At 40.7% G+C, this 144,179-nt stretch overlaps 1 protein-coding gene and 1 pseudogene across 1 annotated transcript; both read left to right on the forward strand.

Moving 5' to 3' along the window:
- The first annotated feature begins 22,424 nt into the window (after window positions 1-22,424).
- On the forward strand, window positions 22,425-95,110 carry PTCHD1 (patched domain containing 1). Its single transcript, XM_055267916.2, has 4 exons — window positions 22,425-22,691; window positions 23,120-23,471; window positions 70,235-70,895; window positions 83,130-95,110. The coding sequence occupies exons 2-4, from the start codon at window positions 23,121-23,123 to the stop codon at window positions 84,782-84,784; spliced, it is 2,667 nt and encodes an 888-aa protein (XP_055123891.1). The 5' UTR covers window positions 22,425-22,691; window position 23,120; the 3' UTR covers window positions 84,785-95,110.
- Window positions 39,167-39,659, forward strand: LOC129476329 (protein Hikeshi-like; annotated as a pseudogene).
- Window positions 95,111-144,179: the final 49,069 nt, after the last annotated feature.

A 144,179-nucleotide genomic window follows, 5' to 3' on the forward strand; every position in this document is an offset into this window, starting at 1 on the left:
AGGCCATGAGGTGGCAGAGAGTGACCACTTGACTGGATTCAGCACCAAGAACCCAGCTTGGAAGGGGACAGTCACTCAGAGTCCTCTGGGAAGCTGCCATTGGAATTTGTCCCCAGCTACAGACCGCTCTTGATTAAGTCTAGTACTGAAAAAAGAAGTGTCCTCCCTTGGGCTCATTCAACAAATATTACCAAGCCAGTTAGGCACTGAGGATTCAATGGTGAACAAAACAGACCTATCCCACCTTTGTGGAGCTTACAGCATAGTGTAGAAGACAGATATTCAGTAAGGAAATACCCACACAAAAGTAAATGCCTACAAAGATGAAGGGTAAAGGGAAATCTAAACAATATTAGGAATAAGAAGTTCTCAGTGCAAAGGAAATACATAAGGAGCAGGCCAGAAGAAATAGCATGTGTGAAGGCAGGGAATGTGAGATTTCAAAGGAACAAGAAAATTGGCTAAAAACCTTAACCAATGTGGCTAAGGTCAGGAGAGAGAGAAAAGGCAGGGGGAGGACTTAGAACATTGTCTGACACACAGCCAGTGTACAATACATATTAGCTATTGAGGGACTCTTTAGAAAAGCCTTCCCTTCCTCAAATGAAACTCCAACTCGGGGTAAATCTTCACAACTCCAATATTATTCTAGAAATGCTACTGCCTACTTGATGGTCATTAACTAAATTAAAATTGTCCACTGATTTAACAGTGGATCTCAAACCTAGCTTCTCATTAGAAATACATGGGGAGCTTTTCAAAAATACTGTTTCTTGTAAAGATAAATAGCCTCAACCATCCAGACTGAATGCAGGAGCAGATATGAGAATCCAGCTGTCTTCTATTAAGACAAACACTAAAGAAATTTGGAGAAATATGAAATGATACCACTCTTTTCACGATTTATTTTTTATTTTGGAAAACACATTTTATAATAAATATTTATGTTAATATGTTAAAAAATACTGCTTCTTTGACATCCCCTCTCCACCCAACCGACTAAATCAGAAACCTTAGGAGATGGATCCTGAGTATTTAAAGTTCCCCAGCTGCTCTTACATGCGGCCAGCTTTGAGAACCAGAACAACATTTCAACATGAACTAGTTTATTAGTGAACAGCTAGCCAGCCTGTCACTAAGCCAGGCCCCAACTGGGATACAAGAAAGGTAAATTAAAATTTAAGTCTGGGCTGGGCACGGTGGCTCACACCTGTAATCGCAACACTTTGGGAGGCCAAGGTGGGAGGATCACTTGAGGTCAGGGGTTCAAGACCAGCCTGACCAACATGGTGGAACCCCGTCTCTACTAAAAATACAAAAAATTAGCCAGGTATGGTGACACATGCCTGTTAATTCCAGCTACTCATGAGGCTGAGGCAGGAGAATCACTTGAATCCAGGAGGCAGAGGTTGCAGTGGGTCGAGACTGCACCACTGCACTCCAGCCTGGGCAACAGAGCAAGACTCCGTCTCAAAAAAAAAATAATAATAATAATAATAAATAATAATAAAATAAAAAATAAAATGTAAGTCCGGATGAGTTTACTGAGAGCCTGCTCTAGGGTAGACACTTTTCATTCACTGGGTTATTTGGTCTCCAAAAATTCTATAATGCAATTTCATCCCATTTCATAGACAGTAAAAACAATTGGTATCCGGAGAAGCAGGTTTCCTAGATCATACAAGAAATAAATGGGGGAAGCAGGATTCAAGAGCTAGTCGTTTTGCATTCCAAACCCTACCCTCTATCTGCTACCTCATAGAGCTTTCTAAGAAAGTGGTGCATGGTTGCAGCCCTTGGAAAATTAAAAAAAAAAAAAAAAGAAAAAGGAAATTAGAGACTGAAAAAGTGGTGGGATTGAGAAGGCTCCAAGGGAGAAGTGTCAGACGACATACGACAGACTTCACATAACCTGACATTTTCCCCACAGGCAGAGCTGCTAGGTATGGCAGACCTCTGAGTACCCATTCCTCACCCAGAAACTTCTCTCCACGTTGCTGGGGAGTCATCCTTGATACCTTGCTTTCTTTTATGTCCCATATCTAATTCATCAGTAAGTGCTATTCTATGCCTCTAAACCATCTCCAGAATCTGACCACTTCTCAATATATGCACAGCTACAACCCTCGTCTTACAGACTAAATGTTTGTCCCGCCCCCAAATTCACATGTTGAAGCCCTTTCCCCCAATGTGATGGTATTAGGAGGTGGGGCCTCTGGGAGGTGACTAGGTTTTGATGAGGTTTTGAAGGTGGGAACCTCATGATGGGATGAGTGTCCTTATAAGGAGAGGAAGAGACCTCAGAGCCCTCTCTCTCTCTCCATCAGGTGAGGAGTCAATGAGAAGGTGGCCATCTGCAAACCAGGAACTGAATCTGCCAGCACCTTGATTGTAGACCTCTCAGCCTCTAGAACTGTGAGAAATGAACGTCTATCATTACGCCACCAAAAATATGGTATTTTGTTATAGCAGTCCAAGTTGACTAGGACACCCAGTCCAAGTCACCACAAGTCCCCACTGGGATGACTATCTTCGCCTCCCTTGTACTCTTGCTCCCAGACAGTCTCTCCTCACACAACAGCAAGAGTTATCACGGGAAAAAGAAATCAGAGCACGCCGATCAAGCAGGCTGCTTCTCTTCAAACCTTCTAACAACTTCCCGTTTCAACCAGACCCAAATCCCTACTCCTCCATGGCCCTCTGAGCTCTGGGTCTGCCTACTTCTCCAGTTCCATCACCTGCCATGTTCCCTCTCATGCACACTGACCTTCCCCCATCCCTCACCATCTGCCGCTATGTCAGGGCATTCCTACGCTCCATTATCTCTAACTGGAGTGCTTTCACCCAGATCTTTGCATGGCAGCCTGCTTTTCATTTTGCTCTCAATTCCAACTTCACCTCCCCAGAGAGGCCTTGCCTGGCCATCATAGCTAAAAGAGACCCCCTTCCTCTCCTTGCTAGTCATGTGCCAGACATTCAATAATTACTTGCTTCCTGGTAGGCATGCTTTTTTAAAAGTGTAACTAACTGCATCCATGGCCAGAAGGATTGTGATTCTTTAGTTGGAAATTCTATTCATCACACCCTGACATGCTCTTCAGCCTTGAACCCATGGCTAGTTCTCTTTTCAGTTTGCAAAATGAGAATAATGATTAACATGAGTCTTGAGGCGACCTTCTGACTGAGGGCTTGATGTGGGTTAGTAATTAGACTCCCAGTGCCATATCCAGAAAGAGGGAGAACCCAGAGCCAAATCCTTTTCTTGTACCTTTTCCTTTGCATTTGATGTTGGCTTTTCATTTAGCACATTCAGGGAGGAGGCAAATAAATATTACATTGGCTGACACTGTGTGAATGCTCATCAGATCCAGTCAGGGCAGAAAGGCTGGGAGCAAACCATTACGAGAAACCCTCATAGGCTTGGACCAGACTCTAAGTCCATTAATCTCCTGCAAGATAACCAAGTCCACTGTCAATAAAAAATTAACGACACCATTTCCTGCACTTGGCACTATCTAAGAGTCCAAACAGACCCAGGAAATGGAGTGTAGCTTCTACTCCAGATCCTTCATGAAAAAAAGGGATATTGCCCAGGACAAATGACAGAGCTGCCTCCATGGTTAGTGTCTAGTCTCCTGCCTGCCCTCCCTAATTGCAACACTGATCTGCTGTTATATAGTCCCCTCTTTTCTCCTCTCTGTAGCCAGAAGCTCTAAACTTGTAGACCCTCATGACACCTGTGGGTAGAATTCAGGAGTCTCTAACTTGGATGGGAAACTTTTACTTTTTTTCCCTCTAATCTCTAACTGAAATTTGTCATTTCCTTTAAATCAACATAGGTAAAAAACTGCAACACTACTAGCAGTGCCTGTGACTTTGTCGCCAATAAAATTCACAGTTATTTTCATATCACATTTCAGTTGTTGCAGATATCTCAAAATCCTGTTAACACTCACACTACTTCAAAAGTACTGAAGTTATTAGACCTGTTGTTAGATCTTGTTATTTAACATGTTAATAAAGAAGCACCTGTATTACTGTTTCACAAACCGGTTTTTAAAATATATTTTGGTAGCTGTATTTTGATATAATTGATTTCCTTTGTTATCCAGTATATTTTATTTTATGCTTTTAAAAACACTTCCTGAGAGGGAATTCATAGGCTTCACCAGCCTTCCAAAGCTGTGCATGGCACCAGAAAGATTAAGAATACCTGCCCTAGTTCCCACCTTTGGTCACATGGTAAAGTAGCCAAGTCTTCTCACTGATGTACAAGAGAAGTTTCCATCTTAGGCAACTTGCAATACAGACAAGGTCTGACGTCTAACCTGTCTCCATGCGACGCCCCACTCTGCCCTGCCTCACTGTCCCTAGCAGTGTTTCTTAGCTTTTGTAGGCCATGCTGCCCTTTAATAAACATTTATGCCCACCATTAATGCTCTCTGAAATGCAAAATCAATGCTGTGATTAAAAACCACTCGATAGAAAGAATGAATAAGACCTACTGTTTGATAACACAACACGGTGACTATACTCAATAATAACTGTACATTTTAAAATAAAGAGTGTAATTGGATTGTTGGCAACTCAATGGATAAATGCTTGAGGGGATGGATACCCCATTTTTCATGATGTGCTAATTTCACATAGCATGCCTGTATCAAAACATCTCACGTACTCCATAAATATATATACCTACTATGTACCCACAAATTTTTCTTTTAATTTTTAAAAACCCACTAAGTAGGGCAAAGTATTTCTTTACGTTAAATCCCCACATGTCAACTTCACCAGAAATTTTGATTCCCCAATCTCACTAGCAACTGTGGCTGAGAATCACTTCTGAATGAATCACTTCTTTTTTTTTTTCGAGATGGAGTTTCACTCTTGTTACCAGGCTGGAATGCAATGGTGTGATCTCAGCTCACCGCAACCTCTGCCTCCTGGGTTCAAGTGATTCTCCTGCTTCTGCCTCCCGAGTAGCTGGGATTACAGGCATGTGTCACCACGCCCGGCTAATTTTCTATTTTTAGTAGAGACGGGGTTTCTCCACGTTGGTCGGGCTGGTCTTGAACTCCCGACCTCAGGTGATCCACCCGTCTCAGCCTCCCAAAGTGCTGGGATTACAGCCATGAGTCACCGCGCCCGGCCTGAATGAATCACTTCTAAATGAATTCTACTGAGAGGACAGTAGAAACCACCCGTGTTCTTGGTTACCTCCTAGGTATTTACCTGACTAACTGTCCCATTCCTACCAGTATCCCAGGCTAGGAAGGGTTGACTTCTCCTATTCATAGCCTGGGATGTAAGGATGAGGGTCTCATTGGCATTGGGTGGGCAACTTCCCTTTCTCTTTTACTTCTGAGATAACGAGCATGGGGTTTCTGGAAAACAAGTTTACCAAGACACTAAAGGAAAAGGCAGAAACCATGTAGAGAATACAGAAGTCTGAAATCAAGCTTGTCTTCAGAGAACAGATTTCTTATCCCAGGGTGACTCCAGTCTGGCTTAACACTGGCCTGGCACTCATCATTGGGCACTCAAGCCCCTGTTATTTTCTTCCTCTCTAACTGGGATGTGAGACTTGGCAACTCTAAATCCTACCCAGAGGGAGTTCATGGTTGGCACAGCTGCTAGGCCTGGCAGGAATCTCAGGCCCTTCCAATGTCAGCTTCCTGAATTCTCTCCAGGTGTGGGCAGGGTGAGAAGAAAAGAGGCCAATGGCAAAATCCAAGAAAAAGCTAACATATGAGAGGCAGGGAGAGGATATGGATCCATGGAAGGGACAGAGAAAGAATGATAGTGAAGAGCTACCCCAAAGAATCATGAAATGAGCACCGTGTGTGGGCCCAGCTGAGTGGCCTTCTCTTTGGCTCCCCCTTGAGGGCATCTCCTGGTACTGCACCCAGTCCCGGACTCCCAGCCTAGGCCACAAGTAACCCTGGCACCCCTACAAGACAAACATACACAAAAACACATACACGCACGCACATTCCTGCCTGGTCCTCCAAACACTCATTTCCAACCTCCTTCTCCCTTCTCTGAGAAGCTGAAAAAGCCAATCTTTTCCCAATGTCTCTTGAGTATAGGAGTGGCCATGTGCTACAAGTCTGACCATTCAGATATAAAGGGAGGCCGGGCGCGGTGGCTCAAGCCGGTAATCCCAGCACTTTGGGAGGCCGAGGCGGGCGGATCACGAGGTCAGGAGATCGAGACCATCCTGGCTAACACGGTGAAACCCCGTCTCTACTAAAAATACAAGAAATTAGCCGGGCGTGTTGGCGGGCACCTGTAGTCTCAGCTACTCGGGAGGCTGAGGCAGGAGAATGGCGTGAACCCCGGAGGCAGAGCTTGCAGTGAGCCGAGATCACGCCACTGCACTCCAGCCTAGGCGACAGAGCGAGACTCCGTCTCCAAAAAAACAAAAACAAAAACAAAAAACAAACAAAATAAAACAGATATAAAAGGAAATTGACTAGAGTGGTAGTGGAGAAAATATTATGTTTCCTTATTAAAGGAATAGACACAACTTTCCCCTTCCCTCATGTCTTAAATACAGACCTGATGCGTCTAGAACTGTAACAGTTATATTTTGAACAGAGGCAATGACTGTGGTGGGAAGGCCACAGGGATGGCAGGGATGGCAGCCCTGACATTTTTGAGCCATTGAACCAATACCACCAGAATTTGGGCTGTGCAGGAAAAAGCAATCCTTTTTTGTTAAAGCAATTCTTAGTTAGGTTTTATTACTTGCAGACAAAAGCATTCCTAACTTATATACCAGAATAGTCCTTTCATGCCAATATCTCATCAACTCAAAGTAGCCAACTACCCGCTTCCCATACCCATCTTCTATGAGATACCTCTCCACAGCAACCCCTTAACACACACACATACTGATGACTCAGGTGACACCATTTAGATAGTAATACCAGCTATCAGATTCAATGCCAAGCCCTTCTCTTCTGGCTAATTATATCTCACTCCGACCATACTAGACCCCAAGCTTGTCTCACAACCACAACTCCCTACAGAGAGTATCTACAATGCACAGGCACCACGCAGCAAGGTCTGTGAAGTTTCTGACATCAACTTTCACATTGTATCTCAAGTCCCACTCCTCCATGAAGTCCCTCTTCATCATCCCGACATGAGGTGACCTCCCCCATCTTCGAATGCCACTTATTCCTGCACCCCTCTGTTAGAGATGAACACTTATGGCACTGGCATACATTGGTCTTAGTTATCTTCCACCTGCAGGAAGCCTCTATGTTCCCTCTCAGTCTGAGTTAGATACCTCTAATACCAACTCTCATAATGCCCTGTGCTTCCCTCTAGTAAAGTCTTTACCGAACTTTTGCCACCTTCTGTCAACTTCTCTACATCCTCCAGTAAACTATAACCTTCTTGAGATAAGGATGGATGATGGCTTACTTAGCACGTATATCAGTCCTTAAGTTGGGCCTGGAACATATTAGTTGCTTTAAAAATATATTTCTTAAATGAATGAAGAATATTACCTCCCCACCAAGATATCAAGCTCCTTGAGAATAGGAATCTGGACTTGCGCCTCCTTGCATCCCCCAAGTGATGCACACAGTGGGCTTATAATAAATATTTAGTCAGTGATTTGTATAAAGAGGAAACCATGTTTTACTTCAATAACTTTCACTCGACACCTAAGGAACATGATTTTGTTTGTATATACCATATAAAAACATCTAATCATTAAATATGTATTTATAAACATATACAACACGTAGTCAAGAGTGTCAAATGGAAGCTTGGCCTGACAATTTTCTCCCACCAAATTGCTCGATGGTTTGACTTGACCCTCCAATTGGTCCTGCATCACAAAGACATAGCCTGTATTATTTTCTTATTAGATCTTTGCAACAAAAATCAGTAGTATTAAAAGGAGTCACTTCTGAAGAAGCTATTAAATGAAGGAGAGCAAGATGGGGGTGGTCATTATCACAGGTAAGAGCAAGGTGCCTTCCGAGGATAGCTTAATACTGATACATATATCCTGTGACATTACTCACAAAAAGTCTACAGTCTACCAGGACACTGCTGGTGATTTTCTCAAGAAAGAGGGAGCCTTGCAAAGTGCAATCCATCATTTACAGCAAAGGCTGATCACTCAGCATGATGATGCTAACCTAGGTGTTTAGGATACTTAAAAGGATGACTTCAGTCTCCTTTTTTCAAGGTGGGAAACAATAGACAATTGACTCTCCCAAATCCAAATACAAAGTCTCCTTAGGGTAAGGATGGGATGGAGATGGCCATAGTGCTGGTGGGGCAAAAGGATGTGGCAGTTAAGCTGGGAAACTAGGGCACATGTTTTCAAATAAAGGAGAAGGGAAGATTCTGAGAGGGCATCTGTTAGGTTAAGAAAATGAAAATTCTTGCGAAGTGGGGAAAATACCTCCTATAGCAGAGAGCAGTTTTATACAAAGTAAAAGAAAATACCTGTGTGTCTTCTGACACAAAACTTCAAGTTGGACTGGAAAATATATGAACACCCAAAGTATGAATATTATTATATTATAATCTTCAAGACTAGAAGAGACCTAAAGCACCCTCAAAAAACTGTGACAGTTTTGCCAAAGTTTGAGTTTCTCTCGGACCCCAAATATTAAAGCAACTTTTAGTCCCATTCCTCTGAAATGTGGAGAAGAGGCATCAGAGGGTATTAAGTAAAAAAATAGAATTATATGTTCCTGGCATACACTTGACAGCAGATTTATACAAAACTGATTAGTCTTTCTACTTTGCCCTTATCTCCACCCCAAAACATCCAATCAAAAGTGACTTTTGCCAAAGATCATGGAGACTGCTGGGCCTCTGTGAAGGTGTTATTGATCTCTAACCAGATGTTATGGGTTGAATTACAGTAAAAATTTATATTTATAAATTTATGTCCCCCCAAAAAATTTCTATACTGAACTCCTTACCCCCAGTACCTCAGAATATGACCTTATTTGGAAATATGACCTTATTTGGTTCATCGCAGATGTAATTAGTTAAGATGAGGTCATTCTGGAGTAGGGTGGGCCCCTAATCCAATATGACTGGTGTCCTCAAAAAAAAGGGTAAATTTGGACATAGACAGGCACACAGGGAGAACCTCGTGTAAACATCAAGGCAGAGATCAGGATAATGAATCTACAGGCCAGGGAAAGCCAAAGCTCGCCAACAAACTACAAGAAGATAGGCAAGTAGCATGGAACAGATTCTTCCTCTCAGTCCTCAGAAAGAACCAACCCTACCCTCACCTTGATCTCGGACTTCCAGCCTCCAGTACTGTGAGATGATCAATTTCCTTTTTTTTTTTTTTTTTTTTTTAAGCCACCTAGTTTTTGGTATTTTGTTATGGTAGTCCTAGGAAACTAACACAACAGATTAACAACCAAGATCTCCAATGTCTGTATTGCCACGGGCTCTCTTCCACAGATTATTTTACCACCGCTGAAGAATTACCACTGCCATGATTTCCAGAGTTATCTTCTTTAAGTTACCTTCTCATAACATCATGTTGGAAACCTCAAGTATGTATAATCAAATTTATTTTAACAAAAGCTGCTTTTTGCTTATACCCCCTTCTTATGTATGTACTTCTGTTCCATAGTTGGGAAAATCTGTGTTTACTAATTTCTAAGATGAGATTGATACGAAGCCATCTGTTAAATGGAAAATATTCCTGTATATATGAGATAGTCAACAAATATGGTTCCAATTAATGATTTTTTAATTAGTATTTAAATATTTACTTGGACTGTGCCCATATGATGTCAAAATAACTGATTTGCATGTGAATATTTCATTCAAATAGCTGTTTGTCTACATAACACTAAATAATGTGGCTGATTGTTGTTCTATTAAAAGACTGACTGGATTGACCAGTGGTTTTTGGCAATATAAAGCATAGCCTAGATTCCTTTATGAATACCAGGAGACCAAGCCAGAGAAATAAAAAGGTTTTTCTTTTCTTGAAACTCCCAAGGACTTTTAATAATGAAATATTACAGTGGAGGGGATGTTTCACTTAGGAAGTATCACTTAATAATATTAGTTAATAGACCTTCCTGCGGGATTTTGTCACTACCTTATTTCATCTTTGTTGTTCCACAGGGAAGTTCATTTCCATGGCTTAGGTGATACTAACTGCTTTATAGAGACGAAGGTGTTATCTCTCCAGATGAGGCAAACTAAACGGTATGCCTACCAGACTGAAAATAAATAGGGAGGCAAAGAAGTAGGGAAGGGGTCATGAACACATTTGTTCTCATTTTCCTCTTTTTCCCACTCCCTACTTTTTCTCATCATGCACTGCCCACAGTGATGGGGATTGGATGGATAGATGTAGGGTGAAACCAAAAGAAGTAAATTGGGAAGAGTAGTCTGAACTGCAGAAAGAGGATGACATGAATTGGACAAGCTTCCAAGGGGGTCCAAACCAGACCCATGATTGTAACTCAGACATTGGCCTTCTGCCTACATCAAAGCCGTAACAGTGAGCATGTTATTTATGTCTTTGTGGTCTCACAACTCTCTCTGAGTCTTCCACTTCCTTTTTGCCTCCACCTCCTTTCTTTCCCCTTCTGACTATAAGATGAGTGGTCCCTACAATCCATCTTTACTCCTTAATTAGAGATTCTAGAGATGTGACGTGCCACAGCAAGATGTGGACATGTGAATCTGAAATTCAGGATCCCTAAACAAACAGCTTCTCATATCTATCTAAGTAATACATTGGTCTAATCCAATACATTTTCTAGACAATCTCACTGATTCTTATTAGGATAGTATGGGGATTTTCAAGTAACATTTTAAGATATTTTTAAAATGTTTTTTACAAGAAGGAGAATTTAAAGATATATCAAGAATGAGATTGCAAAGGTTTGTGAAATTAACATCTAGTAATAAGTAGAGAAAAATTTAGAATATATAATGATATAAAAGCAAAAACATAGCTAGTGGGAATGTATGATGGTTCAGGCACTTTTGGAAACAGTTTGGTAATTTCTTAAGATGTTAAGCATGGAGTTATGAAATGATCCAGCAATTCCACTCCTAGGTATATATCCAAAAGAAATGTGAACTTATGTCCACATAAAATCTTATACACAAATGTTCATACCAGCATCATTTATAATAGGACTAAAAATACGTCATTAAAATGGTCTCATATTTATAGTGCCCTGGCACAGGTGTCAATGAAAGAATGAGTGTCTAATACTGTAAAATGTTGGTCCTATTTTCTTCAATGTGATTGCTAACTGTGTAAATTAAAGCAAGCAAGCGTGTGTGTGTGTGTGTGTGTGTGTGTGTGTGTTTCCTAACAGCAGGATAAGCTGCAATCAGGTAATAATAGGGGCCTTGGGTATAGAGTGCATGGTGTTTGGTCACCTTCAGGGATGGATTCTAGCAGGTCATCAGAAGGAAAATCCCCAATCCCCAGCTCTGCATTATAAAGATAGAAACAATTGAGATGAACGAAAGACAGGAGGTTTTCCAGAGACTCTCACCCACGAAAGCCAATCATTTCCTCCCCCTCCTCCTTCTTCTTCCAGATTTACCTCCTTTCCTTCTTCAAATGAAGTTGTCTCACGCAAGCAACTGGCCCTAAAATCTAACTCAATTCTTTGAGAAGCAAGGATATTTATTAATCCACATGAATCTCTACACTGTGGATTTGACCTAATGGATTGTAGCCTCTACCTTGTGGATTCCTCCAGACCACTTTCCAGGCTGCTGGTCCCTATTGTCCAGCTCTCGTTCCCAAAATATCATAATCACCCTCTATTTGTCATAGTCTAGAGCTTAACACAGTCCACCTTTTTCCCTTCCTCACTCTGATAAGAAATTCTGTTCTTCAGTGGAATTTGGTAAAAATAAAAAATAAACTAATACTTCTGGGCTTGGATATGGTTTGGCATGGCTATTTGGAATGAAATTATGTCATCAGAAATCACAATGCAGTATCTTAGATCCATTCTTCAATAATCCAAGTCCTGCCAATTCTATCTCCGTAAAAACATATCAACTCTTCCCTTTCTCTCCATCCCACTGGCCTCTACCTTGCTTCAGGCCCTAATCCTTTCTTGTCATAGTTATTATCATGACCTCCTAATTGGTCTCTTAGCCTCTAGTCTTGTTTTCTCTTATCCACCTCCTATGTGGCCACCAGATTTGTAAAACATAAACAGACATAAACCCGGCCATAAACACTCTTTAAAGCCCTGAAATGGCTCCCTGTAATCTTCAGAATAAGTACCCAGCTCTTTACTTGAACTTATAAGTTCCTTTTTAACCTAGTTCCTGTATACTTTTCCAAACTATTGCCTATCCATGCTGAGCTATTCATATTTCTCAAAACAAGCTAAGCCCTTTATCCCATCCTTATAATTTTGAATGTTATTCCCGCTGCCTGGAATATTCTTTCTCTCCATAGGTGGCTTGGCTAACTCTTTTACTCAACAGCTTTACTGAAATATAGTTTACATACCAGCACGTTTATTAGGCTTAACTAACTGCTAACCTTTGAGACTCCATTTGGATGTCATCTCCTGTGTTTGGTTGGGTTCCACCAAAGACAGATCCTGAAATAAATATGTGGAAGCAAGTGGTTTATTTCAGAGAAGATTCCCAGAAAGCAGAGTAATGGAATGGAGAAGGGAGACAGAGAAGAGAGAAAAGTTTATAAAGGGTGTGTTAATGAGCATGAGTGTGTTATTGCTGTGGACAATGAGGGCTCCACTCCATTGGAAGTCTTGGAGAGCCTGTGAGAAACACATCTCTGAGTGGTCCCACTGCAAGGCAAAGAAGCCTGGGTATTTATCCTATCCCTCATTAATTTAAGGTCATTTCTAGAGGTGTTAGCTCTCTAGCATTTCTAGTGTGTCTCATGGCCAGGAAACAGCTCAGACAGAGAGAGGCAAGAAGACTTCAGTGTAAATGGAAACTACCTAGAGTGAACTTCTGGGGGTGGGGAGAGGGGTTAAGGATGGAGCACCAGATGGCATCTGTGCACATCTTCTTTAAAACTTTTCCAACCCCGCCGCACCACCCTGCCTGGCTCTGCTTTTCAGGCTAGGTTAGAGGAACCTTCTCACTGATCGCATAGCACGACAAAGTCCTTGCCACACTACACAACTTTCTTGTTTCACTTGTTGGCCTCACTCCACTGCACTGTGGACACCTTGAAGGCAAGGTCTTTATGTCTCTTCATGCTCCGCATTTAGCAAAGTGCCCTGGACCTAGAAGGCCCAATAATGTTTGTGTTTGTTTCAAAGCATTTTACATTTGTCATCAACTTTTACATCTGAAACCCTGCTTAGGAGGGAGATAACATAATCATCATCCTTATTATTCTCATTTTAAGGATAGAAATCTTAACTGCAGTGATGTAACAGAGCTAGATGAAGGATCTTATCTGTTGATGACTAGGCCAGTACCCAAACTACTTTAGTTCCTGTTGCTTAGCACGCTGCAGGAGGTAATGGCATTCACCTGAGGCTAAACCTTTCAACCCATGGCAGAACAGAGCTTTCCATGTCCAGAATAATCCCCTTTACAATATTCAGAAGATGCCTGAAGGTGGAAGCAGGGCAGCCCTAGAAATGCCAAGTTCTGTGCTTTGTCTAAAAAAGGAAGCTTTGATTTTTTTTGTCTTCCCTCACTTAGCCTCTCCTTGGAGCTGCCTCCTGATTTAACTTTTCTACAGTTCTAATATTTGTGAATATGTAAATCAGATTTTACTATTAATTAATTCACCAACATAATGCCATTTATGAGAAGGAAGTGATCAGCCATGGGGACCAGAATGCCTTGTAGCTCTGTCATTTTTAAAAGTCAAAGCAAGAAGTACACAGTTCTAATAACAGAAGGGATGAAGTGCTTTGTTCTTAGGTTATGCTCTGGAGTACAAGTTTTAAAAGGATTAAATATATAAACATCAAAGAAAGACTGCCCCGAAGCTAAGAGTTGTATCAGGAAACCCCCTGCTTCCCTATGTCCCCTATGTTCAAACGTAAGACAATGGATCTGGTGATTAGAATGGTCTCTGTTCACTTTACACAGTAAATGAAGAGAATTAAAGAAGCTTTCCCTTAGCAATATCACGACTACTGGTGAACCACGAAAAAATGGAAAAATTTTAACATGCATAAGGTCAGAGTCTATTCAGTTACTTTTTCTGTTATGTATTTTGGAACTACTTGACAGTTTTCCATTTTAACATTTTGAGGGATTTTTCTTGGTGGAATTCAGACAAGGACTGCAGAAGTTTTGCCATCTGCAAAAAGAGTGGGTTGGATTAGATTAGCAAACACTTTGGGTTCCATACAATATTTTTGTTGGTCCACAGAACTCCTCTAAAGAATACCAACATTAGAAATGAATCCAAACACTGAAAACCCGATTAATGGATAGGCCACAATATTGCCATTTTACAGTACTATTAAATGAATAGCAAATACAGAAATAACATTAAATTGTTTATAATATTCATGGCATATTATGTTTTCTGATTAGAACGTTTTTAAATCTAGTCAAGGCATTTTAGAAATGGAATCAAGTAATTTTTTGCTGAACAGCAGAATGAGTGAATGGAAAAACATGGATTTTGATATCAGATAGTCCTGCACTCTATTTATACTTCCATTATGGTGTAACCCTGCACGAGACATTTAGTCTCCTTAATCCTCAATTTCCTCTCTTTAAAATGGGTTTGACAATGCTTAATAGCCCACAGAGTGATTTTGCAAATTATATAGGCTAGATATTTGAAAGTGCCTAGGGCTAACCTTGGCACATGAAATGCATAAAAATATTCTTTTCCCATTTTCTATCATTCCTGTAAATTTTCAGCACAATTACTCCTTAAATGCAAGAGATTATATTTTAGAGTCATTTCTAACATTTCTCTTTAAATGTCTCCCTCCTCATACAAACATCACAAGGGTATAAAAGTAATGGACACAATTTGAAATACGATCATATTGCATTAGTGACCCACCGATTTAAATTTATTTTCATCTTAATTGCCTGGTTTAGAAAAAGATGATCAACTCCTGTATTATATTAGTGAATAGAACTTCTTTAGCTCTAAAATTTTTCTAAAACCAACTTACAAGTGATGGAAGTTGGAAAGGGTAGGGGTAGCTAGGTTGTACCAGATCTGTCCCTGGTGCTGAAAGTGAGCAATGTACCTAAACTCCCCTCCTATAGATGCAGTAGAGGGGAAACTAGCGCGACTTAATGAAAATCCTGAATTGTGCCTTGTTTGCTATTAAGAAAGTGACATTACTCAGGCATCTCCAGAATACAGTGATCATCCTCTTTGACCAAGTTAAAACTTTAGGACCACCCCAAGGGAAGAAAGAGAAAGGAGACACCAGCCCAGCCCAGTGATCAAAAGGCTGATGCATGCTGAAACACAATTATGTGCCCATCCACTTGAGTTACAGATTAGTCTGTAAATGTATATACACTTTGCTGCTTTCAATGTCCCAAGTGCCTCTAAGTGTTCCTTGTAAAATGTGTCTGAACCAGTATTCCATTCAGCACAGTTTAGCAAAAAGATACTCATTTATAGTTAGCAACATTCCTTTGCATATTAAAATATGCCCATCCAATTTAAAGGGTTCCTCTTAAATAAGCACTTCCCATCCATCTTATTTACAGCTCAAATTTCTCATGTGGACTAACAAATATTTTGACTATGTGAAATCAGAATTGTGAACTACTTTTTTAAAAATAACTGATCATTGGTTCTAACAAAATGATTTTAAAAATCATTTGTCTGAATGTGGCAGCATCCTTATCTTCCTTGAGTGATTTGTGTATTTTACTCTAATAAGCCACTAACATGCATTTACTCAAGCCTGCTCTGTGCTCAATCCTAGCACCAAAGGTCTGAAGGTGAAATCAAAAGGTAAGGTTCTTGGCCTGTAGGAAATTAAAATCTTGTTAAGAGAAAAGGAAAAATACATAATATATATAGATCTATATGAAACATCCGACAACAAAGAAGCTCAAAACAGCAAGCAAGATGCTAACTCTAGGGCTAAAGGTATTCTAAGACCAGGGACCAGCCAGATATCATTTATGATTTCTATGAATCCCACACACTGATGGGACAGGACTTCTCTGAAATTTACCTTATACAGGTTCATATTTTAATCCTCTGTATTTTCATTCAACTATTAGACTACAAATTTTTTTTTTTTTTTTTTTTTTTTTTTTTTTTTTTTGAGACGGAGTCTGGCTCTGTCGCCCAGGCTGGAGTGCAGTGGCGCGCTCTCGGCTCACTGCAAGCTCCGCCTCCCGGGTTCACGCCATTCTCCTGCCTCAGCCTCTCCGAGTAGCTGGGACTACAGGCGCCCGCCACCACGCCCGGCTAATTTTTTTGTATTTTTAGTAGAGACGGGGTTTCACCGTGGTCTCGATCTCCTGACCTCGTGATTCGCCCGCCTCGGCCTCCCAAAGTGCTGGGATTACAAGCGTGAGCCACTGCGCCCGGCCTAGACTACAAATTTCTTGAGAGCAGGGAATTCTTTGCTCAATTTCTCCTAGTTGCCAAGCACAGTAGGAACTTGCTCACTGAAATAATTCAAATAAAATTGCTCAGAGTTAATAGAGTTAAATTAATCAATGTTGGTTGTGGCAATCAGAGAAGGTTTATTGGATGTGTGAGCTGGGATTTTGAGAGAACCTTGAAGGAAGGGAGGATTTTGAAAGGTAGAGAGAAGGTATGGCCATGCTTTCTGTTAGGAGAAAAAAGCAAAGCAAAGGTTAAGAGCTGGTCACCTCAACTCACCAGTGGCATTGTGAGCACAGACATCCAGAGAGTGTGTGCCAAAGTGTTTTCCCCTAAATCAGAACATGAAATACGTCTCTTTTGGCCCTGAGTCCTGTGTTTATTCAGGAAGATAATTTTGCATGATTTTTTTCCTTACATCATCACGGATTATTCTTCTAAAAGACTCATGATGCTTTTGAGAGCCTGCTGAGTTGGCAGAACATCCTGAAAGACCCAGACATAACAATTAGCCCACTTTTCAGCAGGGATCATGTACACACAGCAATGTGTTTCTTTATCTTAAGCAAACAATTAAGGCTTGCCACACATGTTTTCTCTTTTCAATTTCAAGTTTAAACTATCTTTAGAAATCTCTTTGGGTACCATTTCAAGGAGTACAGTGTTGCCGTGTGTAAAACAGCTTCTTGGTCAAAACATGGCTGAGACCCAGTAGATGCTTCATGGAGACATCCCCACTCAAGGGAGCTCTGATGTTTGCCAGAGGAGCTTCCCCGCTTTGAAAGGACAATTCTTGTTATACTTTTACCTTCTCTGCATGCGATTCCATTCTCCAAGAAATCTTACGTAGATCTTTTAGGATAGCAGAAACACCCACCACTTGGCAACATGTCAGAACTATTGAGATTGGGATGGTATAAAATAATAAACACACTACACTCAGTGCCACCTTCAATTGCAGCCTCCCAAATATCCTTTGTATTATATCACTTGCTATGCATAGTGATTTCATGGTTGACATAGAACTGTTTAGATTTAAGATACATGCATGAAAATATTTTGTTGTTTCTCAGGCAGAAAATGGTGATGTGATGAAAAGCTAATGCTTGAAACATTTGCTAGACAAGAGCAGGTCTTTTTTTTCTGTAACCTTATCAAACCAAATAATCTTTTCTTTGGAATCCCTCCTCCCCATTATGATCAATCTCTCTGGCATATCTGAGCAAGACTGAGCCAAGAAACTGATTCCAAATGTAGCACAGGATAGAAATCCCTGTAAAGTAGGACTAAGTCGGTATTTCATCAAAGAATTTAATCCCTGGGAATGAATGCCCTTGTCCCTTCCAATTTAAAAATTATTAGAAAGGCATTTGTTAGGAGCTGTCTACTTAACATGTAGTGGCAGATATTTGATCCTAAGAAAATAGAGATACAGCCAGAGATTTATGTACAGGATGTTCATCTCAGTGTTACTTATAGTAGTAAAGTTTCTAAAAACTAAATGACCAACAACATGGCATAAGTTAAATTAAGGTTCAGCCATATGATGGAATTCTATGCAGCCATAAAATCTTTTATAGCAATAATAATTGAAATGAGAAACTGTTCATGGGAAATATTTAATGGGAAAAAAATGGTTATCAAACAGAATTTTTACTATGATCCTCAATTTTAGAAAAGAAAGTAAATAAACATTGTATATACATTGCCAGTGTCCTCTTGCCAAAGACCACCAGGACCACACCAAGTAGTTGGCCAAACTGGGTTTCCTTCTTGTTGCAGTGAGGAACACACACCATGGAGAACTAAGAGGTGTCTCAAGAAGGGGGTGTTAGAAAGGACTTATAGGATTTGGGCTTGTGTTAAGTAATTTGGGGGAAGGTTGTGGGTTGTGTATATGGGGGGCTTACACCAGATTGGGTGCCATGAGGAAGCAGGGGTAGTTTTATGCCTGAGTGTCTTAATCTTTTTTCTAGAGGGAGAAAAGACTAGAATGAGGCTAAAGCTGTAATTTTTTTTTTTTTGAGACAGAGTTTTGCCATTGTTGCCCAGGCTGGAGTGCGGTGGCGCAATCTCGGCTCACTGCAACCTCTGCCTTCTGGTTTCAAGCGATTCTCCTGCCTCAGCCTCGCGAATAGCTGGGATTACAGGCACTGGCCACTGCGCCTGGCTAATTTTTGTATTTTTAGTAGAAACGGGGTTTCACCATGTTGGCCAGGCTGGTCTCGAACTCCTGACCTCATGTCCCACCTGCCTCAGCCTCTCAAAGTGCTGGGATTACAGGCGTGAGCCACCGTGCCCAGCTGTAATTTATTTTTAAAAGACCACAGCTGTCCTCATATTAGCCAGGATGACATGCTTCGTCATTTTTTGTGGTTTGGACAGGGTTTATGTTTTGTCTGTTTTCAGATATGATTATGGAGTGGTCCTAATTTTATCTTAAACCATCACAGTTACAGAATGCTCTTATCTGACATTAGTGTTTCAGGAAATGGTTTATGTTTGGTAGGAGAACACCAAACTTGGTTGTGAGTGCCAGGCTAGCTTCTGAACACCAGGGACTGATTTTCTTTTCACACTTGTGTATAGAATAGGATTATAACAAATGTCATTTATTATATGTCTGTGATATTTCAGGCACTGTTATAAGTGCGTTAATCTATTTAATCCTCATAGGAATTCTACGGCGTTGGTACTATTGTTATTCCCATTTTCCAGAAGAGAAAAATTGTGCCATAAAGAAGTAAAGTTACCCATTGTATTTTAGCTAATAAATAGTGGAGCAAGGATTCAACTCAGTGGCTACAGAACCAAAAGCCTCAACTTCTATATTATATTGCCTATGTGTACAATAAATGATCAACCAAGGTTGAAAGGTAATGTGAGTACACCGATACAGGTGTTTTTGTTTCCTTCTTTTTCTTGTATTAATTTTAAATCAGAAAAGGTAATAATTTATTAACGTACTGGTGAAAGCTCTGATCACAAAGTCATTGGCCCAAATGCAAACCCAAGTCATTGGTGGAGGCAACGGTCCCCAGAACCTCTACAAAAAGAGAAGAAAAATCGGGGGGAGGCAACACCCTTCCTGCACTCTTATGTGTGGGCTCTTTTTTTCTCTCTCTCTCTTTCCCCCCCTCTCTCCCCCCTCTCTCTCCCCCCTCTCTCTTCCCTCTCTCTCTCCTCTCTCTCTCCCCTCTCTCTCTCCCCTCTCTCTCTCCTCTCTCTCCCCTCTCTCTTCCCCCTCTCTCTCCTCTCTCTTTCCTCTCTACTCACTCTCACTCTCTCTGCTGCTCCAAATCAATTTAGACAACACTAACGGGATTGCCCGCAGTAAAAGGTGGCCCAAGGTCCACACTCAGTTGGTTCTGTCTCCAAATTGAAACATACAGGGTAGAAGCTCCTCCAGATATCCATAAGGACAGTCAGGAATAGAGTTGGGAGGACTAGAAACAAATGCCTTGGTCCCAAAGGAAAGGCCTTTTCTGTGTGGGAGGACAACCCTCGCTCGCCCTGGCCAGCTGAGCAATGCAGTTTCTCCCGCTCTAAGATTCAGCCCAGGCACTGAGGGAGGGCACTCTGTTCCTCAGCCCTTGTGAGGGCTGACGTTAAAAGGCCGGAAATTCTAGGGACGAGGGCGAACCGAGGTTGGGAGGGAGCCATTCGGAGGGTCAAAGACTTCAGAATGAAAAGAGCTTCGCCAAAATGTTAAAGGCGCCCAAGCAGACCTGTCGGCTGGTTTTCCTTCTCTTACTTTTATCGCTGCGCTGGCATCGGGGCACATGAAACAGCTCTGTTCATTCCCTGTGCAGCGACCGATTTTAGGCCTCCTGAGAAGTGCCCACCCACTAGCTGCCGCTGGCTCAGTCGCAAAGAGCTGGGTTCGCAGTATTTCCCACCGCCACCCCTCCTCCCCGCCCTTCCATCTTTCCGTCTGCCCGGGCTGAGAGCCACGCAGGGCATCCACCCTGTCATTTAGCACCTCGGCTACGCAATGGTGGGTGGTTTCCCAAAGCGCGTGCCCTCGCAGCCACTCGCGCTCGCCTCGCCGCTTGCAGGGGCACAAGTCAATGAGGCTTTTCCCTCCGCGATCATGGTGAATCAGCAAAGCGCTGCAGAGCAGCGGCACCTCCACGAGCAGAAATTAAGATGCTGGGGGAATGGCACGAGTGGAGTGTGGCAGGGGAAATTTCTAGCCCCTTCCAGTGTGTCCCTCCCAGGGACGGCGATACTGGGGGAGGGGAGTCAGCTGGAAGCTGCTGGACTTAGGCGTCCCGGGGAGCCTCTGGAAACAGCAGTGTAGGGAATAACGAGGATGAGCACAGAAAGTGGATGAGAAATGGATGGAAGGATTTAGGGAGCACAAGCAGAGCAGGGCAGCTGCGCCCCAGGGGTGGGCAGCGCAGCAGGAGCAGGTGTTGCTGAGGAAAGGTAGGAAGGAGGGTCCGGTATGGAGGAAGGGAGAAGATCATCAAATAAAGAGGATTTCCCAAACCGCGACTTGCTGTTTCCAAGGTGCAAGTTCCCAAGTTCAGTTTGAGAAGTCAAGGGCCGCTAGGTGTAGGGGAGTCAGGAATGGGAACGTTAGGGAAATGCCTCCACGAGGCGCATTTCCTACCCATTCTCCTCTTTCTTCCCCCACCACTCCCCTTCCTCCTCCTGTCCCTATTCTGTCTTCCTTCAGCTTTGATTAATATGCATGTCTATGCTCCGTAGTGCGGGCCACCGCCTCCTGTTCGACCCCTGGCACTGGGAGGCTGAGCTGTAGCGACCAAAGGCTTGGGATGGGGAGGCTGAGCGCTCAGAGCGCGGAGCCTGAGGACCCCTTGCCGCGCCCTGTATCCCACCCCCCTGGCTGGAGAGAGCGCCTCAGTGACCCAGACTCCGAGATCCCGCTCGGTCTGCGTTGCAGTGGACAGACCCAGGAGCTTGGAGCGCGAAATGAAACGCGCTAAATTGTACCTGTGCGTGGCCGTTCCCGCCGCCGCCGCAGGTCTATCCCGGGGCCGAAGCCGGCGCCCGCCTTCTCGGGGAATTCTCCGGAGGGGGAGTGCGAGGGGAACCACGGTGACTGCCTGCTAGCTCACGGCTGGCGCGCACACGCACACGCCCAACTTTGCCAAGCCGTCGGCGCCCCCTGGGCTCCCCCGCGCCCCCTGCGGCTCAACACGCTCGGAGACCTGTATCTCTCTTGGTCTGAGATAAGGTTCCCTCCACTCTCACACCTTCGCATATAGGGGAGAGAGGGCGGAGGGAGGCAGAGAAGGGGGTTAACGCTACTGACTCCCTGACCAGCCTTTCTCAAACACTCTACGCCCGCAGGGGCGCCCGCGCCAGCCACGCCGCACCAGGTCCCCCAGACCTGCTGGTGACGACAGAGAGAGGAGGAGGAAGAGAAGGCAGGGCGAAGAACCGGGAGCCGGGGAGCCCCGGAGCTCGGGAGCCCGGGAGCCCAGGCGACGGACAGTTCCATCGGCTGACCGTCATTATCAGCACTTTTATTACTAAAGGACTGGGTGGGAGATTGGGGGGTGTGCAACAGAGCTGGCCAGCCCCAATCCACTCTGGAGCGACCCTAAATAAGAGCCAGAGAGAAAGATTCTCCACGGATACCTTTTGAGTGGACGTGCTCCAGACACACACCCGGACCCCGTGGTCCCGCCGAAGCTGCAGTGTTGGGGGTATTGTAAACGGTTCTTATTTGGGAGGAGGCGTGATTTCCACGTTCGAGCGTCTTCGCTCCCCACCCCCTCTCGGCACCAGCCAGTGCGCGCCACCACCTGAGCCTGGCGAGAGCCGGGACGCACGCAGTCTTCAGCCTGCTCCTTTCAGCCTCTGGAGAGACTCGGCTCTGAGCGGGTCCGCCCGACACCCGCCCCCTCCCCCCTCCGGAGAACTCTTTACTTTTTGTTTGGAAAATCGGGGCCATTTCTTTATTTATCTCTGGGTCTTCCCGGAGGAGGGCAGAGAAGGGGAGAGCGAGCTCGGCGGGCCGGGCCGGGGGAGGGGAGCGAAGGGAGGGGAGGGGACTGGGTGTAGCCTGGAATTATCCGTCCTCGTGTTCCTGGGCTGGCGCGCAGTCTCCTGGCTATAGCGCCGTCTCCGCTCCCCGCGCCACCCCGTCGTTGGCCTTGGGGGTCGGGTGAGTGGGGTCATGACGAGCCGTGGGGGCTACCTCAGGCCCCGCCCGCGCTGAGAGGGGACGCGGCCGCGCGGCGCGGAGCCCCCCGGGCGGGGAGGCGGCGGGCGGTGGGGAGGGCGCACGCGGTAGGGCGGAGTGGGGGCGGCGCAGAGGCCGCCAAGCTGGGGGGCTCTCCGGGAGGGCGCGGCCGCGGCCAGGAGGGCGTGTCTCCGGCCCGAGGGGACCCTCCCGAGGCGCGGCGCGGGACTCCCCGATGGTGGTGCCGCGGCTCCGGGAGAGCTCAGGGTCTCGCCGCCGCCGCCGCCGTCGCCGCCGCCGCGGGCGCCGCTGCCGCCGCCGCCGCCGCCGCCGCCGCCGCCGCCGCCGCCGCCGCCCGAACCCGCGCCGAGCGTGCGCCTCGCCCTCCTCCCGCGCCCGCTCTGCTCTAGGATGCTGCGGCAGGTTCTGCACAGGGGCTTGAGGACGTGTTTCTCCCGGCTCGGCCACTTCATTGCCAGTCACCCTGTCTTCTTCGCCTCGGCGCCGGTGCTCATCTCCATCCTGCTCGGTGCCAGCTTCAGCCGCTACCAGGTCGAGGAGAGCGTGGAGCACCTGCTGGCGCCCCAGCACAGCCTAGCCAAGATCGAGCGCAACCTCGTTAACAGCCTCTTCCCGGTCAACCGCTCCAAGCACCGTCTCTACTCGGACCTGCAGACCCCCGGGCGCTACGGCCGGGTCATCGTCACCTCCTTCCAGAAAGCCAACATGCTGGACCAGCATCACACCGACCTGATCTTAAAGGTGAGAGGGGACGGGTGCGGGCTGACTCCGCCAGCACCGCGGCAGCGGTCGGGCTGGCTCTGCGCTGGGGTCCCGGCTGAGAGCGCCACCTCTCCTAGCCCAGGCAGCTAGCTGCCGCAGGGACTCTCCTGCACCGCGCGCCCCAGGGCGGCCGACTGGAGCCTCCCAGCCTCCTGGACAGGGAGCGTCGGGGTCCGGGTCCAGCCCTGCCCGCGTCGCCACCACCGCCACCCCGCAGCTGCTGCAACAGTTGGGGCGGCGGCGGCCACAGTGCTGTGGTCGGTGCGCTTGTTTTGGTCGCAGTGGGCTTGGGGGTGGGGAGGCTTTGGGGTAACTGGGCCAGGAAGGAGCAGAACGAGAGAAGACATTCTGGAAAGTCCTACTACTTGAGAACAAAATACTATGCTTGGAGGGGATTCCGAGATCCCCTCCCTGTGCTCAGTTTTGTTTCTCCCTTTTTCTGGCCCCCCGGAGTGTTTGGGGAACGGTTGTTGGTGGGGGAGGTTGGGAAAGGACAAAAGAATGTGAGGCGGGATGGTGAGGAAAATGCCTCCCACCACCCAGAAAGAAGTGTGGTCTCTGGCGAGGACAGGGGGCTGCCCTGCTGCTCTTTTCTCCGGAGCGAGGTAGCCATCTCTATCTTCTAGGGTATGAAATTATGTTTGTAATTCGCAGTTACTTCGTCTTTCACAGCAGCTCCTCAAGAAATGCCAAAACTTTGGGAAAAGAGGGAACCGATCAATCCACTTTTATTTGGGTGCATCTGAGCATGGGGGTGAGGGGCAAAGCCAGAAGGGTGAGAACAGAAGCCAGGCTGTGTGGCCCCGAGAAGAGCACAGGAAACCGAGCAGCTGGTTAGAGGGTGATACTCGCAGAAACCGGTTGTGCCATCAGCTTGAGGTGGGAATTTGATGTGGAAAGTGAGGTTAAGGTGGTAACTTTCAGGAAGTTCCTAAGAAAAGCAGAGGAGTGAGGACTAGAGATGGAAAAGTGGAGACCTCAGGAGAGAAATGCAAGATAGGTGAGAATGTTCCATCTGAAGCCCTGATGGGGACTGTGGAGCTTGTTTACTTAAGGTTCTCCTTTGGGGAGGGCAGACAAGAACCAGTCCCAGCTGGGACTCTGGTGCAGAGGGATGGAAGGTGATGGTTTTGTGTGAGTCTCTAGTCCAGGTCTGGTACTAGAGGCTGGTTAGATTTCTAGTCTATTTATCCCAAGGGGAGTCTGCCGGGAAACCTGGGGAACTCTTTGCTCTTCTTTTCCTCTACAGGTAATAGTTTATCCCTGGAGACAAGCTAATTTCCATCCATTATTTTCCTATGTCCGTTTGTTGACATGTTATCAATCAGCAATTAGTAATGAGGGGAATCTGACTAGGGGCTCAATGGAATTAGGATCTTCCCACGCTGACTGGCTCATGATATTTTTAATGGCACACAAATCACACATTTACTCATCACAGAATCTTAATAACATTAATCCCGAGATGTTTGTTTTTCTCATGATTAGACTTCCAGGATCAAAGTGGTTTTTTGTTTTTTTTTTCTCAATACTTTAGTGACTATATTTTGGGACACAGATAAATACTGCTCCAAAAGCTTTCCCAAGAAAACACGTAGTAGATTCATCATGGGCATAAGGAAACTGTAATTTAACCAGTTCTGACAGTTGGAAATGCCCCATCTTTTGATTGATGATCTACTAAATGATATTTCTCTTTTTGTGTTTTTTTCAAGGTGATGTTTCCATTGCCTTTTCCCCCCCTCACAAACCATCACACCATTGTGACAGGCAGTCACCAGTTACAGTCACTCTCAAGGTTAATGAGACATCAACAAGCACATCAGATCTCTTTGCAAATGGATTACTTCTTCCCTATTTGATTTTGATCAGTTCAGGACAGAAAAGAGTGTTATAGGAGAAGGTTGAGACTGGAGAGACAGAGGCTTCGCTTTGCCTCCATGTCTAAAGGGCAACTTTAAAGGGCAATGGTCAAATCAGTAGATTGTTTTAAGAAGTGGGATGGTTTTTCATCTTCTAGGTGTCTGAGTAAAATCAAAACCAAGCCTAACAGTGGTCCAAACTTATTTCTAGCTGATGTCTCTCTGGTCAAATGAGTTCATACAGCTTATAAAAATCCAGACTTACGAAACCAAGGAATTAACTGTCTTCAATTTTAAATTATATGTTTAATTTTGTCTTTCTGCATCCAACCCCTACTTTTGGTAGGTATGGAGCCAGGGGACAGGAAGAGATGGACCTTCATTAGTCATGGTAATGTAAAGTGTGGGAGTGAGCACTTATTTTTTTAAACATTTTTTTCCATTTAGAGACATGATGACTTGTCCTTTACAAAAGCTGTCAGGAGTGAAAGAATCACTGTTATTGTTGTTACTAGTGTTATTCTGATACTTCGTTACTGGCATCAAGGATAGCATTGACAGTTAACACTACACAACACCGAACAGTCCCTGCCGGTTTTATGGCGTCACATTTGAAATGAAGTGAAGTGGACAGAGCATAAGCAGGTCTGAGGCTTTTTCAGACCCCGGTACAAAACTGAGGAGGTGACTTGTAGGGCTGTGTAGGGTGTTGCTTCAAGCAAGAAGAGTAGACCCATTCTCTCCTCTTAATGTTTTGGGATTGTACCTGTGCAGTGAAGTAGATCCTTCTTGGGATATTGGCCCCACTATTTGCTGACAAAAAAAAATAGACTGGGAGGGAGTGATGACAGAAAACGAAAAGCCAGGTTGACGTTTTTAAATGTAATTGAGAGTATTACAGAAAAATATCGGTATTTGAAAATCCAGCTGATCTGGTTGGGAGGAGCTTTCTCGAATTTGCGCAAGTGATATGATTACCATACTCTGATCACTGTAGCGTAGAAGTTGACCCCACACTGTGAGGCATGACTCCCCCTAGCATTGGTTTCCCCTGAAGGCTACAGGGCAAAGATGCAATATTAGGCAAAAGTGGGTAGGACCTGCTGGTGTTGACAAGGGCTCATGCTGTAGTTTCTGAACCTCTTTAAATAAATGCTGCTCTTCAAATGTCTTCCTTTGCCTAGAAAATTAAATTTAGCTGATTATATCTTGTAACAGAAAATCCATGATGTTCATCTCAAAGCAAATTTCAAAGTAGGGCCTCACAAGCTTTTATAGATACGTTTCTTTGCGATCACCTAAAATGAAGTGTAAGTAGGTCCCTTTGAGAATTGATCCAGGCTGGTAACAAAGCAATTCTTTATTTATTCCAGAATCATCTATGTAAAGTGAAGAATCAGTACAGCCCAGTACTTATGATAATGACATCATATTTATAGGACTTTATAGGTTATAAATATACAGTATGTTTAAATACAGTAAATTAGGAAAAATGCTATATCCCATTTTACATATGAGAAAACTACTTCTTAGAAGTTAACTGACTTGTCCATGGGAAAAAAAATAAGACTAGAACCTGGACTGGACTGGACCCAGGGTTTTGGACTCCAAGCCGTGTTCTTTTCATTATAATTTACTTTCATATGATACACTACTGGAATGATTTAAAATGTACATTTTTGTTATCCAAATGAAGTACAGTTGACCAAAGTTTTATATCCCATCCCATCCAGTTGTTCTAATAGTGGTAATTGGATCATAAGAATATTTTTCTTAACTGATTATGTCTAGTGTCAATTAAAATCCACATACAGAAACTCCAAATGCCCAAAGTAAAGCATAAGATATTTACAATTAACAATATACAAGGATAGAAAGATTTTATTGGAAAAAAAAAATCTCTGGATGATTGAATGTAGCTGCTTCCTGATTGAGTGCTGCTCATTGGCAGGGTCCAGGTTGATTGAACTTTAGTTCCTTACACAGTCCCTGGCACATAATAGGTACTCAATAAATACTTGTTGAATAGACCCTCCCTAGTTTACTCAGACATTTATGTGATAAGTTAAGGAAAATTCCATAAAAGCAAATTTGAAATGTGTTTGCATAGTGAGATTTTTACTTTTACAACTTTACAGACAGTTTCTAGGATTCTTTGTTTGCAAGATATCATTCTTCCCTCCTTGATAACCCTCGTAGTGATATCAAAACATATTTCAGTTTGAAAATTGGGTAGGGGAATTGCCTTTGTACAAAGTCCTCTTCTTCAGGGGAAACTCAGAATGTTTTATTCCAAACCACGGGAAGGACGCATCTTCACATAGCAAACATTCTTCCATTTACTAGGAGATCTCATTTCGTTCAAATATCAAGTTTCTGTTTTACTTAAACCTTTTATGTTTAAATACATTAAATAGAATTCAGTTGCAAACAAGGTTAATAAAATGTAACTTGAAGTTATTTACTTCAGGCTTTCCAAGAAAGGCAGCATAACTGCTAGCTCGGAGTCACAAAGACTGGGTAGCTAGATCAAGATCACAGTTTTTCCAAATGCTGTCTCAACACTTTCAGTCATTATAGGAATCACCATCATTTCTTCCTCTACAATCTAAGGATCAGCAGATTTCAGCCTATTTTTTAACGTAGACTGAGTTTTTACAGTTTTAAAAGATTATAAACACAACAAAACAAAAACCAAGAAGGCTATATAGCAGAAATCGTGGCTCACGAAGCCTGAGAGATTTGCTATGTATACGTTAAAAGTTCCTATGTTGTATTCTAAAATTTCATGACTAGAGCACTTTCAAGAAGTTAATAATGTTAATCTGTAAGGCAGTAGTTCTCAACCGGGGCAGACTGTGCACCCGCCCAGGGGACATCTGGCAATGGCTGGAGACATTTTTGGTTCTCACAACTTGGGGAAGAGGCATGTGCTACTGGCATCTAGTGGGTAGAGGCCAGGTTTGCGGCTAAACATCCTGTGATGCACAGCATAACCCCCACAACAAAAAAATTACTTAACCCCAAATGTTAATAGTGCCAAGGTGGAGAAACTCTCTGCTTTGCATGTTTCTTTTGTTTTTTAAAGATTCTTTTTTTGCTACATTGATGATGTAAAATGAAAAAATGCCAAAGAGAAGTTCACAGAGCTCTGGGGACAAATATTATGACCTCTAAAGTGATGCTCTCTTGGGCAGTTGAGCAGAGACCAGATTTTCCGGCGTAATCTTCCCCAAAATGCAGTTATCTTGCTCTCTTCGATAGCTCTGCCCCTTCAGGTCTAAATCCCACCTGCTGTAGAGGAGCCTAAGAAACTGAATGCAGTATAACTGCTTGGTGACGAAGTGGCTAAGCTGACAACTGGCCTTTGAGACTTGTCCATTACTAGAGTGCCCATTATTGGCATGCCTTAAGCATCAGTCAGTAGCAGTTGCCCACTTAGGTGGGGCTTCTTCTGACAGTGTGTAAGACCCCACTGTGAGCAGTGGCCTGAGGAGGCAGGAGGCAGTGCTTTGTTGCCTATTCCAGCCTCTCTGCTTTTCCAAGTATAAAATGACAATAGAAGAGCTTGCATCTAAGAAACACGGAATCAAAGAACCTTGGGTTTAGACGGCACCTTAAAGGTCATCTCCACAGAGGCTAATGCTAGAATCTTCTCTTAGCATCTCAGGGTGCTTTGTTTGGTGACAGGTGCTATGAAGCCTTGGGCAGTCCGGTCCCTTCTGGTGAGTTTTATGCAAGTGGCAGATACTCTTAGAAAAGATTGAGCCTGGGCCTGAAAAGGCAGCATTTGTGCATTTGCTGGGTCAGTCAATTGACGTTTACTCTTTATTTTTGTACTAGGGGAAAATTAAGGAGAGACTGAGATCGGTTTTCATTCTCCTTTCATTTCGTAGGTAGTGTATCCAAATAATCTAAGCACAGTCTCATCCTAGGGTTGTCTGACTTTTAAGCACATTTCATTTGTGTGATTAGTATGTCAGATGCCCACTTGTCTCATTTAGATTTGGGGAGCAGCCTTTTAATTCTCCATTTAGATACACATTTGAGACAGACTTTGATTAAACTGAAATTTAGATATAAAGCCTTAGTGGGAGAGGAAGCCCACCTTTGTAATAACTCATGTCATCTTGATAGATGCCATATTAGAGTTAGGGAAGGATGATTATATTTTAAATGACCACAAAAACTGAGCCTCTCAGGATTCACCAGACCTATAAACCTCACAGGACAGTCAAGCATTGAACTGATGACTCCTTACAAATATGAGAAGGAGAAGTAAGCTAACAGAAGTTATTTGTTTTCTACCTGAGTGTTTCCAGTCCCTTGGCACAAGAGCCAGGGAAATGTGAGATGCTGGTGAGCTGATCAACTTTGACTTTGTGGGATGTGCCATCTGGTACCTGATTTCGGGGCTCAGTGTGAGCCCCAAGTGATACTTGAGATAGGCTTAAAGCAGACCTTTGAAGTCACCTGCTTGATAGCACATCACAGCAAGCAGGCCTGTCTGCAGCACTGCCTGTGTCTCCGCCACATACCCGGAAGGCCACAGAACTACCGAGGAATCCTGCCAGACTGATTTAATGACCAGCAGGGGAGGTGAGTAATCGCTAACCTTTAAAAGACAAGAAAAGAAAAAAAAGGAAATCAACACCAGTTGTTATTTCTTACGGGAAGCCCTGAATAATATGTTGTGCTTGCAACTTCAGAATTCATATTTTGAACAAAAGGAGGCAGTGAGGAAATAGAAAAAGCTATTTTTATCTTCTTGCTCTCTAAGAAATCCTCTTGAGAATATTGTTTCTGCTATTTTGAAAGATCCCCATTGTTAGGTCTTCCACTTTAGGTTTAATTCATAGGCTTCAAGTACAGTTAAGATGATTTATTTAAGTGCAGTCGGTTATCTTGGGAGGTGATATCAGAAAAGGCTGATAGGGGAGTGGGGAAGTAAAACAGTGAGTAGCAGGAAGCCAGTCAAGAGAGTATTATTAAGCAAGTGTCTACTGTGGGCAACTGGGGCTCAGTGTCACTAGGGAACTCTGGGAGACACTGTAGAATGTGTTGGAGAAATCTCAGTTGTGGATAAAGAAGCTGAATATTTTTTCCCCAACTCCAGCCATCATCGGCTGATTCAACTGCATTTAGGAACATTAAATTTCTGGCATTTTCATATGCTGTGTTTCTCCCTATATATATATATATATATTTTTTTTTTTTTTTTAAAAAGAATTGGGTACAGAGCTACAGGTGTTTATAGCAAGCAACCTTAGCGTGGAGAGATGAGTGTGAGCTGAGACTATGCGGGAGGGACCCTGAGAGCATCTGCCCTAAGGGTCTTATATTCATCTAGAGTTATGCATCTGGAGATTTAGGGCCCCGTTTCTAGGGAATGGATATTCATCCCTTTACTCAACAAGATGGCTATGACCCTGTCTCCATGAAGCTTACAGTTAAGAATCATCCAGCATAGCTATTTAGTTATTCTCAAGTTTGACAAGTGCCAGTGGATGCTGGTAAAGACGACTCCAAACAGGGCCTAGAAACCAACAGGACGCGAGGTCTTAGATGCCAAACCTCCATATTTGAGAGGCACATATTCATTCTCACCTTTATGAATACAGAGGTCTGCAGGCCCCCATCTTCACACATCTACTTTTGTTGTTCTCCCTAAAAGTGCCCTCCCTCCTCTTTTTAAGGACCAGTTCACATGCCTCCTACTTTATGAGGCTTTCTCAGATTCATGGCTTCTTCTCTCCCTTAAATCTATTGGGCTTTCATTCTTATCCACATTCTTTAATGCAGAGCTGTAGACTCTTATGTAATTTGCTGTATTGTCACGTGATCATTTCTCTTAAGAGAGATAATGAACTCTTCAGGGGCAGGAACAATGTCTGACACTGCCAAATCTCTCCTAGAACCTAGCATAATGTGGAGTTTGCAGCAGGTGCTTAATAAATTGTTACTGGTTTGTAGCTTGTAAGATGGAAAATGTGCTCTGCCTCCCTATTGATTTATTTTGGTCAAATATAATTTTGCCTGGTAGCATGACCATGTGATTTCTTTTGCTCTATATTCATTTTTCATCCTTGACAAATCTTGGTTTCAAACTTGTTGATAAGCAATAAGCATCCATTCTGTTTCCAGATCTGCTGCCATTTATATAAGGAGAAATTCTTAGAAAACCAAATATCTGACGACCTTCTCTGGTCCAAGTACAGTTTGGGAGGGCATAAACTTGACCTCAGTCCCCATTCAGTGGTCCATTTCCATGTCGGAGGGTGGAGCCCTGTGCAGTTCCCAGTGAGCACCCTGGAAACCAGGTCCCCACACTACACATTCTCTTATTTACTTAAAGAAAAGTCTCAAAACATTGGCCACACCCATATTCAAATGTAAATAGGAAACACACTTAAAAGAAAAAATCAAGGACAAATGGTTTTCCTGACCATAGCACCAGTGTTCAGGAGATCACCATTCTGATGTTGCTCAGTCCCCCTCTTCTTAAAAGTTAGCCCAGAGTAACAGACAGTATTGTTCTAAAAGGCAAACTTAAAAAAAAATGATACTTCTACAAAATCAGCATATTTCTGTGAGTTTCATGGAAACACTAAAACTGCTAATTTTTCAGCGTGGAAGATACAGATTCCTTTACCCATTCCTCCATGAGGCTCTCCTGCTGTCACTAATACCATGGCTTTGTCAATTCTTTCTAATTGTCTCAAGAAAAAAAAATGCATCTCTACTATAGAGCTGTCATTATAAATGCTCAAGAACATTTTGCGATATTTATACCTTAATTGTATGAGGTTTGAGTTGTTGGATTTTGTTTTTGTTCTTGTGGTATAGGCAAGTAGTCATACTGAGTAAAGATTGTTTGATTGATCTCAGACTTTCTAAAATGCACACACATCGCCTAGGCATCTTGCTAAAATACAGACTGATTAAGAGGGTCTGGGGTGGGACCTGCAAGTCTGCCTTTCTAACAAGATCTGACGTGATGCTGATGCTACAGATCAGCAGAACACACTTTGAGTAGCAAGGCTCAAATTTAACTGTTGAAAACAGAAAACTGGATTTAGAATCAGGAAAGCCAAGTTCAAGTTCCAGTTCTCCTAAGTATGTATCTTTGGGCAAGTCACCTAACCTCCCTGAGAAACAGGTTCCTTATTTGCACTGAGTGTAATAGCATCTCCTTCACCCACTTAAGGTAAAGATAGAATGAGATAAAGTATGTGAAGGCACTGTGTAACCATAGCCTTCTGTAAAATGTGTTATCATTACTACTATTTACTTTGAAAATGACTGCTATTTCCTCACATGTGCCAGCTCTTTCAAAGCCATTATTGCCTGTTGAGTAAATACACATGTAGCCACGTTTTTCTTTGATCCAACAGGCAATAATGGGTGCTCAATCTACATTCAATACTCATATTGCCAATTTGTTGGTCTTTAATGACTCCATCTGAGTCATTACAGACAATTGGATTCAACCTACTGCTGAGCATGCAGCTCCTCTTCCTGCAGAAAGTTCTTAGGCAGGCAGAGCTGCAGATGGGGATGGGTGCATTGCATTCCAGCACACCAACGTGGTTCCTCTGGGCTCAGAACCTCCTCTTCATGCCTGATGGGGCTTTGCACACAAAAAAAAGCCTTCACTTCCTGCCCAGGGAAGTGCCTTTTGAATTAAAACTTCTGAGAAGCTGCGGGCTCTGGTTTCAGGGCTCTCCTCACCACATCTCACAGCACAGCATGCCAAAGAGGGATTCTCCAGTGATTTAGGTGAGAACGTTGATCATTCTCCTCTCTTACTGAATTTACATGACTACAGTGTTTCCCTGGGAAATCTCGTCCACATAAGTAGATCTGCAAGCACTTCATAGGGAAGAGTGTCATAAGAATTGCCAGAGATCAGGAGCACCAGGCAACGTGATAATTGTAAAGTCCTCTGAAACTGGAATGTTGCAAAATTTTGCAGACTGTGAATTTTGATCATTTAGTTCAGTGTGCTTCCCCACCTACCCCTTTAGAAAATTTCTTTTTATAGGATCCCAAAAGAAATCCACAATTATTCAGGCTCCACATCAAATCCACCAAAGAAGATTCCTCTGCCTATCTGGTTCTCTATCCCTAATCTCTTCAAACAAAATTAACCTCTGCGTAAGTGAGGGTTAGCAGTACTTCTCAAACTTTGTACTTCTAAATTCCCTGGGAATTTCAGCATGCAAATTCTGATTCAGTAGGTCTGAGGCAGTAGCACTGACATTCTGCACTTCCAACAAGCACCCAGGGATGTTGATGCTACAGGACTGCAGACAGCATTTTGAGTAGAGCAGTAGATTAGTGGATCTAAGGAACCTTGCTGAACCTTTATATATCCTGACTACTCAGTTCTAATTAATTGCCTCTATAAGCTAAAGTAGTGGCTCTCCAACTTGAGCAGATAGGCATTGGAGAACTTGTTCAAAACAGATTGTGGTCTCCACCCCAGAGAGCTTCTGAGTCAGTAGGTCTGGGGTGGAGCCTGAGAATTTGCATTTCTAACAGATTCGCAAGGTGATGCTGTTCTTGCTGGTCCAGGGACCACACTTTCAGAACCACTGCTATAAAGTATCCTAGAAATTAGCTACCAGGATTACTTCCAAAAATGCAGTCTCTCTCTGTGGAATCTGGCCAATAAGATACAAGCAGGATGAAAAAGTTGTTTGCTCAGCACTTAATTCTGAATGATGCTATAATAGCTCTTCTACAAAGGGTATTAAATAAATCTGAATATCTGAAGTTTGCACTGTAAGGCAAGCATGTTCAACAGAGGGCCATACTCTACTGCCTGTCTCCTGGCGTTGGAATTCAGGAGAAAGGGGCTGAATAGAGGAAAGGACACCCTGAGATGGAGGAAGAGAGATACACCTTCCCCACAATACACACACACCATGGATGTTGTTGCTACCATCTCCACATATGGGATTGCCAAAGCTTTCGTTCTTCCAAAGACTTCCCATACAGGGTCATCTGCCATTTGCCTTCCTTTAAAACAAACCAGATGGTACCGCAGGCACAAATAGGAGCTACATGCTGCATTTCTGAGATAGGGTCCCAGTACTGTGGTCCTGTTAAAGAAAAAGTTACTCAAAACCCTTGTTAAAGAATGGTAAGGCAGAGTTTATTCAGCAGGAGCCACTAAGATAGTATAGGGACTACTGCAGTGGGGTTTTGCAGTTGGGGAGAGATCCGACCCACTCTGAACATGACAAGGAAGAGTGGGAATTTATAGCCAAAGAGCAGGATGGGGTCAGTGGATAGAACATTATTAAGAGGAAACATCAGGGGGAAGGGGCAGATTCTGGCTAAACCAATCTGACAGGATTCTTGCTGAAAGCTGGCCAGGATGATCAGATATCATCTGAGAGATGGTCAGAGATGAAGAATTTGGTCAGATATCTAGAATGATCAGATACAAAGGGTGGGGGATTATGGTTAAATGGATTTAGAAGAAGTCTTCCTAAAACTGGATGATGTAAAGACAGAAAAGGAAACCTGAATGCCAAGGGTTAGTTGGGAAGAAGGTTCAGAGGAGCCTGACTAGAGTTTGGTAAAGGAAGAGTCGTCAGTTGTCAGAGGTGAGGTGTCCACAGGGAGGACCCTGGCAGCTAATGTTCAGTGTCAATTACTGTTTGATGTCAAGTGCTGTCAGAGAGAGGTGACAGTTGCAACCAAAATTCGGTGGGTACCAGTTTGGGCAGAGTGGAAAAAGCATCGCTTTAGAACCCAAAGTTTTGTGTTTGAGGCTGTGAACTATTAATGTGTCCTTGATCAATTCACTTAACCTCTCTGGGAGGTCTCAATTTCTTCATCTATAAAATGGGATCAGCAATATTATCATTGTGAAATCCACCCAGTGTTCTCCATTAACAAATGCTTACTCTCCAGGAGAATGGACTTGCCAGAGCACGATTCTGAAACGTTATCCTAGGTTCTTTCCCATTTCAGCTCCCTTCAGCCTTTCTGCCTTACGTAAGAGTTGGTGGGGAGAGAGTCAACAGGGGTCAGGGATTCAAAGAAATCAATTTGAAGCACTACAGCCAGGGAAGGGAATAGAAGACAGGAAAAAACTATACCACCAGAGAAATACTTGTGAAGGTCACAGGTCTACTAAAAGACTGAGATTTCATTGGAAGATTATATAGCAATTTCCCCTTACCACACTTTACTACCACATCAGCAGAGCTGCAGTTTAATAATAGTGGATTACAGCTGAAAGAGCAAAAAGACACAGACCCTCTCTGAGGAGAAGTATGTGGGAAAATCCAACGTAAACAAGAGAGACAAAAACAAGGACAGTAGAGGAAATTAAAGCTTCTGGTACCTATAGCTACAACAAACATTAAATACATTCTGACCCCTAGGTTAACATCAATCTTCCCTGTAAAGTCCTATTATCTTAGTTCGTGTTAACTGATATAACATGTCTAACCTTGAAGAAAAAATTACAAGGCAAGCCAAAATAAAATATATATACTCTGAAGAGACAAAGGAAACATCAAAACCAGACTCAGATATGGGAATTTAAATTCAATACCAGACAGGGAATTTAAAGTAACTATGAAGGCCAGGCGAGGTGGTTCATGCCTATAATCCTGGCACTTTGGGAAGCCAAGGTGGAAGGATAGCTTGAGACCAGGAGTTCATAACCAGCCTGGGCAACATAGCAAGACCCCGTCTCTACAAAAAAATTTTAAAAATATTAACAGGGCATGGTGGTACATGCCTGTAGTCCTAGATTCTTGGGAAGCTGAGACAGGAGGGTCATTTGAGCCCAGGAGTTTGAGGCTGCAGTGAGCTTTGATTACACCACTACACTCCAGCCTGGGTAACAGAGTGAGATCCTGTCTCAAAAAAATAAAGTAACAATGATTAATATGTTAAGGGCTTTAGTGGAAAAAGTAGACATCAAGACCACATGGGTAATGTAAGCAGAGAAGTGGAAACTCTCAGAATGAATCAAAAGGAAATGCTAGAGATAAACACTGGAACAGAAATGAAGAAAGGCTTTGATGAACTCATCAGTAGACTTAACTGCCAAGGAAAGAATCAGTGAGCTTCAATATAGGGCAATAGAAACGTCACAAACTGAAACACAAAGAGTTAAAAGAGGAAAAAAAATCGCAAATGGAACATCTAAAAATTGTGAGACAGGGTTATCAAAATATATGACATACACATAATTGGAATACCAGAAGGAGAAGAATGAAGCAGAAGACGTTTGAAGTAACAATGGTCAAAACTTTCCAAAATTAAAGACACCAAATCACAGATCCAGGTAGCTCAAAGAACACCAAGACAGATAAGTACTCATAAAACCACACTTAGGTGTATCATAATCAAACTACAGAAAACCAAAGACAAAGAGGAAATCTTAAAAGAAGCCAGGGTTGGGGGGACACCTTATATATAGAGGAACAAGGAAAAGAATTACATTACAGTTATCAGAGAAAAAATTGCAAGAAGAGAATGAAGATAAATAAAGGGTTAAAAGAAAAAAAATCAACCTAAAATTCAATAGCCAGCAAAATTATGCTTCAAAGTGAAGGAGATATAAAGACTTTCTCAAACAGAAACTGAGTGAATTCATCGCCAGCAGTCTTGTCCCGCAAAAAGTGTTATAAGAAGTTGTTCAACAAAAAGGAAAATTATATAGGTCAGAAACTCAGATCTATATAAAGAAGAGTATTAGAGAAGGAATAAATGAAGCTGAACTAGCTGAACTAAAATATTTTTATTTTTCTTACTCTTAATTGATCTGAAACATAACTTCATTTAAATCAATAATAGCAACAATATATTGGATGATTATAACATGGATAAGTGAAATGAATGGCAGCCATGTCACAAGGCATGTGAGGGAGGAATTGGGAATACCCTGTTAAAACTGCACCACATATAAAGCAGTATTGTTTAAAGGTGAATTTAAATTAGGTATAAATGTATATTGTAAGTGCTAGGGCAACCACTAAAAATTTTTTTAAAGAAGTAAAATTGATATACTAACAGAGGAGATAAAATGCTCAATTAAAAGCAGAGAAGGCAGAAAAAGAGGAGGTAAAAAAACAAGAACAAATGCAAAAAAAAAAAAAAAACTGAGAACAGTTACCACCATGGCAGATATTAATCTAATTATATCAATAATCACTTTAAGTGTGAATGGTATAAATATACGAAGTAAAAGATGATGACTGTCAAAGTGGATTATGGAAAAAAAAAGACCTAACTCTATTGTCTATAAGAAACCCACTTTAAATAGAGTCATACAGTTAAAAGTAAAGGGATGCTAATTCTCCTAACCAAGAGAAAGCTAGAGTAGCTATGTTCATTTCAGACGAAGCTAACATCAGAACAAGAACAATTATCAGGAATAAAGAGGGGTATTACCTAATTATAAAGGGATCAATTCTCCAAGAAGATACAACAATCCTAAATGTGTATATACTTAACAACAGAGCATCAAAATACATGAGGCACGAACTGATAGAACTGAAAGGAGAAACAGACAAATCCACTATTATAGTTGGAGACTTCAACATTCCTCTGTCAGTAATGGATTAAAAAAAAAACAGGCAGAAAATAAGTAAGGATATAGATAATCAGGACAGAGTAAGGGACAGCATGTCTACTACTCTGGGAAGATACATGATCCAACTCTAATAAGGGTACCTCTTACAGAAGTGTAGGGGTTAAATAGGAGAAGCAAGACACTGGAGACAGGGAGATGCCATCTGTGCACCCAAGGAGCTGTTGTAAGTCTGCAGGCAGAAGGCTTGGAATACAGTAGCTGCAGAAAGAGAAGAAAGGACATAGATCAGACCACCATTTTCCAAAATGTGTTCTAGGAAAGCTCCCTTTAGTGCTATTAAAAAAAAAAAAAAAAAGCTCTGTGGCCAAATAACTTTGGCAAACAATAGATGTGGTACTCCTATATCAGATCCTCATATTGCATGCACATTATCATAGTAAAAGCTCTAAAAAGTTCCTCTGTAACGAAACCTATTTAACTCTGTCCAGTTTGGCATTTCTCAAATCTATTTGAGATGAATATTTTTTACTTTTTTGGTGGCCCCTATCAACATCTCAAGAATCCAATGTGCTTCAGAACATACACTGAAAATACCAGCCCAAAGATGGGGAGATAGAATTCATAAGACTTCAAGATCATTGGATCTGGGAGTCATCAAAGGGAAAAGGGTGACAGTGGCTTAGAAGTTTCCCAGCTGGGTGAGTAGAAAGAGGATGATGCTGTGTTAACCATTACAGGAAACAGACGGAAGAACAAATTTGGAGAAAAGGATTCAGCTATTAGATATATGCCAGTTGCAATACTCCCATACCATTTATTTGCAAATCTTCAGGAGGCAGATGGAAATTAAGATCCGGAGTTTGAAGAAGAGGTAAAGTGTTGATGTGAACTGGAGATTGGTCAGTGTAAAGGTGACAAGTCAAACCATGGAGGTGGAATTCATTGCCCGCGAAGAATATATTCTGTTATGACAAGATCAGAAGTGCCAATGACAGTCTTGAGTAACATCAAATTTACAAATAGGCAAAGGTAGAGAAGTCAGAAGAACACTGAGAAAGCTAGGTCGAAAGACAGGAGGAGAAGAAAGAGTTGAGTCATGTAATTCATTATGGGAGAAAAAAAGGGTTTCAGTCAAACTACAAATATTTACTGAGTACCATTATTTGCCGGGCATATAGTAGAGGATGCAGCAGTGAAGAAACCATGCTCAGGCTTTACCAGAGCCTGCTGGATTCCCATGAAAATATGGATTCCATTTTCATGGGAATCCAGTAGGCTCTGTCTACTTTTCCTATCCTGATTCAAATGGGATGCCAGTATGACAACTCCTATGATTTGTCATGAATGGGAAACCAAGTGCCATCTTCAAAATTTCAGGTCTTAAATCTGGAGGAGGAAGCCAACATCCCTTTGGAGCCATGAATATTGTCCAAACTCCATCTGTTGCTCAGATGGGAATTTCGGTGGAACCACTGGACAGTATGGCTCAGCAGACTCCTGTAGGTAATGCTGTATCCTCAGTTGACTCATTCACTCTGTTCACACAAAACATGTTGGACAACTTATACAATTTTGCTTCATCGTTCGCTGTCTCTCAGGCCCAGATGACACCAAGCCTATATGAAATGTTCATTCTGCAAAGTGTGTTTCTGAAATGGTATGAAAACTTTCAAAGATGACTACCACAGAACCATCTCTTTTGGAAAACATAATTTGAATAAAATAATTTCTAATGGATTCTGAAATTTGTCATGTTTTGAAGATAACTGACTCCATTTAAAAGTATGAAGTCAAAGAATCATGAAACCTAGGTTTAAAAACTTCTTAGTGACTGAAGATTAATTAAAATCTTTATTAAAAGTTAAAAACATTGAAAATTGAAAAAAAATGCTTAACCATCTCAAGATATTTTTAAGTACTCCCTTTACTTTTTATTATTGACTTAACTGTGTGCCTCTGCTCAGAGTTAAAGGAAATGAAGATTTAAAAAGTAGCCACTGAATTTTTCTTAGAACTCATTGTTGAGTTTTGGTTCAGCGCTAGGACAGAATCTAGACTGTAGTGGTTTGAGAAGTGAGTGGGAGGTGAGGAAATAAAGTTAGCAAGCACAAATCACCCTTTTGAGGTATAGCTGGAGACATCAAATATAAAGGGTTTATTAAAGAAGGGGAGATGTGGCAGAAGGTGGAAAAGACATGGTGTTAATTAGGCTTTTTTTAAAATATGGAAGAGACATGAACATATTTTAAAGCCCATGGGAAAGAATTAGTAGAGTTTGAGGACATGGGCGAAGAAGGAATAAACTGTACTAGAAAGAAGGAAAGGAAAGATAAAACCCAGTGAAAGCAATTGACCTTAAAGAGAGAGCGAGCCATGCCCTTGATTTTCACAGGAGGGCAAGAAGGGGAGTAGGTTTAGGTATTTATATGGTGGCAGCAAGTTGGTAATTCCCATCTGGCTGGGGTTTGCTCTGGAAGATAGAAAACAAGGTCAGCAGCTGAAAATGAGTCTTGTCGAGTGCTAAAGAAAGAACATTCTAATATCTGTGAGCTTGGCGACCAATTGACAAGGGAATGAGAAGAGGCTAGGTCCTAATGTGGAAGCAATCTCTTTTACAGAATTTGAGTATGAAAGCAAAGGGACAGTCTCTCCTTCCCTTTTATCTCAAGATGAGCAAAAGTATAGAGAAGAAATTGAAGTGGAAGTTTGTTGAGAGAGTTCACATAGGGTATATTTAAATTTCAGAAGAAGAATATGGATTATAAAGTAAGAAAGAATTATTAACTCCAAGAATTATTTGGCATCCTCTCATCAGAGGAGACTGGAATGACCTAGAATGGTTTAAATAGAGGTTGGGGTGGTGTGACCTCCGAGGATCACACAGCCTTTAAATTTCATCACATGTCTCAGTGGTTCTCCACCCTGGCTACGTATTAGAATCACCATAGTAACTCAAATATACTGTACCCAAGCCTTAAACCCATGGATTCTCATTTCATTGGTCTAAAAACAGTGGCCTACTCCAAATATAGTCCACAGATTGGCAGCATCAGTAGCACTGACAATCGCGTGGGACCCTATTAGAACTGCAGACTCTCAGGCTTCACTCAGACCTACTAAATCAGAATCTGCATTTTAACAGGATCCTTAGTTGATTTGTACACATCTTAAAGTCTGAGAAGCGCTAGACTAAAGCATGGTCTAAAGTGGGGCCCAAACTTAGGTACTTATTTGAAGCTCCCCTAGGAAATTCTAATGCATGGTTAGAGTTAGGAACTGCTACTAGATAGAAAAAGAGATCATTTTACAATTGTATTAAGCACAAATGATAAAATCTCATTGTATTCTATATACACACAAAAAAGAATGCATGTAAAAACTGGTGAAATCCAAATAAGGCCTGTCACACTGACCAAAGTCAGTTTTGTGGTTTTGGTAATTTACTATGGTAATGAAAGATATTAGGGGAAGCTGAGTAAGGGATACATGGGAGCTCTAAACTAATTTGCAACTTCTCATGAGTCTTAAATAAAAAGCTTTTTTGAAAAAATTTCAGCTAGGCCGGGCACAGTGGCTCATGCCTGTAATCCCAGCGCTTTGGGTGGCCGAGGCAGGTGGATCACCTGAGGTTGGGAGTTCAAGACCAGCCTGACGAACATGGAGAAACCTCGTCTGTACTAAAGAAAATGCAAAGTTAGCCAGGTGTGGTGGTACATGCCTGTAATCCCAGCTACGCGGGAGGCTGAGACAGGAGAATCGCTTGAACTCAGGAGGCGGAGGTTGCTGTGAGCGGAAATCGCGCCACTGCACTCCAGCCTGGGCAACAACAGCAAAACTCTGTCTCACAAAAAAAAAAAAAAAAAAAAAAAACGTAAGCTAAGAGATCCTACCTAAGATGAAGGGCAGCTGCTTTCCATCATCATCTAACATGTACACGGGCTCCATCATTTATTCGTAGGGGAGCCATTAAAGGATTTAAAGCAGAGGAAAGACAGACTTGGATTTGTGTTGTAGAAAAATAAGTCTGGTGGCATATGAAGGGTAGATTGAAAGCAAAAAAAGCTAAGTTAGGAAGCTGTTTCTGCCATCCACATAGATTATAAGGGCTAGAAACCAAATCAGGAGCAATGGAAATTGAGTATGGGAGGACGGATTTGAGAGATTTGGGAGGCAAAATTAACAAGATTTTATGAATGATGCAAGGGTTCTCAATCTTGGCTGTGTGTTATAGTCTTCTGGGAAGCTTTTTAAAATACAGATACCTAAACCCTCACACCAAGAGATTCTGATTTAATGGTATGAGGGTGGGCCCAGGTATCTGAGTTTGTAAAGTTCCTCAGGTGGTTCAAATGGTCAGGGCTTAGAGGGGCTAGATCAGAGACTCAAGCCAAGGAAGCAGGACGTGCAGAGCAAGCCTCATAGGTTTTTAATCCAGTATTCCAGGAACCAGCATGGATGAGGAGGAGGTAGCAAAGGTACAGCCTGGAAAAATTAGAGAGGTAGCCCTTCCTTTTCCATTTGTTTTATGTTGAGAAAAATCACAAAACTTTTGAGTTAACATGTGTAAAGCCATAATCCTTGCAACCTATCTATCTTCCCATGGCCTGTCTAGACAAACAGATTTAAAAAAAAAAAAAAAGTTGTTTGTGCCATCTAAACATAACCTCAGCTTGTTTTACACACACACACACAGAAACACACAACTTTCTTGTCAATCCCAAAATTTGAAGTACACAATTATATATATATAAAAATATGAAGAAATCCTCAGGAAGCTGGGCTAGAATGGCTTGGGAAACAAGGTGAAATTCTTTTTTTTTTTTTTTGAGATGGAGTCTCGCTCTGTCTCCCAGGCTGGAGTGCAGTGGCACGATCTCAGCTCGCTGCAACCTCCACCTCCCAGGTTCAAGCTGTTCTCCTGCCTTAGCCTCCCGAGTAGCTGGGACTACAGGCGCCTGCCACCACGCCCAGCTAATTTTTGTATTTTTAGTAGAGACGGAGTTTCACCATCTTGGCCAGGATGGTCTCGATCTCTTGACCTCGTGATCAGCCCGCCTCAGCCTCCCAAAGTGCTGGGATTACAGGCGTGAGCCACCACACCCGGCCAAAATTCTTTTTTTTTTTAACTGCTGCTAGCCATTCTGCATATTTCGGAAAGCCCCTCCCAAGTTGTTTCCTAAAGTCCACCCAGACATTGTTCCCATCTTTCCCCAGGGAAATATTTCATTTTGTGTAGGTTTGCTTTTATTAATGTAAGGCTTTTTGGGGGGAGGGGGTGGGGAGGAGCCAGCCAATTGCTGCAACAGGTATGCAGTGTGGGTGCTCCTGCTCCCCGCCCACTGGGGCAGCAGGGCAGCAGGCACAGCAAAGCTTCCTCAGCACTCACTGATAATAGACACCAAGATTCCACGGAAAGTATCCTGTGAGTACACACCCTACCCTCAGATTCACACGTTGAAAGCAGCCAATGACTGACAGACTGTCTTTTACAGGGTGATCTGCCAAAGCCCACAGTCTCTGCCTGATAAAAACAATCAGAGGTTTCCCTACTGAGAGTTGCTTGCCGCCTATTGGGGTCTGTCTGTATAAAATTGTGTGCAAAGCACCATAAAAATGTTTCCACCTCAAAATGGTCTGCTCTTTAGCATTTCACTTTTCCCTTTTAGGACGTTTTTGCTCCTTTTCAACTGAAAAAAGTTACAAAGCCCTCTCATAGCCATTATAATAATACATAAGCACCTCACAATATAAGCACATCACAGATTTTAACAATTATTTTAAGTGGTTAGTGTGAGATAGAAAACTTTAAGGTGGCATTTCAGGGCTACTGCTATGTTCCAGGTTCTTCTATTTCATTATGTCTTAGCTTTCTATGAGCTATGTTATTTACAAGGTAAAAGAGTAACACATAAGCTCATCCATTTCTTAAGTGAACCCAAACATAGTTTGAGATCTGTAGGCTGGTTTAAATTGATTCTGGTAAAGCTACTTCAGCCTGGAAGAGGAGAGAAGAAATGATAGACTGAGAATTTTTAAATATTTTATTCGCATTCCAATGTGCTAGTCATTTTACAAATGCATATATTAATATCTGCCTGTGTATTCCCTTGAGAGCTGGGCTGCAAAAGTGTTGCTATACTTTCTGGTTTTGTTTTGTTTTTAAACTGCCACAGTGTCTTTACTTTTACAAACATAAAAGTATATATACTTATTTTAACAATCCTACTTTCCAACATGTACTGTTTCTTCTTGTTTGTTTGCTTTTTTATTTGCTTGTTTTGCTTTTTTTCTCTAGTCTTTCAGAATTAGCTAGTACTTTCGCTTAATCACTTCTCAATATTTAACAAGGTTTCAGGACATGCAAGGGGAAGCTGTTTAATGCATGCTGGTGATGCCAAGGAGATTGTACAAGAGTATGTTGGCTTGTCCAGAATGTTTCTATCTTGAGTATTGTGTGCCTACTCTCCACATGCGCTGTGCTGGGAGCAGGGATATAACAAATAACAAGATTCAGTTCCTTTCTTCAAACAGCTGAAAGAAGATGCCATTATAATATTTCAAGTGATAAAACAGATGTGTATACACCCTGGGGACCAGGGAGGATCTAAAATGCATGTTTAGAGCAGGCTTCCTGGAGGAGGTTATGCCTAAGCCAAGCCCATCACTTCTCACAAGTCCAAACTCCTACAAGGGAGGGCAGGGGCCTACAACTCGGCTGCTCTCTCTGCAGCCCTTTCAGAAACAGCCCCAGTTTCTTATTAGTGCTGATTCGCACCAGCTTTTTCCCCAGAATAGAGGACAGGGCTCTAAAGAGTGCCCTGTAAATCCCTTCCTGCCTCACATCAAATAAGTCATTGCAGAATATCACATCCAGTAAACCTTGCAATTGTACCTCCAACAAAAAGAGAAGTGCTGCTTCTCAAAAAGAATACCACCCTCACATCATGAGAGAGGCAGTTGCTCTATGACAACGCCACTAGACAGCCAGGACAAATATGGGATTTCCAGGCATTAAATTAAAAGCATCATGCACTTCACAAATAGCAACGTTTGGGTGAAGGTGCCAGCTACATTTTCTGATTGAGATGGGGAAATGTTTCTCAATGCACAGAGGAGTGCTGAAGAGTGCTGAACACCTGTGATAGGCTTTTCTGCCAGGCATTTCATCTATGTTGTCTCATTCGGGAGCCAACAACACTACAAGACAGTAATCCCATTTTGATGATGGGGAAGCGGATGCTCCAGAAGGGTGTCTCGCTCAAGGTCATCAGGAAGTGACTAACTTAGTTTGATATGAACACAAGTCTGTATGACTTAAGTATCAGACTCTTTCTAGCATACCAGGCTGCCTCTGGGGCTCTTCATTCTTGCAGTGTTTACAGTTGAGCTTACTGGTCTTGAAGTTATTCTCCCACAGAACAGTAAGGAAAAGACAAAACAGCCTAATATCCAAGGGGCAAAAGGCTTGATCAGGTACTTTAGAAAAGAAGATAAGCCACAGGGCTAATGAGCATGTGGAAAGGTGCCTAGTTTCAGACATCATGGAAATGCGAATTAAAATCAAAATGAGATACCAGTACACACCCATCAGAATGGTAAAAAATTAAAAAGACCGGCAATACCAAGTGTTGCTGAGGATATGGGGTAACTGGAACTCTCACACATTGCTGGTGAGACTGTAAAATGTTATGATCACTTTGGAAACTTAAACTAAATATGTGCCTACTCTGTGATCCCAAAATTCCACCCATGAGTCTATATACCCAGTGATGTGCTGGGGCTGGCTCCTACTGACTCCTGAAAGCTGACTGGCCTCATCTTTTCCAAACTCCCACTCCCTTGGTAGAAGAAAAATGGCCATGGTGGGGTATTTACCAACACAAACCAGAGCTTTATTATTATTATTATTGTTATACTTTAAGTTCTAGGGTACATGTGCACAACATGCAGGCTAGTTTCATAGGTATACACGTGCCATGCTGACTTCGCTGCACCCATCAACCCCGCATTAACATTAGGTATTTCTCCCAATGCTATCCGTCCCCTAGCCCCCCACCCCACGACAGTCCCCGGTGTGTGATGTTCCCCTTCCTGTGTCCAAGTGTTCTCATTGTTTAATTTCCACCTATGAGTGAGAACATGCGGTGTTTGGTTTTCTGTTCTTGTGATAGTTTGCTGAGAATGATGGTTTCCAGCTTCATCTATGTCCCTGCGAAGGACATGAACTCATCCCTTTTTATGGCTCCATAGTATTCCATGGTGTATATGTGCCACATTTTCTTAATCGAGTCTATCATTGATGGACATTTGCATTGGTTCCAACTCTTTGCCGTTGTGAACAGTGCCGCAATAAACATATGTGTGCATGTGTCTTTATAGCAGCATGATTTATAGTCCTTTGGGTATATACCCAGTAATGGGATCAGTGGGTCAAATGGTATTTCTACCTCTAGATCCTTGAGGAATCACCACACTGTCTTCCACAATGGTTGAACTAGTTTATGCTCCCACCAACAGTGTAAAAGCATTCCCATTTCTCCACATCCTCTCCAGCACCTGTTGTTTCCTGACTTTTTAATGATCACCATTCTAACTGGTGTGAGATGGTATCTCATTGTGGTTTTGATTTCCATTTGTCTGATGACCAGTGATGATGAGCATTTTTTCATGTGTCGGTTGGCTGCATAAATGTCTTCTTTTGAGAGGTGTCTGTTCATATCCTTTGCCCACTTTTTGATGAGGTGGTTTTTTCTTGTAAATTTGTTTAAGTTCCTTGTAGATTCTGGATATTAGCCCTTTGTCAGATGAGTAGGTTGCAAAAATTTTCTCCCATTCTGTAGGTTGCCTGTTCACTCTGATGGTAGTTTCTTTTGCTGTGCAGAAGCTCTTTAGTTTAATTAGATCCCACTTGTCAATTTTGGCTTTTGTTGCCATTGCTTTTGGTGTTTTAGACATGAAGTCTTTGCCCACGCCTATGTCCTGAATGGTATTGCCTAGGCTTTCTTCTAGGGTTTTTATGGTTTTAGGTCTAACATGTAAGTCTTTAATCCATCTTGAATTAATTTTTGTATAAGGTGTAAAGAAGGGATCCAGTTTCAGCTTTCTACATATGGCTAGCCAGTTTTCCCAGCACCATTTATTAAATAGGGAATCCTTTCCCCATTGCTTGTTTTTGTCAGGTTTGTCAAAGATCAGATAGTTGTAGATATGCTGCATTATTTCTGAGGGCTCTGTTCTGTTCCATTGATCTATGTCTCTGTTGTGGTACCAGTACCATGCTGTTTTGGTTACTGTAGCCTTGTAGTATAGTTTGAGGTCAGGTAGCGTCATGCCTCCAGCTTTGTTCTTTTGGCTTAGGATTGACTTGGTGATGTGGGCTCTTTTTTGGTTCCATAGGAACTTTAAAGTAGTTTTTTCCAATTCTGTGAAGAAAGTCATTGGTAGCTTGATGGGGATGTCATAGAATCTATAAATTACCTTGGGCAGTATGGCCATTTTCAAGATATTGATTCTTCCAACCCATGAGCATGGAATGTTCTTCCATTTGTTTGTATCCTCTTTTGTTTCATTGAGCAGTGGTTTGTAGTTCTCCTTGAAGAGGTCCTTCACATCCCTTGTAAGTTGGATTCCTAGGTATTTTATTCTCTTTGAAGCAATTGTGAATGGGAGTTCACTCATGATTTGGCTCTCTGTTTGTCTGTGATTGGTGTATAACAATGCTTGTGATGTTTGTACATTGATTTTGTATCCTGAGACTTTGCTGAAGTTGCTAATCAGCTTAAGGAGATTTTGGGCTGAGACAATGGGGTTTTCTAGATATACAATCATGTCATCTGCAAACAGGGACAATTTGACTTCCTCTTTTCCTAATTGAATACCCTTTATTTCCTTCTCCTGCCTGATTGCCCTGGCCAGAACTTCCAGCACTATGTTGAATAGGAGTGGTGAGAGAGGGCATCCCTGTCTTGTGCCAGTTTTCAAAGGGAATGCTTCCAGTTTTTGCCCATTCAGTATGATATTGGCTGTGGGTTTGTCATAGATAGCTATTATTATTTCGAATTACGTCCCATCAATACCTAATTTATTGAGAGTTTTTAGCATGAAGGGTTGTTGAATTTTGTCAAAGGCCTTTTCTGCATCTATTGAGATAATCATGTGGTTTTTGCCTTTGGTTCTGTTTATATGCTGGATTACATTTATTGATTTGCGTATGTTGAACCAGCCTTGCATCCCAGGGATGAAGCCCCCTTGATCATGGTGTATAACCTTTTTGATGTGCTGCTGGATTCAGTTTACCAGTATTTTATTGAGGATTTTTGCATCAATGTTCATCAATGATATTGGTCTGAAATTCTCTTTTTTGGTTATGTCTCTGCCAGGCTTTGGTATCAGGATGATGCTGGCCTCATAAAATGTGTTAGGGAGGGTTCCCTCTTTTTCTATCGATTGGAATAGTTTCAGAAGGAATGGTACCAGTTCCTCCCTGTACCTCAGGTAGAATTCGGCTGTGAATCCATCAGGTCCTGGACTCTTTTTGGTTGGTAAGCTATTGATTATTGCCACAATTTCAGAACCTGTCATTGGTCTATTCAGAGATTCAACTTCTCCCTGGTTTAGTCTTGGGAGGGTGTATTTGTCGAGGAATTTATCCATTTCTTCTAGATTTTCTAGTTTATTTGCGTAGAGGTATTCGTAGTATTCTCTGATGGTAGACTGTATTTCTGTGGGATGAGTGGTGATAACCCCTTTTTCCTTTTTTATTGCATCTACTTGATTCTTCTCTCTTTTCTTCTTTATTAGTCTTGCTAGCAGTCTATAAATTTTGTTGATCTTTTCAAAAAACCAGCTCCTGGATTCATTAATTTTTTGAAGGGTTTTTTGTGTCTCTATTTCCTTCAGTTCTGCTCGGATTTTAGTTATTTCTAGCCTTCTGCTAGCTTTTGAATGTATTTGCTCTTGCTTTTCTAGTTCTTTTAATTGTGATGTTAGGGTGTCAATTTTGGATCTTTCCTGCTTTCTCTTGTGGGCATTTAGTGCTATAAATTTCCCTCTACACACTGCTTTGAATGTGTCCCAGAGATTCTGGTATATTGTGTCTTTGTTCTCATTGGTTTCAAAGAACATCTTTATTTTTGCCTTCATTTCATTATGTACCCAGTAGTCATTCAGGAGCAGGTTGTTCAGTTTCCATGTAGTTGAGCGGTTTTGACTGAGTTTCTTAATCCTGAGTTCTAGTTTGATTGCACTGTGGTCTGAGAGACAGTTTGTTATAATTTCTGTTCTTTTACATTTGCTGAGGAGAGCTTTACTTCCAACTATGTGGTCAGTTTTGGAATAGGTGTGGTGTGGTGCTGAAAAAAATGTATATTCTGTTGATATGGGGTGGAGAGTTCTGTAGATGTCTATTAGGTCCACTTTGTGCAGAGCTGAGTTCAATTCCTGGATATCCTTGTTAACTTTCTGTCTTGTTGATCTGTCTAATGTTGACAGTGGGGTGTTAAAATCTCCCATTATTATTGTGTGGGAGTTTAAGTCCCTTTGTAGGTCACTCAGGACTTGCTTTATGAAGCTGGGTGCTCCTGTGTTGGGTGCATATATATTTAGGATAGTTAGCTCTTCTTGTTGAATTGATCCCTTTACCATTATGTAATGGCCTTCTTTGTCTCTTTTGATCTTTGTTGGTTTAAAGTCTATTTTATCAGAGACTAGGATTGCAACCCCTGCCTTTTTTTGTTTTCCAGTTGCTTGATAGATCTTTCTCCATCCCTTTATTTTGAGTCTATGTGTGTCTCTGCATGTGAGATGGGTTTCCTGAATACAACACACTGATGGGTCTTGACTCCTTATCCAGTTTGCCAGTCTGTGTCTTTTAATTGGAACATTTAGCCCATTGACATTTAAAGTTAATATTGTTATGTTTGAATTTGATCCTGTCATTATGATGTTAGTTGGTTATTTTGCTCGTTAGTTGATGCAGTTTCTTCCTAGCCTCGATGGTCTTTACAGTTCGGTATGTTTTTGCAGTGGCTCGTACCGGTTGTTGCTTTCTATGTTTAGTGCTTCCTTCAGGAGCTCTATTAGGGCAGGCCTGGTGGTGACAAAGTCACTCAGCATTTGCTTCTCTGTAAAGTATTTTATTTCTCCTTCACTTATGAAGCTTAGTTTGGCTGGATATGAAATTCTGGGTTGAAAATTCTTAAGAATGTTGAATATCGGCCCCCACTCTCTTCTGGCGTGTAGAGTTTCTGCCGAGAGATCCGCGGTTAGTCTGATGGGCTTCCCTTTGTGGGTAACCCGACCTTTCTCTCTGGCCGCCCTTAACATTTTTTCCTTCATTTCAACTTTGGTGAAACTGACAATTATGTGTCGTGGAGTTGCTCTTCTCGAGGAGTATCTTTGTGGCGTACTCTGTATTTCCTGAATCTGAATGTTGGTCTGCCTTGCTAGATTGGGGAAGTTTTCCTGGATAATATCTTGCAGAGTGTTTTCCAACTTGGTTCCATTCTCCCCGTCATTTTCAGGTACACCAATCAGACGTAGATTTGGTCTTTTCACATAGTCCCAAATTTCTTGGAGGCTTTGTTCGTTTCTTTTTATTCTTTTTTCTCTAAACTTCCCTTCTCTCTTCATTTCATTCATTTCATCTTCCATCACTGATACCCTTTTTTCCAGTTGATCACATCAGCTCCTGAGGCTTCTGCAATCTTTGCGTAGTTCTCGAAACTTGGCTTCAGCTCCATCAGCTCCTTTAAGCCCTTCTCTCCATTGGTTATTCTAGTTATCCATTCATCTAATTTTTTTTTCAAAGTTTTTAACTTCTTTGCTATTGTTTTGAATTTCCTCCCATAGCTCGGAGTAGTTTGATCGTCTGAAGCCTTCTTCTCTCAACTCGTCAAAGTCATTCTCTGTCCAGCTTTGTTCCGTTGCTGGTGAGGAACTGCGTTCCTTTGGAGGAGGAGAGGTGCTCTGTTTTTTAGAGTTTCCAGTTTTTTTGGTCTGTTTTTTCCCCATCTTTGTGGTTTTGTCTACTTTTTGTCTTCGATGATGGTGATGTACAGATGGGTTTTTGGTGTGGATGTCCTTTCTGTTTGTTCATTTTCCTTCTACCAGACAAGACCCTCAGCTGCAGGTCTGTTGGAGTTTACTAGAGGTCCACTCCAGACCCTGTTTGGCTGGGTGTCAGCACCGGTGGCTGCAGAACAGCGGATTTTCATGAGACCACAAATTCAGCTGTCTGATAGTTCCTCTGAAAGTTTTGTCTCAGAGGAGTACCCGGTTGAATGAGGTGTCAGTCTGTCCCTACTGGGGGCGTGCCTCCCAGTTAGGCTGCTCAGGGGTGAGGGACCCACTTTAGGAGGCAGTCTGTCCGTTCTCAGATCTCCAGCTGCGTGCTGGGAGAACCACTACTCTCTTCAAAGCTGTCAGTCAGACAGGGACATTTAAGGCTGTGGAGGTTCTCGCTGAGTTTTTGGTTGTCTGTGCCCTGCCCCCAGAGGTGGAGCCTACAGAGGCAGGCAGGCCTCCTTGAGCTGTGGTGGGCTCCACCCAGTTCGAGCTTCCTGGCTGCTTTGTTTACCTAAGCAAGCCTGGGCAATGGCGGGCGCCCCTCCCCCAGCCTGGTTGCCGCTTTGCAGCGTGATCTCAGACTGCTGTGCTAGCAATCAGCGAGACTCCGTGGGCTTAGGACCCTCCGAGCCAGGTGCGGGACACAATCTCCTAGTGTGCCGTTTTCCAGGCCCGTTGGAAAAGCGCAGTATTAGGATGGGACTGACCCGATATTCCAGGTGCCGTCTGTTTCCCCTTTCTTTGACTAGGAAAGGGAACTCCCTGACCCCTTGCGCTTCCCGAGTGAGGCAATGCCTCGCCCTGCTTCGGCTCGCGCACAGTGCGCTTCACCGACTGTCCTGAACCCACTGTTAGGCACTCCCTAGTGAGATGAAACCGGTACCTCAAGCAGAAATGCAGAAATCACCCGTCTTCTGTGTCGCTGGGGCTGGGAGCTGGAGACCGGAGCTGTTCCTATTCGGCCATCTTGGCTCCACCAGGATAGTTAGCTCTTCTTGTTGAATTGATCCCTTTACCATTATGTAATGGCCTTCTTTCTCTCCTTTGATCTTTGTTGGTTTAAACTCTGTTTTATCAGAGACTAGGATTGCAACCCCTGCCTTTTTTTGTTTTCCATTTGCTTGGTAGATCTTCCTCCATCCCTTTATTTTGAGCCTATGTGTGTCTCTGCATGTGAGATGGGTCTCCTGAATACAGCACACGGATGGGCCTTGACTCTTTATCTGATTTGCCAGTCTGTGTCTTTTAATTGGGGCATTTAGCCCATTTACATTTAAGGGTAATATAGTTATGTGTGAATTTGATCCTGACATTATGATGTTAGCTGGTTATTTTCACAATTACTTGATGCAGTTTCTTCCTAGCATCGATGGTCTTTACAATTTGGCATGTTTTTGCAGTGGCTGGTACCAGTTGTTCCTTTCCATGTTTAGTGCTTCCTTCAGGAGCTCTTGTAAGGCAGGCCTGGGGGTAACAAAATCTCTCAGCCTTTGCTTCTCTGTAAAGGATTTTATTTCTGTTTCACTTATGAAGCTTAGTTTGGCTGGATATGAAATTCTGTGTTGAAAATTCTCTTCTTTCAGAATGTTGAATATCGGCCCCCACTCTCTTCTGGCTTGTAGAGTTTCTGCTGAGAGATCTGCTGATAGTCTGATGGGCTTCCCTTTGTGGGTAACCCGACCTTTCTCTCTGGCTGCCCTTAATATTTTTTCCTTCATTTCAACCTTGGAGAATCTGACAATTATGTGTCCTGGGGTTTCTCTTCTGGAGGAGTATCTTTGTGGCGTTCTCTGTATTTCCTGAATTTGAATGTTGGCCTGCCTTGCTAGGTTAGGGAATTTCTCCTGAATAATATCCTGAAGAGTGTTTTCCAACTTGGTTCCATTCTCCCCATCACTTTCAGGTACACCAATCAGATGTAGATTTGGTGTTTTCACATAGTCCCATATCTCTTGAAGGCTTTGTTCATTTCGTTTTACTCTTTTTTCTCTAAACTTCTCTTATCGCTTTATTTCACTAATTTGATCTTCAATCACTGATACCCTTTCTTCCATTTGATCAAATTGGCTATTGAAGCTTCTACATGCGTCACGTAGTTCTCGTGCCATGGTTTTCAGCTCCATGAGGTCATTTAAGGTCTTCTCTACACTGTTTATTCTAGTTAACCATTCATCTAATCTTTTTTCAAGGTTTTAGCTTCCTTGCGATGGGTTCGAACATCCTCCTTTAGCTCGGACAAGTTTGTTATTACCGACCTTCTGAAGCCTACTTCTGTCAGCTCGTCAAAGTTGTTCTCCGTCCAGCTTTGTTCCATTGCAGGCGAGGAGCTGTGATCCTCTGGAGGAGAATAGGGGCTCTGGTTTTTAGAATTTTCAGCTTTTCTGCTCTGGTTTCTCCCCATCTTTGTGGTTTTATCTACCTTTGGTCTTTGATGTTGGTGACCTACGGATGGGGTTTTGGTGTGGATATCCTTTTTGTTGATTTTGATGTTATTCCTTTCTGTTTGTTAGTTTTCCTTCTAAGAGTCAGGTCCCTCAGCTGCAGGTCTGTTGGAGTTTGCTGGAGGTCCACTCCAGACCCTGTTTGCCTGGGTATCACCAGCGGAGGCTGCAGAACAGCAAATATTGTAGAAGAGCAAATGTTGCTGCCTGATCCTTCCTCTGGAAGCTTCATCCCAGAGGAGGACCTGCCTGTATGAGGTGTCAGTCGGCCCCCACTGGGTAGTGTCTCCCAGTTAGGCTACACAGGGGTCAGGGACCCACTTGAGGAGGCAGTCAGTCCATTCTCAGAACTCAAACACCGTGCTGGGAGAACCACTGCTCTCTTCAGAGCTGTCAGTCAGGTACGTTTAAGTCTGCAGAACCTGTCTGCTGTCTTTTGTTGAGCTATGCCCTGCCCCCAGAGGTGGAATCTACAGAGGCAACAGGCCTTGCTGAGCTGTGGTGGGCTCCGCCCAGTTCTAGCTTCCAGGGCCGCTTTGTTTACCTACTCAAGCCTCAGCAGTGGCAGACGCCCATCCCCTTGCCAGGCTGCTGCCTCGCAGGTCTATCTCAGACTGCTGTGCTAGCAATAAGCAAGGCTCCATGGGCATGGGACCTGCCGAGCTAGGCATGGGATATAATCTCCTGGTGTGCAATTTGCTACGACCGTTGGAAAAGCGCAGTATTTGGGCGGGAGTGTCCCGATTTTCCAGGTACGGTCTTTCATGGCTTCCCTTGGGTAGGAAAGGGAAATCCCCTGACCACTTGAGCTTCCTGGGTGAGGTGATGCCCCGCCCTGCTGTGGCTTGCCCTCTGTGGGCTGCACCCACTGTCCAACCAGTCCCAGTGAGATGAACCAGATACCTCAGTTGGAAACGCAGAAATCATCCGTCTTCTGCGTCGATCACGCTGTGTGCAGCAGACCAGAGCTGTTCCTATTCGGCCATCTTGGAATGGAAGTCAAGCTATTTTTATTATAGAACTGACTGTTCAACATTTACCAACATACCACTATGTACACCTGAGAGAAGTGAGTGCATATGTCCACCAAAGGCTATGTAAAAGAAAGCTTATAGCAGTTTTAATTAAAGAAAAACCAAACTGGAAACATCCCAAAGGTCCACCAACAGGAGAATGGAAAAGTAAATTGTGGTATTTTCACACAGTGGAATAGTACGCAGCAAAAACAAATAAAAATAACAGAGTATTGATAAGCACAACAACATGGATAAATCTCACAGGCCAGTTAAGTACAAGATGGCAGAAACAGAAGAGCGCATTCTACATGATTCCATTTTTAGGAAGCTGAAGAATAAGCAAGACTAGCTGAAGTTGATAGAGTCAGAATAGCCTTCCTCTGGGGATAGTGGGGGTATTGACTGGGAAAGGACATGAGAGGGCCCTCTGGGTACTGTAAATATGCTGTGTCTTGATCTGAGCAATGTTTATGTGTATGTATATATAAAAATTCATTAAATATGCACTTAAGATTTGCACATTGTACTGTATATAAATTATACCTTAATTATGAAGAGTGTAGACACACACACACACACACACACACACACACTATTCAGTGACCCTGTCAGTAAGGTGGAAGAGTTAGACTACCATCCCAGCAGTGCAGAACATCCAACGATGAGTACCAAGAAGAAGAAAGGCAGCCTGAATCTTGGCAGACAAATCAGCCCAGTTTTACTGACATCCAACTCACTGCCATCGTGGAGACTTTCAGCACCTGTACTGGCAGCAATGCCAATGCATGGAGAATTTGTCTCCATCAGCACATACTCCCCAGGCACATCACTGCCTGGGAAGGAATCCAGTGAACACATCAGCTGTCTCTCCCACACACCTACTGCCATAACAGCAGAAATCCAGAAATGTAAAGATAGGGACTTTCATCCAACTTGGGCAATATTCCAGCATTTGCTGTCAACAGAAAACACTGAAGCCTGAGACCTTACCTGTTGAGATGATCCGGAAGGTTGCAAAGAGGCTTCTAACTATGTCTCTAAGCTTTTATTCCAAATAAAGTAAAAGCCAAACAAATGCCTGCTTCCTTTATCATCAGCCAGAAGAAAAATAAGAGATCATGCCATCTCACAACTCTCCACTCCTGGCAGGATGCAGGTCTTAGCACTTCTTGAAGAGTTACGGTGCATTCTCATCACCAGTATACCCTAGACCCAACATGTGATTAGCTTTAAGCCTTAATGAAAAGATTGGACTGTGTCCCAAATGAGGGTAAAGTGCAGTTGACAGCATCAGGCCATCTACACTCGTGAACTTGTTTGGGCCACTTGGAGAAATATTTATTGCATACCTACTGTGTTCATCATCATCAAAATGTGCCTACCATCAAAAGATTGAGTATGAAGAGAAGCTCACAAGATCGTGGCTTCATTCCCTAAGGGTTGAGTGTTGTGTATTCAAATGTGGCTGTGTGAAAATAATACAAAACATTGGGGAGTTGGTTTTAGAATGGCTTAGTGTTTTGAGGACACTAGGAAACTCTAATTCCAGAGGCTATGAGCATTATTGGACATTGTCTTAGTTTGTGTTCCCCCAGAAGCCAATCCTGAAACAAGAAATCAAGTAAAGGCAGCTTACTTGGGAGGTGTAGGGCAAACAGAAGGGGGCAGAGGGGAGAGACAGAAAGAGGAAGGAGCCTAAAAGGGCATATAATTAAGCAGGCCACTTCTGTGGGCAACTAGAGCACAGTCACACTAGGGGAAGCTCTGGGAACCAGCTTAAAACACACTCACCCCAAAGTGATCCCACCCATGGGGAGGGAGCTGGGTATTTATAGGCCAAGTCCCATCTGTCATTGGTTGAGGGATGCTCCTAAGGAGTGTTAATTCCCCAGCACTTCTGGCCTGCCAAGCAGATGGTGAAGTGGGCTCTGTGACAAAGAAGTGTGGGTGCTGGCATTTGAAGTCGGGCAGGTGTGCTCTCAAGAGATAAGGGCTAGAGGATATGAGCAGGGTGCCAACTGCATCTGCTGCAGAGGAACTTAAAGCAATTGGCCAGGAACTTCTGTGCTTGTATAGTCTATGACTGCACTTTAGAAGTGTACATACAGAAAAGTGAAAAGCCACACATCAGCTAAATCTACATATCTATAAATCTACAGTTGATAGATGGCACATTAAGACCCAAACCTGGGAAATGCAGACCAAATGTTTAATCAGTACCATGGAGCTGAAAGTTGACATCCAGTTCTATTACCTGGCTTATTGCCTTGGCTTAGCTATCCAGATCTATAAAAAAGTAAAGGCATATACCTTCTGTCTCCTTCAAGCTGGTATGACCCCCACGGTTCAGACCTTCATTTCATCAGTGAACTAGTTGTTAGGTTAGTGTCTTATTTTGTCTCCCTGGTTACACTCTTCATCCTTTCCAATCTAGCTACCACACTGCAGGCAGAGTGAACTTCCCAAGACACACTTCTGATCATTTCATCCCCTGATAAAATCTTTGATTTGCTCGCAGTTGCCCACAGGACAAAGTCTGTCTTCCAGTTTCCACTAACAAGGCCTTGTGTGATTGGGACCTTGCCTGCCCCTCTGGCTTTCCTCTCAGTGTTCCTACCAGCCTGAATTACTTCAATTTCCCCTGACATCCTTTTTGTGCCTCTGAAACTTTGCCCATGCCTTAGCTTCCACCTGAAATACTCTCTCAACCAGTTCCACACCCCGAGCCAAACCTCTGCCCATAATTAACTCTTCCTCCTTCCTGGGTCCTAATTTGGAAGTCAGTTCATCTAGAAATCGTCCTTGATGTCTGCAAGGCCAGTGTGGGTGCCCTTCCCTCAATACTCTGCACTTCTTTTGTCTTAGAACTCCACAAAGATTTTTTAATTGCCTTGTTGCTTGTCTTTATCTCCCTCAGTTTGAATTGTCTGTGAGGGCAGAACCATGTTTGTCTTGCTCACATGGCTTGAGGTAAGATTTACTAATAGTTACTAATAAATTTCAATGAATGAATGAATGAGGAGATCCTCCCTCATCTGGCCCCTGTGTCCTTTCCAGCTCTTACTCTATTGCACACTTACCACTGCTACACACATGCTCCTGGTACACACACACACACACCCCTGCATCCCCCTCACATATGCATATATCCTAGAGACCAACATACTAGACTCCCTATACCCCTTTAGCTATTCCTATCATAGCACCGTAACACTCACTGCACTTTGTGGTTCGCTTGTGCTAATCAATTCTGAGAATCTGCCTGAAGTCCCTCTACTAAACTCTAAGTTACGTGAGGATAAAGTTATGTCTTAATGTTCTTTCTCTCTCCAGGGCTTACATAATGCCCAGTATGGTGTAGTCCCTTAATATATGTTGAGTAAATGCATCATTGCTATAATTGGTGATGAAGTGCAGAAGACTTTATCAGCATGACTTCTAATTCTCAACGAAGCAAAAAAGCTCTGGCTTCCCACCTGCCCAGTGTCTGAGACCCATCACAGACTTCACATCTGCAAGCCTTGAAAATTTTCATTAGCCAAATTAGCAAGACATTGTCCCCATTAAAGCAAGATAGAATCACCCAGAGTGACATCTTTGGACATGAAAGCAATCTTTGCTCCTGGCTGGGCAGACCACTTCCAAAAGCCACATGCCAGTGAGACAGCTTAGTAGAAGCTATCTGTCAATTTCAGTTGGGCTGGCATGCTCAGGGAAGGTGGATGAAATGTTCTGAGGGTCCTATGGATGCACTCCACCTCTAAAGTAGCAAGCAAAACCAGGCTGCAAGATAACTGAATCTTGCAAAAACATCAGAGTCTTGACATGGAAGGAAGTTGCAATAGTGGGAGCATAGGTGTGGTTGGAAGTGGTTACAGATGAGAGGAGTTTTTCCAAATTATTTTCCTGGAGACCTTTATGATGACAGGATAGTGTCACATGCAATATTCTAGGTTCCATCAGCAGCAGTGGGCTGCAAACCAAAGGATTGTCACCTCAGGTCTGCTGTGAGGCATAAGCAGATGAAGTTACATCAGGGCTTGCATCATCTGAGACATCCAGAGATAGGAAGGGTATACAACCTAGTTTGCCTGTGATAGTCCCATTTTATGCCAATTGTTCCTGTGAAATTAACACTGCCCTCTTGCACTCCCAAAAGTGTTCCAGTTTGGATGATAAATTATATGGTCACACTACCGATCATCAGCATTAACAGGAGGAGCAGAATCTTCAGATAGACATGGATGGTAGGTACACAGAAATTCTTATAATAGTCTCCAGACATGTATTTAAAAAAAAAAAAACTTTTCTCTTCAAAATAAAAAGAAATATGAAAAACAAATACACATGAAAAATTCAAACTACCCTATAATTAAGCGTAGCACATAATTATTTCAGACCTCAGTTGCCTACCTAAATTGTTTCTCTGCTCTTATTTTTTTAGATTATAGTTTAACCATATCCATTTGTCTAATGAGACCAGCCATTTGTCTGCAGCATGTAAGCAACAGGACCAAATTCAATGTCATCTGTTTATTTAAGATGTAAATTATATGCATGTAGCACAGTAGCCTTTGGATACAAATGAAGTATCATTCATGTCACCAGAGAAATATAAATCAGCAAGAAGGAACAAACACTAAAGATTTCATCAGCACATCTTTGTTGGGCTCCTTTTATGTGCCAGGCACTACTCTAGGTACTTGGGATAGGATTGAGTGAAACAGACAAAATCCCTGCCCTCGTGAAGCATATATATTCTAGTGTTAAAATCCCTGTGGGGAGAGATGATACCCAAGTCCTATAAGACCCCCAACTTCAATCTGATATTTTCAGTAAATCCACACACTGCCAGCCCTTTATACAAGTATGTTCTGTAAAGTTTTGTTTTGTTTTTTCTTTTTTCTCGTGTGTGTCTGAGGTCAAGGGGTTATATAAGAAACATACATGGCCGGGTGCGGTGGCTCACGCCTGTAATCCCAGCACTTTGGGAGACCAAGGTGGGTGAATCACCTGATGTCAGGAGTTCGAGACCAGCCTGGCCAACATGGTGAAACCCCATCTCTACTAAAAATACAAAAAATTACCCAGACGTGGTGGTGAGCAACTGTAATTCCAGCTACTCGGGAGGCTGAGGCAGGAGAATCGCTTGAACTCAGGAGGCAGAGGTTGCAGTGAGTCGAGATCATGCCATTGCACTGCAGCCTGGGTGACAAAAGGAAAAATACTCCATCTCAAAAAAGAAAAAAAAGACACATACATGATGCAAAAGATGCTGTTTTGACTGATGAAAGTCTTCTCTCTTTTCACATCTGTTTTCTTTATCTCCAGCTGTTTGCGCATGCTTGTCATTGGTAATGGGCTTGTGGCTTCTCTCTGAGGTTTCTGTTGTAAATATCTGGCATTCATTGGGTTTTACTGTTTAGTGCTGGTCAGAGTCTTGTTGCTTTTCTAGGCTGCTTTGTCATGTTTGACCCCCGACTTTGCTACCTCATCACCATCTCATGCTGTGAGTTGACCACGTTTAAGCCTAATACCAGAAAGCAAATTTATCACTATCCAAATGTCCAAAGCACAGAGATTAGGGGATAAAGTCTTTACTTTTCCGGAAGAACTCTCATTAGGGGACAATTTTCTGAGCCTAGGATTTAAATCTGGGCTGAACCACTTACTAAATTTGTGGCCATGGACAAGTTATTTAAGCTCCTAGAAGCTCAGCTTCCTCACCCGCAGATGGAGGGGTAATATCTACCTCCCTGATTTGCTGTGAGGGATAAATAAGATGATAGATTGTAGCATTCTTTGCACAATGTCCGGCACTTAGCAAGCACTTAGTACGTTTTAGTTTCCTTCTTTTATCCCCACTATCTTTTCCTGCCTCGACTGGATTCCTTTAATTGATGTACACAGTAATCTAACTAGAGAGCTAACCTGCAGATGATGGGACAATTTTCAAACTTGGAGCTTATACTGGGATTAAGGAGTGCCAACTTTAAACACATACTACCCAGCTGTTCTCTTCAAATATTTGTACTGATCCATGCTTCTAACCCCATTTACCCCTTAGTCTTGAAGCAAAGATGTGAGCAAAAATCTGTCACCTTTACATTTCATTGAATATACTTTTCAAGAAAAATGGAGGAAGTTTCACTATTTAAAGGAAAAGAAAGTTGAAGTAGACAAGACACAACAGAAGATAGACATGGGGTTTTCTGTTTGTTCATTTTGTCTTTGCTATCAGACATTTACTGGGTACCACCTGTGTGTCAGAGACTACAGAGCAATTTACATTCAATTTCTCATTTATCCTTCAACAGTCCTAATGAGATGGGTACTATCATTGGCCCCATTTTACAGATGAATAAGCTGAGGCAAGGGATAGCCATTACATAATAGCTTAGTGTCCAGGATCACACATCTCCTTAGTGCCAAAGCTGGGATTTGAACCTAGGCAGTCTGACTCCATCATGCCAAACCATGCCGCCAACATCAGCACCTCCCAGAAGGGTCAAGGCCTTAGCAAGCCGAGTCATAGAAACTATCCTAGTTTGACCTTTTGCCCTGTGAGACCTCTTTTCAGATCAGGAAAGGGAGGGCAGTGGCTGAAATGCTCCTGTGATTTTTAAGGGCAGTACCTTTGTATGAGGACCTTGAGAACAGAGAAGAATTATTGTCAGGAAAAAATGCACTGTCCTGTAATACGTTCTTTTATGAATTACATCAAGTACTCATCCTTGGTAAGGCTTATGGTCCATCATTCAGGAGAGCTGTTACCATATCATTAGGTGGAACTTTCTTCTTATTTTTTCTTTCATCGGCCATAATTTCCATTGTTCTCAAGTTCAGTGCCCATTAGAAACACAGCAAATCCTTTCAAGGAAAAAAAAATTGCCAAAGAGCTCATCTGATGAAGACATTTATGTATTTTTTGATTTAACAGTATTATTATTCAGTTTCAAATATCTTGGGGATGTGGGTTATATGGCATTTTGCTTTTTTTCGTAAGTTGAAACTACTAAAATTGTGAATTCCAGTCGCATGTAGGGACTCATGCCCACAATGTGTGCAGCCCTGTTTTTGCTTGTGGAAAAGGGAATGAGAAGATTTCTGAGATCCTTCCTAGCCCAAAACTGTTGCCTTTTTAAAAAAATCCTGCCCTGATACCACCAAATTGTCTCTTGGAAACCAAACCGAATTGTCCGATAGCTCCCTCAGGAAGCTCAGGTTCTGACAGGACTCTTGGGGAGAAGGAGAGGCAGGAGGAGGGGAAAGAACAAACACTGACGAAAGCTCAGTTAGGTGATTCACATAAAATTGCCGCCATTCAACTACTTTTTAACCTATAGAAATGGCAATTTCATATGGTTTAACCTAATACTAAATGCCAGGCCAGACCATTTTTATGGGTTATCAAAATGACTTTATGAGGTAAGGATTATTCCCATAATTCAGATAACAAAACTGAATTAAATACCTAAAGTCATTGTCTTAGTTTGACCTCCCCCAGAAGCTAACCTGGAGTCAAGCACTTCATCAGAGTACAATATTTGGAAGACAATCCCAGGAAGCACTGAGAAGAGAACAGCATCATGAGGCAGGGAAGAAAAGCCGTCGGCTATGGAGGCATTGTCAAGCCAGCTACTCTGTGGGCAATTGGAGTTTCATCCTGCTGGGGAACTCTGGGAAACAGTGAGGAACACATGTTGCAGGGTTATCCCGTTTAGGAGGACATGTGAGCTGGGCTGCTCATACACAGACTGTCTTTAGTCATAGGTCCAGGCTGCTCAGAATTGAGATAGTATGTTAGTGCCCCAGTATTTCCACATCAGGCTGGAAATAGGTATGATATGTGCACTGAAGTGCTAAGGATGAGGGGATATGCGCAGGGCCCAGCTGTGTTACGAACAGAGGCAGGATTTGAACTTGTGGCATTCTAACCTCATAACCCATGTCCCTCCCACAAAAGCAAAAGATATTGTCAAGTCGGGAAGGATTAGGGGCTCCAGGACTCAATTGTAGATTACCTTTGGACAGCTGTAAGACCACTCACCAGAGGAGCTACCATCCATGCCTCCTGCTGTATAATAATACAATTGTATTTGTATAGCTCTCAAAAGTTTACAAAATGCATACACATTCATCATCTCATTTGGCTTTCATCATGCCCATGATGAGACAAACTAAAGTCCCTTTATTCATGAGATTATTATATTCATGTGTTTACTTCACAATTGTTATGTGTTCCAGGCACTGTTCTAGTTAATGGAGATGTAGAGGTGGACCAAACAGAAACACATTCTGGCATGACAGAATTCATATACTAATGGGGGCAGCAGAATAAAAACAGAGATGATGATAATGTCATGTCATGATGGTGCCATGAAAAAATTAAAACAAGAAAAGATGATGGTGATGGGCAAACATGTTAGTTTTTTTTTTTTTTTTTTAATTAGGGGTGAGCTCAGGGAAGATGATTGCATTTAAGCAGGGAAGTAAAGGAAGTGAGAACACAAGTCTTGTGAGTGTCTGGAAGAAGAATGTCCCAGGCAGAATCAACAGCAAGACGAGCACTGCAATGTGAGAATAGCGAGATAGGAGTCCAGAGAGGACTTCAAAGCCAGGGTTTGAAGCTATGCTTCAGATAAATCACAAAATGGACAACTGCAATCCATATAAGCTTGTTATTGAACTAGGTAAGAGACGCTCTTCTCAGAAAAGAAAAAGAAGGAAAAAATGACACAAACTAATTGTCCTGACCCTTAATGTGGTCTAAATCTGTCGTGTGAAATAACATATAATCCATGTTTCTATACCTATGTAGAGATTCTAGATTATTCATTCAACACACATTCAGCAGGTACTCATCAAACCTACTATGATGTCAATAATAGGACAATTTCCCTGAATTTAGCAAGGAGAATGTTTCATGTCAGGGGCCACAGTCAATGCTCTGAGCATCATGGGGAACTCTTGGGGAATTTAAAGCAGGGAAGTGACGTGTTTTCATAGGTTCATTGTTTTGTTTAGCTCTAAGTCACATGGTCAGCAAGACCCAGAACCAGGACTAAAATTGAAGCCTTCTGACTCCCGATACAGTGCTCCTCCCATTCAGGTCCATGGTTGGTCATTCTGTAGACCTGAATGTCCTTGGCATCCTGTTTTTCCTGTTCTTTGCATGGTTATTTGTGGTCTGCTAATCAAATCTTCTAACAGCTGTTGCCTGTTCCCAAGCCCAAGCATTTGGCTCCTTGGGACTTCCCTTTGCCATTTGCCCAGCCAATCAGCCTTAACATTCTCCTTTTTCTGTGAGCATCGGGTCCTCTTAGAGCTATCCAAAAAAACTCTTCATCCACAAACTAGCTCAACTACAGTTTAAGCTTGACTGTGAAACTCAAGTGAGGATTTAGGGAATTTAAAAATAGCCACTCTATCAGCCACTCTAAACACTCTAATCAGAAAGTTCAACTTTACAGATTGCCAAGTATCTTCATAATATGAAGGATTTTTTCAGAAATCAAGACCAAGTGAAATTTTCTCCCAGACTGTGGGAATAAAGAGATTGTTGAAGCTGTGGTTCACTGTACTGACTGTCTTATCCATACCAACGTGGAATCAGGCAGAAGTTGCAATGAGATAGTGCAATTGCATTTTCCTTCACTATCACTATTTTTTGTTTCTAAAATCTCAGATTTCTCGGCTTCAAATCCAAAGCTGCCTTGTTTTTTCAGCCAAGCCTGCAAAGACAAACTCAGCTTGTTTGGAGAGTTACAACAGGGGCTGTCTTGGCTGCTTTTCAGTATCAGTACCCGCAATAAGAGTGTTTACCACCTTGTAGAGTAAGGAGCAAAACAGAACTATTCCACTCTCCCAGACCTGCACTAGCATTGCATTACTGACAGAGGTAACCATTTGTCTTTTGTCACTGGAGCAGGTGAGCATGGCACCAGGCACACATGTGCAGAGGAAGTGTGTGGATAGATAGTCACTTGTTTGGCTATATCCACAGCTTAAATTTGGTGTCCTCTGGAAATGTAATATTTCAAAGGCAGGATGATATTTCTGTTCACTTATTAAGGGATGACTAACTTGCTTTTGGCTGCACTACAAATGAATCACGGTAACAATCCCTAACTTGCGACTTCTGGTGTTCTGATGTAATGCATTTCTATTAAAAGAAGAGGAAAGAGAGTGGGTGAGAGTGAGATCATGCAAAGACAGAACATAACACCAAGGGAGCTAGCGTAATTTATGAACTGCCGCAGCCAGATCCATCCACTTCAAGGTGTTTTCTTGCGTCCTGAGTGAGGATACCTTGCCAGTTAGCACCTACCCATTTACAGTTGCAGGATATAGACCCAGATCAAGACATGCAGTTTGGAGGGATTCAGTGAAGGGAACAATTTCATTTAGGGGTGAAAACCAGATATTCCTTGAAAGCATTTTTAAGCACTTTTGATTTAGTGTCACATGGAAGATAAAATTTGGGGACGGATGATATAGGTTAAGAAGTCAAATCATAATCTTCCTTTTTACATTTTTTTGATGTATGCAGCTTATTTGGGAGCAGAAGTGGGAAGGGGGTGGAAACGTGAGACAAGGAAGGGAAGACAGCCTATAAAGGGGGCGTCATCAGGCTAACTCCCACTGGAGGTGACTGGAGCTCCATCCTGCTGGGACATGGGGAACCCATACGAACTCCGAGTCTTCCCTCACAGATGAGATTGCTTGGGGACTGTTTGAGGCTGCCCCCAGAGAGTGTTAATTGCCCTGCATGGGCAGAGTGGCCTTCCTCCTTGCCTCTTCCCTTTTCAACAAGAAACAAATACAAAAAAAAAAAAAAAATACCCAAAACCCTGCAAGGTATTGTATAAGATCCTCTAACCCCACAGGTATTTTTCCTGTGTTAATCACCACTCAGGAGCAGATCCATCCTTCCTCCCTTCTGTACTGTCCTCTACAAAGTGTCCCTGCTGTCTTCTGAGGAAGATCTAAGTGTGCCAAGGAGAGGCAGAGAGGAAATTAGACTCCGGCCTGTCGTGACCAAGCAGCCCACGCTGGCTTTTTCCCAGGATCTGGCAGAAGGGGATTATAAGAGCCAGCGCCTCCCCAGAATGGGAAATCACTCAGAGAGGGAAATCTTTTTTTTTTTTTTTTCCCAGTAAACCTATATTCTTTACCCCGTTTTCCTTCTGGGTTTCATCTATCAGATCGGATTGCCCTGAAAAAGAACTTCGGTGTGTCAGAAAAGCATACCTCAAGTAGCTGTAATAATGTTCAAACTGATATTTATTAACTTTTTCTCACCTAGTGTCTGATTATGTAGTTTGTGCATATCACTCATCTTAGAATTATGTAGTGTTAAAACTGGAAGGGTCTGTCCTTAAATATTAGCTAGACCAACACCCTTTTTTACTGATAAATATGAGACCTGAAGTTTCAGACTTAAAGAAGCAGAGTGGGATTCCTGAAGTTTCTGACACTCTTAAGGTAGGTAGTGGAAGCCACACTGGAAGCCAAAACTTTTTATTACTGGATTCCATTGTGCGCCAGGACCGTTTTTCTTAGGAAGCCTGTCTTTGAAAAGTTTTATTTAGCAACACCAGAGGCTGGATGGAGATTGAGAAAAATCGTTAAACTCTAAACCCATCCCCTTCATTACCTGTTAATACTGCCATGTAATGTTGCTGCTGTCTGAACATGAGTTTAGCTGTTTGGATTATTTCTGGTCTCTCTTACTGGACCCCAGATCTCCAATTGTGGCCATCCCATAGCTCAGTCATATCCACTGCCAGTCACTTGAAGCAGGTGGGCTGACAATTCTTTGTCCACCCCCAAGTTGTCTTCATGCTCACTGCTGAATTTGTTGGTCTATGCTAAGTGTCCTGCTGTGGAGTAAGACTTGAGAATCAGGTCTGCCCTTATTTACTGGCTCATCTTAGGTAAGTGATTGAAAGTCTCTAGGCCTCAGCTGCACCAGCTATAAAATGAGGATAATAGTATCACCATTGCCACAGAGTCTGTTTTAAATAGATTTTTTAACTGTATAGAAAGCACTTAGAAAACTAATTACTATTGTCATTATCATTCTTAACCTGAAGAATGATGAGAGCAAAGAAGCTAATAATTTACGTGATGTGTTCAGAGCCTTAAAACTAATCTCAATCTAACATTCAGTTTTGGCCTCTTTGGCAGCAAATCCCATAAAAATAAAAAATATTGTTATTGAAACTGACACTGGTTCGGGCTTTACTAGTACAAAGCACTTGGCGTTGTTTACTGTGAGGATTGTCCCTTTGTTTTGGACACTGCACCTCATGTGATTTTTTCCATGCGCGAGTGCAAGCACGCTAAATTCAGGGAAATTGTCCTATTATTGACATCATAGTAGGTTTGATGAGTACCTGCTGAATGTGTGTTGAATGAATAATCTAGAATCTCTACATAGTTATAGAAACATGGATTATATGTTATTTCACACGACAGATTTAGACCACATTAAGGGTCAGGACAATTAGTTTGTGTCATTTTTTCCTTCTTTTTCTTTTCTGAGAAGAGCGTCTCTTACCTAGTTCAATAACAAGCTTATATGGATTGCAGTTGTCCATTTTGTGATTTATCTGAAGCATAGCTTCAAACCCTGGCTTTCTTTTCCTCCTGTGAATATATCTGGTACTACAGTTTAGAACATCCAGTAATGTTTCTACTGCCTTGAGTGGGGTTCTTTTAGGAAAGTAAATCAGGACACTCTAAAACTCGGTATAGGTGGATGTTCAGGTAGCATGTGCAGTATATCCGCCCATGGCTATGTGGATTTCCAAGAGTGGATTGTGTCTGTGCTTATGTGTATTCATAAGCACCAAAGATCAGAAGTGAGCCACCACAGAAGTCATAGAAGGGAGTCCCAACTCCTTATGATAACTCTTATTATCCTCTCACCTCTTATTCCACAGTAGAATCCTACAGATTCCCCCTGCCTAGGTGTGTGGCCTCAGCTAACACCCTCTCTCTGTCTGCTATGTCACTCTGCAGAACTCTGCCACTCAGAAGCAAGAGTGACATGTTCTACCCACCACTCTATTGGAAAGTCAAGGCAGTTGCATCTTACAGCAGCTCTGGAACTGAGTTAAGAAACCTTCCCTCTCAAACTTCATTAAGGTTCTCATTTTCCAAGATTCCCTCCTACGGTCTTGTAGTACGCGGGTTAACATGGTGTCTGTTTTCTTCGATGTATGGTCCTAGGGGTCATAGCAGTAGATCTGCCGAGTTGGAAGATCACTAAATAGTTTACAACTCCCCACCCAGCAGGGCATGGTCGTCATAGAGAATGGATGGAAAATATCCCCTTGCTATAACTGGGTTCAGCCCTGTGGCTTAACACCATCTTATTTGGCAATCTTTTTCTCTTGACATATTTAGTAATCACTTTAAGGGAGATTTATTATACTGCTCATGGGAACAAACAATGCACTAAATGTTACACTTAGGCATGCTTTCAATACCACTCCTTTTCTAGCCTATTCTGAATCTTTTCCCAAAGTCTTTCTTCAGTGCTTATCAAAACTCTCTCGTCTTTAAATTCTTCTAAGTTCTTCTTTCTTCCAAAATAACCTATTATAATTTGAAATATTTTGTAACTAGGAGTTCTTTTAATCAAAATTCACTGGGCCATGCTTAGAGAAGAATTGATAAAAACACACTTTCACAGCTTAAAACCATTGAAGACATTTTGCTTACCATTAATCCCAAAGCATCGAAACAAACATTTAGCATATGATTAGGCTGTGAAAATAGCCTCCTAGGTGTGTGTGTGTGTGTGTGTGTGTTTACATATTTATATAAAGGAATTCAAATTATTTCAGCCAAACATAATACAATGAAATGTTTTCTGATCCTGTGGGTTGGTACCCATGAAGATATGTGGGGCGAGGGGCCACTGAGGACTAGGATTCTCCACTCGCGCTCTGTGCTAATGAAAGCACTTTGACAGCTAGTGCCCCTCAGACACTGTTTTAAAAGCATAATATCCCACTCATCCAGGCACATGCGCAGCAAAATGTCTTAACAGGTAATCTATTTAGAACAGATTTGAGAGAAAATATATCAGGATCATGGAGAAGGTAATGAGTTGTAGTGGCACAGCTACAGTATAACAACTCTGTGCATGTTAAATTCTAGCTTCTTTACAGATGAAATGTCCTTCATTCATCAGATATGTCATAATGGCTATCTATACGCTTGAGAGAGTCCACTCAGTGCTATGCACAGTCGTAGATGTACTAGTTTACTTAACACTCAACTACATGTCTGTCACTGGCCTCATTTTGCACATGGGCCACATTTTATACAGAGAAAGCAAAGCCACCATGAGGATAAGCTGCCGGGGAGTCAAAACAGTTAAACTAAGGACCTGTGTAGCTACCACTGAAACAGTAACATGATATGCCATTTTCAAAAAGACAGTGATGAGCCCCGCCATTCCTCCTACCTACATGGCCTCCCTGAGCCCGTTTTCTTATCTGTAAAGTGACTTGTTGAGAGATTTTAAGGTGTGAAGCCCTGACACGTGGTAGTAGCTCATTTAAGTCCCTTACTCCCACCACACCCTCGACTACCTTGTTTTCTTATCTTAGACAGTAGATTACACATACTCGTACATACCTGAAATTGTGCATTTGTGACTTTTAGGAGTGCGGCAGTAAAAGCACAAATTCAGAAATTAGTTGCTAACAAGAACCTTAGGTATTCAGATGCCTAGAGGTGTATGGTGAGGGGCCAAGAGCACAGGTTCTGGAGCCAGACTGCCTGGTATAGCCCAGCTCTGCCTCTTACTATGTGTGTGACATTGGGCAAGTGACTTGGCTTCTCTGTATTTCCTCATCTGTAAAATGAAGCTAGTACTTGTAACTACTTTGTAATTTGCTGCAAGGATTAAATAAGTTTATCTGTATAAAGAGCCTAGAATTGTGCCTGGCGTGTAGTAGATGCAGTTAAATTAGTGCTTGTATTCTCATACATAATTTGATGACAAGCATTCAGTACCTGGGCACAGCAAATTCAATATGGAGCAAGGTGTGTAGAATAAATCCCATTGTTCTCCTTTAGCATGATTCCCATATATCCCAGCCAGGCTCTTACAGTTATAGCTCCCTTCCCATACATGTAGGCAAGGAAAGCCAGAGAAAACAAGGACCCTCAAGGTAAACCTCTTGTCTTTTATGGTAGAAAGTTATTTAGTTGGATGAAGAGATCATTTAGTTGCCCTGCAAAGTGGCATCAAAGGACGAGCCAGCAGAGGATCTCTGCATTTGGAATTGCACCTTAGTTCACTTTTTATGTTACATTTTCAAGAGGGAAACTGAACAGGGGAACTATATAAGATTTCCCAACAGTATAGACCAATTGGGTCACAAATAAAGAACACGTGGAAAGAATACTGGTACTTTAATGCAGCATTTCTAAAACGTCAGCTGCATCAGAATTCTTAAGAGGGCTTGTGAAAACCCAGATTCCTGGGCTCCACCCCAGAAATTCTGATTTACCAGGTCTGGGATGGTGCCTAAGAATTTTCATTTCTCACAAGCTCCCAGGTTGTGCTGCTGCTGTTGTTCTAGGGGCCACATTGCGAGAACCACTGGTCAAATGTGTGTTTCACATTCCTACTACCTATTTCTGATCTAGGTTTATAACATTTGATTTGAACTGTTTAGCTTAGAGACAGAATGTCCACCCTCTCCAAAAAACAAAAATAGAAATATTTGATTAATAAATGCTGTCATTTTTTTCCCCACAGTTGCATGCTGCTGTCACCAAGATCCAGGTTCCAAGGCCTGGTTTTAATTACACGTTTGCCCATATATGTATCCTGAATAATGATAAGACTTGCATCGTGGATGACATAGTGCACGTCCTGGAAGAGCTAAAGAACGCTCGGGCCACCAATCGGACCAATTTTGCTATCACATACCCAATCACTCACTTAAAGGACGGGAGGGCTGTGTACAATGGGCACCAGCTTGGGGGCGTCACTGTGCACAGCAAAGACCGGGTGAAATCTGCAGAGGCCATCCAGCTCACCTACTACCTGCAGTCAATCAACAGTCTCAATGACATGGTGGCTGAGAGGTGGGAGTCCAGCTTCTGCGACACTGTCAGACTGTTTCAGAAATCCAACAGCAAAGTCAAAATGTACCCTTACACGTCCTCCTCACTGAGGGAAGATTTCCAGAAGACCAGCCGCGTATCAGAACGTTACCTGGTCACCAGCCTGATCCTGGTGGTTACCATGGCCATCCTTTGCTGCTCCATGCAGGACTGCGTCCGCAGCAAACCCTGGCTAGGCCTGCTTGGATTGGTGACCATAAGCCTGGCCACTCTCACTGCAGCTGGGATCATCAATCTTACTGGTGGGAAATATAATTCCACCTTCCTGGGAGTCCCTTTCGTCATGCTAGGTAATTACTACTCTTCTTTTTCTGTTTCCTCCTGCTGGTGGTGTTGAGTAGGTTCCTGAAAGGCCAGGAGTAGCCTTCAAACAACTTTGTTACATTTGTAGTATCTTCATTTTGCCCAAAAGTCCTGGGACCCACTCTATAAAGTGCTGGTAATCAGCAAAAAACAACCTAATCTGGTAAATGTGCAGAAGTTCAAAGTCCTGGGTTCTAGCGCTGACTCTCCATTGAGCAGCCATGTGGTGTTTAGCAGGTATTAAACTTGTGTCCAATGTCTTAGGTTGGGCTTCCCCATAAGCAGGGCCCTGAGAAAAACATTTAGATACAAGTAGTGTATTTGGCAGGTGAGCCCAGGAAGCACCAGTATGGGAGTGAGGAAGTGAAACAGGAAGGCAGGCAGTTGAAGGTATGTTAATGAGCCCAAGGTATATTACATTCTGCCGGTTGCTGTGGGCACCTGTGGTTCAGCCCCACTGGGGACCTTTGGGAGACCTTGTAAAACACACCTCAGAGAGGTCCTTCCCCGGGGTGAGGAATTTGGGCTATTTTCCCACAGACCCTTTGTGATTCGTTGAGGGCTGCTCCCCAGGCCAGTTAACTCCCAGCACTTCCCAAGGAAGACCCAGCACACTCCTGCAGCCAGAGAAATCCTTCAGGTGACTTTGTAGTTACAAGCCTTCAGCAAGCTCAAGAATGGGGAATGGGAGGGCATGTTGGGTTGGCACTGAAGAGTGTCTGCTACTCTCAGTTTCCCCACCTTATGAATAGAGTGGATGTGAGCATCACACAAAAGGACATGATAAATGTATAAGAACTTTGAAAGTGACATGTGAGATACCAGTAGGAAGTAACTTTTTTTCCTGTTCTTACTATGAACTCAGGAGAATATTTTAAAGCGATGCTGATGGTGACAGCGTGCTTCCAGTGTGTCCACTCAGGGGACTGCAGGAACTCCCTGATAGAGATTAATGGTCAAAACAAAGCCATAGTGGCCATAACATCCGCTGCCCTATCCATCTGTTGTCGAAAACGGCATGCCCAGCAAGCCTGATGGCAGGGTTCTTGCGGGCCAAGGATTCAAGAGGTTCACTTTCCCCCTTTTCTATGGCAGCTTCTCATCAATTCCTTTAACAAAATTAAAATGTCATTTGGAATCAGATACTACCATGACAAATGAAGTGGCACATTTTGTTAACTAAGAAATAACCACTGTTGAGGTCATTAGTGTGCCTTATACCCTGTTTTAGAGTAGTAGAAAAGAATTTCCTCAGGAAATCTCAGCTGTGTTACGGGCACATGATAAGCAAGGCTGGTGGGGCTGCAAAGCTACAGAATTACATTCTGCCCTCGATTCTCTGTGGCCTGGGCAATTGAAACCTAGTCAATAGACATATACTAGTAGCTTCTGTGAAGAGCTGGGCACTGTAAGGAGACTGAGCAGCCTGATAATTTGATAATGTACTTGTCACTGCTGAAAACAACAGAGAAGAAGGCTGCTGTACCTCCTCCTGAATTCAGTCTATTAAGAAAGCAGCATAACTTGCCTCTTTAAAATAACCCCAAGACCATGTGGGTTGACTGTGGAATACAGGGTGGTTCCTTGAAGAGTGAGTAGGACTGAGTATTAGTAGCTTCCACAGAGGCTTGTATCAAGGTTGAAATTAAAATGTTTTGCTCATGATTAGTCACAATCTTGAATGTTTTGGGGGTTATGGGAAGAGTTTTCATTTCGTTTCATTTTTTAGCTTTTCATTTTCTTGCTGCTTTTGTGGGAGGAAGAGAAATAGGAATAAGAAAAGAGTGGGGAACTGAAGGGAGATCGTAAGGTTCTTAAGCTGAGGCAAAAGGATGCCGGAGCTAGAAAAAGGACAATCAGTGCTGATTTTGTGACATTCCAGGTTGTTACCAGTGAGCTCAAAGCATGTTAGAATATTTACAACTTCTGAAAAGTTAATTTACTAAGTAAAATAAAATTATAATATTTAAAGTTTCTTAAAATTAATTTTAAGTAAAGTAAAATAGCAGTATTCAAAACTTCATTTCACTAAAAAATGAAATTGTAATATTCAAAACTTCTTAAAATTAGTTTTATAAAGTAAATTGCAATATTTAAAATTTCTTAAAACTTACTTTTTTGTACTTCCTAAAGAGGTTTTAAATATTGTAAGGGAAAGTCTACACAAAACAGACTATGGCAGATAGTATTGGTTCAGGGAAGGATGTCAGAGATGGTAGGATGGAAAGATGCTGTTAGCAGGGAAGTGTCTTTAAAAAACAAATCCAGAAATTGTAATGCCACAGATCCAAAAATACTGAGTATCACTGAACTTTACATCAGAGTTCAATTCAGAAAAAATCTAGCATTTGCAGTGAAAGAGACCATGCACCACAGGTGCCCAATAAGCCCTTGTTTGCAATTTGTGAGGAATGTTATGTGCATTGATTTGATGGCAGTTTTCCCTGCTGACAGTCAGTGTGCAACCTTTCTGTACATTCTCAGCCCAAAGAGTTCTCAAATTACTTAGTCATAACATGAAAGGAAGCTACATGTTTTAGTAGCTAAGGCCCATTTACAATAAATGCTTTGCACGATGTAATGGGTGCTTAATATGCTCATAAAGCTAACAGTGCCTGGATTTAGGATGGTCGCCCTCCTGTATTTCTCAGATAAACTCCTCATTTTTAAGAGTTTATAAAATGAAATATAAGCAAGAGCAGCTTCATAAATGTTGCATTCAAGGCCATCGTTTAATTCTGGGGTTTTTTGATGACCATTCCTAAAATGCCAGTAAATATTTCAAATGACCAAGAAGAAATGCAGTGCTAAGGGTTTTGGCAATACAGTAAACTGTCCAGTGTTTAAATTTTCCTGTCTATAGCTTAAAATGGCTATGCTTAACCTAAGCAGATTTAAGCAAAACTTGATTTAGTATGTTATGTAAATACAATATCAAATCAAAAAGTATATAGCCTCATTTAAAAGGTGAAGTATCTTAGAAAAAGTCTCAAACACGGACATTTCCTTGACTGTCAATAGGTCTATAATGTGATAAACATTATAGATTTAAAATCCAACAAACTGAACATTGTCAGTGTGATTCTGGTCACATAGGCCAAATCCAGCCAAATGCCAAAATGACACTAGATTTAGAATGGAAAATTTTAACATCACATGTGTCAAGCAGTATTAACCTGACAAAATTCCAGAAGAGGAAAGAATTTGGATAAACTCTTAAGAGTTCACCATAATGGGATGTGACTGTGTGTTTCTAGCCAAGATGATATGTGACAGTTCTGGCAATAAGAATATATCCTACACAGATGAATCATTTTGGCAATGATGTAAGCATAGATACATCATGATTTAGAATGTTTTTAATCAGTGTTGTGCATACTAGACAATCCCACTTCTGCCAAAACCTCTGTCCAGATGAGTCATATCACTTTATTCAGAGCTGAAATCCTAAAAGGTCTACAGCATTATAAATGTTCATCGACATTTTTTAGTTACTCTAATTTGGAGAAGAGTTTATTTGGTCTATACCCTTATCGTGCATAAAATAACATCCCTTTCCAAATATATTGATATCAAGTAGTGAGCTACTTGAATTGCTATTTCTGAATATATGATGCTAATTATTTTAATCTGTTATGGAATTTCCTTAAAAGGATGAAGATTTACACCATTATTCTCCAGTTGGGTATGATTTTTAAAATTGGCATAGGTTTTCTGTGTGCAAGCTCTCCTTACAGGCTTAATGTTTCCACAGCTTTGCTGATCAGATACCAATCAGGAAAGGGATAGAATGTTAGAGGATATAGAAGGGAACCAAAGGAAAGTTTTCTCCCTTCTGCATCTGGAAGGTTTGTTGCTTCATGTACATCCTGTACAGCTAAAAAGGAGAATTGAAGTCATAGTGAAAGAGTTTGGATATTAGTTTCTACATGTAATCTAGTTTATAAAGGTTGCTTTGCATTTATCAAGATACAAGAGCCCCAGAGATTTATGAGATGAAAAATACTCTTTAAGCCCTTTTTCAAATGTTTGGGATTTTGAGGTCAGATGTCAGATCCAGGGTGTTCTCTTCCTTTTGAATTAGCCAACCAGGTCACTCAGATTCAAGGACGTGAAAGGAAGAAAGAATTAGTGGATTATTTCTAATTTGCGAATTAGTGCTAGGAAAAGAATAATAGCAGGGAAGTTTGGCTTCTTTTAGCTGTGCATTTTAAGATTATTCATATGTAGCAGAAACCAGAAGATTGAGTTCCATTCTTCAAGAATTTGCTCTCATATGATGCCACTTGAAATATAATGCAGTATATGGAGCTCATAAAAAGGGAAGGGCAAAAATTCTCATGCAAAAAATTTAGTTCCAACTGAAAAATTGAAATTCTTAATTATTTTTGCTCTAAACTTAAGCAAACCTGAAAGATTTTGCTTTCCTGATGAGTATTCTGATATATTTCGAAACCCATGAGAAAATGGGGGAAAAATCAGTCAGATAATAATAAAATTTAAACCATATGAAATTGCCAATATCCAACCATTTTTGGCCTACAAACTTGGTACCATTATCTGGTCATTTCTGAACTACAAAAATGGTAATTTTGTGTGGTTCAGTCTAATACATTATTGTAGAAATCCATTATTTGCAACAATATGACAATTTGCCTGATGGAGTAGAAGTATATTAGAATGCTGTGGAAATACTTTGCTTAGATATAAATCAGTAATAGGTTCAGCATGTTCTAGAGAAAAAAACTGATTTATAAGGGTTTTGTTGTTCACATTTTTGTGTACATCTATTTTTTTTAAAGAGATATTTTACTTTACAGTATTTCCAAAATTTGTCTCCTGAATATCTTTTTTTATAATGGCCCATGGTCATTATGGGACTAATTTACAAGGAGATGATGTAATTTAGGCTTGTAATTCATTCTTGCCCTTTTATTCTTACGCTCCACCAATCATATTAGGGTGAGAGTAGGTGGAAATAAATACGTTTAGGGGAATGGAACAAAACAAGTTTTATTGTTCTATTTTTAACCATAAAGTAAGACAGGAACAGGACTTGGGGGCACAAGTCCAGGAAGGCAGAACTCAGTCAGAAGAATACAAAGGGGCTTTGTCTTTGACCCAGAATTCCCAGATATCCCGTGGGTGGTCTGTCTACCCGGTCGTGCCCAGGGAATGAGGGAGAGACAGACCCTGTAAAGGTTGGGCAGCAGGAGGCAACATCAGGACACTGAACTAAACATAGACCCTGAGGAGAAATACCTCGTGTCTACATTTGGAATAGACTCTCAGAAAGTCACAGCTGGGCCGTCTTGACCAGATGGATATACAGAAGCTCACAACCGAAACAGGTTCATAGTTATTGTCAAGAAAACCCTGCATTTCACCAAGGCTACTTTATTACTCAAGAACCAAAATATAGACAGATGAAGCCCAAGAGAGGGATTCTATAGCCCCTTCTCTACACTGATTGGTGTAGCAACACTAACATTATTTTGCCTCATCAGCAAAATAAATTTCACATCAGCCTACTGTTCTTCTTGTGTGTATATGGGTCTTTATAGCCTATGTGCATAATATATATTATATATCACATTAGCTGTATTATATATCATATGCAATATGATATGTAGTAAGCTCATGTTATGTATTTATGTGCATACAATGTGTTTATAACATATATTATGTAATATATATTGCTTGAATATTTAAATAGAAGTGCTATATATTTCTCTGTATATACCATCTGGTGTACAGGAGTCCAACATTTTGTATGTAAATATATAAGATGTATTTGAATAGGATATGCCATATATACATATGTTTATACATGACATCTGTATCCTATATGAAAAGAAATTAAGCAATGACCATAGCATATATTATGGGCCACATTTATACACACTGGTCTTATATAATGTACATACACACAATATCTAAATACTTTATCTTTAAACAAGGAAGAGCTATAAGCAAATTCATTTCTAGGGCTCTCTTTTGCAGCTATCTAGTGAAGAAAAATCATTTCTAAGACTAAAACCCAATGCTCTGATTAGAATTTTCAAAATGTGACAAGTCTCTAGTACAAAGAATAAGATGTGTGTGTTCCCCCTGATGTGAGCATCTGTCTTTACTTAAACAGAGTAGACCTTTATTCTTACTCTTAACTCTGAGACAAAACAGGCTGCAATAAACTAAACAATTCAGCTTATAAAGTAAATGTTTATAACTGGCAAAGTGTAAATGTAACCCAATTAATAAACTTCTCCCTGAAAATAGATGTTACTCAACCCAGACATATATAAACTTTAAATTTCTTCTCAAAAACACAAAAATCATGAATTTATGTGGATGACATTGAAAAACAGGCATCTTATAAACATGAGCTACTTAGTGAAGCTTTTCTAAGAATAAAATAGGCTTTAAGCAGATTTTGCTTATAGATTATAGTCTATGAATTTTTGAGAAGAATGTAGTAATTTTATTTCCATATATGAAATTTGGCACTGCCCAGGCATGCTATAAACAGCTTCATTGACTCATGATATTAAATGTTTTCACACTGAAACTGAAAGATCATCCATCAATCAGCAAGCCATCCCATTTCCTCCTTCTTAGCCATTCCTTACTTTGAGGAACTCAGGATGAGGGAATCCTGCTAGCGTGGAGAGGATTAAAATGTGAGTAGCACCCAGCGGCATCTCTCAGCTGCTGTGTTGTGGCTATGTATATTGGGACAGGTGGGAAAATCTGGGCCTGAAGAAAAATCTGACTTACAAAATCCAGAAGTATTATACAAAGTAGATCAATTTGCCTATGATTATTCATTGAAAACCAAACAACGACAACAAAAAAAATCACCCAGACTGTCTCCAATAGCAAAACCACTAAATACATTTAAAATATTATTCACTTTATGAGCAACTTTCCAGAAGTATATCTACTGGGTAAAGAAAGGTTAACTCTCAACTATTTGTTAGCGGATTCTGTCTTACTGGATTATAAACAACCCTGAAGGCTTTGGTCACGCCCCAGAAAGTTCTCGGTGACAGTGAGATTTAATTTCTGAGGGTGCTTAATAGTCACCCTCAGTGATGGGAGGATTAGCCAGTTGAGTTTTTTTCCACCATTAGTGTTATTTATCATCTGTGCTCCTTTTTCTCTTCATTAGCTCCAAAGTCTGAGAGTTAACAACACATTCAGATATAAAAATTCTTTTGAGAATAAGAAAAATTATTAGCCCAAATTCTTTAGTATTTTATTTTATTAGATGACAACCCCAAAGTTTACTGCAAAGAAAATTAATAAAAGCAGTTTTCTTTTTAAAATCACACTCCCAGCCCAAATTTTGCCTCAACATTAGTGAAGAGCCCTATTGGCCTGACAAAAACCTCAAGCTGCCTGAGAGTATTCACTCACGAATAATTAGAACTTGGCGCTCTCTTCTCTCTCTCTCTCTCTCTCTCTCTCTTTACGTGCGTGTGTGTGTGTTTTTTCATATACTGATATGCATTTGTTCTTATGCATGTAACAATACAGACATGCAGTGTAACAAAAATAGAAACAAACATCTTGAATATGCTTTTAAAGGACAAGAGAATGCTTTAAAAGCATTTTTATCTTCAAAATCTGATAGAATCAGTATGTGTTTAACAGTTCCCGTTGGCAACTCCTCAGTCTTGCACTGTGACTGTAAAAGAAGGAATCCCCTGGGATGTTGTATCATCCAGGGTAATCCTTGGAATGTGAGGATGTCAGGATGTGGACGTTCCTGATATCCTCACTATGATACAGTCTTTTACCTCAAGGTCTCAGGCTGTGACCTGGCCCTCAAATGATTAGTCATGACTCCCATTACCACCACAGGGTCCCTAGTGACCAAAATCAAAATCTGTATTTAGGTAGCTCTGCCCTGCCCCCACCCCATGAGTTCTGTCACCAGGGAGTCCTTGTGAACAGACTTGGGACTTTGGAGATGGGAAATTGTTATTTGCCAAAGTGATGCTTTATGCCAATGACATAGGCCCACTGGTCAGATTTAACAGAGAAGCTTATAGAACTCCTACTTTGTAGAGAAGTTTTTAAAACTAGAGTGCAAAGCAAACAGCAGTACTTTTGCTTTTAAAATACCTTTTTAAAAAGTAGAAAACAATAGTCAGACCTCTGAAAAGTATCTTCAGTCCACATGCAGTATCTGTTTGCCTATGTCTGTAAGATTTGGCATCAGAGTTCCGCTTGCTGGACTACAGCCCTAAAACTAGGAGAGCGGGTTGGGTGTGGTGGCTCACGCCTGTAATCCCAACACTTTGGGAGGCCGACCAGGCAGATCACCTGAAGTCAGGAGTTCAAGACCAGCCTGGCCAATATGGTGAAACCCGGTCTCTACTAAAACTACAAAAATTACCCGGGCATGGTGGCATGTGCCTGTAATCCCAGCTACCCAGGAGGCTGAGGCAGGGGAATCGCTGGAACCCGGGAGGCCGAGGCTGCATGAGTGGAGATTGCGCCACTGCACTCCAGCCTGGGAGACAGAGTGAGACTCCGTCTCAAAAAAAAAAAAAAAAAAAAAAAAAGCAATGAATGATGATGATGCTAAAGAAGGGAGCCATCCACTGAAAGAAGAAAGTGGAGAGGAACAGAACCTACCAAAATCTATCCTCTCTGTCTCTCCTTGACTCCAAGTGGCCCAGTTTCTGGAGTGCTAGTAAAAGACAAGGTCAGACCTGACTGAAGGAAAATCTGAAGAAATTCGTCTCTGTGAAATTCTCCTACCTGCCATTTCCTCTTTATTCCTTTCCCACTTCCATTCTCCGTCCCATTCCCCAGACCTAAGGGAAGCTGCTTCAGTAGACCACTGTCCCAGAGGAGTTTGCATTTAAAAGGATACCCTTGAAAGTTGCAAGGGGAACTCAGATATAATTCCGGCATTCTGGAGGGCAGGATGGTCCTCGTGTTCCTAGGGCTTTTGGAATGTGTCTCCCCTTGAATCCAGGCCAGAACAGAGTCCTCACCGATGGCCTTTCCTATAGGATAACAGGCCAACCTCTTCAGCAAAAATACCCAGCTGTGAGCCAGGACAACTGCCAGCCAGGCACTCCAGGCTGTTAATCCTTAAGAGGTGACCACAGCTATGTTAGCACTTGTCCTTCCCTTGACTGACAAAGCTTCAGGAAGGAGGCCCAGTTATGGTATCAGCAATTGTCCCAGAAATCCAAAGGGCTCTTGTAAGATGCTGTAGAACTCCAGTTTGGGGATTCGGGTGTAGGAATCTGCTAGAGAGGTGTGGCTTGAGAAAGAGGAATCTGACCTATCAGGAATGGTGGTCGGGGCCCTTGGAGGCAAAGCCAGGGACAACTAGCAACAAATGCTGAGTGATCAGTTGGAACAAATTCTTTCTCAGGGCTTCTTCTGATTTCTGTGAGTGGCTGCATGTACACACCTGTAGCAAGAAGAACTAAGGAAAGGCATCGTTTCCAAAAGCCCCTAAGAATAAAATTAGAATTCTCTTTGGAGCTGCCCCCAAACCAAGAACATATGCAAAAAGAGCCAGGACTCAATATAAAAGATCAAACTATAGAAGGACAAGGCATTTAAAATGCAGCAACAGAACTCAAGAGAGAAGCTAACAGCCTACTTCCACCTTTCCTTGATTTTGATTACTTTCATTCTTGGCCCTGGAGCCTCAGTCTTGTCACCTAATATCTCTGTTAATTCAAGTTCCTTTTCTCAATTAGCTTCTAAGATTATTCAACAGCAAGGTATGAAATTGATTCCCATTGTATTTTCCAAGAATCAGGGTCAGATAATGTCATTATAAAACATCACACTGATTTTTAAAAGAACTGCAAAACAGATTTAAGTTCTATTATATGACTAATTCTAATTCTGCTATATGCTTTATTTTCTTGCCATATTTAATGACTCAGTACTAAAACCCTGTTTAAATTTTTTGTGTGTTTCTGGCAAGTAAATATCATTTAAAAATTATTTGCCATTTACAGTGATCCCCTGAAGTGTGCTTTGCCCACCAAAGCTTACTTGCTCTACATGGCCCCAGAAAAAAACAAAAAAAAAGGTCAATATTATTTCTTCAGGGACAGTGCCTCAGAAGTATTTATTCTCTTTTTACCCTCATTGTCAAGAGAATGGTTACTTAATCAAAGGTCAATGGGTCCATCTTGAAAATACACTAGAAACAGATTTAATCATGTTCCCTCTCCAGGCTAGATGTTAACTACCTAAGCATAATTAACAACAGGATGCCAGTCAATGAGTTACTTTTTACTCATGTCTGGGGAGTTTAGGTGCCTTCAATTTAATAGGGGCCTTGGTGCTAGTTAACAAATTGACAGCCTTGACATGACTTCTAAAAGTGGCTGTAAAACGATGCCTAGTCAATTAAGATAAATGCCAAATTCCTCTGAGGAAATAGGCCTAAATCATTACTATGAAATGGGCATTCAGATATGAGGCCAGGACTTCACAATAAGCATATAAATACTAGCCTGGGCATGAGGGAAGATGTGCACTTAGCTATTGTACACACGAGATAACAGTGACTCACTTTATTCAGCATTATGCTTGGCTGGAGATTTTAAATTCCTTTTTAAAAACAAGACTATTGTACCACAGGGTAAAGATTTTATTATCCTCAATAATGGGATTGAATATGCCAAGGCATGGAAGCAGGAAATTAGATCTGCTGATCCCCAGTGCCAAGACAGGAGTTATCGAAATCCACAATGGGTCATTTTGGTGAGCCTTCGAGTGTTGCAGTGGCCTGGAAACACAGGGACCCGAAGTAGGGAAATGTCTGGCTCCAACTAGGAGAGGTGATAGAAGTCATGCTAGATCAGGTTCCAGGCAGCAGAATGGAGTCAGAACATGGGCATTTACTGCACCTCTGCTATTTCAGTATTGCTGAAATACTATACCAGAAGGCGAAGGCACTAAGCAGTTATGCAGAGGGGTTACTGATCTGGCTCTTTCCCACAGATGCCACTATCAAATAGTGCGGAGAAGCTAGCAGAGTCACTGCTGATGTATTATATCACTGCTTGATAAGTCATGTATGAATAACCAAAATTGGTCAAATAGATCCCTGGAGACAAATTGCAAGTCATAAACCTTCAACCTAAATCCTAATTTTTATCAATAACCAGGAGAGTTCATATTTATCTTATTTGTTCTATATTTTCTTCACTGAAACTTCTTTACTCCTACTTATTTTGCTTCCCTCTTTCTCAGATTTATTGCTTCCTGCCCTGATATTTGGGGAGGGAAAAAAGAGGGGGCTGTGATTTAGTTTCCTGTCAAGACTCAAATGAAATACACTGCCTCTTTATCACTAAAACCCTCCAGTTGGCCAATTTTAAATGAGGTGACGGGACATTAACTCAGAACCCTCTGCCCACTATCTTCCCCTGCACTGACCCCTAGCCAGACTTGTGGGGATGGAAAGCAAAATGATGAGTGTCCAGACATCTTCTCTTCTCCGGAGTGTTCCACCAACCAAACTGCACCAATAACCCTAAGCTATTAATGGGAAAAATCCCAAAGAGACATATGCACAAGTCTAATCAGCTTTTATTCTTTTTAGAGTCAGGGTCTTGCTCTGTTGCCCAGGCTGGAGTGCAGTGGCACAATCATGGCTCACTGCAGCCTCCAACTCCCAGGCTCAAGAGATCCACCTGCCTTAGCCTCCCGAGTAGCTGGGACTACAGATATGAGCCACTATTCGTGGCTAAGTTCTTTCATTCTCTTTCTTTCTTTTTTTTTTTTTGAGAGATGAGGTCTCGCTACATTGCCCAGGCTGATATCGAACTCCTGGTCTCAAGTCATCTTCCTTCCTCAGTCTCCCAAGTTGCTAGGATTACAGGCATGAGCCACCGTGACTGGCTCTACTCAGCTTTCTATAGGCAAAAGTTCATCTAAGTGCAGTTTCTTTGGTGGAACACTCCAAAGAAGAGAACTTTCTTAAGCCAGAGGGAATATGAAGATCTTTGCTTCTCTAGCTGCCCTTTCATTATCCATTAACATATACGATTCATCAAAACATGGGTCTATCTCCGCATAGGAGAAATCATTGGCATTTACATACACGTCACCACTAGGGTTGGTTACGTTTCCTTTGACCCAGTAGTCCCTCATAATCAAGTTGATTTCCCTCCTAAGAGATTAATTCTTTAAACTTCTGCTCTGGTCTTTTTCTGCCCCCTTAGGTCATGGATTATATGGGACTTTTGAAATGTTATCCTCCTGGAGGAAAACTAGAGAAGACCAACATGTTAAAGAGAGAACTGCAGCAGTCTATGCAGACTCCATGCTCTCCTTTTCTCTCACCACTGCCATGTACCTGGTCACCTTTGGCATAGGGGCCAGCCCTTTCACGAACATTGAGGCAGCCAGGATTTTCTGCTGCAATTCCTGTATTGCAATCTTCTTCAACTACCTCTATGTACTCTCGTTTTATGGTTCCAGCCTAGTGTTCACTGGCTACATAGAAAACAATTACCAGCATAGTATCTTCTGTAGAAAAGTCCCAAAGCCTGAGGCATTGCAGGAGAAGCCGGCATGGTACAGGTTTCTCCTGACGGCCAGATTCAGTGAGGACACAACTGAAGGAGAGGAAGCGAACACTTACGAGAGTCACCTATTGGTATGTTTCCTCAAACGCTATTACTGTGACTGGATAACCAACACCTATGTCAAGCCTTTTGTAGTTCTCTTTTACCTTATTTATATTTCCTTTGCCTTAATGGGCTATCTGCAGGTCAGTGAAGGGTCAGACCTTAGTAACATTGTAGCAACCGCAACACAAACCATTGACTACACTACTGCCCAGCAAAAGTACTTTAGCAACTACAGTCCTGTGATTGGGTTTTACATATATGAGTCTATAGAATACTGGAACACTAGTGTCCAAGAAGATGTTCTAGAATACACCAAGGGGTTTGTGCGGATATCCTGGTTTGAGAGCTATTTAAATTACCTTCGGAAACTCAATGTATCCACTGGCTTGCCTAAGAAAAATTTCACAGACATGTTGAGGAATTCCTTTCTGAAAGCCCCTCAATTTTCACATTTTCAAGAGGACATCATCTTCTCTAAAAAATACAATGATGAGGTCGATGTAGTGGCCTCCAGAATGTTTTTGGTGGCCAAGACCATGGAAACAAACAGAGAAGAACTCTATGATCTCTTGGAAACCCTGAGGAGACTTTCTGTCACCTCCAAGGTGAAGTTCATCGTCTTCAATCCGTCCTTTGTGTACATGGATCGATATGCCTCCTCTCTGGGAGCCCCCCTGCACAACTCCTGCATCAGTGCTTTGTTCCTGCTCTTCTTCTCGGCATTCCTGGTGGCAGATTCACTGATTAACGTCTGGATCACTCTAACAGTTGTGTCCGTGGAGTTTGGAGTGATAGGTTTCATGACATTATGGAAAGTAGAACTGGACTGCATTTCTGTGCTATGCTTAATTTATGGAATTAATTACACAATTGACAATTGTGCTCCAATGTTATCCACATTTGTTCTGGGCAAGGATTTCACAAGAACTAAATGGGTAAAAAATGCCCTGGAAGTGCATGGGGTAGCTATTTTACAGAGTTACCTCTGCTATATTGTTGGTCTGATTCCTCTTGCAGCTGTGCCTTCAAATCTGACCTGTACACTGTTCAGGTGCTTGTTTTTAATAGCATTTGTCACCTTCTTTCACTGCTTTGCCATTTTACCTGTGATACTGACTTTCCTGCCACCCTCTAAGAAAAAAAGGAAAGAGAAGAAAAATCCTGAGAACCGGGAGGAAATTGAGTGTGTAGAAATGGTAGATATCGATAGTACCCGTGTGGTTGACCAAATTACAACAGTGTGATAATGTCTCCTTGGCATATTTTCACCTTAGGTCTTATCAAGACCAAAGAGATTATGTTAATGAAACAATTAAATTCAAAGTTGTTCCCTTTTTTAAAGACAGGAAACAGGCATTGCCAAAAAAAAAAAAAAAGGAAAGGACAATGGGGAGAAATGGGCATGGCATATTTTCAGTCTTTAAAACAACAGAGGTGTTATGAGAATTCACACAAACATAGACACACACACACACACACACACCCTAGGAGACCTAAAGTCTCTTAAACTAAGATCAAATAGAAGAAAGCTTATTAACAAGCAGGATCCTGCCTTTTCCAAACTGCAGATGTTGCTGGCATTGTGACAAAACCCACTGATTGAAAGGTCAACTGCCAAGGCAGAAACAGCTTTAAGCATTGTTCAAACAATAAGGCTTCCAGAACTTCTGTAGAGCAGTAGCTCCAGTCATGGTCTGCGGTTTGAGGTTTTAGCTGTCTCACCTAGCTCCCTAACACTGAAGGAGATGCTTGTGAAAGTTCTGACCAGCAAAAGCAAGCCAGAGCCTTGGAAACTGATATGTGGCAGAGTGGCCATCACTCATGGACTAAAATTGATTCACCCCTAAATTCACCCAGGTGAAGCAGTTTTGTTGTCTACAATGAAATGATCATATTCCGCCACTGGTATGCTTTTAACATTTGTATAGTTTGGTTTGCTTAAAACACCTTAAAACCAATGACAGCTCCAGCACTGCAGAATTGGTGTGATTCTATTTTGGAATAGTTTGTCACTTGTCACCAAATGGGTCTGCTTTATTAGTTATAGCTCTTGGCAGGAGGATCCAGGGACACAAAACCACAGGGCCAAACCCAAATACCTGACATGATGGAGGAAAAGCAGGTGTCTACTTGGACCCAGATATAGTGTCTCCATTTTAACAACAACAAAAAAATAGCCAGCTGGTACAGCTGTTTGTGATTGGCCCTACATGCATTTTTTGCATGGATACCCAGAAACATCTGCCCACACACAACTGAGAGAAAACAATGAACACTGAAATAGTTATTTGCTGTTGCTTCCAACTTGTAGTGCCAGTCTGCCTTTGCTGTGAAACACACCTGCTCAGAGACAGAGAGGGGAAGAAGATCTTTGGTAAGTCTAAGTCCTGACACCGAGAAGCTTTGTAGAAAGTGCAGGGAGATAAAAGGCCAAAAGGGAGATAGATGGAAAAGGCTGGAAAAAGTATTCACTAATACAAATCTATCAATGATGGCAGTCCAATTCTCTTGCTAAACTGGCTGCACCTCACCTTGCTGGTCCCCCCACACCTTTATTGATGTCCTTCTACATCATCATAGCAAGGGCCTTCTGTACATCAACAAGCCTAGATATTTATACTCTTGACTTCCAGTATCTACAGAAGAATGGTTCATAGATCTAAACAGAAATGGTTTAGATCTAAAAAGGCTGTATACGTTGCCCAGGCCCCTGCATTTCTTTACATTTATAAAAATGAAGCTAAAACCTGGTTACATTTGAAGCAAATATCTACAGTATTTTTCCCTTTTAGAGATGTAGCTTATTTAGACATCTGTAGTGGTAAGCATTTCCCAAAAGCATCTTACCTTTCTGAACCTTAGCAGACATACTGTGCAACTTACCTATCTTCTGCAGAGGAGGAAACTGAGACCTAGGAGAATAAAGTGACTCACTCAGGTCACACCACTAAAGGATTTTCATCATTTCAGCATACCTAAGACAGGGCAGGCCAATTTTCAGTATTCTCATAAGATGGCTATTACTCCTCTCAAAATGCATTTCCAAAGAAAGAACACAGGACTTTATTGGCCACAGGGCAGACTTTTTTTAGTGTCTGAGATTAAAATGTTTGAGGTTTAGGTTTGCCATTGTCTTTCCAAAAGTCTGAATAATTCAGATGTAACCACAACAAGTGCAAACCTGTGCTTTCTATTTCACGTACTGTTGTCCATACTGTTCTAAATACATGTGCAGGGGATTGTAGCTAAAGCATTACACAGTTGTTCAGTCTCCTCTGCAGACACACTAAGTGATAATACCAACGTGTTATACACTCAACTAGAAGATAATAAGCTTTAATCTGAGGACAAGTACAGTCCTCACAAAAGGGCAAGTTTGCATAATAGATCTTCGATCAATTCTGTCTCCAAGGGGCCTGCAAATAGGCTATTATTTATAAAACACAACTGAAGAGGGGATTGGTTTTCTTCTTAAATCATGTGTTGCTAAATCATTTTCTGAACAGTGTGTTCTAAATCAGTCATTGATTTAGTGTCAGCCACGTGGAGCACCTCGGCTTAAAGCGACTCCACAAAACCTGACACAACACACACACCAATTAAATAGATTTTGTTGAGAATTTAATCATTCAATTTGGTCAACCTGAATGACTTCCTGTGGAACTTTGTTTTATGACAAATAGTAGTTTTCCAACTTGACTGAGTCTCTGTATACCCTGGGATATTGTATTTTTTAATGAAGGGCATTTTCAAACTTGTCAACTTCTCTTTTCAGCACTTGAAATGAAGGCTTATGGAATTCTGACTGTGAAATGAATTTTTCTATTGGGAGATTATGCATGCCAAGATTTATTATTTATTGTTAGATAATTATTATTTATTTGTTAATACTGATTATTGATTATTGCTCTGCTGCATTGGTTTAGCCCCACTACGGAGAAGACACTTTAGAAGTAACTCAGAATCACATCCCCATAAAATCTAAGTCTTTACTTCATCAAGTTTTACTTTTTGAATTGCCATAAAAAGGGAAAAATTGATCCCTGCAAACACTTGAAGAAGCTGTGTTTTTTTCTTTCAATTAATTCCAACCAAGACATTAACGTCCACTTTACCAAAGAAACTTACTTGGTTGGTTTTTAGTTGGTGTTTGTTGTTTGTTTACCAAAGAAAATATTCTATTCGTCAAAAATATTTCTCCTGGTCAACTAAAAAACTGTGATACTGGGACTTTTTTGGCCATTCATAAGGAAAATTTTTAAAAGTCAGGGTAAGGGTGATATTCTCTCATTTAGTGAAACTCAGAAGAAGATGTAAATTCACAAGGAATGTGGTGTTTGCAAGAAAAAAAAATGATACTTGAAATAGGGCATTATTGTTTAGCCTACAGCAACATTCCAACAAGCAGCATCAGGGCTCCTCAGGTTAAAAGAAGTACAGTTTGTTCCAGAGAAAAACGAAGACAAACCCTCATGAAATGTTTCTCCATTGTTCCAGCTCATAAGTTTTACTTTGCTTTGGGTTTTGGAGTTTTTAGTTTCTTTGATGTTTGTTTGCTTTAATTTGGTTTGTGGTTTGTGTTTGCTTGTGTTTGCTTCTGCCTTTCCTACCTTCTGCCTTTTACTCCCTCAGTTTTCAGTCAGAAGTGTGATAATCAGATGCCATCCTCCATGGCCATGCTTATGTATGCAATATACTCCTCCAAATGAGGCCCTTGGTAACCCTTATGACCCTTTAATTCTAACTAACCACCACCCAATCGTAAGTGGCATTATGGGACCATGACACCACTTTTCTCCAGTGTCAATGACAGAGCTCAGCCGTGTCCATCACAAGAAAAGGTGGAACGGGCAGCTGTCTTGGGGGTGTGGCATGAGGCAGAACCGCTTGGACACAAATGTTGTCTTCCTCATAATGGCTTTATTCTTTTGGATCCTATTAAAGTACCCCTGTAGCTTATAGTAGTGTTTGACCTCTGTGACTCTGTTTTCTCATCTGTAAAATGGGGATAATATCAGTAAATATCTTTAAATTCAGCAAATACTTATTGAGTGCCAAATATTGCCCAGATACTGTTTGAGAGACTGGGGACACAACAGCCAACAAATCAGATTTTTAAAAATCTGCTCCTGTAGAGCCTACCTTTGAGTGGCATTGCAGGTATAATGTGGGGATTGAATGAGATGAGAGATGACATTTGGAAAGCACTCTTGGAAAGGCCTGGCAAAGGAAAGAGACCCAAGACATTATTTGTAATTCATCAATCTTGCACAGTAGCACTAGGGCTCGGGATGTAAAGCTACTGAGAAGTAGATTTGAGCCTGAAATTAGGGCTACAAATACAATGAGTTGCCACAGAAGGTAGTTAATTACCAGTCATTTTAGGACATTCAAAATGAAGCTGATCACCACATAGTGGGGCCATTGTAAAGGGGCTGCAAGTCCTGGATGTTGGCATGATACTATGATCTTTGAAAAAAACGGATACAGGCACTTGCTTTGGGGGATGGGGAAGGGACACCACTGATTACTGAATAACTGTGGCTGGCTTGTCTGAGGGAATGTAAACATTCCCTTTAGGTAATTTGCTTTTGTGTAAAAAGCACCAGGTGTTTAGAGACATAAAGTTCCTATTTTTTAAAAGCATAGTAAAGCTGCAATACAAAGAAAAATATTAAGTTAGTGGATTCGCTGGCAAAGAACTAAGAATGGCTGCAGCCAACACATTGCAGAGTTCCTCCCTGTGGTGGTTACAACTGTTATTTCTGTTTCATGCCAGTCCAGGAGAAAGCAAAGAGGAAAGTGGATGAGCTATAATCCGTTCACCTGAATAGGCAGTGCCAGGATGTCCCCCCCAGGTTGCCTCTCACCCACCCCGCTGTTGCCCAGGTGATTTGTTTGAAGTCCTCTTTGATATCTATGAGAGCACCGTGGAAGGAAGAGGAAGTGAGGCAACCAGAGAGCTATGGCCTCTCTGCAGATTTTAGAGTTAGATTAAAATTAGTACCACCTGATTAGGAGCCTACCTGGTGAGGAAAGAAGCCTTCTTTTCAAAGTACAAAGAAAGCAATGTGTACCAAGGAGAAAACCAGCAGAGAAACCTTGGTGGAAGAAGTGATGTTCCTGTGGAATGTGCCAGCATCTTCTCCTTCCAGAATGCTGACACCAGATAAATCTTTGGTTAGAATTAAGCCTACCCCTTTGTTTTTCACATGAGAAAACTGAACCCTGGAGTAATGAAATTATATTCACAGAGCTAATTAGAAACAGATATGAGACTATAATTAAAATCTAGTTCTTAGCCTCAATTCCTTCTCCATTTTGACACTTTACTGCCAAATTCTATTCATCTAAATTACTGGGGTCTTAACCTGGGGGCCAAATGAGTTCATGGGAGGGGTCTCTGAGTTCCCTAAAATTAAGTTACATGCAAAAATGTGTGTATATGTTCAACATGTGCGTTTTCCTAAAGTGAGGGCTCGGATTCCAAAAGAAGTCTATGACCCAAAAAGGGTGAAGAACCACTGTCCTAAATTAATACAGACCTCACTGGGAGTGTGATCCTGGTGTCCTCATTTTGGCTAATGAGCAATCAAGACCTTTTGAACTATCTTTTCTCTAAGGATCCAAAAATGCTTCAAAATATTGGTTTATTCATCCCAAGCCAAGTGCCTACTTCTATTCATTTATTCTTCATTCATTCTTTCATTCATTCATTTATTTATTCTGCAAATGTATTTTCAGTGCCAATTCATGTTCTAGCAGCAGCTAAATACGCCCTCCACAGCAGGACCAGGAAAGGAGCCCTCTGTACTGTGCTCTTGTTGGCAAGAGGAACACCAGGTTGCTACCACATTCTCACTGTTGCAACAAAATATATATAGCCTCAAATTTTCAGTAACCATCCCACACACACATACACACATAAAGGCAGCAGCCAACAAAGCCAACATATAGAAGTGTGCCCTGTCAAAGAACCAGGGAAGAGCAGCCTATTTCCAGGTTATATATAGTTATATGCTGCTTTGCAACTGCATACCACATGCTTAAAAGGGCTGCTCCCAAATGAGAACTACTCTGAGATGTCTACACCAGGCATGCTTTCACACACGTGCAGTACCCTACTCTCAAACAAGCATGGAGAGAATAAGTCTCATTCATCTTGTTAATATTTGTAGTGGGCAAAGAAGCAACCATGGCCATGGGCAGATGGGTGCATTTAAGGACAGGTGTGGCCGGGCACGGTGGCTCACGCCTGTAATCCCAGCACTTTGGGAGGCTGAGGCGGGCAGACCACGAGGTTAAGAGATTGAGACCATCCTGGCCAGCATGGTGAAGCCCCGCCTCTACTAAAAAATACAAAAAAATTAGCTGGGCATGGTGGCACGTGCCTGTAGTCCCAGCTACTCAGGAGGCTGAGGCAGGAGAATCACTTGAACCCGGGAGGCAGAGGCTGCAGTGAGCCGAGATTTCACCACTGCACTCCAGTCTGGCAACAGAGTGAGACTCCGTCTCAAAAAAAAAAAAGGACAAGTGTGTTTTATACACAAATATGCAGAAGCCCAGTTCTCTTGACTCCAAGTCAGAAACTAGATAAAATATAGGTTGCTGCAGGAAGTTGGAAAATAAATGACTATACTGTACTTGTTGGCTCTGCTGCTGCTGGTAGAACTTCAAGGACAACGGAATCCACCTGGGTTGACCTATGGGAAAGGCTGAGTGAATCACTACCTGGCCTTGCATGAAGCACAAAGGACACACCAATGGCTGATCAGTGGCCCTTCCATCATCTTCTGCCCAGCCATGATAAGGAAAGCCTTCTGTTGAGATGGAGGAATATTAGCTCAACTTTGTATCATCTGATGTGAAGTTTCAGGGCTTTGTTTTTGTTTTTGTTTTTAGACAGATTCTCGCTCTGTCACCCAGGCTGGAGTGCAGTGGTGCCATCTCGGCTCACTGCAAACTCCACCTCCCAGGTTCACGCCATTCTCCTGCCTCAGCCTCCCGAGTAGCTGGGACTACAGGTGCCCACCACCACGCCTGGCTAATTTTTTTTTTCTATATTTTTAGTAGAGACGGGGTTTCACCGTGTTAGCCACGATGGTCTCGATCTCCTGACCTCGTGATCTGCCCGCCTCGGCCTCCCAAAGTGCTGGGATTACAGGCATGAGCCATCGCGCCCGGCAAGGGCTTTGTTCATTACGATCAACAAAGTGCTTTGTCTAATTCCTGCAAAATGGCAAAGACCCAGACCATTTCCATTACTCATTCCAGGCTCATGCTCGGGAAGACTGATAATGTTCTCTTTGACTAAACAATTTCCTTAATTTTCTAGGATGAATCTTGAACATGTTTAGCTCAGCCTTTCAGATATTTATTCTTTAAATTACCATCCTGTCAAAATTGCCTTTACCCACTGACCCAGAATCACCAAGGCAGTTGCCATGATGCCTCCCAGGACTGTGGGTGACTGGGCAAACTGGTAATGACCCATTGGCTCTGCTTCACACACACACATACACATTGACACACAGATATGTACACACGCATATATGTATGTACAACACAACTATAAAACATAGAAACATATACCTATACATACGCACATGTTTACATACACACATATCACAGATGTGCATGCACACATACACATGCACACCACCTTTTACAATATGCCTGACACATCCGAGGCATATTAAAATGCCTTGGCAGGCCCAGCCCTATAGTTCTGTAGGGTTTGGCAGGCCAAAGGCTTCAGATGTCTGCAGGATACCACTGAAAAAATGTTATCTTCTCCTTCTATATGTTTCTTATGCATGAGCACAGCTAAGAGCAGCCAAACGGTATGCTTTAAAGAAAAGAAACCTGGAAAAGTGAATGTGCCTTGCAATTTAAAAATTGCTAACAGTTTCAGAGTGGGAAAATTGCATTTGTTGGAATTTTCCAAGTCATAAGCAAGAAGAATAGCATAGACCCAAAACCACAGAGATCTCTTCCAAGGTATGGAATTGTGGAAATTTATTTAGAATATTTGCTTGGTGATCCAGAGAAGGGGGAAAGAAGTGGTGAGGAAGGATATATGGGGTGATACCTCCATCTTGCCAACTCCTGGTCTTAGGAAGAAGTGGGCAGTTTCCATTTATCCCTAGCATCAGTTTGATGGGAAAATCAGTGCATTTCATCACCCTCAAGTAAAGGAAGTGCCATGCATGGAGGCCTGGTGATAGGCAACATCCATTTAGGAGAAGAGTCACACAAGCAGCAGAAGAACTATCCAAGACTAGAAGCTTAGAAGCTTATACCAAACTCTCTCTCTCTCTCACACACACACACACACACACACACACACACAGAGTAGTTGGGAGTGGACATTAAGAGGAACCCTAGTGCAGTTCCCCCAAAAAATCTCGGCATAGAGTATAACAGGGAAAAAGTAATTACTGGGAAGCTGAAAACAATCAAATATGTGAGGAATGACTGAATATGAGCTGAGGATAATGTAAATTGTTCTGGATTGTCTATAAGATAAAGATACAGAGCCTGAATCTGTGTTTTTCTGAATAAAGGGACCCCATATTTTCTATTGAATTATTGACCTATAATTTCCTCTTCAGCAGCTTTGAATACACTCAAGTTCTCTTCCTGTTGTTTATGATCCCATAATACAACCACCCACTATTTGTTGTGGTTTACACTCCAGCTTAGAACCCGTGAGCAAAATTATTGAATTCTTGAATGCTAGGCCCAAACAAAAGAAATTTCAGCTTGGTTTTAGTAATTTCTTGATCAAAGTTCTCTCATTCCTCTAAATGTGCAAATGTTTCAAAGTTGTAAAAAGTATGTCTACATAGCCAATTCTCTTAGTATTTTTAACAACAAAGATAACCTCTGCCAATAATTATTAATGACAAAATAGTCATAACTGTTCAGTGTTCCTTTACCAGTCCAATTGTAGTAGGTGAGAAAACAAAAAAGAAGAGAAGCTGTGTTGAATATTTAGTAATGTTGGAAAAGATCCTCACCCTAGACATAAATAGTTTAAACATTTAAACATGGCCCCTCTCTTACTGTCATTGCTAGTGAAAGAAGTTCCTGAAATTGCGTATTATATTGTAAAGTTTTGGGCTAAATCACAATACATTTTTAAGTTGCTTCCATGGCAATAGATCATAAGACCACAGCTTGTCAATCAAAGTAACCACTAATTGAGTATTCAGAAACCTTATCACCTATTCCTCCAAAAAGACGCCATAGTTATGTTGTGTTTCCCAGTATTTTAGTTGGGTTTCTTCACACTTAGGCAAGTGGGCGATTCTGGTCATAATAAACTATTTTCATACTAGGAAAAAGTATCCAAATGCTAGAACACATAATGAGTTCAGCTTGGTCAGTTTTGAGACAGATAAGCATAAAACCCTACTAGAAAAAAATAATAGTCAAACCTAAAGCTTTACAAAGGGTGAGTCGCATTGCTTTTCTCCATGAAAGGCAGCACGTGCTCAGGGTGGAATTTAATCAAAAATGTACCCAGAACAATTTCCCACAAAGAGCTGTAATACTTTGCAGCAAGGGGCATTAATAAACTCTAATTTTTACCTAAAGTCAAGAGACACACAGATCTTTTTTGGTGCCCCTCTACATCGTCATAGCAAGGGCCTTCTGAACATTAACAAGCCTAGATGTTTATACTGCTTATTTGCAGTATCTACAGGGGAATGGTTCGTGGATATAAACAGAAATGTTTTATCCGAAGAGGCCGTGTATGCCACCCCAGACTCCTGCATTTCTTAATATCTATAAAAACAAGACTAAACTTGTTACATTTGAGGCAAATGTGTACGGTATTTTTCCCTTTTAAAGATAGTTTAAAATATCAATGTAATAAAAAATGGCCAACTCTTTCAGGAAAAAAAAATCCTGTATTTTGTACTACTTGAGTTTCTCTAATGCCTAAAATATGTATTTACATCATCCCACACCTACACAGAAACAAAATCAGCAGGGAAAACCATCCCACTGATGATTGGCAATTCCACCATTCCTCTCCATCTGACCAGCTTTCACCAGAGGGCGATCTTTCATGCTTGCACATGGAGTTTATACAATGTAGAAGCCCCCAAGTCACCTGGGAAATGGCTCATGCCAAATACATTGAGTCCTTAGTTGACTATCTTTTCATATTAAAATCCCATCTTCCAATGAAGCATCCTGTTTTCAATACTGATATCAAATTTCGAATGTAAAGGAGATTTCAAATGTATTGCTTTCACCTTTTCTTTTTTATTCATTTATTTTTAATTAACATAAAAATTGTATATATTTATGGGATACAATGTGATGTTTTGATATATGTATGCATTGTGGAATGATTAAATCAAGCTAATTAACATATCTATCATCTCACATATTTCTTTTTTTGCTTTCACGTTTTCGGGTTTATTTCTAATCCTCTACTAGACACACAACAAAGAGTCAAATGTCAGTGGGCCAGGGGAATATCTCCAGTTTGATTTTTTTTGGGCGGGGGACGGAGTCTCACTCTGTCACCCAGGCATGAGTGAAATGGCACGATCTCAGCTCACTGCAACCTCTGTCTCCTGGGTTCAAGTGATTCTCCTGCCTCAGCCTCCCAAGTAGCTGGATTTACAGATGTGCACCACGCGCAGCTAATTTTGTATTGTTAACAGAGACGGGGTTTCACCATGTTGGCCAGGCTGGTCTTGAACTCCTGACCTCAAGTGATACACCCGTCTCAGTCTCCCAAAGTGCTGGGATTACAGGTGTGAGCCACCGCACCTGGCCTTTTCATTCTTTTTTATGTCCAGGTAGTTCATTTCTCTTTAAGAGTAATTAGTATGTGTTCTTTTTTATTGTTTATATTTTGTTTTGTTTTGTTTATACTAGATGAGCAATCAAAACAAAAAGTGTATATGACTCAATATCCTACAGGCAGAGGTTTGGGTTTTTTTGTGTGTTTGCTTGCTTGTGTGTTTGTTTAGCAGCAGATGTGTTTTTATAAAACCTTGTATATGGTGCGTTCTTTGGCTTAACAGTCACAATGTTACACCTCTGTCTCTGAAGTAAGAAAAGAAAAACCAGTTCCTGGCCTTAGTTTAATATATAATCACAAATGGGGAAATAAAATTGTAGTTGGGAAGGATCCTATATGCCTGCCTGGGCTTATAGGAAGTCAGCAGAAGCCCAAGAAAAAATATAAGCTTGGCCTCTTCTTTCTGTAGAATTCTGGTTTTCCCTGGGTATTTAGGGTTGGGGGAGAGGAAATGTTGGGTGTATTAGTTATAGGTCATCACCTGTATGGAGAGAAAGGAGAAAAACCTAGGAGGAAAGTAACAAAGCAGTATATATACATAGGGTGTCAAAACAATTGTCGGCAGTTGCTGTGTGAGTGTTCTTTTTTAGTTCATTTCACAGGACTAAATAAATGGATGAATGATTATCACTGTCACAAAAGAAAGTTTGAATCTAAAATTATATGTTACAGGTACCAAATTACAATATCATAATGTAAAGAACTGGGATGATTTCAGATTTTGTTTCAGTAGTACTGAGCTGGAACCCAGCAGCTGGGAACAGCTAAAGGAGAAGTAGCACTCACTCCTGTCTGCTAAAGTCCTTATTTAGCCCATTTCCATGGAAACTGAAATCAGATCTCTCTCTCTCTCTCTCTCTCTCTCTCTCTCTCTCACACACACACACACACACACACACACACGGTGGTGGGGAATGTCTAGAGTTTGTGTGTTTGTGTGTATGTGTGTGTATGTGTAAACGTACACAGGATAATTTCTGCGTGAACATTCTCTCATCAGAGATAATTCTCCAACAAATGGAAGAAGGGTCAGCAATCCAGGCTGACTTCCTTTTTTAGAAGCCAAACCTGTAATGCAGATGAAAAACTCAGGTTAGAAAAGTAAATATATCACACCAGGCCTTTGCTACCAATTCCTTGGGGCATTCCATTTCATAACTGCATGTTCAATTAATTTAGCTAACTTGGAAATATTTTATGGTGAGCAGACAGCCACTGAAACTAAATTTAATCCCTTGGATTTTTGCCCACTTTGCTTTACTCTGAAGCATTGACATTTCCCTATATAGCCTGGAAAATAAAGGCTAAGGGAAACGAGAAAGTGAATGAGTTTATTTTAATTTTTCAACATATACTTTGTTAAGTTTCTATCCTAATGGAAAAATGATAGGTGCATATTCCAGATTTCTGGGGACATTTTATAATAAATGATTCCATCTTAGTCCACATCTCCCTTGAAGGCAGGCCAACACTCAAGTTGCTGCCTATAAAAGGGTACTGATAAAACCTCCCCATAAGGATGGAAGAAGAATGAATACTGTTCCTTTCAATGAGGTCACCAGGCAACCTGGATGCCGTCTATACGTGGAAAATTTTCGATAGGGGAAAATATTTTACTTCCCATTTCTGTCCTTTTTTTCTATGAGAAAAGATAAAAATAGGATTTCTTTTTAAAGAATTTTCACTTTAAAATGGACTGTAGATGATGATTTTGGATCTTAAATTAGGTTATTTTACCATTCCCCTTTGCAAAATTGGTGAGTGTTGCAGCTCATAAAATATTTAGCTTTTGCTGGAATCTAAAATGGGATGAAAAGCTGTATGTTTCAGCTGGCATAGATCAACAGGACAATAGGGGTTGATCTTAAACATAAGTGGCTTATTTTATTTTATTTTAGAGACAGAATTTTGCTCTGTTGCCCAGGCTGGGGTGCAGTGGTGCAGACATGTAACCTCGAATTCTTGGGCTTAAGCAATCATCTTGCCTCAGCCTCCTGAGTAACTAGGACTATGGGCACACACCCCCATGCCTGGCTAATTTCTTTTTTAATTTCTTGTAGAGATAGGAGTGTCCCTATGTTTCCCAGGCTAGCCTCAAGCTCCTGGCCTCAAAATGATCCTCCTGCCTCAGCCTCCCAAAGTTCTGGAATTACAGGTGTAAGCCACCACATACAGCCCATAAGAGATAGTAAAAAACAACAACAACAACAACAAAAAAACTCACTATAGCATATTCTCATTTGTGCTTCATACTTGAATAGGCAGTCTTGTGAAGGAATGAGGGTGTTGATAGTCTATATTCAAAACTAGGGTGGGGGAAGCAATTGTTATGTTTTATAAAATTTAAATATTTTTAGAATTAGAAAATTGACGCAGGGCTAAAGTCTATTCAAAACCACCATGGGGAGCAATGATTTCACTTTATAAAATGGAAGAGTCATTTCTTAGAATAAAAAATAATCAACAGTAAAGAGTGAGAGGTGAGAAAACTAACATTTCTTATACTAAGGCATGGCTCAAGATGCCAGACCCTGCCCTCTTGGAGGCAAGTGCTATCTCCCCTGAGGTGTTACACTGAGATGACATTTCATCAACTACATGAAAATCTTCATTTCTGCAGAGAGCATCACTGACTCACAGAAAATAAAAACAAAAACAGAAACAAAAAACCTTGAGTCACAGTACCTAAACCAAGTTCAAAAACATCCACTGGGAGAGACCCCCAAAAGAATGTATAGTAAGTACCCATCACTATAGCTTGAACAGGAATACAGATGTTGAATCTGTAAGAATAGAGTCCTAGAAGCCAACAAATAAAGGATCCCAGGCTATCATATTTGTCTGCATTTATATGAATTAAGAAATGTATGGTTGTTAGAAAAAGGGGCCCACTTAATTTTTCGCTTGACCTTGCATTATAGAAAAATTATAGAATGACCAAAAAAAACCCCGAAAACCAGGAAGTAGTACTGAATATGTTTAACAGACCTTGGCAATTGATGTTCCATGGCTAAAAGGTAAATTTTAGAATGATCTAGTACTACTGAATAATTTCTGTATATATACACACTGAGTCCAAAGCTTAAACTTGAAATAACTATAGTTGTGGGATTTGTATCCCAGCATTTCTTTTGTAGGTGTGAAAAGAAAATCTGGAAATTCAGCAATGTCATTAAATACAAATTCACAATAGGACTTTACTTTCAGTCCTTCTAGGGTCTGGGTATTTCCTTTCCATTACTAAAGAAATTGGAAATCTTAGCAAGTGAAAATATTTTTATCATTGTATTAATTTGAATGTTTTTTCTCTCTCTAGAAGTGTTATCCCTCCTCCCTTATTCTTTTACTGTTTCTGAATACTCAAAAAACAATCCAGAGACTTCAGCTAGTATGGCTCAAATGTTTCCCAAACTTTTGCGATTGTAAGCACTCCTGGGTTCCGCTAAAAAGTGGCTGATGCAGCTTCCAGATTAACTCTTTCCTAAAGGTTATAGAATTATGTACCAACAGCTAAAGGACACAATTACAAGCTGAAATATTGTGACATACTGTGTAGTGTCATACAATCAAATGCAGTGTTTAATAAACAGACATCTCTGTCGTTTCATATTTATACAGATTTTAAAATAAAGCACACAACTAAAAACAAGTATGTATGTATCCCTTTTGCATTACTTTGATCATGGTAAAGGGAAAACACAACAAACACTGCTGCAAAATGTTTGGCCATCACACAGCATTAAAAATAAAGCAGATGCCAAGTTGAACATTTACTAGTGTGTGATGTGCCAGCCAAGAATCTTCCTATTCAGGTGTTATAACTCAAGCATTTTTCAAAATTTGGTTCATATATGTCTTACTCTGTTATTGACATAATGATGAGGGAGATGAGTGTCTCAGACTGGGTGTCCCCCAGAATCAGACTAGGAGACAATATGTGCATGCAAGTGGTTTGTTTAGGAGGTAATCCCAGGAGTACCAGCAGGGGAGAGGAAAAGTGATACAGGGACTGGGAAGAAGACAACAAGGAATGTGTTAATGAACAGGTTACCTCTATGGGCAGCTGGAGCCCAATCACATTGGAGGTTTCTGGGAGATGGTTATGGAACATACTTCAGAGTTCTATCTGGGTAATCTGGGGTATTTAACTTCCACTTTCATCAAATATTGGATAAAGGTTCCTTATTAACTCACAGTTATTAACTCCTCATTAACTTGCCAGCACCTCCAGCCTGCCTGCCCCATCTGTGACCTGAAGAAGAGGCCTCAAGGAGAGAGCTACAGGTGTCTGCAGTAGATAGTCTTGGCATATAGTAAAATGGTAAGTGTTAAAGGATACGGACAGAGCACCAGCAGTCTGGTACAATGAGGCATATGATTATATATATGCAGACACTGAACAAATTCTTTAGCTCTCTTAGACACCATGAGGTTGGGGCTGCAGGGATCTAAGCCAAGACTAAAGGCAGGTAAGCCAAGGTCTAGATAAGGTCTCCAGCAGAATAAGACCACCAAGGGAAAAAGTAAAAGCTGGTTAACAATACTAAAAAACTAAGACCGTAGGCATAGTAGACGCAGATAAAGATCATAGCTCATGAGGTACTCTGGAAGCTACGTCATTCTAAGGTATGAACAGGATTAAGAAAACAGATGACTGGAGAAAAACTGGGGTATAGTGTCAGCACCAAGAAGAGCTCTAATTCTAGTTTATCTTTGTTTGTATCAGAGGCTTCATATCCAATTGTGTGCTGATAAACTTTAACAACTGGCTGCCAGGGGAAGAGGGGTGGCATGGCCTATTCCAACCTACTCATGGTTTAATAATTGGCTTGCAAAACTCCTGAAAATTTAACAATTGGTTCTCACAAATTGGAATGAGCCAGCTTCAGCATGCCATTGCCTGTATCTCTCCACCCAACATCCAGCCACTGTTTAAGGGCTATTGACTACCACTAAAACATGTCCAGTTCCTGGTGTTGAAGGTTGTGCCTGTAACTACCTCAGTACATGTGTGGGTGGGTAACACCACTGATTTGGGTCTTGGGGATATGTAGTGGAGGCTGACCTCTTGAAAACCTCTGACTCTCCTTCATTCTTGTCTTCCTCGGAGCCTTCGAGATTCCTTGAGTCTGGAATTATGATTTTGGAAGACGTGCTTCTGGGTCAGATTCTGGCAGTCCTTTACCACCTGCAGATTGGCATCTATAATGTGTCTTATCCATTCCATATCTATTCCAATGGCTTATGCAATAACATTTGCTCCATGTATTTATAGATAAAATCAAAGTATACTCATATCCAAAAGCAAAAGAACCTAGAACTGTCATAAGTACTTCAGTTAATGAACACATCACAGCACAGTCATATACTCAACTCTCTTCCAGATATCAAAGTTAATGCAGATTATGTCTGCCCAAGCCATGAACAAAATGTTGCAGATGAAATCAACAGAAAGGCATGTTCAGTTCATGCATTGGGCTTCCTCTCCACCCAGAGTTCAGAGAACTCTGTATCTCCTCCATTAAATCTTAACAGAGGTAATTGTCAACCATAGCTACAAGAAGCCTCCCCTTGTCTGCAAGCAAGCTACTCACCATTAGTTGGCATTTACCATGACCTTCATATTTTTAAATATTAAGTGCTACACTTCTATAACCTCCCTGATAACCACATGAGTTCTACTCTGGATTCATGCTGAATTGTGTTCCATTCTCTTGATTGTTTCTTCTGTGTTCAGAAAGAATGGTAGATCCATTTTCAAACTAAAATATCCCCCTTTCCCTGTCTTCCTCTGGTCATACATAAAGAAGTTAGGAAGACATCGCTCATGTGCTGTTTGAATTTCTTTTCACTTCCATGAAACTTCCCCACAACTTGCTGGCCCTCTTCACTGCTAAGGTGGCAAATTTGAGTTGGGTTCTTCTGTGTCTATGTTTTATGAAAAGAAGTTCTTAATTATGTCAATTATAGAATTAGAGTAAAAATGAGTATAAGGTTCCAATTATTTGGACATGCTACTCTGGAAGTTCTTGTATTCAGAAGGCATCTCAAGGAAAGTCTGGAGAAGAAGAAACTATTTGTGGCTTAAAACTTGTTCTCTTTATAGGGCTTCTCTTTGTGGTAGCTACCCCTTGGCTCTGATCAAGGCTATGATTTTAAACTCCTTTGTTCAATTTTACACTGTCATCTGAAGACTAGTAGCAGAAAGTAGCAATTTGAATAACAACAGTCTTTCAATGTAGTTCCAATATTTCTTCAAGAGATATTCAAATAGAAGCATTTCTTTAATATTCCCTGACAGGTTTTCCTTTGAAGAAGTTGTAATCTACACAATATTTTACTTTGTACTATAGCACGACCCATCCTTCTGACCACAGCAGACAGATGGTACTTCTTATTAGCTGAAGAAATAATCAGACAAGAAAAACTGGCCATTGAACAATCAGGAATACTACTTGATATATTATTCCCAGGTAAACATTATTGGTTCTCAGTAGCAAGAATGTGCCAGCTTTCAACAACAAATGCTGGCAAGGATGTGGAGGAAAGGGAAGAGGGAATCCTTGCATGCTGTTGGTGGTAATGTAAATTACTACAGCCACTATGGAGAACAGTTTAGAGCATCCTCAAAAAACTAAAAATTGAGCTACCATATGATCCAGCAATCCCATTCCTGGGTATATACCCAAAAGAGAGGAAATCAGTATATCAAAGAGATACATGCACTCCTATGTTTGTTGCAGCACTGTTTACACTAATTAAGATTTGCAAAAAAAAAAAAAAAGATTTGCATGCATGTCCATCAACAGATCAATGGATAAAGAAGATGTGGTACATACAAACTAATGGAGTACTATTCGGCCATAAAAAAGAGTGAGATCCAGTCATTTGCAACAACATGGACGGAACTGGAGACCATTATTCTAAGTGAAATAAGCCAGGCACAGAAAGACAAACATCATATGTTCTCACTTATTTGTGGGATCTAAAAATCAAAACAATTGAACTCATGGACATAGAGAATAGAAGGATGGTTACCAGAGGTGGAGATGGGTAGTGGGAGGGGAGGTGGGGTGGTTAATGGATACAAAATAAAAATATTTTAAAAGAATAAATAAACCTACTATTGGATAGCACAACAAGGTAACTATAGTCAATAATAATTGTATATTTCAAAATAAATTAAAGAGAATAATTGCATTGTTTGTAACTCAAAAAATAAATGTTTGAGGGGATAGACACGCCATTTTCTAAAATGTGCTTATTTCACATTGCATGCCTGTATCAAAACATCTCATGTACCCCATAAATATATACACCTACTATGTACCATAAAAATTAAAATTTTTTTAAAGTACCAGCTTTAACATTTCCCAGCATCGTAAGTCCCAACACAATATTTCTAATCCCTCAGCTTCATCTCAAAATGGAACAGAGTGCCAGGGACAATGATAGGATTTAAGATGGCAGCCTGCCACTTAGAAATTACCACGAGAGGCCGGGCGCTGTGGCTCCCGCCTGTAATCCCAGCACTTTGGGAGGCCGAGGTGGATGGATCACGAGGTCAGGAGTTGGAGACCAGTCTGACCAACGTGGTGAAACCCCGTCTCTACTAAAAATACAAAAATTAGCCGGGCGTGCTGGCGCACGCCTGTAATCCCAGCTACTCAGGAGGCTGAGGCAGGAGAATCACTTGAACCCAGGAGGTGGAGGTTGCAGTGAGCCGAGATGGCGCCACTACACTCCAGCCTCGGGAACAGAGCGAGACTCCATCTCAAAGGGGAAAAAAAAAAGAAAGAAATTACCATGAGATTAGAGTACCTGAACAGGCAAGACGTAGATGAGATAGGACATGGGGGTGAGAAGGGGAAGAATGGAGTGCCTAATCTGTATTTAAGTAAACTTCATTTATTTAACACAGTATTTTTTTCATAAGGTGCCTGGCTGTTTGGAACTGTCATTTCTAGCTATCCTAGAACTTGTCAATGGTAGGGAGGATACCTCTTTCTTTAAAAATCATATTATAAAAAGATGCCTAAATGTACTTTTTTTCTGTTGTAACCCTAATTTATATTATCATTCCCGAAAGTTTTTCTTAATTTCAAACTAATTTTTGTCAAATTAGTTTTAGGTTTAAATTGTTCTGCTCGCCAATCTTTGACTAATGATTGTCAAACAAAGTCCTGCTATTTCAAAGAATCCCTTGGTTGAATGGTATCACAACATATATCACTGTGAAAAAGAGGATTAAGGAACAAGGTTATTTCCTCAACTGGCAAAAAAAAAAAAAATTGTTGATTTGATTATAAGTTTTATATACTGAATTGATCCGTGTGAAAAATGGTATTTCTGGCACTGTGATCCGCTATAAGGAACAAACTTGATTATTAACTGTGGCACACAAATCATGATGTTCTGTTACTATCGATTATCAATTATTCATTTCCTTGTAACCATTTTCCCTTCAAATATTCCAACCGCTTACATAAAAGTCACCTAAATTTTCCTCAAGTCACCTGCCAAAAAAACAGAGGATATTCAGAACATATGAGACAGGTGAGGAAAGTGGTGGGAAATCAGGTGGGATTTAAATATTTCCCCTGCCCATGCTGACCTCTAATTCACTACCAAAATAAGTTGCTTCAGGTGATGAAAAGCAAGAAGTAATTCTATAAGGACGAAGACATTTTAATATCTCATAGAAAAGGATATTTGTAAATGGTTGCCACTACTTGGAAATAACTCAAGTTTTAGTTCATTTAATTGCAGTAATATTATCTTTTATGTATGTCATCATTCTTGGTACATTTGTATGTAACTATTGGGTATAACATAAAAAAATCAAAATAAGTAAATTAGAGACTAGGTGTGGTGGCTCATGCCTGTAATTCTAGCACTTTGGGAGACCGAGGCCGGCAGATTACATGAGCTCAGGAGTTCGAGACCAGCTTGGGCAACAAGGTGAAACCCTGTCTCTACTAAAAATACAAAAATTAGCCAGGCATAGTGGTGCACGCCTGTAATCCTAACTACTCGGGAGGCGGAGACATGAGAATTTCTTGCACCCAGGAGGTGGTGGGTGCAGTGAGCCAACATCATGCCATTGCACTCTAGCCTGGGCAACAGAGCGAGACTCTGTCTCCAAATAAATAAATAAATTAGAACAAACAAACCATTAAGACTTTTATTTAAATCTTATATTAAGGCTTTCTCTGTTTTGTTTCATAAATGGTTTCTCTTATGGACAAGAAAATTTATTACAACTTCAAATCACACAGGATTTTGATGGATGCCGTATGTATTAAAAGTCTTTAAATTGTTGCTTACTTCTAACCGTATGATTCTGTGAAAGAGATCACATTCATTGCAGCTTTAACTGGATGGCCTACTATAGAGTCTGTTTTAGAAACAGATACTAAGTAGATTATTTTTAAAGGCAAGTATACTCAGATCAACTGTTGACCCTACATTGGATGAGCCTGAATTGTAATGGGACCCATGATGGGGCCAAGAAATTATGAAGAGTAGCATGGGACCCCCTTTCTTAAGAGAAATACCTCTCAATCATCTTACTGGCAAGTATGTACCATCAGCTTCCTTTATGAATGAACAATGTGTTATTTGTTCTTGATTATGTAAAGTGAAAGTTCCTTGACATGTACTCATTCTGGAATAATAAGTATATGGTATAAGTAACACTGAAAGATACAGAGGTCAATGCAGCTTAGAAAGAAACTGAAGAGGGCAAGGGAGTGTCAAAACATTTTGGAGGCAACTGCAGCAATAATAAAGGCTTAATTTGTGCTGCCTGCCCTTCCTGTGCTCTGTGGCACTGTTTCCAGTGTCCTGCAAAAGGCCATCAACCATAATCCCAAAGATCCACTCTTCAATAAAAGGCCCAAAGACTCAGGATCTGATGAACTGTGAAAATATGACCTCTTTATGACACTAGCAAATTTACCAAGAAGTGAGGGGAAGAAGTACACATGGTTTCTCAGGAGTATAACATTGCTTTTATTCAACTGGATATGACAGTCATTAAGTACCTGCTCAATATTATGCAGCTATGGCAGAAACTCAATTTATTGAGGGACTTGTAACTAGACTGAAAAAGAAGATAGGCATATCAATACTAGCATCCAAGAGACTCCTGTATGTCTGCAATGCCTTCTACTACCTATCTCTGAATTCCACGACCTCCAAAAGGTCTCATCTGCTAATTTGAAAACATGATGGAAATTGTCTTCATTCAACCACCCCCCTGAAATGCCATTTCTATTCACTGTATTTTTAGGGTGAATTAGGTTCTAAGTAACAGAAAAGCCAACTCAAAACAGCTTAAACGATAAAATGCCAATGTAATTTGAAAGTTTAGGGTTAAGGCAGGCAGGTTTTCGGGTAGATTTGATTCACTAGTTCAACAATGAAACAGAAGGCCCAGATTCTTTCCTCCATGCATCAACTTTATCCTCAGGATGTTTCCCCTTTCTGGTCTGAAGACAGCTCCAGTGGCTCCTAGAGATACATACTCTTCAAGGGAGGGAGAGAATCAATCTAACTCTAAGATCCTAGAAGCTTCTTTCCCAGGAGTTGCTAGTATTACTATGATATCACAAATCCATCCCTGAACCAATATGTATGGTCAAGGAATGGGATAACCCTCAGAATCTCAGGCCTAAGAAAGAGATCTCACTTCTAGAGCCATGGGTGGGATCAGTTTTCCCAAAAGCAATTGAAGGAATGGAACCAAAACCTCAAGGTTGAAGAAAAGCTACACAGAAATACACTTGTGATTACTAGGCTGGAGAAAGAAGACCTAAGAGGAGAAATTTTTCCCTACAAGGGGAAGCCACCATCCACACTCCATCCTTTCTCCTTGCTGTTATGGCACCATAAGGCTGGGTGTTGTGCATTCTGAAAGAGAAGGAATACGTGAGGGCATGACACTTATGGGCCTGAAGTCACAAATATTTCTTTCCTTTTCAACAAAATGAGCCACTTTTTAAGCTGAACAATTTTAGCAAATGGTGATCCACAGGCTAGACAGTGTCATTTGTCTGGAGCTATAGCCACAACAGGGCTAAGATCAACACATCCATCACACCAGACAATTCTACACACTGGTTATTTAGGGAAAATGAGCACACAAGAAAAGAGCTGCCCAATAGAATGGCTGTCAAAGGACTCAAGAACTATTTATACCACAGCCAAGGATAGAGGAGAATGCCCTTCAAACATAACTCCCAAAATGCATGGCTTATCTGAGAACAATCACTTCCATTTGTGGCCATGACCTATTCTCTACCTCCTTGCCATCCCCATCTCTTCCTGCTCCTTGGACTTCACCTCTCAGCAGAAAGATCACAAGAGCACCCAGATCAACAGACCAGGCATCATTCTTCTATTTCTTCTTCTATCTATCATCCTTCTATCTATCTCTTCCTCTCTAATCAGGCAAGGCACTACTTTAGACATTTTAATTCTTGCACTTATTTTTAAAGCAAAAACTGGGGGAACTATAGGTGGCCCATTTTACCAAAAGATTAGGTGACTGAGGAGCAAGTTATAAGAATATCTCATTGGCAAGAAGGGCGAAGCCCCTCTTGTGGTTTCTGCCCCTTACTGTCATTTGTCCAGTGTCCACAGGCCTTGCTTCTGAGACACTTCACACTGAAAGGAGTTAAGTCAGCTGGTCCAGAGTATTCAGGCCATAATTTATGCCTGTATTTCTATGTCCTAGCCCTAGAAAAATGACTCAAATGGGCTGTCCTAGACTAGTGAGTGGGTCACCAACAATATCTCTCTACATGGAGTCCAATATGCTACAAAGCCATAAGATTCCTTCCTTTAGGGGATATTTTTCTATGGTTTTTTTTTTGTGTGCATCACTCCAGGTCCTCACTTGCCTTTCACATTTCATAAATGGAGGAATTTGTGGTCAGAATAGTTATTTGCCATCAGCAAAGTTTAATAACACTCAGTTAATTTCTAGGAAATAATAGGCTTCATTAAATGCTGAAGTCCGCCAGACCCTTCACCTCTTCAATAGACGTATGCTTGGCAGCTGATGGGTTGGTTTTGTTTTGCTGCATTGTGACAGGCTGCCCTGACATTACATATTCCACCAAAGGAGTGAAAACTAATTCAAGAATGATCTGTACCATGAAAGTTCAATATGCTAGGTATTTACTTAGTTCTATTCAGAAATATTTATCATTTCTGAGAAAAGATCTTATATTATGAACTATAATTCTACAGTTTTCAATTAAGTGTGGATTTAAAGAGAAAAAGAAGCACAGTCATATCTATGGGTACAATTAGTCATAAAATCATAAAATTCATGGCCCGTATTGAAGATAGTGACTCTCAGACTTATGAAGTTTTGGCCTCCTTTTATTTGTTTAGTTTCCAATGGTTCCATATTCTGCCCCAGAATGTCATAGTTTTAAAAACTACATTAAAACTTATTTTGTTTTGAGGGGTTTATTTTTTAGAATTCCATGACATCCTTCAAGGGTACTGAAAGATAGCCCCAGGGTTATGAAAAAATATAAAGCGAAGAATAAGTGACTCAGGGCTTCAAAAATTAAACAGTACAAATTGTAACTTAGCCAACATTTTCGTTGCTGTTCATTTGTTGTTATTGTTTTCTTAGAGCAGAATCTCGTTCTGTCACCCAGGCTGGAGTGCAGTGGTGTAATCATAGCTCACTGTAACCCCAAACTACTGGGCTCAAATGACCCTCCTGCCTCAGCCTCCTGAGTAGCTTGGACTGCAAACATGTGCCACCATGCCCAGCTAATTTTTTTTTATTTTTTCTAGAGATAGGGGTTTCACTATGTTGCCCACGCTGGCTTCAAACTCCTGGTCTCAAGTGATCCTCCTGTCTCGGCCTCCCAAAACACTGGCATTACAGGCATGAGCAACTGTGCCTAGACTTAAGCCAACCTTTTAAAATTTCTATGCCTAAAAGTAGACTTTACCTCTTTTTTAAAGCAGTTTGTTACAAGTCATTCAGAATTTGACAAGACTCTAGAGAGTTGGGCTTCTCAAACTCTGGCACAAGAATTACCTGGAGGGTTTCTTAAAACAAAGATAGTGGGCCTCACCTCCAGAGATTCTAATTAAGTAGTTCTAGGGTGGAGCCTCAGAATTTGTATCTCTATCTAGCTCCCAGTTGATGCTGATGCTGCCAAGGCCACAGATCACAGACTGTAGGGGATTCTTCACAATCTGAGGTCTATGTTATGTAGAAAGATAAACATTCAAACTCCTTACTGTTTCTTCATGGAGTATAAGGACCAAAAAAATCAACCTCAATATTTGATCTTATTGTCATGAAAGCTATAGGGATGCTTCTGGAGACAATGTCCACATCCACTGAGGATTTGGAAACAATAACAAAATTAAAATCAGGTTTCAGAATCAGCCACTTAGCTTAATTCCATAGCCCCAGGGAGCAGCTGACCATTCAATTCTGGTTGATTTGACTACCCATTTTGCTGCCTCAAATTCACAAATATTTATTCTTTAATTTAGGGCAGGAAATTCTGTGTACACAAGAATATTACTTGGGATGTAGATGATCTCTAGGAATAAGTAAACCTAGACAATAATGCAAGCAATGTGAATCCAGGCTGGAGAGTGAAAAAATCAACAAGCTAGGTGGTTCAATCTCCAAGATGCTAAATACACAGGTTGATTAATTTTTTTCTTCACCAAACTTTTGCTGAAATAACTAATTAGCAGGGTTGGGAGGTGATGGGAAAGAAAATATTAGCTTGATTAAAATAAGCAGTAGTTATTTTTATTGATAAGTTAGGGAGGAAGAAAATAAATATTTGTCAACACTTCCAAGTACAAGCTTTATGTTTATTCCCTAGCAGTTCAGCCCAGAAGTTAGTATATTTATTATTATCTCTATTTGCATATTAAAAATTAAGGTTATTTTAATTGATAACTTAGGGAGGAAGGAAATAAATATTTGTCAGCACCTCAAAGTACCAGCCTTGTGTTTATTCCCTAGCAGTTCAGCACAGAAGTTAGTATATTTATTATTATCTCTATTTGCATATTAAAAACTAAAGCTCAGAAACTGTAAGTGACATCCCCAATATCACCATGCTACAAACCTGCAGATATGGGTTTCAATAAAATCACGCTCTTTCCTCTATACATGCTAGTCCTGCTGATGTAGCTTCTCTTACTATTTAATACTAATAACTAACATTTACTAAATGCTTTCTGAGCATTTGATATATAGACTCTTCAATGCTTACAAACCTATAAGACAGGCCCTGGTAACAAACTACAGAAATGATCCCTGAATAACTCAAACAACTCAACCACAATCTCATTAAAAAGCGGGCCAACCCAGGTGCACTGGCTCACGCCTGTAATCCCAGCACTTTGGGAAGCCGAGACGGGAGAATCACTTGAGGTCAGTAATTCGACACTAGCCTGGCCAACATGGTGAAACCCCATCTCTGCTAAAAATACAAAATAAATTATCTGGGCGTGGTAGTGCATGCCTGTAATCCAGCTACTTGGGAGGCTGGCAGGAGAATTGCTTGAACCCGGGAGAAAAAGGTTGCAGTGAGCCAAGATTGCACCACTGCACTCCAGCCTGGGCAATAGAGTGAGACTCTACTTCAAAAAAAAAGTGGACCAAGGACAAAAGTAGACATTTTTTTCAAAAGAAGACATACAAATAGCCAGCAAGCATATGGGAAAAAAAATGCTCACTGACACTAATCTTCAGAGAAACATGAATCAAAATCACAATGAGATATCATCTTATACCAGTCAGAACGGCTGTTATTTAAAAAAGACAAAAATAACAAATATTGGGAAGGATGCAAAGAAAAGGGAATGCTTATACACCGTTGAGGAGAATGTAAATTAGTACAACCTCTATAGAATAAAGTTTGGCAATTTCTCAGAGAACTAAAAAATAGAACTACCATTTGATACAGCACTTCCACTACTGGCTATCTACAAAAAGGAAAATAAATTATTATATCAAAAAGATACCAGTACTCATATGTTTATTGCTGCACTATTCACAATAGAAAAGATGTGGAATCAACCTAAGTGTCCACCAAAAGACAAATGGATAAAGAAAATGTGGTATATATACACAAGGGAATACTATTCAGCCATAAAAAGAATAGAATCATGTCACTTGCAGCAACATGGATGAAGCTGGAGGCCATTATCTTAAGTGAAACAACCCAGACATGGAAAGGCAAATGCCACATGTTCTCACTTATAAGTAGGAGCTAAATAATGTGTACACATGGACATAATGTATGAAATGATAGACAGTGGAGACTCAGAAGTATGGGGGAGGTTCGGGGGATGAATGATGAGAAATTACTTAATGAGTACAATGTACATTATTCCAGTGATTGACACACTAAAAACCCTGACTTCACCACTGCACAATATAACCATGTTACAAAATCACACTTATATACCTTGTGAATTTGTACAAAAAAAGATAGGCACTAATATTATCCTCAATTAACAGATGAGAAAACTGAAGTGCTGAGAAGTTAAGTAATTTGCCCAAAGTCACACAGCTAGAGTGGTAGGGCTGGGATTTGATTCTAGGCAGATAAAACTCAAGCCCATGTTCTCAACTATTATGATATCGCCACATTGGACAACAGAAAAGATGCAGCTTGGGAATTATTTTAAAAACAACCACTTGTCAATAATACACCATCAACTAAAGATTTGAGACTTAAGAGGCCTCTGAGACTGGCAATAATAGAATATAGAGGAGGTTCATCTTGAAAGAGTTTTTGAAGAGTTAAGAAAAGGTACGTTTTCAACCAGGTGTAAGAGTGTTGAAGAACATGATGGGGTGGGATAAGGCCCAAAGGCAGAGGTGGGACTTTGTTCCATTTTGAGGAATATTAAGAAGGTAAGGAAACATGGTTAAATAGGCAAGAAAAATCTGGGAGATTTTTGTTTTCATCTTGTCTTCATCAGAAAGGTATAAAGTGAACTGAAACACTTTATTGCAGCATCTGAGGAGGAAATATTTTAAGACTACTAATATAGTTTGGATGTTGTCCCCCATAAATCTCATGTTGAATTGTAATCCTCAATGTTAGAGATGGGGCCTAGTGGGAGATGTTTGGGTCATTGGGGCAGATTCCTCATGGCTTGGTGGTGTCCTCAGGATAGCGAGTGAGTTCTCTCAGTTATCCGGTTGTTTAAAATTATGTAGAACCTCCCCGCTACCCTTTCTCTCTTGCTCCTGCTTTAACCATGTGATATGCCTGCTCCTGCTTCACCTTCTACCATGAGTTAAAGCTTCCTGAGGTCTCACCAGAAGTCAAGCAGATGCTGCTGCCATGCTGGTACAGCCTGCAGAACCATGAGCCAATGAAACATCTTTTCTTTATCAATCGCCCAGTCTCAGGTATTCCTTTACAGCAATGCAAGAACAGACTAATAAAACTACCAACTCTCCTGAAAAAACAGAACATATTGCAGACATTCTATTGAGATGTAGCCTACTCAATTTCTATAGTGCGAAGTGACCTCTCAATACAAACAATAGTTTATTGGGAAAGTCACCAATTCAACTTGTCTTTCTAGAGACTTTCTATCTCTCTTCTCCTTGGAAGCTACTTCAATGAGCCTGCATATGATAAGAACATGCTATATTCTGTATATAAATCAACAGAAGCAAACTCACACTAAATGTTCAAAGCTGAAAAGCAATTTATCAGAAAGAGCATCAATCAGATGTCACTGTCTATCTTTGGGATCTGTACTATGACTGTAAAGAGCAATGATTTCCATAACTCATTTTTCTCCATTGTTTGTCATTGGTTACCAGTTTACACTGCATGAATGCAGCCTCAAATTCCATTTGAGTTATCATGGAACAATAATCTTTTTGCTTGTAATATTTGCATCCCCTCACCTGGAATGTCCAGCTGCAGGAAGTGAGAGATTTGATGACCATAGTCCCAAATGGTTGGATCAGAATATCAAATTCAATAAGGCAGAATAAAGCATAAAAACATAATGCAATACATACAGGAATAAAGGCAGGATGGGTAGGTCAGACCAAACACCTAGGGGAGATACTTTCGTTTAAGGACAAACCATTAACACCAGAATTCAGCCCTACCACCAGCCTCACTTACAGTCCTTCCTCCATGCTAATTTACTCACCTTGTTTTGTCCGGCAGGACATAAGTTCTCCTGCCCTAAAAATAGCTTTTGCCCTTAGGAAAGCACAGATACCCTATTAGCTGTTTGGTTTTTATAGCCTTGTAATATATTTTGAAGTCAGGTAATGTGATGTTTCTGCTCTGTTCTTTTTGCTTAGGATTGCTTTGGCTATTTGTGCTCTTTTTTATTTCATAAAAATTTTAGAATTTTTCTAATTCTGTGAAAAATGACATTGGTATTTTGGTAGGGATTGCATTGGATCTGCAGATTGCTTTGCACAGTATGGTGCTTTTAATGATATTAAATCCTCCAATCCATTAGCATGGGTGTTTTCCATTTGTTTCTGTCCTCCACAAATTATTTCATTAGTTTTTTATGGTTTTCCTTGTAAAGATCTTTCACCCCTTGATGAAATTTATTCCTAGGTGTTTTTTTTTCATATTTATTGTAGTAGGGATTGTCTTCTTCATGTCTTTCTCAGCTAGCTAGTTATTGGTGTAGAGAAATGCTACCAATTTTTGTATGTTGGTTTTGAATCTTACACCTTTATTGAATTTATGTATTGAATCTAGTAGTATCCTTGGGTAGCAGGGTTTTTTTTGTTTGTTTGTTTGTTTGTTTTTTTAATTTCAGCACCTTGAATATGTAATTCATCTTCTTCTGGCCTGTAAGGTTTCTGCTGGAAAACTCCCTGTTAGTCTGATGGGGATTCCTTTATGGGTGACTAGATACTTTTCTCTTGCTCCTTTTAGTATCCTCACTTTTGCTTTGACTTTAGACAGTTTGGCAATATGTGGCTTACAGAAGACTTTTTTGCCTCATGGCTGGGGATCTTTGGGCCTCCTGTATCTGAATGTCTAGGTCTCTAGCTAAACCTGGAAAATTTTGATTTACTATTTCATTAAGTAGATCTTCTAAACCTTTCTTTCTCTCTTTGCCCTTGGGGACACCAATAATTTGCATCTTTGGTCACATTATGGTGTCCCAAATGTCATAAAAGTTTTGCTAATTCTTTTTTATACTTTTTTCTTTATTTTTGTCTAACTAGATTATTTCAAAGGACCTGTCTTAAATTTCTGAGATTTTTTTCTTTTGCTTGATCTAGTTTATTGTTGAAGCTTTCGAGTATATTTTCACTTTCATTTGATGCATTTTTAGCTCCAGAATTTGTTTTGTTATTTTTTTAAATATATATCTCTTTGGTAAATTTTTCTTTCATATGCTGAATTGTTCTTCTGATTGTTCTGTATTGGTATTCAGAATTCTCTTGTATGTGACTGAGCTTCTTTAAAATCAGTTTTTAAAATACTTTTTTTATATATATACTTTAAGTTTTAGGGTACATGTGCACAACGTGCAGGTTTGTTACATACGTATACATGTGCCATGTTGGTGTGCTGCACCCATTAACTCCTCATTTACATTAGGTATATTTCCTAATGCTATCCTTCCTCCCTCCCCCCAACCCACAACAGGCCCCAGTGTGTGATGTTCCCCTTCCTGTGTCCATGTGTTCTCATTGTTCAATTCCCAACTATGACTGAGAACATGCGGTGTTTGGTTTTTTATCCTTGCAATAGTTTGCTGAAAATGATGGTTTCCAGTTTCATCCATGTCCCCACAAAGGACATGAACTCATCCCTTCTTTATGGCTGCATAGTATTCCATGGTGTATATGTGCCACATTTTCTTAATCCAGTCTATCATTGTTGCACATCTGGGTTGGTTCCAAGTCTTTGCTATTGTGAATAGTGCCACAATAAACATATGTGTGCATGTGTCTTTATACCAGCATGATTTATAATCCTTTGGTTATATACCCAGTAATGGGATGTCTGGGTCAAAAGATATTTCAAGTTCTAGATCTCTGAGGAATCGCCACACCGACTTCCACAATGGATGAACTAGTTTACAGTCCCACCAACAGTGTAAAAGTGTTTCTATTTCTCCACATCCTCTCCAGCACCTGTTGTTTCCTGACTTCTTAATGATGGCCTTTCTAACTCGTGTGAGATGGTATCTCATTGTGGTTTTGATTTGTATTTCTCTGATGGCCAATGATGATGAGCATTTTTTCATGTGTTTTTTGGCTGCATAAATGTCTTCTTTTGAGAAGTATCTGTTCATGTCCTTCGCCCACTTTTTGATGGGGTTGTTTTTTTTTTTCTTGTAAATTTGTTTGAGTTCCTTGTAGATTCTGGATATTAGCCCTTTGTCAGATGAGTAGATTGCAAAATTTTTCTCCCATTCTGTAGGTTGCCTTTTCACTCTGATGGTAGTTTCTTTTGCTGTGCAGAAGCTCTTTAGTTTAATTAGATCCATTTGTCAATTTTGGCTTTTGTTGCCATTGCTATTGGTGTTTTAGACATGAAGTCCTTGCCCATGCCTATGTCTTGAATGGTGTTGCCTAGGTTTTCTTCCAGGGATTTTATGGTTATAGGTCTAACATTTAAGTCTTTAATACATCTTGAATTAATTTTTGTATAAGGTGTAAGGAAGGGACCCAGTTTCAACATTCTACATATGGCTAGCCAGTTTTCCCAGCACCATTTATTACATAGGGAATCCTTTCCCCATTGCTTGTTTTCGTGAAGTTTGTCAAAGATCAGATAGTTTTAGATACGCGGCATTATTTCTAAGCACTCTATTCTGTTCCATTGGTCTATATCTCTGTTTTGGTAGCAGTACCATGCTGTTTTCGTTACTGTAGCCTTGTAGTATAGTTTGAAGTCAGGTAGCGTGATTCCTCCAGCTTTGTTCTTTTGGCTTAGGATTGACTTGGCGATGTGGGCTCTTTTTTGGTTCCATATGAACTTTAAAGTAGTTTTCTCCAATTCTGTGAAGAAAGTCATTGGTAGCTTGATGGGGATGGCACTGAATCTATAAATTATCTTGGGCAGTATGGCCATTTTCACGATATTGATTCTTCCTACCCATGAGCATGGAATGTTCTTCCATTTGCTTGTATCCTCTTTTATTTCATTGAGCAGTGGTTTGTAGTCCTCCTTGAAGAGGTCCTTCACATCCTTTCTAAGTTGGATTCCTAGGTATTTTAATCTCTTTGAAGCAATTGTGAATGGGAGTTCACTCATCATTTGGCTCTCTGTTTGTCTGTAATTGCTGTATAAGAATGCTTGTGATTATTGCACATTGATTTTGTATCCTGAGACTTTGCTGAATTTGCTTATCAGCTTAAGGAGATTTTGGGCTGAAACGATGGGGTTTTCTAGATATACAATAATGTCATCTGCAAACAGGGACAATTTGACTTCCTCTTTTCCTAACTGAATACCCTTTATTTCCTTCTCGTGCCTGATTGCCCTGGCCAGAACTTCCAACACTCTGTTGAATAGGAGTGGTGAGAGAGGGCATCCCTGTCTTGTGCCAGTTTTCAAAGGGAATGCTTCCAGTTTTTGTCCATTCAGTATGATATTGGCTATGAGTTTGTCATAGATAGCTCTTATTATTTTGAGATACGTCCCATCAATACCTAATTAATTGAGAGTTTTTAGCATGAAGGGTTGTTGAATTTTGTAAAGGGCTTTTTCTGCATCTACTGAGATAATCATGTGGTTTTTGTAGCTGGTTCTGTATATATGCTGGATTATGTGTATTGATTTTCGTATGTTGAACCAGCCTTGCATCCCAGGGATGAAACCCACTTGATCATGGTGGATAAGCTTTTTGATGTGCTGCTGGATTCGGTTTGCCAGTGTTTTATTGAGGATTTTTGCATCAATATTCATCAAGGATATTAGTCTAAAATTCTCTTTTTTTTGTTGTGTCTCTGCCAGGCTTTGGTATCAGGATGATGCTGGCCTCATAAAATGAGTTATGGAGGATTCCCTCTATTTCTATTGATTGGAATAGTTTCAGAAGGAATGGTACCAGCTCCTCCTTCTACCTCTGGTAGAATTCGGCTGTGAATCCATCAGGTCATGGACATTTTTTGGTTGGTAAGCTACTAATTATTGCATCAATTTCACAGCCAATCATTGATCTATTCAGAGATTCAACTTCTTCCTGGTTTAGTCTTGAGAGAGTGTATGTGTCAAGGAATTTATCCATTTGTTCTAGATTTTCTAGTTTATTTGCATGGAGGTGTTTATAGTATTCTCTGATGGTAGGTTGTATTTCTGTGGGATCGGTGGTGATATCCCCTTTGTCATTTTTATTGTGTCTATTTGATTCTTCTTTCTTTTCTTCTTTATTAGTCTTGCTAGTGGTCTATCAATTCTGTTGATCTTTTCAAAAAACCAGCTCCTGGATTCCTTGATATTTTGAAGGGTTTTTTGTGTCTCTATTTCCTTCAGTTCTGCTCTGATCTTAGTTATTTCTTGCCTTCTGCTAGCTTTTGAATGTGGTTGCTCCTGCTTCTCTAGTTCTTTTAATTGTGATGTTAGGGTGTCAATTTTAGATCTTTCCTGCTTTCTCTTGTGGGCATTTAGTGCTATAAATTTCCCTCTACACACTGCCTTGAATGTGTCCCAGAGATTCTGGTATGTTGTGTCTTTCTTCTCTTTGATTTCAAAGAACATCTTTATTACTGCCTTCATTTCGTTATGTAACCACTAGTCATTCAGGAGCAGGTTGTTCAGTTTCCATGTAGTTGAGCGGTTTTGACTGAGTTTCGTAATCCTGAGTTCTAGTTTGATTGTACTGTGGTCTGAGAGACAGTTTGTTATAATTTCTGTTCTTTTACATTTGCTGAAGAGTGCTTTACTTCTAACTATGTGGTCAATTGTGGAATAGGTGTGGTGTGGTGCTGAAAAAAATGTATATTCTGTTGATTTGGGGTGGACAGCTCTGTAGATGTCTATTAGGTCTGCTTGGTGCAGAGCTGAGTTCAATTCCTGGATATCCTTGTTAAATTTCTGTCTCGTTGATCTGTCTAATGTTGACAGTGGGGTGTTAACATCTCCCATTATTATTGTGTGGGAGTCTAAGTCTCTTTGTAGGTCACTAAGGACTTGCTGTATGAATCTGGGTGCTCCCAATATATATATATAGGGTGCATATATATTTATGATAGTTAGTTCTTCTTGTTGAATTGATCCCTTTACTATTATGTAATGGCCTTCTTTGTCTCTTTTGATCTTTGTTGGTTTAAAGTCTATTTTATCAGAGACTGGGATTGCAATCCCTGCCTTTTTTTGTTTTCCATTTGCTTGGTAGATCTTCCTCCATCCCTTTACTTTGAGCCTATGTGTGTCTCTGCACATGAGATGGGTTTCCTGAATACAGCACACTGATGGGTCTTGACTCTTTATCCAATTTCCCAGTCTGTGTCTTTTAATTGGAGCATTTAGCTCATTTACGTTTAAGGTTAGTATTTTTATGTGTGAATTTGATCCTGTCATTATGATGTTAGCTGGTTATTTTGCTTTTTAGTAGATGCAGCTTCTTCCTACCCTTGATGGTCTTTACAATTTGGTATGTTTTTACAGTGGCTGATACCAGTTGTTCCTTTCCATGTTTAGTGCTTCCTTCAGGAGCTCTTTTAGGGCAGGCCTGGTGGTGACAAAATCTCTCAGCATTTGCTTCTCTGTAAAGGATTTTATTTCTCCTTCACTTATGAAGCTTAGTTTGGCTGGATATGAAATTCTGGGTTGAAAATTCTTTTCTTTCAGAATGTTGAATATGGGCCCCCACTCTCTTCTGGCTTGTAGAGTTTCTGCCTAGAGATCCACTGATAGTCTGATGGGCTTCCCTTTGTGGGTAACCCAACCTTTCTCTCTGGCTGCCCTTAACATTTTTTCCTTCATTTCAAATTTGGTGAATCTGATAATTATGTGTCTTGGAGTTCTTTTCTCGAGGAGTATCTTTGTGGCGTTCTCTGTATTTCCTGAATTTGAATGTTGGCCTGCCTTGCTAGATTGGGGAAGTTCTCCTAGATAATATCCTGCAGTGTTTTCCAACTTGGTTCCATTCTCCCCGTCACTTTCAGGTACACTAATCAGACGTAGATTTGGTCTTCTCACATAGTCCCGTATTTCTTGGTGGCTTTCTTCGTTTCTTTTTATTCTTTTTTCTCTAAACTTCCCTTCACACTTCATTTCATTCATTTCATCTTCCACCGCTGATACCCTTTCTTCCAGTTGATCGCATCAGTTACTGAGGCTTGTGCATTCGTCACGTAGTTCTTGTGCCATGGTTTTCAGCTCCATCAGGTCCTTTAAGGACTTCTCTGCATTGGTTATTCTAGTTATCTATTTGTCTAATTTTTTTTCAAAGTTTTTAACTTCTTTGCCATGGGTTCGAACTTCCTCCTTTAACTCGGAGTAGTTTGATCTTCTGAAGCCTTCCTCTCTCAACTCGTCAAAGTCATTCTGCGTCCAACTTTATTCCACTGCTGGTGAGGAGCTGTGTTCCTTTGGAGGAGGAGAGGCGCTCTGATTTTCAGACTTTCTGGTTTTTCTGCTCTGTTTTTTCCCCATCTTTGTGGTTTTATCTACCTTTGGTCTTTGATGATGGTGACGTACAGACGGGTTTTTGGTGTGGATGTCCTTTCTGTTTCTTAGTTTTCCTTCTAACAGTCAGGACCCTCAGCTGCAGGTCTGTTGGAGTTTACTGGAGGTCCACTCCAGACCCTGTTTGCCTGGGTATCAGCAGCAGTGGCTGTAGAACAGCGGATATTGGTGAACCGCAAATGCTGCTGCCTGATCGTTCCTCTGGAAGGGTTGACGCAGAGGAGCACCCGGCCGTGTGAGGTGTCAATCCGCCCCTACTGGGGGTTGCCTCCCAGTTAGGCTACTCAGGAGTCAGGGACCCACTTGAGGAGAGAGTTTGCCCATTCTCAGATCTCAAGCTGTGTGCTGGGAGAACCACTACTCTCTTCAAACCTGTCAGACAGGGACATTTAAGTCTGCAGAGGTTATTGCTGTCTTGTTTGTCTGTGCCCTGCCCCCAGAGGTGGAGCCTACAGAGGCAGGCAGGCCTCCTTGAGCTGTGGTGGCCTCCACCCAGTTCGAGCTTCCCAGCCGCTTTGTTTGCCTACTCAAGCCTGAGCAATGGCAGGCGCCCCTTCCCCAGGCTCGCTGCCACCTGGCAGTTTGATCTCAGACTGCTACGCTAGCAATGAGCGAGGCTCCGTGGGCATAGGACCCTCCAAGCCAGGTGCGGGATATAACCTCCTGGTGTGCCATTTGTTAAGCCCGTTGGAAGAGTGCAGTATTAGGGTGGGAGTGACCCGATTTTCCATGTGCCATCTATCACCCCTTTCTTTGACTAGGAAAGGGAATTCCCTGACCCCTTGCGCTTCCCAGGTGAGGCGATGCCTCGCCCTACTTCATCTCACACACGGTGCACTGCACCCACTGTCCTGCACCCTCTATCAGGCACTCCCCAGTGAGATGAACCCGGAACCTCAGTTGGAAATGCAGAAATCACCCATCTGCTGCGTCGCTCACACTGGGAGCTGTAGACTGGAGCTGTTCCTATTTGGACATCTTGACTCCACCTCCCTTAAAATTCTTTTTCTGGGGGATTTTATGAATTTCTTTTTGATTGAGATCTGTTGCTGGAGAATTATTGTCTTCCTATGGAAGTGTCATATTTCCTTGCTTTTTCATGTTTTCTGTGTACTTATATTTATATCTGTGCATCTGTTGTAATAGTCACTTCTTCCTGCTTTTTTAGATTGCTTTCATAGAGGAAGACTTTTTTTCTGAAGATCTATATATGTTGTTGGTTAGGTAGGGCACTTTGGCTTTTATTTTGGGTGCATGCAGTAGTGTGATTTCTGTAGGATTTATTCAGCTGTAAACAGTGTCAATGGTATCTGTGATTTCTTCAGTGGCTTAGTGTGTTCTTATTATTGGAGGCTATGGTGAAGTTTTACTGGGGAGTAGGATGCCAGGAGGGCCAGTGTTTGGGCACCAGCGGTGGCAGCAGTAGGCCGAGTGTGCCTGTCTTTGGCCTCCAACATGATTTACACTGGTACCAATGTTAGGAGGCCTATATGATTCAACTCTTGGGCTTTCAGATGGCTTGTTTTGAATCTGGTAGTGGCACTGGTAAGCCTGGCATGTGGATAGGTGCCCAGGTCCTTGGGCAGCGGATATGATATGGGTGATGGCAGTAGCAGTGGTGGAGCAACCAACTGAAACCCAAGCAATCCATGCTAGTGCTGGTGGTGGCTATGACAGGTTGGGTGGCTATGACGTATTGGTTATGGCCATTGGTGGTGTGTGTAGGTGGGCGCCAGCTGTGGTAGTGTTGGCAGCTTGTGTCAGACTGACCTCAGATTCCAGGAGGAATGTTAGGTACCAATGATGGTGGACTGGGCTGAACAATTTCCAGGCTCCTACACAGTATGCTCAATAACTCAGGGGAGGGGGATAGGGGGGCACGGACTGGGCTGGCAGAGCCAGCCCCCTGGTAGTGTGTTCAGGTGCTATCTCTGACAGGCAAGGGTGAGGTGACCCCAGGCCACTAGCAAAATGCTCAGGTGTGAGCAGTGGTGGCTGTGCTGCAGGCCTGCCACCAGGTAGGATGAGGCCACTTTCAGTGGTTTCAATGTAGGGAGGTAGCTGTGGGATGTGCAGTTTTCTCACACTTCATTCCCATAGTAGCCTGCAGCAGCACTGGGATTTGTCCTCAAAGTGCAGTAAAGTGCCTGGTCTCCCCTCTCCCTTCTTGGCCAGGCAGCAGCAGCAGCAGCAGCAGCAGTTGTTTCAACTCTAACCCCATGGCAACACAGAGACCTTTGGAGGTTAGGCTCTAAAAATCTACGTAAATAATTTTGAGTTTGACTTTTTTTTTTTACTAAGCATTACAACATAGCATTTTACCATCATGGTGGTTTTAAAATATGTCCATAAATTCTTTTATACTCTTCCATTCAAAGGGTAGAACCTAACCACCCTTATTCCTATATTTAATGACTTGCTTCCAAAGAATAGAATATGGCAATACTAGAATATATGACTTCTGAGACTAGTTCATAAAAAGCATATTGGCTTTTTGGCTTATTCTATCACACCAATGGCTCTGGAGGAAATTAGCTGCCATGACATGAGAACACTTAAGCAGATAAGTGGAAGTCTCCTGACAACAACCAGCACTAACTTGCCAGGCATGCAAGTGAGCTATGTTGGAAGTATGTACTTCAGCCCCATTCAAGCTTTTAGATGACTATAACATAGGCCAACATCTTTACTTCAACTTCAAGAGAGACCCGGAGCCTGAACCACCCAGCTAAGTTGCTCTCAGGTTTCTAGCCCAAAGAAATTGGGTTCAGTAATAAATATGCATTATTTTAGGCTACTACACTTTGGGGTCATTTGTTATATAGCAGTAGATAACGAGCACAACTATGTTATAAATTTCTCACAAACATTATTTTAATGGCTATTCTTTATATTTTTTTTTATATGCATGTAAGTATAACAGGAAGTTTAACAGGAAGTAATCTATGTTGACAGGTGTAATGCCAACAACATGAAAAAGTTAGAGAAAGTCTCAGTTTTTCCTAATAACTTATATGTTTTATTCAAGTCAAAGTAATGAAGAGGTACTTTTCTAGTTATTATAAAACGCAGGCTGAGATCTTCAAAAATCTCGTTTCTCATGCTATACTTAACATATAAAGAAAACTACATTCTTCATATCTACATAGAAGAAAAATTAAATAATTTATCTCTTAAAACATTTCCTTTATTTTATAATCAGAGAAATAATCTATTCTTTCTGTTCTCCTTCAACAGCTGAGGATATGTGTGGCTTTTCTGATAATTGCACTGTAATTTCAATATTCAAATGATCCTAAAGAAGAAAAAGTATGGTTCATATAAATACACTATTTCTGGAATTGCTGTAGATGAATATCAGCCACACAAACTATTGGAACAAAACATTATCCATTCACACAATCACTAAATATTTTTGAACAATTATTTATATAATAAGCACAGGGATATCGTTGTTAACATGGTAGACGTGTTGTTGCCATCACAAAGCTTACAATTCAGCATAACATGCAAACAAGCAAACAGGTTATCAAAACAGAGTGCTCAAACTATAAAAATCCTAGAAGAAAACCTAGGAAATGCTCTTCTACACATTGATCTAGACATTCAAAATCACTAATCATCAGAGAAATGGAAATCAAAACCACAATGAGATACCATCTCACACCAGTCACAATGGCTATTATTAAAAAGTAAACAAGGCCGGGCACGGGGCTCATGCCTGTAATCCCAGCACTTTGGGAGGCCAAGGTGGGCAGATCATTTGAGGTCAGGAGTTCGAGACCAGCCTGGCCAACATGGTGAAATCCCGTCTTTATTAAAAATACAAAAATTACCCAGGTGTAGAGGCATGCACCTGTTGTCCCAGCTACTCAGGAGGCTGAGGCAGGAGAATCGCTTGAACCCAGGAGGCAAAGGTTGCAGTGAGCTGAGATAGCACCACTGCACTCTAGTCTGGGTGACAGAACGAGACTCCATCTCAAAAAAAATAAAATGAAAAAAAAGTAAAAAAAAATAACAGACGTTGGCAAGTTTTAGGAGAAAAGGGAGCACTTATACACTGTTGGTGGGAATTTCAAATTAGTTCAGCCCCTGTGGAAAGTAGTTTGGAGATTTTTTAAAGAACAACAACAAAAAAAAAGGAATTACCATTTGACCCAGCAGTCCCATTACTTGGTATACACCCAGAGAAAAATAAATCATTCTACCAAAAAGACACCTGCACTCATATGTTTATTACGGTAGTATTCACAATAGCAAAGACATGGAAGCAACTCAGGTGCCCATCAATGGTGAACTGGATAAAGAAAATGTGGTACATGTACACCATGATATACTATACAACCATAAAAAAAGAATAAAATCATGTCTTTTGCAGCAACATGGATGCAACTCGAGGCCATTACCCAAAGTAAATTAATGCAGGAAAAGAAAACCAAATACTGCATGTTCTCATTATAAGTGAGTGGGAGCTAAACATTGGGTACACATGGACACAAAGATGGGAATCATAAGCACTGAAAATTCCAGACTGCGGGAGGGAGGGAGGGGGTAAGGGTTGAAAAACTACCTATCAAGTATTATGTTTCCTCAGAGGTTAGTGTGCCCCATCTCAAAAAAAAAAAAAAAAAAAAAAAAAAAAGAGAGAGAATCTGTACACTTGCAGGAGGGACAGCACATGATTGTGGGACTTCGCATTGAAACTCAGGGCTGCCCTGTCACAGTGGAAAGCAACGCAGGGCAGAATTCAGCCAGCATCCAAAGAGGGAACATTTATGCCAGGCCTAGCCAGAGGGGAATTATCCATCCCAGTGGTCAAAACCTGAGTTCTAGCAAGCCACAGTTCAGTACTCCAACTAAAATGCTCTGGGGTACGGGGTACTAAATAACGTTGAGAAGCAATCCAAGCCACAAAGGACTGCAATTCTTGGCCAAGTCCTGCTGCAGTGCTGGGCTTGGAGCCAGTGGACTTGAGACATCAGCCAGGGCAGGCAAGGGAGTGCTTGTGTCACCCTTCCCCCAACCCCAGGCAGCACAGCTCACAGCTCTGAGAAAAACTCTTTCCTTCTCCTTCTCAAAGAGAGGAGAGGGAACAATAAAGAGGACTTTGTCTTGAACCTTGGACACCAGCTCAGCCACAGTAAGATAGGGTATTGGAAAGAGTTCCAATGCACCCATTCTATGCCTTAGCTCCAGGATGACATTTCTACACATACCCAGGGCCAGAAGGAAACCCACTGCCTTAAAGGAAGGGACGCAGTCCTGGCAGGATTAATCGCCTGCTGACTAAAGACCCTTGTAGTATTCACCATGGGCCTGGGATAAGACTCAGAGACATGCTGGCTTCAGGTATAACCTAGCACTTTCATAGCTGTGGTGGCTAAGCAAAGAAACTCCTTCTGCTTGAGAAAATGAGAGGGAAAAGTAAAGGGGCCTTTGCTTTGCAGGTTGTGTACCAGCTCAGCTGCCGTGGGGTAGAGTACCAAGTGGACTCTGGGGGTCCCTGATTTCAGGCCTTGACTCTTAGACAACACTTCTGCATTTGCCCTGGGCCAGTGGGGAACCCACTTTTCTGAAGGGAGAGTCCCCGGCCTCACAGCATTCACCAAAAGCTGACTAAAAAGCACTTGGGCCTTGAGTGAACATTAGCAGTAGCTACACAGTACTTGCAGTGGCCCTGGGACAGTGGTAACCACAGGAAGAGATGATTCTACTTGTGCAAAGAGGAGAGAAGAGTGAGAAGGACTTTGTCTTGTGGCTTAAGTGCCACCTCAGATACAGTAGAACAGAGCCGTAGATAGATTCCTGAGGTTTCTGATTCCGGGCCGGGGCTCCCAGACGGCATCTGTAGGCCTGCCGGAGGCCAGGGAGAACTTGCAATACTGAATGGAAGGACACGAGCCTGGCTGGCTTTGCCACTTGCTGATTGTAGAACCCTAGGGTGTTGAGGAAACATAGGCAGTAGCCAGGCAGTGCTCACTGTAGATCTTAGACAAGATCCAGTACTATGCTAGCTTCAGATATGGCCTCAGTACAGTCCCAGTGGTGGTGACCACAGGAGTGCTTCTATCACCACTGTCCCAACTCCAGGCAGCTCAGCACAGAGAAACAGACTGTTTGGGACTAACTCTGCCTGGTAATCCAGAGATTTCTTCTAGATCTTACCCAAGACGATCAAGGCAGTACCTCTCCAAGTCTGTACGAGCCATAGCATTACTGGGCTTGGGGTGCCCCCTAATGCAGATACAGGTGCAGAGACCAAAAACTTAGATTACAACACTGATATAGTTTGGATATTTCTCCCTGCCTAAATCTCATGTTGAAATGTAATCCCCAATGTTGGAGGTGAGGCTTGATGGGAGGTGTTTGGATCACGGGGCCAGATCCCTCATGAATGGCTTAGGCCATCTCCTTTGTGATAAATGAGCTCTCACTCTGACTTCACAAGAGATCTGATTGTTAAAAAGTGTGTGGCACCTCCCCCCAACTCTCTCTCCCTTGCTCCTGCTTTAACCATTTGCTGTACCTATTCCTCCTTCACCTTCTACCATGATTGAGAGCTCCCTAAGTCTTCACAGGAAGGTGAGCAGATGCCAGCACCATGTTTCCTGTAAAGCCTGCTGTACAATGAGCCAATTAAACCTTTTTGCTGGCCAGGCATAGTGGCTCATGCCTTTAATCCCAGCACTTTGGAAGGCCAAGGTGGGAGGATCACTTGAGCCCAGGAATTCGAGACCAGCCTGGGCAACATAATAAGAACCTGTCTCTAAATAAATAAATAAATAAATAAATAAATAAATAAATATGAACCTGTTTATAAATTACTCAGACTCAGTTATTTCTTTACAGGAATGCAATGACTAATACAGAGAATTGCTACCAAGGAGAGGGCCATTGCTATACAGATACCTAAAATGTGGAAGCAACTTTGGAACTGGGTAATAGGCAGAGGCTGGAAACTTTGGAGGGCTCAGAAAAAGACAGGAAGATGAGGGAAAGTTTGCAACTTCTTAAAGCCTGGTTAAATGGTTGTGACCAAAACGCTGATAGTGATATGGACAGTGAAATCCAGGCAAACAAGGTGTCAGATAGAAGAACTAAATGGGAACTGGAACAAAAGTCACACATGTTATGCCTTAGAAAAGAACTTGTGTGCATTCTGTTCATGCCCTTGGGATATGTGGATGTTTGAGCTTGAGAGTGGTGACCCAGGGTATGTGGCAGAAGAAATTTCCAAGCAACAGTGTTCAGAAAGTAGGGTGGCTGCTTCTAATAGCCTATGCTCAGACAAAGAAAGGACTTAAAATTGGAATTTATATTTAAAAGGGAAGCAGAGAATAAGAGTTTGGAAATTTTGCTGCCTAGCTATATGGCAAAGAAAGAAAAAGCTTTTTGGGGAGAGAAATTCAAGCAGGCTTCAGAGCAACCACTTAGGAGAAAATTTTGCATAGCTAAAAAGGAGTTAAGTACTCTTATCTAAAACAATGGGGAAAGGCCAGGAAGGAATTTCCAAGACTTTGTGGCAGCCTCTCCCACCACAGCACCAGGGGCTTGGAAAGGAAGAATGGCTTCTTGGGCCATTCTTTGTTCAGCCTTGGGAGGCTGCTCCTTGCATCCCGCCATTGTAACTCCAGCCTTGGCTCAAAGGGGGCCAGGTACAGCTCAGGCTGCCACTTTGGAGAATGTAAGCCATAAGCCTTGGTGATTTCCACATGGTGTTTAGCCTGTAGGCATGCAGAATGCAAGAATGAAGAACACTTGGCACCCTCCACCTAGATTTCAGAGGATGTATGGAAAAGCCTGGGTGCCCAGACAGAGGCCTGATACAGGCGCAGAGCCTCTTCAGAGAACCTCTACTAGGGAAATGCCAAGGGCAAATATGGGATTGGAGCCCCCATACAGAGTCCCTACTGGGGCATTGCCTAGTGGAGCTGTAAGAACGGGGCCACCATCCTTCAGATCCCAGAATGGTAGATCCACTGGGAGCTTGCACCCTGCACTGGGAAAAGCCACAGTCACTCAATGTGTGAGAGCAGCCATGGGGGCTGTATCTAGCAAAGCCACAGAAGCGGAGCTGTCCAAGGCCTTGGAAACCTACTCGTTGCACCAGTGTGCCCTGGATGTTGGACATGAAGTCAAAGGAGATTATTTTGGAGCTTTAAGAGTTAATGACTACCCTGCTGGGTTTCAAACTTTCATAGAGCCTGTAGCCTCTTTCTTTTGGCCTCTTTCTCCCTTTTGGAATGGGAATGTTTACCCAATGCCTATGCCCTCATTGTATCTTGGAAATAAATCGCTTCTTTTGATTTTACAGGTGGAAGGGACTTGCCTTATCTCAGATGAGACTTTGGACTTGGGACTTTTGAGTTCATGCTGAAACGACTTAAGACTTTGGGGGACTATTGGGAAGGCATGATTGTATTTTACAATGTGAGGATATGAGATTTGGCAGGGGCAGGGGCAGAATGATATATTTTGGATGTTTCTCTCTGCCCAGATCTCACGTTGAAATGTAATCTCCAATGTTGAAGGTGGGCGCTTGGTGGGAGGTGTTTGGGTCATGGGGCCAGATCCCTCTGTCTCACATGTCCGTGTGAAGAGACCAAACAGGCTTTATGTGAGCAACAAGGCTGTTTATTTCACCTGGGTGCAGGCAGGCTGAGTCCGAAAAAGGAGTCAGCGAAGGGTAGTGGATTATCATTAGTTCTTATAGGTTTTGGGATAGGCAGTGGAATTAGGAGCAATGTTTTGCCAGCAGGGGGTGGATCTCACAAAGTACATTCTCAAGGGTGGGGAGAATTACAAAGTACCTTCTTAAGGGTGAGGGAGATTACAAAGTACATTGATCAGTTAGGGTGGGGCAGAAACAAATCACAATGGTGGAATGTCATCATTTCAGGCTATTTTCACTTCTTTTGTGGATCTTCAGTTGCTTATGGCCATTTGGATGTGGTCACAGGGGATATGATGGCTTAGCTTGGGCTCAGAGGCCTGACACCCTCATGAATGACTTGGGCCATCTCCTTGGTGATAAGTGAGATCTGATCATTTAAAAGTGTGTAGTGGCCAAGTGCGGTGGCTCAAGCCTGTAATCCCAGCACTTTGGGAAGCCAAGGCAGGCGGATCACGAGGTCAGAAGATTGAGACCATCCTGGCTAACATGGTGAAACCCCGTCTCTACTAAAAATACAAAAAAAAAAAAAAAAATTAGCCACGTGTGGTGGCATATGCCTGTAACCCCAGCTACTCGGGAGGCTGAGGCAGGAGAATGGTGTGAACCCAGGAGGCAGAGCTTGCAGTGAGCCGAGATCATGCCACTGCACTCCAGCCTGGGCAATAGAGTAAGACTCCGTCTCAAAAAAAAAAAAAAGGTATGTAGCACCTCCCCCCAACTCTCTCTCACTTGCTCTTGATTTTGCCATGTAATGTATCTATTCCTCCTTCACCTTCCACCATGATTGTGACCTCCTTGGGGCTTCACCAGAAGCCAAGAAGATTCTTGTAAGATTCTTTACAATAAATTGTAAAGAACAATAAGCCAATTAAACTTCTTTTATTTACAAATTATCCAGTCTCAGGTATTTCTTTATAGCAATGCAAGAATGGCCTAATACAAACAACAAAGTCCTTTCAAATACCTGGAAAGCCAAGAAGGATGGATACAAACAAGCCCAGACTACAAGCACTACAATAAATACGTAATTCCTCAATGCCCAGATACCAATGAACTTCTACAAGCATCAAAACCATCCAGGAAAGTATAACTTTACCAAATGAACTAAATAAAGTACCAGGGACCAATTCTGGAAAGACAGAAACATGTGACTCTTCAGAAGTGTATTCAAAATAGCTGTTTTGAGGAAGCTCAATTAAATACAAGGTAACACAAAGAAGGAATTGAGAATCATATCAGATACATTTTTAAAGGGATTGAAATAATTGTAAAAAATAATTAAGCAGAAATTCTACTTAAATGCAATTTAAATGAGAATTTGACATACCAAAGAATGCATCAGAGTCTTTCACCAGCAGAATTAATCAAGCACAATAAAGAATTAGTGAGCTTGAAGACAGGCTATTTGAAAATACATAATCAGATGCAAAAAAGAAAAAAGAATAAAAAGGAATGAAACATACCTACGAGATCTAGAAAATAGCCTTGAAAGGGAAAATCTAAGAGTTATTGGCCTTAAACAAGAGGCGCAGAGAGAGATAGGGACAGACGGTTTATTCAAAGGGATAATAACAGAGAACTTCTGAAACCTACAGAAAAATATCAGTATTCAAATATAAGAAGGTTATAGAACACAAAGCAGATTTAACCCAACGAGGACTGCATGAAGGTATTTAATAATCAAATTACCAAAGGTCAAGAATAAAGAAAGAATCCAAACAGAAGCAAGAGAAAAGAAACAAATACAATGGAGCTCCAATGCATCTGACAGCAGACAAAATACAGAGGGAAAAATTTTTTTACCCTAGAATAGTATATCCAGCAAAAATATCCTTCAAACATGAAGAAATAAAGACTTTCCCAAACAAAAGCTGAGGGATGGCATCAACAACAGACCTATCCGACAAGAAGTGCTAAAGAAAGTTCTTCGATCTGAAAGAAAAGGACAACAATAAGCAATAAGAAATCAGCTGAAGGTGCAAAATTCACTCGTAATTTCAAGTACACAGAAAACATTGTATAGTATAACACTGTAATTGTGGTGTGTAAACTACTTATAACTTAAGTACAAAGAATAAAAGATGAACTGATCAAAAATAATACAAGAACTTTTCCAGACATAGTACAATGAGATATAAATAGAAATAAAAAATTTAAAAGCAGAGAGATGAAGTTAAAGTATAGAGTTTTTAACATTGTTTTTGCTTGTTTGTTAGTTTTTTTATGCAATCAGTGTTAAGTTGTCATCACTTTAAAATAACGGGTTATAACATATTATTTGCAAGCTTCATGATAACCTGAAATCAAAAAAACAGACAACCGATACACACACAAAAAACACAAGACTTTAAAACACACTGCCAGAGAAAATCACCTTCACAAAAAGGAAGATAGGAAAGAAGAAAAGAAAGAAGAGAAAACCACACAACAACCAGAAGGCAAATAGCAAAATGGCAGGAGTAAGTCCTTACTTAACAATAAATTCATTGAATTAACTCTCCAATCAAAAGACATACAGTGGTTGAATGGGTTTAAAAAAAAAAAAAAAAAAAAAAAAAAAAGCCGGGTGTGGTGTCTCACGCCTGTAATCCCAGCACTTTGGGAGGCCGAGTGGGGCGGATCACGAGGTCAGGAGATCAAGACCATCCTGGCTAACATGGGGAAACCCCGTCTCTACTAAACAAAAATACAAAAAATTAGACGGGCATGGTGGCGGGCGCCTGTAGTCCCAGCTACTCGGAGAGGCTGAGGCAGGAGAATGGCGTGAACCGGGAGGTGGAGCTTGCAGTGAGCCGAGATTGCGCCACTGCACTCCAGCCTGGAGGACAGAGCGAGACTCCGTCTCAAAAAAAAAAACAAAAAACAAAAAACAAAAAAAACACAAGACCCAGTGACTGGCTGCCTATCAGAAGCACACATAACTTATAAAGAAACACATCGACGGAAAATAAAGAGTTGAGAAAAGATTTTCCATGCAAATGAAAACCAAAAAAAGAGCAGACAAAATAGATTTCAAGACAAAAACTATAAAAAGAGATAAAAAATGTCATTATATAATGATAAAGGGGTCAATTCAGCAAGATGATGTAAGAATTGCAAATATATATAAGCATCCAATACTGGAGAACCCAGACACATAAAGCAAACCTTATTAGAGCTAAAGAGATAGACCCCAACACAATAATAGCCACAGATTTCCACACCCCACTTTCAGCATTACACAGATCATCCAGACAGAAAATCAAGAAAGAAACATCGTACTTAAACTTAACTATAGACCAAACGGACCAAATAGATATTTACAGAACATTTTATCCAATGGCTGCGGAATATACATTCTTCTCCTCAGCACATGGATTATTCTCAAAAATAGACCACAGGTTAGGCCAAAAAACAAGTCTTAAAACATTTTTAAAAACTGAAATCATATCAAGTATCTTCTCTGGCCACAATGGAATAAAAGTAGAAATCACTAACAAGAGAAATTTTAGAAAATATACGAAAGCCTGGAAATTAAACAATATACTCCTGAATGACCAGTGGGTCAATGAAGAAATTAAAGAGAAAATTGAAAAAAATTTTTGAAACAAATGATAATGGAATCACAACATACCAAAACTTATGGGATACAGAAAAAGCAATACTAATAGAGAAGTTTATAGCTATAAGTGACTACATCAAAAAGAGGAAAAACTCACCATGAACAATCTAACTATGCATCTTAAAGAACTAGAAAAGCAAGAGCAAACCAAACTCAAAATTAGTAGAAGAAAATAAATAATAAAGATGCGAGCTGAAATAAAATTAAAATTAAAAAATGATTAAAAAAATCAATGAAACAAAAAGTTGTTTTTTTCAGTGTGGAGATTCCTTAAGGAAAGAAAAGTAGAACTACCATTCGATCCAACAATCCCATTACTAGGTATCTACCCAAAGGAAAAGAAGTCATTACATGAAAAAGATATTTGCACATGCATGTTGATAGCAGGACAATTTGCAATTGCAAAAATGTGGAACCAACCCAAATGCCCATCAATCAATGAGTGGATAAAGAAACTGTGGTATAATATATATGATGGAATACTACTCAGCCTTAAAAAGGAATGAATTAATGGCATTCACAGCAACCTGGATGGGATTGGAGACTATTATTTTAAGTGAAGTAACTCCAGAATGGAAAACCAAATATTGTATGTTCTCACTCATAAATACGGCTAAGCTATGAGGATGCAAAGGCATAAGAATGATACAATGGACTTCGGGGACTTGGGGGGAAAGGGTAGGAAGGCGGTGAGGGATAAAAGACCACAAATTGGGTTAAGTATATACTGCTCAGGAGATGGGTGAACCAAAATCTCATAAACCACCGCTAAAACTTACTCATGTAACCAAATACCCCATTCCCCAAAAACCTATGGAAATAAAAAGTAAAAAAAAAAAAAGAAAAAAAACCATTTTTTTAAAATTTGGTTTTTTGAAATGTTAAAGCAATTTGACAAACCTTTAGCAAGATGAACTAAGAAAAAAAGAGAGAATTTCTAAATAAAATCAGAGATGAAAAAGGAGACATTAAAACTGATACCACAGAAATTAAAAGGATCATTAGTGGCTACTTTGAGCAACTATATGCCAGCAAATTGGGAAAGCTAGCAGAAATGGATAAATTCCTAAACACGTACAACCTATCAAGATTGAACCATGAAAAAATCCAAAACCTGAACAGATGAATAACAAGTAATGAGATAGGACCCATAACTGAAAGTATCGCTTCTCAGTCTTTTGGCTAAGACCAAGTGTAGAAGCCATAATAAAAAGTCTCCCAGCAAAAAAAAAAGACCAGAACCCAATGGCTTCACTGCAGAATTTTGCTAAATATTTAAATAGGAACTAATACCAATCCTACTCGAACTATTCTGAAACACAGAGGAGTGGGGAATACTTCCAAACTCATCCTATGAGGCCAATATGGCCCTGATACCAAAACCAGACAAAGACACATCCAAAGTGGAAAACTACAGGCCAATATCCCTGATGAACATTGATACAAGAATCCTCAACAAAATACTAAGAAATCAAATTCAACAACACATTAAAAAAATCATTCATCATGACCAAGTGAGATTTATCTCTAAGACGCAAGGATGGTTCAACATACAACGAATCAGTGAGACGCATCATACAAACAGATTAAAAGACAAAACCATAGGATCATTTCAAATGATCCTGAAAAAACATTTGATAAAGTTCAACATCGTTTCATGATAAAAAGCTTCAAAAATATTAGATTTAGAAGGAATATTCCCCAACACAATAAAAACCATATATGACAGACTCACAGCTAGTATCATACTGAATGGGGAAATACTGAAAGCCTTTCCTTAGATCTAAAACGTGATGAGGATGTCCACTTTCACTACTCTTATTCAACATAGTACTGGAAGTCCTAGCTAGAGCAATCATACAAGATAAAGAAATAAAGGGCATTCAAACAAGAAAGGAAGAAGTCAAATTATCCTTGTTTGAAAATGATATGATATACTTGGAAAAACCTAAAGATTCCACTAAAAACTACTAGAACTGAAAATCAAATTCAGTAAAGTTGCAGGATACAAAATCAACATGAAAAAATCAGTAGCATTTCAATATTCCAATAGCAAACAATCTGAAAAAGAAATTAAAAAGTAATCCCATTTAAAATAGCTATAAATAAAATATAATATCTAAAAATTTACTTAAAGCACACAAGTGAAAGATGTCCACAATGAAGAGTATATAAGATTGATGAAATAAATTGAAGAGAACACCAAAAAATGGAAAGATATTCCAAGTTCATGGATTGGAAGAATCAATATTGTTAAAATGTTTATACTACCTAAGACAATCTACAGATTCTATGCAATCCCTATTAAAATAACAATGACATTCTTCACAGAAATAGAAAAACCAATCCTAAAATTTATATGGAACCATAAAAGAACCAGAATAACTTTGGCTATTCTGGTGAGGATGTGGAGAAAAGGAAACCTTCATACACTGCTGGTGGGAATGTAAATTAGTATGGCCACTATGGAGAATGGTTTCGAGGTTCCTCAAAAAAACCAAAAATAAGGCTACCATATGATCCAACAATCCCACTGCTAGGTATTTTCCTTCCAAAAGAAAGGAAATCAGTATATTGAAGAGATATCTTGATGCCCATGTTTTACTGCAGCACTATTCACAATAGCCAAGATTTGGAAGCAACCTGAGTATCCATCAACAGATGAATGGATAAGGAAAATGTGGTACATACACACAATGGGGTACTACTGAGCCATAAAAAAGAATGAGATCCTGTGATTTGCAACAACATAAATGGAACTGGAGGTCATTATGTTAGGTGAGACAAACCAGGCACAGAAAGGCAACTTTCACGAGTTCTGACACATTTATGGGAGTTAAAAATTAAAACAATTGAACTCATTAAGACAGAGAATAGAATGATTGTTACCAGAGGCTGAGAAGTGTCGTGCAAGGGGGATGTTTAATGGGTACCAAAATATAGTTAGACAGAATGAAATCTAGTATTTGGTAGCACAGCAGGGTGAGTACAGTCAGCAATAATTTATTGCCCATTTTAAAATAACTAAAAAAACTGGATTGTTTGTAACACAAAGAAAGGATAAATACTTGAGATGATGAATACCCCATTTACCCGATGTGATTATTATGCATTTTATGCCTGTATCAGAATATATCATGTACCCCATAAGTATGTACACCCACTATGTATCCGTAATAATTATAAGAAATGAATAATGACATAGGCAATATTCACTGAATACTAACTAAATGCCAGGGAAGGTTTCAAGCACTGAAAATACAAATATGAATAAGACACAATCTCTGATCTCCACAAGAGTGGAATGGGCCGACAGACATGTAAATTCCTTATTATAATGGTTTGTGATGAACACATTTACCTACAGGGATGGATACAACACATAATCAGGAACAGACAATACCATTGAGTCCTGCAATAGAGCCTGAAATGTGGTAACTGTGAAATAAGTATTTGTTAAATGCATGAATTAGTGACATAATGCAGAATCAGGGAACACGTCATACAAGAAGTACCATTTGAGTAAGGCAGTGCTCACAAGAATTATTTTAAGCACTCAGAGAAGAGAGATTTATCAATTTTCAATTTTAAGCACTCTCCACTGCTTATTGGAGAGAAAACCAACAAAATAATTTTAAAAGACGATATATAAAGACAATGAATTCTGAAAGACACATCTAGAGACCTACAGAGCCTCCAAGTCTTCAAACCTTTGCAGACTTACGCAATGAGCTATGGTTTGCCGAGGCTCACTGACGATGAGAATCATCTAAGGAGTGTTTAAAAATGAAATATATTCCTGTGACAAAGCCTGATCTCTTAAAGGTACCTCGGCAGGAACCACTAGTTTCAAAAATCTTCCCACATTTCTGATAGACATCTCTGATTGAGAACAACTGCATAGACCTTACCCCTCCACAAAAAAAGGCTGTATTGGGATTATTTATTGAGCAGAGAAGGGAAGAGAGAAACTTAGCAAAGCCAACCTTTGGTGACCTCCTTTCTCTAATGGCAGCTATTAACAAGTCTTCCCTGCAGCAGAAGCTGAGAAGAGAGCTTTGAGAGCTCTGCCCACCAATACTGCAGGTAATCTTTGCTATCCTTCCAGCTGCCTTTGTTGAAGTTGATGTGGGTTATTTATTTATTTTGGTCCCCTATATACACAAAACAAGGTATTGTTCAGAAGTCTTTGAGAAGAATGTCTCAAGTATCTGTTCTCGTCATAATGTTACCATCTAACAAGGTACAAAGAAAGAAATGGAAAAGTCGGGAGGCAGTGGGAAAGGAAGAATTGAATTACTTCCCTCACTGCTAAAAAAGAAGCCACAGTTGAGGTGTGTGTACACGACTCTAATCTGATCTGAACAAAGCTATAAATGTCTTTTATAAAGGCTTGAGCCAAGGGATCCTCAAATGACTGGGTAAATTTCTGGTACTTCACAGAAAACAGTTTATCCTTAATTTTCAATTTTATTTAAAATGCAAGCCTTCGGTGTCTTTTCATGGTTCAAAGTAATACAGTTCACTATAAAAAAAAATTAAACAACACAAAAATGAAACAAAAAATAAAACAAAGTCCTATACATCCCTAAGAGAAACCATTCTGCTATTTATCTTGTGTTAGTCTTGAAAAATTTGATATACATGTAAGCTAAAATGTGATTCCTTATTATAATGGTATAAGGAATGTAAATTCCTTATTATAATGGTTTGTGAAGCTACTATTCTATAGCCTTTTAAAAATCACTTACTAGGTTGTGGTATTATTTCTATGTCAATGCCTATAAATATAGCCTGTCCTTTAAAATAAACACCTCTTTTTCCATTGTATGGATGGATATTTGGGTTCATGACAGTTTTGCTCTTATAAACAACACTGAAACAAAACATCCCTTGGATACTGATGTGATTATCTCCTTTCACTAAGTGAATTCTTGGGACAAAAAAATGGTGAGTATATTTTAATACAAGCTTGCCTTCTAGAAAAGTTAGTCAATTTAGACTACCTCCACACTGTAGGAAATTGCCTGTTACCTCACATCTTTATCCATTCTTGGGCATTAGCAATCTTTTGAATCTTTGACAGTATGGTAGCTAGAAAAAAATGTACCACCATATTGTCATTTTAATTTATACTTCTCTAATTTTTATGAAGTTAAGCATTTTTCTCTTGTTTACTGACATTTATATGAATTTCTCCTTTTGGAAATTACCAACTTGAGCCCTTTGCCCATTTTAAAATTTATATTGTTGTCTGTTCTATTAATTTCTAAAAGTATATTTGCATAAGAATATGATCCTAACCTTGTGGCATTTTTGTTATGTGCTTTTTAATCTTGTTTTTACTGTTTCTGTGCCAACTTTATGATTTCTATGTGATCAAATTGATCCATTTTTTTCTTTAATAGAGTAGGACTTTAGGGCCAAACCAAGGAAATCTCTCATACCCTCCCAATATTCAAACTGATTTTTCTATTTTTCCTACAGTAATCACATGGTGTCATTTTTCACATCTAAATTTTACATCCATCTGGAACTTATTTTTGTTAATGGTATGAGGAAGAAGCCAACCTTGTGAGCTACCCTCCTCTCATTTCCAGACAGGTTCATGTGTTTAGCTATATATATCTTGTAGGTAAACGTTCAGCCTCAGTGAATTTAGTTTCAGATGCTGTTTTTTTTTTTTTTCTTGTTTTAAGCTTACATCCTTTGAGTTATGGGAAGACGACAGGAATAAATTTAGTAGATTTACTCATTATACACTGCACTCCACAGAGGTAAATGGTCCTATATAATCCATTTGTACCAGGTATTGCTGAGTAGAAAGAACTCTTACGTAGTCTACTCCACTGCTTTTCAAACTATTCTAAGAATATACCAGACCCCTAATACAAAGTAATGAAAAAGAAATTATATTGATACTGGAATCGACTGCAATGTTAAAGTAGCTTAAAATCAGACATTCTATCTTTAAAAAAAAAAAAAAAACTTACAATTTTCCTTTACATACCTGTCCAAAGAAGGCTTCCCATTCTCAAATATGAGATATCTTAAAGCAAGATTTGATCAAAGCAAGTGTCAAAGTTCAAGTGATATTATGATAATTTACAAGTACCTATAATAAATTTAGTGCATCAACTAGTGTATTCAGAAAATAATTATTGGAAATATATAAAGATGAAAATAATCACAGTATTTACTTTTGAACAGCATAAAATATATGCATATATATTATATATAAAATGTCTACGGCCATACCATCCTGAACACGCCTGATCTCGGAAGGTGGATTTTTTTAATGTTGAATTTTGAATAAAAAGTTTACTGAAAAGTTCATTCCTATAATTAATAATAATGTGTAATGTAATTGAAAATTGCTAAGAGAGTAGATTTTAAATATTCTCATCACCAAACTCATAAGTATGTGAGGCGATTGATATGTTAATTAGCTTTATTTAATCATTCCACAATGTATACCTATGTAAAACCATCACATTGTACACCATAAATATATAATTTGTTGTTTTTTCAATCAAAAGTAAAAATAATAATAGTTTCACCTTTAGAAGTCTGAAACATACTATTTCAAAGTCCACTGTTTTGGTTATCTATCGCTGCATAAGAAATTACCCCTAAAATTCATCAGCTTAAAACAGCACCCTTTTAAAAAATATATCTCAAAATTCTGAGGGTCAGAAATTCAAGCAGGACTCAGCTAGGTGATTCTTCTGCTCCATGTGGTGTCAATTGAAGTCACCTGGTGGGATTCAGTTGGCAAATAGGCTGGTCGGGAGGGTCTAAGAAGACTTCACTCACATATCTGTCACCTTGGCAGGGATGCCTTAAAGTTTGTGTTCAGCTAGAACTGTCAACCAGGGTGCCTACACTACATGCAGTCCTTCTAGCATAGTGGTCTCAGGGTAGTTGGACTTCATATGTCTTCAGTCTTTTTATGGACTTCATACATATTCAATCTTTATAAAAAGATTTATAGGTTTGTTAGGATTTTCTATTTCTTCTTAAGGAAGTTGAGGTAGTTTTTGAATTTCTGGGAATTTGTCCATTTTATCTAAGTAATTTCATTCATTTGCATATGAATGTTTATGTCTATGAATTCTGCAGTAATGCTCCCACTTTAATTTCTGAATTTATCAATTTGAGTCTTCTCTCTTTTTTTCTTCATCAGTCTACCTAAAGATTTCTCAATTTTGTTAATATATTCAAAGAATCAAATTTCGACTGCATTGATTCAGTATTTTAAATTCTGCATATCTCCATTCTAATCTTTCTTCTTTCCTTCCTTTTTCTCTCTTTTGGTTTAGCTTGCTGTTCTTTGCAGTTCCTCAGGGAGCACAGATATATTATCAATTTGGAATGTTTCTTCTTCTTGAGACAGAGTCTTGCTGTGTCACCCAGGCTGGAATGCAGTGGCACGATCTCTGCTCACTGCAACCTCCAACTCCCAGATTCAAGCAATTCTCCTGCCTCGGCCTCCCAAGTAGCTGGGACTACAGGCGCTTGCCACCATGACTGGCTAATTTTTGTATTTTTAGTAGAGACGGGGTTTCACTATGTTGGCCAGGCTGGTCTTGAGCTCCTAACCTCGTGATCCGCCCACCTCAGCCTCCCAAAGTGCTGGGATTACAAGCGTGAGCCACAGTGCCCAATATCTTCTTTTTGAATATAGTCATTTAAAGCTGTAAGTTTCCATCTGACCATTGCTTTTGACACATTCTATAAGTTTTAGTATATTGTGTTTTAATTTGCATTAATCTCAAAGTACCTATAATTTAACTTGTAATTTCTTATTTGACTCATTTGTTGTTTGAATGTGTTGTTTACATCTCCACGTTTGTGAATTTTCCAGTTTTCTTCCTGCTATTTCATTTCTTTTATGATCATAGAAGATATACAGCAGTGTGAAAAATGGACTAATACACTGACTTGAAAACGTACTACAAATCTATAGTAACCAAAATATCATGGTACTGAAATTAAAAGACATATAGAATAATGGAACAAAATAGAGACCCCAAAAATAAATCCACACACTTACCCACAAACCAATTTTTGACAAAAATGGCAAGAACACAGTTTGGGGAAAGGACTATGTCTTCAATATGTCTTCAATAAATGGTACTGGGAAAACTGGATATCTATATGAAGAAGAACAAAGCTAGACCTACGTTTCTCACCATAAACAAAAATCAACTCCAAATGGTTTGAAGACTTAAATGTAACCCTTAAATCAATAAAACTAATAGAAGAAAGCATAAGGGAAGCACTTCATGACATTAACATGGACAAGGATTTTTTAAAATAAGAACTCAAAGTACAGGCGACAAAAGTAAAAACAGACAAATTGGATTACAACAAACTCACAAAATTCTGCACAGCAAAGGAAACAACAGAGTGAAGACAAAATCTACAGAACGGGAAAAATATTTGCAAACTGTGCATCTAAAAAGGGGTTAATATCTAGCATATACAAGGAACTTGAACAACTCAATAGTAAAAAAGAAACTAATTAAAAATGGTCAAAAAGACCTGAATGAATATTTCTCCAAAGAAGACATACAAATGGCCAACAATAAAATGAAAAATGCTCAATATCACTAATCATCAGGTAAATGCAAGTGTAAACTACAATGAGATGTTACCTCATCACAATTAGAATGGCTAATACAAAAAAAAGAATAAATCACAAACACTGGCATGGATGTAAAGGAAGGGAACACTTACATACTGTTGATGGGAATGTAAATTAGTATAGACATTATGGAAAATACTATGGAGATTTCTCAAAAACATTAAAAATAGAACTACCATATGATCTAGCAGTCTCACTATTGAATATGTATCCAAAGGAAAAGAAATCAGTATGTTGAAGAGATATCTGCACTCCTATGTTTATTGCTGCACTATTCATAATAGCCAAGATGAAATCAAGCTGTGTCCATCAATGGATGAATGGATAAATAAAATGTGGTATATATACACAATGTAATGCTATTATTTAACAGTATTTTAAAATAATACAACCCTGCCATTTGCAGCAACATGAATGAACCTAGAGGTTATTATGTTAAGTAAAATAAGCCAAGAACAGAAAGACAAATACTGCATGATCTCACCCATATGTGAAATCTAAATAAAGTTGAACTCATAGAACTAGAGAGTACAGTAGTGGTTACCAGAGGCTGGAGATGGGAGAGTGAAGAGCAAAATAGGTAGGGATTAAACAAGGGTTACAAAGTTACAGTTAGATAGGAGAAATATGTTTGGGTGTTCTATTGCACAGTAGGGTGACTATGATTAACGATATTGTATTGTATATTTCAAAATAGCTAGAAGAAACTATTTTGAATATTCTCTCTGCAAAGATATGATAAATGTATGAGATAATGGATGTGCTAAATACTCTGATTTATCACACCACATATACATGTATTGAAACATTATACTGTGCCTCATAAATCTGTACAATTATGTGTCAATTAAAACCGAAATAAAAAAAGAAGAAAAATAAAATAAAATATATAATTATTTGTCACTTATACCACTTTCTATATAAAAGCCTATTATTCCATCTCATACTAGTCCAGCCACCCCAGGTATCTTGGTTAGTATTTGCATAGAATTCCTTTTCCCATTCTTTTACTTTCAATTTATTTTTGTCTTTGGATCTAAGGTGAGTCTATAATAGCCAGCATATAGTTAAATCATATTTATAATCCATTCTGCCAATCTCTGCCTTTTGATTGGAGACTTTAATACATTCATATTGAAAATAATTACTGATTTAAAAAGAGGACTTACTTTCGCCATTTTGCTATTTGATTTTTATATGTGTTATAACTATTTTGCTGCTCAATTCCTAAACAATTACCCTCTTTCTTTTGATTAATAGTTTCAGTACACTCTTTATCTCTCTTCGTTTCTCTTGATTCTCTATTCATTTCCTCTCTATATATCTTTAAGGGGTTGTTTTAGTGGTTACTCTGGGAATTACAACTAACTTCTTGACTTTAAAACACTCAAACTTGAATTAATATCAACATAGTTTCAATAGCATTTTTAAAATCCTCTATTATAACTCTCTCCCATTTGGTATTATCACAAATTATATTGTTATACATTGTGTGCACATCATGCACTCATATTTCAAATCACCTGGAAGAAAAAGGAGGAGTTATAAACCTAAAATCTAAGACGACCGGCTTTTATGTTTACCAATGCAGCTACCATTACCATTATTTTTTATTCCTTTTTATGGCCTTGAGTTCCTTTCATTTCAACCTAAATGAATTCCTTTAGCATACCCCTTAAGGGAGGCCTACTACTGACAAACTCCCTCAGTCTTTGTTTATCAAAAACAATTTAATTTCTCCTTTATTTTAGAAGGATAGTTTTACAGATACACAATTCTTGATTTTTTTTTTCTTCCAGCATTTTAAATATGTCATCCCACTCTCTTTTGGCCTCCACAATTCTAATAAGAAATCAGCTTTTCCCCTCTCTTTTGCATTTTATATGGATATATCATAGTCGTATATATTTTGTGGGTACATGTGATATTTTGATACATGCATACAATGTGTAATAATAAAATGAGAGTAAATAGGATACCCATCACCTCAAACATTTATCTTTTCCTTCTGTTGGGAATATTACACTTCTTCTTATCCAGGTATTTTGAAATATATGACAAATTATTGTTAAATGTAATTTTCCTGCTGCACTATTGAATACTAGAACTCATCCCTTCTATCTAATTGTATTTATGTACCATTAAACAACTTATACTTTGCATATGAAAAGTTGCTTCTTTTGCTACTTTTAAGATTCTCACTTTGTGTTTCAACAGTTTTATGACAGTGTGTCTTGGTGTAAACATATTCTTTCAAATTTTTTTCTTTTAATTTTTGTTAATACATAGGAGGTGTATATATTGGGGTACATGAGATATTTTGGCACAGCAATGCAATACATAATAATCACATAATGGAAAATGGGGCATCCATCACCTCAAGCATTAACTCTTTGTGTTACAAACAATTCAATTATATACTATTTTAGTAATTTTTCAATGTACAATTAAATTATTATTGATTTTAGTTCTTCTGTGGTACCATCAAATACTAGGCCTTATTCATTCTTTCTAACTTTTTTTGTACCCATTAATTATCCATACATCCCTGAGCTTCCCGCTACCCTTACCAGCCTCTGGTAATTAACATTCTATTCTCTATCTCCATTAGCTCAATTGTTTTGATTTTTAGATCCCACAAATAAGTGAGAACACGTGAGAATTGTCTTTCTGTGCCTGGCTTATTTCATTCAACATGATGACCTCCAGTTCCATTCATACTGTTGCAAATGAAAAAATCTCATTATTTTTTACAGCAGGATAGTATACCATTGTGTATAGGCACCACATTTTCTTTGTCCAGTCATCTGTTGATTGACACTTAGGCAACCTAAGCAACACTTAGGTTGCTTCCAAATGTTAGCTATTGTAAACAGTGCTGCAACAAACATAGGAGTGCAGATATCTCTTTGGTATACTGATTTTCTTTCTCTTGGGTATATACCAGCAATGGGATCCCTGGGTCATATGATAGGTCCATGTTTAGTTTTTGGAGGAAACATAAAACTCTTTTCCATAGTGTTTGTGTTAATTGTAGATTCCAACCAACAGTGTATGAGGGTTCCCTTTCTCCACATCCTCATCAGCATTTGTTATAGCCTCTTTTGAATATAAGCCATTTTTAACTGGGGTGAGATGATATCCCATTGTAATTTTTATTTGCATTTCTCTGACGATCAATGACATTAAGCACCATTTCAGATGCCTGTTTGTCATTTGTATGTCTCCTTTTGAGAAACATCTATTCAAATCTTTTACCCATGGTTTAATCAGATTATTAGATTTTTTTCCTATACAGTTGTTTCAATTCTTCATATATTCTGGTTATTAATCCCTTATCAGATGGGTAGTTTGCAAATATTTTCTCCCATTCTGTGAAGTGTATCTTCACTTTGTTTATTGTGTCCTTTGCTGTGCAAGAAGCTTTTTAACTTGGTGAGATCTCATTTGTCCATTTTGTCTTGCGTTGCCTGTGTTGGTGGGGTATTACTTAAAAATTTTTTGCATAGCCGAATGAACTGGAGATAAATCCTGCTTAGTCATAATGAATAATATTTTTTTCTTGTTATACTTTAAGTTTTAGGGTTCACGTGCACAACCTGCAGGTTTGTTACATATGTAAACATGTGCCATGTTGGTGTGCTGTACCCAATAACTCCTCATTTACATTAGGTATATCTCCTAACGCTATCCCTCCCCCCTCCCCTCACCCCACAACAGGCCCCGGTGTGTGATGTTCCGCTTCCTGTGTCCATGTGTTCTCATTGTTCAATTCCCACCTATGAATGAGAACATGCGGTGTTTGGTTTTTACGTCCTTGACACACTTTGCTGAGAATGATGGTTTCCAGCTTCATCCATGTCCCTACAAAAGACATGAACTCATCCTTTTTTATGGCTGCATAGTATTCCGTGGTGTATATGTGCCACGTTTTCTTAATCCAGTCTATCATTGATGGGCATTTGGGTTGGTTCCAAGTCTTTGCTATTGTGAATAGTGCCGCAATAAACATACGTGTGCATGTGTCTTTATAGCAGCATGATTTATAATCATTTGGGTATATACCCAATAATGGGATGGCTGGGTCAAATGGTATTTCTAGTTCTAGATCCCTGAGGAATCGCCACACTGACTTCCACAATGGTTGAACTAGTTTACAGTCCCACCAACAGTGTAAAAGTGTTCCTATTTCTCCACATCCTCTCCAGCACCTGT

The sequence above is a fragment of the Symphalangus syndactylus genome, chromosome X (genome assembly GCF_028878055.3).
Source record: "Symphalangus syndactylus isolate Jambi chromosome X, NHGRI_mSymSyn1-v2.1_pri, whole genome shotgun sequence".
Lineage (NCBI taxonomy): Eukaryota > Metazoa > Chordata > Mammalia > Primates > Hylobatidae > Symphalangus > Symphalangus syndactylus.

What these genes read in the sequence shown, in the direction of transcription:
- PTCHD1 (XM_055267916.2), top strand. Translation starts at nt 23,121, where the DNA reads ATGCTGCGGCAGGTTCTGCACAGGGGCTTGAGGACGTGTTTCTCCCGG. An exon ending in ACACCGACCTGATCTTAAAG is followed by an intron (nt 23,472 to 70,234) that starts GTGAGAGGGGAC and finishes TTTTCCCCACAG; the next exon opens with TTGCATGCTGCTGTCACCAA. An exon ending in AGTCCCTTTCGTCATGCTAG is followed by an intron (nt 70,896 to 83,129) that starts GTAATTACTACT and finishes CTGCCCCCTTAG; the next exon opens with GTCATGGATTATATGGGACT.